The 125,442-nt window shown below is 49.0% G+C and overlaps 5 protein-coding genes across 8 annotated transcripts; 3 read left to right on the plus strand and 2 right to left on the minus strand.

Moving 5' to 3' along the window:
* Positions 1-283: 283 nt before the first annotated feature.
* On the minus strand, positions 284-58,394 carry PML (PML nuclear body scaffold). 3 transcript variants are annotated; one of them, XM_037502132.2, is made up of 9 exons: positions 58,266-58,394; positions 55,847-56,313; positions 24,388-24,971; positions 22,488-22,558; positions 14,759-14,896; positions 14,132-14,381; positions 13,300-13,352; positions 5,697-5,847; positions 284-4,764 (listed from the first exon to the last, which is right to left on the minus strand). In XM_037502132.2, exons 1-9 carry the CDS (start codon positions 58,392-58,394, stop codon positions 3,983-3,985), a joined length of 2,625 nt encoding a protein of 874 aa, XP_037358029.1. In that variant the 3' UTR covers positions 284-3,982. The 3 variants fall into 3 exon arrangements, with proteins under 3 accessions (XP_037358029.1, XP_037358032.1, XP_037358031.1); XM_037502135.1 differs by having other exon boundaries at positions 4,717-4,759; XM_037502134.2 differs by lacking the exons at positions 284-4,764; positions 5,697-5,847 and adding an exon at positions 5,854-12,698.
* Positions 52,063-52,246, plus strand: LOC119238432 (ATP synthase subunit epsilon, mitochondrial-like). The gene has a single exon (XM_037502136.2). The coding sequence runs from the start codon at positions 52,063-52,065 to the stop codon at positions 52,216-52,218; it is 156 nt and encodes a 51-aa protein (XP_037358033.1). The 3' UTR covers positions 52,219-52,246.
* A 3,394-nt stretch (positions 58,395-61,788) lies between the features above and the next one.
* STOML1 (stomatin like 1) lies at positions 61,789-70,428 on the plus strand. Its single transcript, XM_037502137.2, is given in 8 exon segments — positions 61,789-61,934; positions 61,937-61,960; positions 63,435-63,541; positions 64,537-64,686; positions 64,990-65,193; positions 67,966-68,161; positions 68,608-68,820; positions 69,312-70,428. Coding segments are annotated over 8 exon segments (1,194 nt in total). The 5' UTR covers positions 61,789-61,828; the 3' UTR covers positions 69,506-70,428.
* A 31,541-nt stretch (positions 70,429-101,969) lies between these two features.
* LPCAT4 (lysophosphatidylcholine acyltransferase 4) lies at positions 101,970-109,157 on the plus strand. The gene is given in 15 exon segments (XM_037502138.2): positions 101,970-102,009; positions 102,012-102,082; positions 103,308-103,450; positions 103,750-103,970; positions 104,342-104,454; positions 104,568-104,628; positions 104,911-104,969; positions 105,173-105,207; positions 105,726-105,780; positions 105,877-105,959; positions 106,197-106,322; positions 106,651-106,783; positions 107,963-108,061; positions 108,347-108,503; positions 108,780-109,157. Coding segments are annotated over 15 exon segments (1,551 nt in total). The 3' UTR covers positions 108,935-109,157.
* A 778-nt stretch (positions 109,158-109,935) lies between these two features.
* Positions 109,936-121,281, minus strand: NUTM1 (NUT midline carcinoma family member 1). 2 transcript variants are annotated; one of them, XM_037502139.2, is made up of 8 exons: positions 120,996-121,281; positions 119,851-119,944; positions 117,074-117,782; positions 115,016-115,144; positions 113,661-113,800; positions 112,899-113,185; positions 112,530-112,646; positions 109,936-112,201 (listed from the first exon to the last, which is right to left on the minus strand). In XM_037502139.2, the coding sequence occupies exons 1-8, from the start codon at positions 121,080-121,082 to the stop codon at positions 110,192-110,194; spliced, it is 3,573 nt and encodes a 1,190-aa protein (XP_037358036.1). In that variant the 5' UTR covers positions 121,083-121,281; the 3' UTR covers positions 109,936-110,191. The 2 variants fall into 2 exon arrangements, with proteins under 2 accessions (XP_037358036.1, XP_037358037.1); XM_037502140.1 differs by lacking the exon at positions 120,996-121,281 and having other exon boundaries at positions 119,851-119,988.
* Between the last annotated feature and the right edge of the window lie 4,161 nt (positions 121,282-125,442).

A 125,442-nucleotide genomic window follows, 5' to 3' on the forward strand; every position in this document is an offset into this window, starting at 1 on the left:
CTGAACTTGCAGACTTTTTAAAAAAAGATTTATAATTTTTTATGCATACAAGAACTGGGGTGTAGGCCAGAGGTGTGGGGTGTGAGAGAATCCACCAGAGACAGAGTGGGGAGCAGAACAGGCAGACTGACTGAAGTACACTGCTGAGGGGAGCAGCGGGCGAGCCAGGAGAGGTCTGCCGAGCCATGTGGGTAGCTCCCTGGCCGGGGATAGAACTCTGCCACAGCGGTGACAGCACAAAGAACCCCAAGGCCACCAGAGAGGCCCCTAAAAACTTTAAAGATTCCCACTTTAGTGTCATTCTGAGCAACTACAGTCTAGAAATCAGTTTTGATATGCTGGCTATATTTTTTCAAATAGTTAAAATGAATGCAAAACTGTTAACAGTTCTTAAATGCTTCTCCCTGCACCATCTACCTAAATTTCTCTGCTCCCCGCCCCTCCCCACCACTGAAAGAATTCTGGTCACTTTCGAAGACTATGGATTTCCTGTGGGGCCTCCCCACAAACCACCCTCTCTGCCCAAGTGCACAACCTCACTCTGGGCCCAGCGGACCTGCAGCGCCCTCTGCTGGCCGAGCATGGGGCAGCTTTGATGGCGCTGTCCTTCAGGCTGGGCCCACAGGGCCAACCTCTCTGATTTGACTCTGGGGGTCACCAGCTGTGGCGTTTCCTTGATAGCGTGGAGAGAAGAAAGAGTTGCCTTATTATAAGGGGGCACCGGGGGGTGAGGTGAAGACAAGGCTCCGATCAGAAGAGGAGCTAGGAGAAAGGCCCAGGCTGGGTCTGCTGGGAGGTGCTGGTGAAAGGTAAAAGCTGAGATGTGGAGGTTTGGAAGGCAGGACTAGGAGTAGGAATAAGGATGCAGTAGGGGCTGGGAGGGCTGGAGGAGGAGAGGGTGCAAGACAGGAGAACAGGCAGGTACCGCCCTAGCAGCTAGGTGTTGTGCAGAGAGAATGGGGGTGAGTGAGCCCTGGGGTCCCCGCAGGCGCTGGAGCAGGGCAGGCTGAGCAGGGCCGGGCAGGAAAGATGTTCTCCGCACTAGTCTATGTGACTGTCATCGCCCCTCTGGGTGGGGGCCAGAAACGCCTTTGCCCAGCTACTCCTGCCTGGTGGAGACCCCTACTCTCCTGCCTGGTTCCCTGGGACCTCAGCACCCCCACAGTTGTCTGCTCTATCCCAATTTTATTATCCTTTACTCCCCTGAAGGCAGGTGTGTGTATTTTTTGGTTAAGATGGAATGTCTCCTATTTTTCTTCTGTGACTGTCACTCACGCTATCATCTTGCTTGTCTGTGACATAAGATCTTACAAATTTGTGGTTCGGGTATTAAAAGGCTATTGTACAAACATCTTCTGATTGGCTCACATAAGATCCCACAAGGTGAAAATGATCCATTTTGCCCCATTTTATAGTCAGGGCCTGCACACCGGCAAGCCTAACACATGAGGCCTGAGCATCAGCAAGTGCCAGGCTCCGGGGCTCCTGAGGATTGAAACCGTGTCCTGTCTTCCAGGCCAGCAAGTTCCCCGTTGGCTGACGTAAGCAAACCTGAGAATTCAGCACAGAGGACATTTGGACTTTCTCCTTTTTTGTCAAAGGGTCAAGCTGAGAGGCTAAAACTCCAAGCCCGGAATTTGGGCATGTAAGCCGGGCAGGCAGGGTGCAGGGTGGTGGCACTGACTAAATCACATTCACCAGGCAGCTCATCCTGGCACTGCCCGTGCCAGGGGATCCCATCTGCGACGTCGAGACAGCAGCGCGCTGCTGGCCCCTGCTTATGTCCCAGGCCGCCCCACCTCCGTTGGTAGGGGGCATTTGCCACCTGGACTCCAGCTTGTGTCCCAGGGTGAGGAGAACATAGACTAGAGCTCCAGACTACCCAGCAGGGGCCGAGGTGATGTTCCTCCGTCCTCTAGTCTGCGCTGCCTGACCCTCTCCAGGAGGATATTCTTAAAGCCGGTGCTCCCCATTTTGGAGATTACCCTGAGGCAGGCCCACCTTGGTCTCCCCACTTAGAATAGGGGCTCACATCCTCGAGACCCTCAGCACTGACAAGGTGGATACCTTGCTCAGCTCTGTTAGGTCCCCAAAGTTCCCTACAAAGAAAGCTGTGCCCACAAGTGCCCGCTGTCTTGGGGGTCACCAACAGTGGCATTTCCTTGCTAGCAAGGAGAGAAGCGTGCCCGGGAGCATGCTCTCTTTACCAGGCCAGACGGTGGCCACCCTCCAGGTGGGCTGAGCAGTATATGATCTGCACATCAGACTTTTAAGACTCATGTCTTTATTAAAGGCAGCAGAGGACACTTTGTATTAAAACCTTCCATCCACCATATCTGAAGACAGCAAGTGCTGGAGCTGGGAATCAGTGGGTGCTGCTCAGACCTGGAGAGACAGGATGAAGGGGCACAAGGAAGCACAAGCACAGCTGTATAGGTGCCAACACAGTCATCACGGCCAGCCCCCCTTCCCTGCACCCCTCAACCTGCTCCCACAGATGGTTCCAGAGCCAGGCCCTGCTTTAGACCAAAAACCCTATATGAAGTACACTGGAATTTACTGTCTGAGCTAGCACTCCCAACACAGTAGAAAGTTCCTATCCTCTCATAGGGATCTTCAGAAATCCCGCTGATGGGGTGACTGCACCAGGTGAAAGCCAATGCTATGGAGGCGTGGGAGCCATCCCAGCAGCAGGAAGCCCACGAAGAGGGAGGTTGGGAAGGAAAAGGCTAACCGTTCTGCTTCTCAGACAAGAGGGCCCTGACCTGCCTGTGTTTTGCTGCCGATCTCTGGTGTGACGAGGTTGGGGACCAATGACTTAGGACTGAGAGCTAGAGTTCAAGAATGACGAATGTCTTGTCCATGGTCTCTGACACTAGCTGTCCACTTCTAAGACTCTGAATGGCAGAGCAAAACCAGAGCTCTGAGGCCACCTGGACCAATGGGCCCATTTTATAGGCAGGGATGCACGGCCTTGAGAAGGGGCCTTTTCCTAGGCCACACTCATGCAGCAGGGCCGGGCTCCATGCTGCTTCATGGAGGGGCAGGCTGTCAGAGTCACGGTCCTAAAACTTAGTGGCATCTGAATCACCTGGAGGACCTGCTATAACAGCTCGCTGGCTCCAAGCCAGGTCCAGGGTAGAGGCATTCGGGGGTGCCAATGCCACACTACACACTGAACAGCACTGGACTAGAGGACACTCCTGGGGAGGGGCTGAGTGGCCAGTGCAGAGAGCAGAGGGCCTTGCCAGACAGGTGGTGGCCTGAGGACCAGAACAAAGCCTCGGGTAAGAAGAAGGCATTTCTGTGGCCAGGAGGAAGGAAGCAAGTGAGGAAGGGTCAGACTTTGGAAGCGGGGACAGGCATGGAGCCGCAGCCTCCGTCCCTGCAGATGCGATATCCTTTGGGGATGAAAATGTTCCCAAGGGAAAGGAAGAAAGCTGCCCTCTGGGCAGGCAGAGGTGGGGAGAACCCAAACTCATGAAGGGCAGTTTGGTTTGAAAGGCACTTCGGGTACCCGTGGGGCAGCTGGTGTTGAGGGCAGTGTCCACGGGCGCTGACGGCTGGTCTCCTGCAGGCAGTGGCCAGGGGTCAGGGAGGAGATGCAAGGACACCAAGGGTGGGGCAAGTCAGGTGGCTGGGCAAGATGGGGGCCACTCAGGGAGTCTAGAGGCCATGCCTTCTTCACCCAGGACCACTCTGGGGCTGGCTCCTGGAGGGGAGGGCTGGGGTATGGTGAGCTAACCCCCTGATTCTCCTGGGCCATGTGGGGATCAGGTGATCCCTGGAGGGTGACTGATCGGCCTTTTCTATGGGGAGGGGGGAGCTTCAGAGAAGGGTAATTTGGTCCCAGAGAATGAAAACTGATACTGGACCAAATGACAACCAAGGACCAGGTCCTGGGAATGCTGTGGTTGGTGGGGCCTGGCTCAGGGACCCCAGCCTTCTCTGGCCCCAGAAATCCCATCCAGCATTCCTGCCCTCAGCTCTGCTGGGAGGCCCTTTCTGTCAAGCTGTGGTTAGCGACAGGGCCAGGGATGCCTCCTGCCTGGGCCGAGGCCGGCCTTTCCAACAAGCCTTCAAAGTAGGTGCTCAGGGCCCTCAGGTTGAAAGCAGGCTGGGCGGGGGGCGTGGAGGTGACCTGGCTCAGGTAGCGGCTGTATTTCTTCAGGCCACCCTGAGGGTCCCTGCGGTGTGCCATCAGCAGCTCCAGAAAGCTCACATTGTGGAGGGCCAGGAGGCGGGCCTCAGCCCTGGGCAGGATGGCATCCCGCACCAGGGGCTGCAGGGACGCGAAGCACTGCAAGCTGCTGAAGGAGTAGACGTGCTGGGCCAGCTGGGGGCCCGGGGAGACCTCCAGCAGGCGACACAGGTCCCGCATGGTCAGCACGGCGGCCAGGGCGCTGCGCTCGCTCATGTTTCTCGCTAGGTAGGTTCTGGCCAGGCACTTGAGTTTGAAGCTGCTGGCCCCAGGCACGCGCTCCCGGATGAGAGGCAGGGCAGCCAGGAAGCCCGAGATGGCCTCCTGGAACTCCCACAGCCGGTTCATGTCCTCCAGGGCCCGGAAGAAGTTGGGGAGGCCGGGCCCCCACAACTTATAGCAGGCCAAGATGGGGCGGCGCATGGAGCCCAGGAAGCTGAGGAAGTGCTGCAGCCCCACCTCCAGAGAGACAGCCTTGGAGTAGATGCTGAAGGCCTCGCGCTTGATGAGCACTCGGAACTTGCTCTCTCGGTTCACGGCCGCCAACTGGCTAATCTTCTGGGCTGAGCAGGAGAGAAGCACAGGGTGAGGAGGCCCCAGCAGCCGAAGCCACTGGGAGGTGGGGGGAATAGGAGGACCTCTAGGGCTGCCCCCTCACCCTATACAGACCCACCTTGGGGTCCACTGGCAGGAACTAAACATCAGCCATCAAAGGAGGCTCTGACCCTTCCTTGCTCCCCTGCTGGGAAGCTAGCTAGCTCCCCTACCCGGCCACCTGCCTGAGTTCACCAAACCCTTTGGATCCAGGTCCCTCCTGTCTGTCTTCTATCTGCCTCACCCACTTGCCCTGAAGACCCCTCATTGTTTCCATCTCACTCTCCACTCCCTGCCCGACCTCCACTGCCATCAGCCACTTAGCCCCTTGGCTAGGTCACCAGCCCAGACAGCCCTGCCCAGTCAGCTCAGAGTGTGGCCCCGAGCCTCCCTGGGAGGTCTACCAATGCCTTCCAGGCTCGGGGGTGTCCACCACGTCCATGCCAAGGGGCAGGGCCCAGACCTGGGTCTTCTAGTTCAGGGCCAGCCCTGTGGGGAGTTGAAGGCCTTCTGGAAGAAGAGGTGGGATTTTGCTGGCCCCTGGTTCTGCCTACGTCCCCTTCAGCCCCCTGTGGGGTGGGCCCTGGACTCAGAAATGTGCACTCACTGCCTAAGGTCCAGTTGGGATTGCTGGGCTCCTGGCAGTGACTCCCAGATTATTTCTGTTCAGAAGTATGTTCCCAAGATTCTCTCTCTAAGGTGAACTTAGGGAGGCACTGGGCTCATGCCTCAGTTGCTGGCCAGGGCGGGCCACACCTGGATGTCCCCGGGAAAAGGTGGTACTCCCTGGCCAGATCACTTAGGGAGCTTGAAGGCCTCACAGATGGCCCTGCCTGCACTGATCTTGGGGACTCAAGAGAGTAAGCCCAAAACGGGTGGGGTTGGTCACCACAGAACCCACTTTCATTGTCAATCTTGAGGTCAAAGAAAACCAGGGGCCTGTCTTCTGCCTGGGGGTCAGCCAAGCTCTCATCCAGGACCCTGAGGGAACTGGGGCCCTCCAGCTGGAGGTCACTGGACTCGCTGCTGCTGTCATACAGTTCTTGGGTGGGCTGCAACACAGAAAAACAGACAGGTCAGCAGTCAGAGTGCCAGAGGGAGCACACTGGCCATGTGCGCAGATGCCGGAGAGCAGGTATTGTGGGCATGTGTGCCCGAATGTGGGAGCAGGGATGCAAGCAAGTCACAGCTGGGGCCCCTGCATGCACTTGAGAGTGAGCACATCACTGGGAAAGAGAACGTGTGTGCAAGAGATGTGTGAGCTGGGACAGATGTGAGCATGCATGTGCACGCATGAGGGTCGCGTGTGAACCAATGCACACGCAGGAACAGGTGCGAGGATGAGAGCATGTGGGCAAATGTGAATGAAAATGCAAGTGTGAAAATGAAAACCAATGTCAACTCTGTGTGTGTGTGTATGTGTGTGTGTGTGTGTGAGAATCTGCGAAGCCGTGTTGACACCAGTGTATGTGCAAATGCAAGAACCCATGAGCAAGTGTGGGCATGGGCGAGCGGTACTGACAGAGGCTCAGGCAAGAATCAGGTCATGGTGGGCAGGGCTGGAGGTGTCTGCTACTCAGGTAGCAGGTAGCTCAGGTAGCTCTTCTTTGAAAAGACTCAGAAGAAATATGAATCTGGGACAGGAGGGGGAGCCACATCCAGCAGCCCAGATGGTTCTCTAGAAGGGACCGGGAGCAGGGCTTTTCTAGTTGCTAAAGCCAAGTGAGGTCCCTATTGTCCTGCCCACCTCAAGAAAGCCACATCTAGGTGGACACAGCCTGGTAGGGGGAGCAGTGGGGAAAAACACTCAGAAATTTGCTGTTCCAAGTTCAGAGGCTGCTCCAGTCTGTACACAGAGACTCCCCCCAGGGTCAAGGCCAGAACACAAAGGCCTCGAGCTAGAGGTGGGGAAGGGATTCATAGCTGAGAGTTGCCTGAGGAGCTTGGGCTTCAGAGGGAGGTCAGTCTCTGATGATATGGTGTTAATTGCTCATATGCACAGCAGCCAAACCTATACATTCAGTGTTTGGTGGCCTACTCAGAACCTCCTGGAATGCCACCTGCAGACATTAGCTAGAGACCAGAGCAAAGCAACTGCATTCTTTTCTCTTCATGGACTGTCTCCTCTGGCTGGGTGATAGGTGGCCCCACCTGGGGCAACCGGAGGCCTCCAGAAAGCCTGGCCTCTGGCTAATCTCTCTGGTCTGGGGATAACTTCTAGCCCCTCCTATTCTCCAGGCAAAACATTTGTTTATCCAAAATTTCAGCCCAAAGTGAAGTCATTACTAACCACAATTAAAATGTACTGGACTTTCCTAGGTCTGGCTGATTTTTACTCTGTATTTCATAGCCCTACCGCAGGCTCCTCGTCACCTTTCTTCAGTGGCTAATACACTGGGAATCCAGTTGGAGCTGGTTTTGCTTACAGACGCTGTGAGTTCTAGGACTTTAGACATAAGGACCTTATAAGAGACTGTCAAAAGCCTTGCTACCCATCTCATTGGTTCCAACAGGCATCAAGGGCTGACCCTGCACCTCTGGCACTGAGTGTCTGTCTCACTGCCACAGCTTCCTGGCCTCTCTGCAAGGAGCCTTCTGTGGCATCTTCCTGGCAGTGGCTGTCTGGTGGACTGCAGGCCTAACTGCCTCCCTGTGGGAGAACCCAGTTGTTCCCCACCTCCAGTCTCCCAGTGCCCATTCTGTTCACAAGGCAGTGGTGTCCTCCACCAGCAAGGAAGCTGGTGGAAAGAGCTGGACTCCCCTTGTTATGTCCTCCCGGGGCCTCAGCTCTCTCTTGCCAACCACTCAAGCGCCCTCTCCTTGGCTGGGCCCTCCCTGCTACCCGCTGACATGGCACCTGGGTCTTTTCTGTTCTTCCCTCCCTTTGCTCCAAAGATAACTGCAAAAGCCTATGCTGTGGCCCTGTGCTTCCACCTGTTTCCTTCCTTCTAGCAATTTCTGCAGCCTTCAAGTCATAGTCGTCTCTTTGGATCAGACCTTCCGAGAGTTGAGCTCCCTGGAGAGCAGGACAGCTGCATCTTTGGGCAAGCTCCCCATCTTTCTACTGGAGTCATTTATCCTGGCCATCACCCATTGTCCTGGAGTCATTTTCTCTTTTACAGTCACAGACACGTCCCTTGAAGATCCTACTGGCCCCCTCAGTAAAAGGACACTCTCTGCAGAACTAGCCACTGGAGGGAAGGCTGGATCTTCCAGTCCCGACTCCTCTTCTTCCAAGATCCTTCTTGCCCTGGGGACCTTCCATGCTGTGCAGCTCTCCACAGGGCTCTCTCACTGGAGCTTCCCACTGCACCCCCACTAGAAACCAGCTGGAAACCCAACTCGCCCTCCCTGCCTTGAAGGCCAACTGGAAGTGCTAGCACTGTAGACAGGCAGCACTTAAAGACCCCCTCAGGTTCCACCCCCACATCCTGCTCCTCAAGAGTGTGTGTGTGTGTGTGTGTGTGTGTGTGTGTGTGTATGTCTAAGCGGGGAGCACAGGGAGGGACAGTGGCAGAGATCAGAACCCAAGGACTAGAAAAGGCTGAGTTTGCTTCCAGGAAAAGGAATTGGGTGGTGAGAGGGAGTGCGAAGTAAAGCAAGCAGGGGCCAGGGGCCATGTGTGGGCTGTGGGGATTGGAAAGGGAAAAGCAGGGAAATGCTTTAGGGGCCTAGTGCGAGAGAATGAGAGCTGCAGGAATGTAAGAAGAGCTGCTGAGAGTTAGGAGTCAAATCACCTCGAATAGTCTTTGAAAGATGCAATCTTTATTACAGTGGGCTAAGGGGCTGTTTCTCAGGGATCCAGGATTTCTTTGGGGTACACATTCACTCTGGCTCACGAGCTCTAACTTCAGTTGTCTCCGTTACAGGTCAACCACATCCCACCTCAAAACAGCAGGTCTACTGGCAGTACCGAGGGTGCTCACGGGAAGCCGCTGGTGGACATTTTTATCACCCTCCCAAAATCTAGGCGATTCACCTGGGAAGATCCAGCGCTCCCTTCCCCACCGTGTCCTCTCCCAGCATGCACGCGTCGCCCGGCTCACGGCAGACACGCAGGAGCAGCATCTCTGCTACAGGTGCTCACTAAATCCTTCACACCACTGGTTCTCTACCTTGGTTATGCATTGGTAGCTTTCAATAGAATTTAAAAATGACCCTGATGCCCAGGTTACAGTCAAGACTGATTGAATCAGAATCTCAGGATGGGATGCAAGAATCTGTCACTGTTAACCTTCCCCCTCCACCCCCAAGTGATTCCAGTGTGCAGCCAGGGTTAACAACTGTCCTAATTGCAGATTCATCCCATGTTTCATTATCAATCAAACAGGAGCCAGACTCTGACATCAGTACCAAGCACCCACTCACCCGAAGCTGTCCCTCGAAATCTGCCATGAATGCTTAGCCCAAGCCCCCAGCTCCCAGGGAGCTTCCTCAGCACCTCAGCTCAAACACCAACAGAGATCACTTTGGCAAGACATGCCATTGCTATTTGGGGCAGACACAAAACACCAGCCCTCGCATCGTCTAGAAGGCATCTCATGCGCACAGATGAACTACACTGTTCCACTAGCTCACCTGAGGACCCCTGAGCTCTCTGTGGCCACTGCCTCAGGCCCTGCCCCAGCTGTGGCTACTCACAGGCCCCCGTTCTGTTGCCACTTCCCGCAGGGGTTGCCCCCAACTTCCATTTGGCAGGGGCACTGGAGCTGTCTCCTGACTCGAGACTGAGTGAGAACATTTGTCTTCTTCTGCTTGGGAGAGGCCCTGCTGACTCACCCCCATTTTTAAGAGAGTCCTCAGCTCAGGTCTCTGCCAAGGAATGCAGCCCCCCTGTGTCTTCCAGCAGGGTCCCCCACAGAGCACTCCTGCTTGGTGGCTCCATGGAGTCAGCCAGTCAGGCCAGCCCCAGCCCTGCCACCGCCAGGAGGAGGGTGGATTAGGCAGCTGACACTGGAGAGGCCGAGCAGGGGCCTACACTCCCTGGCATGCACGGTGAGTGTGCATCTCAGCAGGCCAGAATTCTGTAATTTTTACACATTGGAAGTCAGATAAAGGTCGTGGAGACGGCTGTGGGGACGTGGGCACCTGCTGTGGCGCTCCAGGGGTGCCTGGGGTCTGGAAGCAGGCACGAAAGGTGGGTCAGAAATACACAAGGAGGACCTTATTTGTTTTCTCTCGCATTCCTGTCCCCCACCCTCAAACGTCTGAGACGCCTGCAAACTGGTTCATTTAAAACACACGCTGTCTGCAGACGCCCGCACAGAAGCCGTGGCTGGCGGCCCTCTCCGCGCTTCAGCCCCGATCTACCGGGCGAGCAGCTGCTCCTAATTACTTCATTCTTGATAACCCGGACGTGCTTTCCCACCATCACTGGTGACTCCATGCTCGCAGCTGAGCTGTAGGCAGACACCTTGGTCCCCAACTCCCGAATATGAGAGTTCCGGCCCTCCGCCCCCCAACCCCGCTTTAGCTCTCAGGAAGTCTGCAGGGACTACGGCCCCCACTTGGCTCTCAGGAGTCTGCAGGGACTACAGGCCCCCACCTTGGCTCTCAAGAGTCTGCCAGGACTACAGGCAGGCTAATCCTCTACAGGCAGCGCTAATCCTTTCCTCTCTTCCCCTCCCACGGTTCCTCTCACCTAGAGTTGGCTGTTCTCTTAATTTTTGCGAGATTCTGAGATGGAAAAGGTGCCCAGATTTCAGAGAAATTTAGAACAAGACACAACAATTGACTGTCAGCGCGGCCGTGTCCGGGCAGCACTGGGGTCTCGGATGGCAACTGGCAGACGGTGGATTGTGAGACACGATGCAGGGTCTCCCTCCGAGCGGCGCCCACGGAGCGGGGCCCAGGCGATGCTGGCCTATCTGGTGGGAGCAAGCGCTGACCTCATGGGACGCAGCCCGTCCCTGAGGCCACAGTGTGACCGAGATCGGGGTGGGAGGACGTGGGAAGAGAAAAAGGCCCAGAACCAGAACCAGGCCCAGAAGTGCGGTAGCACTGAAAAGAACTGAGACTTGAGAGGAGGGGGAAGAGCAGAAGGGAAGCTGGCCCTCGAGGGAGCAGGGAGGTGGCTTGACCAAGAGCAAGGCCTGAAGGTGACTGCCCCGCCTTGGCAGCAGGGACATGGGCTCGTGGGCCTGGGGGCTGGGCCCGGAAGTGGGGTGAGGAAGGCTGCAGTGCCCAGGCAGGGCGGAGACCAGGGAGTGCAGGAGCACCGTCACTGAAGAGGACCGTGGGCTGCAGGATTCCAGGCTGGGGAAGACTTTCTTCAGGGAACTGAATTGCCTCAGAAGGAAGTGGAGGTTTTTGAAGGCGCAGATGACGGTGGGGGGACAGAGTGAGGCTCCCAAGGAGGCAGGGGTGCTGAGACCAGGCTAGAAGAGGGGGTGCTGTGCCCTCCACCCTAACAGAAGGGACAGGGGAAAGGATGTCCCCTGTGCAGGTAGGTCTGTTGTCAGATGTCCTGACAGCTCCCCTGCTGTCTGAGGGCTACGCAGCCTTCCTGGAGTGGAAGGCGCAGCTGCCTCCCAGAAGGGAGGTGAGGAGGAGGCACCAGAACTAGGGGAGTGGAGAGCTAGCCAGCACAGATGGTGGGGCTGGAACAGTCCAGAAGACACAGAAGCCCTGGGCCTTCCCACTGTCTCTGATGCTCACAGGGTGTGGTGGAAAGAGAACACGGCAGTCCCCCAGGAGAACTGAGTTTCTGAGCAGGGAGAGGACAAAAGCCACCTGCAGCGAAAAGCTCAGCGCAGCGGGGAACTTGAGGGTCGTGGAAGAAGGTTTGCAAGGGTGGTCATTCAACAGATATTTATTGAGCAGCCATGTCTGCAAAGTTCTGGGGTAGACACAGTCCCTGCCAACATGGGTTTAGATCCTGGCAGAGGCCTCATGGAAAGGCTGGTGGGGGTGGGGCGGTGGGAGGAGCCGAGGGTGAGGGAAGAGGCCCAGGGACATGAAAGGGCCTGAATCTCAATCAAGACCTCTCCGCTAAAGAGGCCCTAAGTCTGCCTCCCTACCTGGAGGTCCAGGAAGCCATTCACCCTCCGCTCATTCCTCGACCGAGGTGTACTGAACACCTACTGTGTGCTGGGCCTTCAGGTCTGTGGACAGGGCTGGGCAGCAGAATGGAGGAAGCTCAGGGGCCAGGGCTGTGTGTCTGGCCACAAGGTTACAAGGAAGGGGCCAGCAGTTGAGGAGAGAGGCACTAGGGGCTGTCAGAGGTCCAAGAGGGTTCTGGGCTGGTGGGGGGCCTTTCTGGAGAGTGGGAAGGTGGGGCAGCATTTGGAGGGCCCTCCGATGGGACCTGAATTTGAGGATGCTCTATGGGGGCTCTGTTAGAATCCCCAGGGGAGAGTCCTGTGCCAAGCATCCGGAGTGCTCTGCCTCCTCTCGTCCCCCCACTGATAGAGGCATTAAGCTGGGATGTCACAGAGGCCAGAGGAAGGGAAAAAAACTTGTTGAGCCACTGCCTTACGTGGGAGGAGCCCCGGCGGCAACGGGGTTGGCTCCTGGTCCTGCTGCGGCGGTGGCGAACAGTGCATTCCCAGGGACTGGCAGGGCTGGGATGCCGGGGGGTGATGACCTGGGAGGTGGCCTCAACCGCAGGGCTGGGGCATGCCCACAAGCGGCACGCTGTGAGGGGCAAGCGGAAGACTCGGCGAGAGTGAGCTGTTCTCTGTGGTGTGCACAACAGGGAGTTGATCTCATGCTGCATGAGTTGCTTGATGACTGGCGCAGATTGGTGGGGTGGCCCAGCCTGGAGGCACAGCCACTGCGGTTTTCTCTGGGGCAGATGAGGGTCTCCGCAGGGGAGGGCTGCTTCTGATGCTCTCAGCAGGGGGTGGGCAGGCGAGGAGCATGGCCCGGTGCTCGGCTCGGTGGTCTCCATGGGCTTCACAGGCTTTCCAACACAGAACCTCAGACTGAGGGCTGGAAGGGACCTCAGGAGCCACCCAGTCCAACCTTCCACTCTATTCAGATCCCCTCTTTCCCTGGCCAGGTGACAGCCCAGCCTCCATTAACAAACCTCCAGGGACAGAAGGGCCACAACCCCTCAGCCACCTGTTCTGCTGTTGGACAGCTTTAAAGAAGCGCTTTCTCACACGAAGTCAAACTTGCTATAGGGGCCCTGCGGAGGGCGCCATGCCCTCACCTCGCTGCCCTGGCTCTCCCTGGCTGTGATTAACACCCGCCTTGTTGAGGATTAGAGCATAGAAAGAGCACAAGGTAGTGACAGAGGTGTTGGTTAGTCCAGAGAAGAGACGGGGGTCTGGAAGGAAGCACTCTCAGCATTTCAGAACTGACTGCTCAAGGCTCCTGCCTGGTATGGAAGGAGGGCTGGGGTGATCCACAGCTGGCACTGGCACTGTCCTCAGGACAGATCAGGACTCATTGACTCCCCAGGAGCTAGGCAAATCTGAGAGTCCCCTACTGTGGCTGTGCCCCCTGGGACCTGACCTGGGGGACGCAGGAGTCCTGGGTCGAACTTCCGGGCCACTCACCGAGTTTTCAGCATCTGAGTCTTCTGAGCTGCTGATCACCACGATGCGCTCCTCTGAAATGGGGCAGGGAGATAGTGTAAGGCCCTGACAGGTGTGCCTGCTGCGTGGGGCCCCAGGCTCTGCAGGAAAATCTTTGCAGGCCAGTGGACTGGATGATGTGAGCCCACCAAGGGGGACCTGCGGTGCGTGCCAGCATGTGTCTGTGTGGAGAGGTTATTCAAGTGGCTTTAAAGAAACTGCACTCCTATGTTTACTGCAGCACTATTTACAACAGCCAAGGAATTAAAACAAACCAAATGCCACAACACAGATGAATGGATCAAAAAGTTGTGGAATATTACTGAGCGATAAAAAAGACAAACTCATGCTATTTGCTGCAACATGGATGAAGCTGAAAGGGATTATGCTAAGCAAATAAGGCAGAAGGAAAAAGGTGAATATCAGATGGTTTCACTTATAGGAGGAATATGAGAAACTGAAAAAAAAAAGTCAAGAAAAAAGACAAAACTTGCAAGCTGACCATAGATCTGAGGCCCACAGCAGGGGAGAGGGAGGGGTCAAAACACGGGAGGGAAGAGCACAAGGGACTGTGGTGGTGGAAGAACTACAGGGACTATACCTGAGGGGAAAAATCAAATACTGTACAAAAATGAACACTGATGGAGGAAAATTTAAAAATTAAAAAAAGTGGCTTTCCATGCCTGGTCTGTGAATACTTAATTGAGCTGTTGGCCCAGAATTCAGAATTTTATTCCCAATAGAGGAGCTCTGACAAGTGCCCCTGGAGGACAGTGTACAGGTCTCGGCCCCTACTGCCCACCCACCTCCCTACCTGTCTCCCCAGCTTCGCTGGTCACGTGGTTGCTGTTGGGCAGGAGGACCTCACTTCCCACGACAGGGTTATTGGGTCGGGGAGGCCCTTCCAGGTGGGGTGGTGAGATTGCCTTGGAGGTGCTTGGCCTGGGCTGCTCGGGGGAACTCCAGGCCATCCTTGCCTCTCTCTCTTCCTCAGACTCCATCTTGACGAACTTGCTGGGGCACTCAGTCTGGCAGGACTTCCTCTTCTGTGGTGTAGAGACCTCCTGTGCAGTGGAGAGTCACGGGTCTAGGTCAGAAGCCTCCAAGGGCACCGGGGTGGTGGGCAGAGACCGGGCTTAGGTGGTGGGGCCTTCAGCCTCCCCTTGGCTCCTATGGGTTCTCTGCTCTCTGTCATGTCAAACAGGCCTTTCTCTACTCAGAGAGCCCACCCAGGTCACATGCACACTGAGCCTACCTGCTGATCTCTGCTGGCTGGCCTCACTGCCGTGGAGGGGAGCTTCCTGACAGGGCAGCCACCAGACAGGAAGAACGATGAGCAAGTAATGATTGAGGCCTGGATTCTTACCCCAGCTCTACCTCTTACTGCCTGGTGGAACCTGGGCACTCAAAAAAGGGAGGCAGGGGCTAGGGAGAACCTTACCTCTCTAGAGGAGGGATCTTTGATGGAGTAGGCATACAGCGGGACAGGGTATGCCCCGGGCACTGACTGTACCACAGCCACAGGTTGGGCCTCAGCCAGTTCTGAGGGCTGCACCTGTACCCCCTGCACCTTCTCGGGCTGCAAAGTCAAGAAACAAGAGTCAGAAATGACTGGTCAGCATGCCCAGGGTTGGCATCAGCCCAACCGCAGGACCTCACCCAGCCACAGGTGCAGGCTGCCCACTCCAAGCCCAGAGCCCACTGGCAACCAGGAGTCCTGCCCACACCCTCCATGACTTCACCTCCTTTGACACTGAGGTCCTGGCACCCAGCAGCCACCTTGATTCCTGCGCGTCCTAACAGGACCTCAGGGATGACCTCAGGGATCACACTGCCCAGCACTTCCTTCGGGCTTGTTAGGCAACTAGCCCCCACCTACACACTTCCAGGAATGAAGTGCTCATCGCTGACTTGGGGCATCCCAAAGTCGTCCCATGGAGGAAATCTTCCCACTGAGCTGCAGCCGGTCTCCCTGTGACCTTCCCTCTGAACCCTGCCTGGGTCAGAACTGTGATTACACACCCTGAACAAATCACTTCAAACTGCTCAGTTCTCAGCCGCCCTCTGTGAAATGGAATAATATCAACCTCACAGGGTAATGGGGGAGAACTGTGTTCCTTCGAGTAATTGCCTGGGGGGACAGCTAGCACTGTACACACCACTGATGATGATGATGACGACATTTTCTTTCCTTTTTAAAAAAAGATTTATTTTTACTTATTTATGCATACAAGAGCTGGAGTGCAGGACAGAGGTGCAGGGGTGGGAGAATTCACCAAAGACAGAGTGGGGAGAAGAATAGGCAGACTGACTGAAATCCACTGCTGAGGGGAGCAGCGGGCGAGACAGGGGGGGTCCACTGCACCATGTGGGTAGCTCCCTGGCCGGGGATCGAACTCATGCCCAGTGGCTGGCAATAGCTTGATAGCGCTAAGACTTTAACCCCTGCGCCACCAGGGAGGCCCTGATGATGATTCTCTTTTTCACTAGTCTGCGCCAGGTAAGCTGAGTGCTTCAGGCACCTATCCCAAAAGGAAGCAGAGGCAGTTCGTCAGAAAGTAGAATTTTCATGTGCTCCAACAATTCTACTCCATATGTACCCCAAAGAACTAAAAACAAATGTTAGACAAAAACTTGAACATGAACAAATGTTCACAGCAGCTCTATTCAAAATGGCCAAGAGGTGGAAACAACCCAAATAGCTATCATCTGATGAAAGGACACACAGAATGTGGTGTGGCCATAGGCTGGAATATTATTCAGCCATAAAAAAGGAGTGAAGTTCTGACACATGCAACATGGACGAACCTTGAACACATTATACTAAGTAAAAATAAGTCGCCAAAGATTATATATTGTATGATTTCATTTATATGAAAAACCCATTTTCACTTACATGAAAAATGGGGAGACAGAAAGCAAATTAGGGCATGGGAGTGGTGGAAATGAGGGGTGACTGCTCCATGGGTATAGGGTTTCCTTTTGGAGTACTGAAAATATTCTAGAAGTAGATAGGTGGGATGTATTAAATGCCACAAAATTATAGATAGCTTGTGAATGTATTAAATGCCATAAAATTGTATACTTTAAAATGATTAAAATGATAAATTTTCTTACGTGAATTTTACCATCATAAAAAGAAGTTAGAGTGAGAAAAAGAAAAAGTACGGTCCATACTATGATTACAGATGACCCTTGAACAACACAGGTTGGAACACAAGGGCCGACTGATACACAGATTTTTTTCAATAAATACAGTTGGCCCTCCCTAGCCTCAGGTTTTGCATTTACAGATTTAACCAAGCGTGGATGGTGAAGAGCTGACTATAAGGAAGTTGGGTATGTGAAGCAGGTCTTGAAACCAGCCCCTGAGCTGATGGTGCCCTTGGTGGATACCAAGGAATGATTGTAGTTTTGAGGGAGCCAAAAGTTATAGCTGGATTTTTGACTGTGTAGAGTTTGGTACCCCAACCCCATGAATGAATGGGGCTCATTGTCCAAGGGCCAACGCTATTGTCAGTTTTCATGCAAGGAGACTGAGGCACAGCAAGATGACATGATTTTCTAAAACCACATACTTAAAAAGGGTCTGTGCTAGGTTTCAAATCCACTCCTTTTTTTAGTACCTCTCTCCTTTACATCCTGCCTCACCATCTTTATTGTGTGAAACTGAAGTGTGTGTTCGGCCATTTGCTAAAAATAAGTAATGTGGGAAGCGTCCTTCCAAAAGGGGAGGCCCAGCCTTCAGGGGCTCGGCTCTGCTGTGTCCTCCACTCCTGACCCATTGGTGTCTCAAAATCCCTGTGCATGCAGTGCATGGTCCATTAGGAGCCTATGGGCTGTCCATGCAGGGAAGAAAGAGAACCCAACACAGTCAGGTCTTTGCCAAGCAGAGTTTCAGGGGGAAAGTCAGGTGCCAGACTGCGAGTGAGACCAGGGGTATGCACTCCTCCTGGGAGAAGCGCTGTCCCTAAGTGACAGGGGGCGTGGTCAGGTCCACCCTCACTGGGGGTACAGTAGGGATCACCTGGCCAAGGCCATGCTGGGGTGGGCAGAGAAAGCTCAGCACAGATGGTCCATGTGGGACACTGGGAATCGAAGTGGGCAGAGGGCTCTTGGCATAGAATTTTGAAGTGGAATGTTGGGTTCCCACATCATTTGCTGTAATGCTCTGACTTCCTTCTCCCCCACCCTGGTCCGGGGCTTCTTTTTCTCAAAATCTTTACAAAAAGAGGGGAAAGCAGCCTCTCTGCCTGTCTAGGGGAGGAGAATGAGCAGATAATTCCCTAAGTTCCTACAAAAGTACACACTCTCCATGGTGCTCTCTGTGCTGGTGTCTTCAAACTATAGTTTGTGACCCACTAGCGATCAGGAAAACCATCTAGTGGGCCGTGAGCAGCATTTTTTATATTCTACAGAATAGTATGTAGAATAAACAATATGAGAGTACACCTCATGTAATAAGTGAAATTTGTTTTACGAAAACAAATTTAAAGCTTAAATTTGTCTTAAAGCTACAGGTGTTCATTTGTGTGTATGTGTACACGCTGTAGGTTAGATATGAAAGATATATTTTGTAATGGGTGGTGGTCAAAAATGCTTCAACTGTACACCACTGGTGGGAATGTAGAATGGTGTAGGTGCTATGGAAAATTGCACTATAGTTCCTCCAAAAATTAAAATAGACACACAGAGAGATGACCACCTGAGGACGCAGGGAGGAGACGGCCATCTACAAACCAAGGAAGGAGGCCTCAGAGAGGCCAGTCTTGCTGCCACCTTGATGTTACACTTGCAATCTCCAGGACTGAGAAAGTAAATGTCTGTTTTGTTTTGTTTACTTAAAAACAGAATTACTTCAAAATGGCTATCCTACCAAAAGCAATTTACATATTCAATGCCATTTCAATAAAAATTTCAACGACATTCTTCAAAGAAATAGAACAAATGTTGATGAAATTCATATGGAGCCACCAAAAACCCCAAATAGCCAAAGCTCTCCTGAAAAAAAAGAAAAAGAAGGGAACGGAGGCATCACATGCCCAGATTTCAAACTATACTACAAAGCCATAATAATCAAAACTGCATAGTAATGGAACAAGAACAGACACACAGACCAATGGAACCAAATAGAAAATCCAGAAATAAATCCACAGATTTATGGTCAACTAATCTTTGACAAAGGAGCAAAGAATATGCACTGGAGCAAAGAAAGTTTGTTCAATAAATGGTGCTGGGAAAACAGGGTCACTACATGCAAAAGAATGAAACTTGACTACTACCTCACATCATGCACAAAAACCAACTCAAAATGGATTAAAGAACTAGACATAAGACCTGAAACCATAAAATATATAGAGGGAAATATAGGCGAAACACTACATGACATGCACCTTAAAGACATCCTTACAGACACATCACCCAAAGCAGTGATAGTGAAGGCAAAGATAAACAGCTGGGACTACATCAAATTAAAGAGCTTCTGCACAGCAAAAGAGACGATAACCAAAACAAAGAGAAACCCCACCAACTGGGAGAACATTTTTGCACACAACACTAATGATAAAGGACTGATCATAAAAATCTACAAAGAGCTGATGAGACTCAACAAAAACAAAGAAAATAATCCAGTCAAAGAATGGGCAGAAGAGTTAAAAAGAAACTTCTACAAAGAGGAAATGCAAATGGCCAAGAGGCATATGAAAAAATGTTCAACATCATTTGTAATCAGGGAAATGCAAATCAAAACTACCATGAGATACCATCTCACACCAGTGAGAATGGCACATATTAAAAAAACTAGCAACAACAAATGTTGGCGAGGATGTGGAGAAAAAGGAACTCTCCTGCACGGTTGGTGGGAGTGCAAACTGGTCCAACCACTATGGAGAGCTGTGTGGAGATTTCTTGACCTACGAAACATACAGCTTCCATATGATCCAGCAATTCCACTCCTAGGTATTTACCCAAAGGACACAGAAACATCAATTCCAAAGAGCACCTGCATCCCTATGTTTATAGCAGCACTATTTACAATAGCTAAGCTTTGGAAACAGCCCAAATGCCCAAAAATAGATGACTGGATCAAGAAGATGTGGCCCATATACACAATGGAATATTACTCAGCATTCAAAAAAGATAAACTCATGCAATTTGCAGCAAGATGGATGGAGCTGGAAGGGATCATGCTCAGCGAAATAAGCCAGAAAGAAAAAGAAAAATATTGGATGGTCTCACTCATAGCAGGAATTTAGAAAATCCAAATAAGGGACCAGGAAAAAGACTAATTATAATAAAGTAGAAATCAAAATCAACAAGCAACTATAAACCAGAGACATACTATGGGGTTGGAGGGGAGGAGAGAAGGGATTAGGGTCAAAATAAGGGGGGTGCAATTGTATGGGGAATATAACCAAAATGAAAATGCATACATTGTGCAAAAATGAAAAATGATGCAAGAATTATATAAAATAGAATATATTAAACATAAAAAAATTAAAATGAACAATTATGTAAAAAAAATTTAAAAAGTTAGAAAAAAGAACTCATGATAAAGCTTTCTGTACAAAAACAAAAACAAAAACAAAAAAAAACAGAATTACTATCTGCTGGCTCTGCAAACTGCTGGCATGTAAGACCCGCTTTCCATTTCGGCCACGAACATCCCAAAGGCAGGGCTGGGCTCCTCTCTGCCCATCCCATCCTTCCTGACACCCCACGAAAACAAAGGAGGGGACACACATGAGTGTTCAATAAAGAAAAAAATCATGCTGATTGACTTATAGTTGTTTTGTAGCTTTAAATTTTTCATTTTTTCATTAAAGGACTGTAACATCATTACAAAAGAGTCTGTGGGAAACAGGGGAGGATGCCGAACCGTGGCCATACTCAAGCTTCCTAGTTTCTCCTGTTGTGTTTTCGCCTCCTCTCCTCGTAGGCACACAGTTGCCATGAGAGTAAACCAACAGGGCCTCCCTGGTGGCACAGCGGGTTGATCGCAGCACTGAGAAGCTGTCCTCAGCCTCTGCAGCAAGAGTTCGATTGCCGGCCAGGGAGCAACCCACATGGTGCGGCAGACCTCTCCTGTCTCGCCCACTGCTCCCCTCAGCAGTGTATTTCAGTCAGTCTGCCTGTTCTGTTCTCCCCTCTGTCTCCGGTGAATCCTCTCACCCTCCCGCACCTCTGGCCTGTACCCCAGTTCTTGAATAAATAAATCTTAAAAAAAAAAAAAAAAGTAAACCAATAATTTCAAGAGGGATAACTGTGGGCACTAGGAGTCCAGAAGCAGGAACACGGATTGCCTTTCTCCTGGCACAGCCTTGGGACAGCGGGACCAGCCTGCCCCACTGTCACTCCACACCTGTCCTATGCTCCCATCCCCGGCTCGACTCATCCATTTCCCTCACCCCAGCCAATTCCCAAAGTGAGAGCAAAAGGCTTTGTAAAAAGAGCATCCTTCTCATACTCTAAGTTCAAAGTGCTTAGCAGCAGATAGTGAGTGGTCATAGCAAGACAAAGACCTGGCAAAATGCCCAGATCTTAAACAAGGCAGTACGGGCACTCGCTGTGCATTAACCAGCAACTGGCACCCAAAAGACAGATGTGATCTGTGGGGGCACTTTCCACATTATTGATATGACTTCTTTGGAGATGTCATTCACGCTAATGCTGTAATACCAAAAAACCTAAATATGCATCGACAAGGAACTGGCTAAATAAAGCGTGCCCCATCCATGCAAAAAGGCATCAGGATGTTCCCTGTCTACTGAATGAGTAAGAAGTAAGAATTCCAGAATAATTTCTCCAGTGAGAAAGCCCAGGGCACAATACTACGACTATATGATATGGTGCTACCTCTGTGCAAAAAATAATTAAATAATTAATAAATAAAAAGAAAAGCAATTATCTATAATCATATTTGCTTGTAATTGTGTAAAGAAATTCTAGAAAGGGATGTAAGAAATTAATAAAGATAGGAATGTGGGCATAATTGGACAGATGAGGAGCAAGGTAGGAGCGAGACATTCTGTTTTCATTTCTGACTATGCGATTCTAGTACTGATCTATAAAGTAAATGTCCTTTTTCACTTTGCAGGTGTGTGTATAGGGGGTACAGTACCTGAGGAGGTTAGGATTTGGCTTCTTGCCCTGCCCCTACCTTACTACGTGACCCTCTCTTTGAACTGAAGCTTCATTCTCTGTAGAAAAGGAGGTTACACTCCACGCTCTCTCCTGCTTCTGCCCCTCTCCTCATCACTTCATCTGCAGCAATCTCTCCCCTATGGGTCACGCCTTGTGACCCTAGGAAGGCTTACCCTCCCTGACTGCCCCCATCAGCAGCTTTGCTTTCCAGAGGACTGGCTCGTCCTGGGTGCAGAGCCTCGGCGGGTAGGCACAGATAAACCTGATGACCAGAATGGGGAGGAGACCAAGGCCTACTTGAGGGAAGAACTGAGAACTGAGAACTATCCTGGCAGAGAAAGAGTCGGGCATGCCAGCACCCACAGGGCACATCAGAGGGGTGCCACTGCACCTCCCCCAGGGGAGCATTCTAAGAGCAGTCCAGAGATGGGAGTGTGTGCCTCAAGAATGAGCGAACTTCCTGTCCCTAGAGGTGTCCGCATGACAGCCAAACAGCCACAGGCCAGAGGTGCTGCAGGAAATGCCAACCTCAGAAGGGACATAGGTGTCTTCCAGCCCTGAGAAACGATGGCTCTGGCATGCCGGCCCTGAAATAGGCTGGGAACCCCGGCTGCTAGGATTGAGGTCTGACTCCTGGGCCCATTCTCCCTTCTCTCCAAGAATCATGTGTAGGGAAGGTCTACACGTTGACCCCAAGGAAAGGCTCACATATCTGGGGGGAAGTGCAGAGCAGGGAGAGGTCAACTGCCACATCCATGAGGTTTGCTGCCAGTGATCACCTCCGCTGCCTCACATCCACCCTAGGCCTAAGCCCTCTCGGACCCATTAAGAGCTGCCCTGGCATTTAGGAGCCCAGAGCCAGCCCATTACCTTCCTCTACTCCCTCCCACAGAAAGTTTCAGTCCGACCACCTCCAGTTTCCTTCCTGACACTGGAACTCCCAACCTCTGCCCACCCCAGCCGCCCCCACCCCCATGACAACCTGCTGGACCACACTGCCTCCCCTTTAGACCTCAAACCCATCTCACCAGGTCAATGTCATTAAAGTTCTTGGCGGCGCTGGCCATCTCTGGGCTGGTTTGCTTCGGTAGAGCTGCATCTGAAGAACACAGACAAGGTCATAGGCAGGTCAGGGACATCTAGCGAGTGGTATTCTGGCCTGGGTCAGTTGACAGAGGGAACAGCCCTATTGTTTTTCTGGGATGTCATGGACAGCTGAGGCAAAAGGATGAGGGCATGAGTCTTGAGAAGTTCAAAAGACAGCTGGGGAGAGAGATTCTAGATCTGCTCTGCTCTCTTCAGCAAAACCACAGCTTTTGTTAGCAGGAACAACAAAATTATAGAGTAAGATACAGGTTAAGTGGAACTACCGAGCAGTGATTCATTTTCGTATTGCTTAGTATTCAGCATTATTCTGGCACACATTCACCGCCAAGGCCCTGCGTCGTCAGGATGTTCTATTCTCTTTTCTAATCTAGTGTATTCCAGAGGCATAGTTTCACTGACACCAGAGAGAGCATGATAAGCTGGACACGGGCCAGTCTTCCGGTCCAGGCTGACCAGTCTTCCGGCCATGACCCTGACATTTTCCTTATCTCATCACTGCAGGCTCCCGGGTTCTCCAACACCTGGAGACCTGTTCTCCAGGTCTTCTCCCGGCACTGAGGCAGCTCCGTGGAGAGGCTGGCGTTAGAAGGAATCTCACTGACTACAATGGACATGAACCCCACCAGGAGGAAGAGGTGGGTGGCATCGGAGGGCAAAAAGAGCATCCTGCTGGGCGCACACCAGCAGGCAGTGTGAGCAACACTAAGTCATGTCAACTCACTGGCCACGAGTGCAGTGGGAGTTCCACCATACTCTTCTTACCTGCAGTCCGGTTTTTATTAAATCTAATCTAAATCTCTCACACTTGAGATAAAATAACTCCTTTCTCTGCTGCTGTCTGGTTATAACACCCAAGGCAAGCTGTCTAAACTCTGTGGGATCATTCCTACATGTGGGGTGACACTCACTGCCTTGGCGCAGAAGGTCGAAGTCCAGGCCCACTCCAGGATTATACTTTTATGAACCTATAACCATCATCGCCAAGGGCAGGAATGAGCAGGCCTTTCACCACTGGCACCTTCAGATGTTGTGGCCTCCCTTCCCTTTCTCACTAAGTGCATCCAGAGTCAGACCCCAGAGCTGCCCAGAGCTAAGATTCCAGCCTAAAGATTTCCTCAAGAAGCAGTTAAAGCCTCCACACCCTGGAGCCCCCGACTCCCCCCCCCCCCCCCCCCCCGATTTCTCTTGGTGTCTCCAGAGCTGCTGCAACTTCCGGATGAGGACTTCAGGACCAAGCAAGCACCACCTCACTCTCCAGCTGTGCTGCCACCACCTTGCCTCCCGGGCAGACCCGACAACGCCTGCAGTCAGAAGCACGTCTGCGCTCTCACTTCCCAGGCCCAAGACCAGACAAGACCCACAAAGTTTGGCAGCTGGTCCCGGTGGCAGGCCACCCTGAGGGCATCGGAACATGTCGCTGAGTCAGATGCGGTTGGAGGAAAGTACCTAACACTACAGGCGGTTTCTCAGCCCTCTCCACGCAACCCACTGACTTTTCCACGCTCAGCACAGGCGCTTAAGAGAATTTCCAGCTGTGGCTGGAACCCTGTGGGGCTACAATGATATGGTCTGGTTCAGCTTCATAATTTCTTAACCTCCTCAAGGATCACAGCTTATTCATAGGGTCTGGGAAATTAGTGAAGTGGGCGGTCTCATCTCATGCCCTGTAACCTGAGGTATGATCAAACCTGGGACTTAACAAAATGCCCCCAGTTTCTCCTTCTGTCAAATGGACATCATCTTCTCTGCCCTGTGGGGACCCAGCAGCCAGGCACATGCCCATTAACGCTAGCCAGGCCGGGAGAGTGGCTGAGGCCTTACCTGTTCGTTGGATGATGCAAGAAACAAGATCTTGCAGGTACACCTTCAACTCCTCGAAGCTGTCGGTGTGCACCGCAGCTTGCAGGTCTGGGGGTTGCTCCTGCCGCAGGGAGGTGAGGGCCTCACGCAGGAAGCCATGCATGTCCAGCACCTCCTGGTCCGAGGCGAAGCACCTCATCTTCTGCACGAGCACACTGCCCGTGCGGATGCGCTGCAGCACTGCACCCAGGTGGCGCAGGTGGCCAGCCAGCTGTTCATAGCTGTGTTGGTAGCGTTCATTGACCGCCTTCAGCAGCTCTTGCTCCTGCGCCCGCACGTGCTCTACTACCTGGTCCATGCGTGAGCGGATCAGCTTCTCAGCGTCCTTGCGCATGTGTCCCAGCTGACTGACAGCCGATTGCATCTTCGCCTGCGCCACCCCGAAGGCTGCATCCTGCTCCTGCAGTGCCTGCGTCATGGCATCCAGCTCCTCCTGCCTCTGCTGGATCTCCAGGCTGATGTCGCACCTCAGCTTGTTGTGGTCCTCATCGTCCAGGACCGCGCATGAGCAGCAGAGCGGCTTGGAGCAGCCTCGGCAGTAGATGCTGTGGACACACAAGGCCAATCTAATTTAGGGCTTTCTTGCTTTTTTCCCCTTGAAATTTTCGTCCTTTGATTCCACTGCATAAGTGACAAAGCTTGGAATCATGGATGTTTCTAGCCTCATGCTTTCCCCAGTTCAGTGTTTGTGGTTATGGTGATAGTATCCAAACGACCAGTGAAACATGACAGTATTAAAAAGTTACTATCGGGCCTCTCTGGTGGCGCAGCAGTTGTGCGCTGGGCTGCGAAGCTGCCCGCGGCCTCTGCAGCGCTGGTTCGATCCCGGCCGCCAGCAAGGGTTCCACATGGCACACAGACCCCTCCTGCCGCCTGCTGCTCCCCTGTATTTCGTCAGTCTGCCTGTTCTGTTCCCCGCTCTGGCTCTGGTGAATTCTCTCACCCTCCCGCGCTTCTGACTGTACCCAGTGCTTGTTTAAATAAATAAATAAATCTTAAATAAATAAATAAAAAGTTACTATCCCCAGTCCTCCGTAAAACAATGCAAAGATAGACAAAAAGAAAGCTAAGCATCTCTTCTAGCCACTTCTGAGTTTCCATTCACTACCAAAGAGGTAATGAGGTCAGCATCCTGGGTACCGCCTCACAATCTGTCTCCAACCTAATCACCTTCTGCAAGTATCTGTACTATGAGGCTGCCTGCAGGATTTTTTTTTTTAAAGATTTGTTTACGCATGCAAGAGCTGGGGTACAGGCCAGAGGTGCAGGGGGGTGAGAGAATCCACCAGAGACAGAGTGGGGAACAGAACAGGCAGACCAACTGAAACATACTGCTGAGGGGAGCAGCAGGCAAGACAGGAGAGGCAAGCCCCGCCATGTGTGTTTCTCCCTGACTGGCCGGGAATTGAACCCGCGCTGCAGAACTGCAGGCTGCCTCACAGTACGGCACTCAACCCCCTGTGCCACCAGGGAGGCCCTACCTGCAGGATTCTGTGGACTGGAAACATTTCATCCCGCTTAACCCTCTTGAGAGTCTGCTAGGGGAGAATTATTATTATATTTGTTTCACAGATGAAGAAACTGAAACATCCAGGAGTAAGATAATTAATTGAAATGACTACAATAATTTCGAGGGGAACTGATGCTTGTTCTTAAAAAAAAAAAATGAGGTCATGCTATACCATAACTTTGTAATTCTTCTAATTTAACTTTCCTCCCCTAGGTTTGTAATTTAGATCGAATGTATTCTCTGTAATAATGCTATTATATTCCACATGGAGCATAATTGATTCAGTCAGACTCTTGTTAATGGACATTCCAGTAATATCTTATTTGTACATTCTTCTCCCCTTGCTTATCCCTCTACCCCAATATGGACAATACTTTATGCAGCTTAATGTGTGGATGCTTTTGTTTCTATGAAATCGATTACAAATAATTGGGATTGCTAGATCAGTGTGTTTATAGTTTATTATTTTTATTTAATATATTTTAGCTAGCAAGTACTTCTGCAACATTTACTGTAACAGGCACTATTATAAACATTTGACTAATATTTAACTCATTTAATCCTCCTAACAATTCTATGGTCTAGGAAATATATTCCCATTTTAAGGATGGGGAAACTGAACAAGAAGTAAAATAACTTATCTGAGCTCACGCAATTAGTAAGTGGTCAAGTCCAGATAGAAATGATAATAGGCGAAATAATGGCCCCATCCATGTACTAATTCCTAGTACCTGTGAATGTTACCTTATATGGCAAAAAGGACTTTGCAGGTGTGAATGAATTAAGGCTTTTGTGATAGGGGGATGGGATTTTTCTGGAATATCTGAGTGGACCTAATACGATCACAAGTGTCCTTATAAAGGGAAGAGGGGAAGGCAGGAGAGTGCAAGAAAGAAGATGTGCTGATGAAAGCAGGGGTCAGGGTGATGCTATCCTCCAGCCTTGAAGGTGGTAGGTGGTCATGAACCAGGGAATGTGGGCAGCCTCGAGAAGCTTGAAAGGCAACAAATATCACTTCTAAAAGGAACACAGACCCCCTGACATCTTTATTTTATTTCAGTGAGACCCATTTTAGATTTCTTACCTTGAGAGCTATACAATAATATGCCTTATTTTAAGCCACTAAATGTGTGGTAGTTTGTTGCATCAGCACTAGGAAACGAACATAAAAACCCAGGCAGTCTGACTCCGAGTCCATGCTTTTACCCACTGCAGTGTTTCCAAATATTACAGGAAAAATAGTGTTAGTTTGCTGCACCGCCCCCTGCCGTGACCTTTAGGGCTAATGGCTGTTGCCATCATCCCTGAGGTCAGGCATGGGCAAGAAACCATGCGTGCAGGGGGAGAACAGCAAACTCCCTAAGATACAGATAAGCCGGATGCCTGTTAAGAGATACCAGAAGCCGCCACAAAGATTGTTAAAAGGAATGCTGCCCACACGGAATCTTATCTCGCTTTCTCAAGGCCCACAAACTTTATTCTACTACAACTGTCTTTCTAAAACCTTTTCTTTTTCCCAGTCTAAAAAGGTCATTGGTTGCTAATTAAAAAACATACGTAATTTAATAACTAGGCTAATTCAAATGAAACATTACTAAACTCTGTGTAATAATGGAATTGTTAGTTGAATGATTTCTCTGTTGTGTGCTTGGCTTCGTTAGCTTTAATCTTAATGAAAAGATATTATTTTGTAAAGAGTAAATTCACCCATGCTAATTAATAATGATTTAGTGGTAGTGGGTAGTTATTAAAACAAAAAAGTAATTATATAGAACAAAAGAAAAATTAATAGCCTGACTACTTAGGAATATAACTAGGTCCAGATGTAACTTCGGACATAGATCACTGCCCTGTCAATGATAAGCTAAACCTATGAGCAAGCTGATTTCGTTCACTGATGTTCGCCATTCCTATGCTTTTAGAGAACATATATATACTGGCCACCGACTCAAAGAAAATTACACTCAGATTTTCACTCTCTTGAAGTGTGTCTGTGTGTCATTTATTCGCCTAATCCTTGACCACTCTGCGCGATCTCTCAACCCTGAGACGGCCTCATCATCCACTGCTGTGCTGGTCCGCGGCATTAGTTCCTTCCTCAGAAATCCCGCTGTAATTTACTCCCACCAGCAGCCATAATAGGAAGTCAGCCCTCCTGAGGCCAGGAGAAAGGAACTTAGCTGGGGCCACTTTACCCTCAATTACTGAGATCAGCCAGTCCCAGAACTGCCAACAGAGAGTCTGCTGACCGACCAGACTCCAAAATCATAGCGCTGGTCCTCAGCTTCATGAACTCGGCACTGCCAGGTTCCTCAAGGTGGTAAGACCTCAGGGATGGATCCTCCTGATCAGGTAGATTTATTCCTGGAGACCCCAGGGTATGGGAAAGCAGGGTGGTGCAGCTAATGGATCGTGTGATTCAGCAACTCCAGCCTCAGGAAATCTGATCTAAGTACCAGAGACCCATCACCCCAAGGCAGGGCCTGTGACAGAGGTAAGCTGCAGCTGAAGTAGGCACAAGCTGGGCAGATGTGGAGCCAGCCTCAGCTCTGTGCCTTTGGTAGGTGATTTAACTTCTTTGCATCTCTATCTCCAGATGAACAAAATAACAACCATAGAATACCACAGTCCATAATAGCAAAAAAAAAAAAAATAGTAACAACATAAGTGTCCATCACTAGGCAGTAAGCTACATAAGTTATGCTGTACTTATGCAAAGGAATACTATGCAGCTATAAAAAAACAGAAGTTCTTTATACAGAAAAAATCTCCATGGCAAAATGAGGATAATTATAGGAGTATTAAAAAATTAAAGAAGTTAATGTAGATAAAGTTAGAATAATTAGCATATAATATGTTCAATATTTGTATTAGTATGATGAGTAAGGAAAAAAAAATCAAGACGTAGAGTATACGAATAGGATGCTACCTTTTATGTCACAACAGAGAAAAAGGGAGCAAAGGGTGGAGGGGGGCCAATGATCTATAGGAGAGGATTATGGATGCCTTGGTGGTAGGTGTGATGTAATATACCTCTGAAGAGGTGTGACTCTATGCTGCTAAATCACACATGGATTGTATATCCATGTTAACTCAATAATATTTTTTTAAATGTAGAAAATAGGAATGTATTCACTTTTTATTGTATTTGTATGTAGAAATCTTAGGACACACAAATTAATAAAAGTAGTTATGGGAAGAGGCAGGACAGCAATGAAGTGAGACATTTCATTGACTGCCTTTTGGATGAATTTGGTGTTTGAACCTTGTGACTGTATTATCATTTCTTAAATTAAAGAACAAACTACTCATAAGTATAGCTTGTAGACAATTGCAGTTGACCCTTGAACGACCATGGCAGTCAGAGGCCTCAAACCCTTGCAATCAAAAAGCCATGTAAAATTTTTAACTCCCCCCAAATTTAATAGCCTACTGTTGACTGAAAGTCTTACTGATGTTATATGTATCAGATCTGTATTCTTACAATAAGGTAAGCTACAGAAAATGTTATTAAGAAAATCATAAGGAAGAAAGAGAAAATACACATACAGTACTATACTATGTCTATTGATACCAGAAGATTCCATTATCTGTTACTAAGAAATTCATATGTAAGTGGACCCATACAGTTGAACATACATGTGTTCAAGGGTCCACTGTAAATAGGGTAGAAATAAAGGGAGAATTTAGAGCCCATTATCATTTCCCCTGCTTTGGACCCATGGGAGAGAGGGCCTGAAGTTGGCCCCTTTCCTTAGGAAAAGTGCTTTCAGTCTAGGAAGGGCACATGAAGGGCAGCCTGGCAGGAAGGAGAATAAGACTTTCTGGGTTGGCCGCTCTCTCTAGTGGGCCATATTTCTAAGCTCTCTCTGCTGCAAATGGGGTCTCCCATTTGGTCTCTAGGAAACCAGCCCCCTCTGGGAATGGACAATAGCAACAGGTGAGTCGGTTAGCCTGAATCAGATCCCCTGATGTGAAAGTCTTCTGATGAAACTGGTGCAGACCCTGAATGGGAGTGACCCATTCTCCGGAGGAGGAATGTCCTCCTGGGCCTAGGGTTCCTGCACTGTCATTCAAGGAACACTCACTGAGTACCTACTGTGTTTGGCACTCTTGGGGAGATAAGTTGAGGTGGGTACCTGCCCAAAGGACTTCCCTGACAAGAATCCATATTTAGCATATACAGAAAGAGGTGTAGTTCTGGAAAGGCAAATGACAGTTTCTGGCTTCTAGAATAATCAAAAGAATAAATAAGAAGTTGCTTGAGTGGGGGAAGCCAGCTCCAGCAAACTGTCCAGGGGTTCCTGTAAGGACGAGACAGCGTGGACGAATCTGAAGGGATGAGGGGAAAGGGAATGAGGAGACAAAGAAACTTGGTGAGGTGCAAGTATCTCCTGCCGAGGGTCTCAGCAGTACTTTATTTATACATTTTAAGCAAGCCGTGGGAGTACATAAGCCTGTGCTTTCAAATGAAAATCTAACCATTGTGGCATTTTTTCAAAGTCAGCCTGGGGTCTCATGACCTCTTGCAAGGGTGATAATAATTATTGAAACCAGCCTGGGGTACTTCGACTCCTTGCCATGGTGATAACAGTTATTCTTGCATTGTTCTATATATACATTTACCACACAAAATGTCCCCATAACGATCATTTATTTTCCACCACCCAGTAATTATTCTGTTAATATTAAAACCAGCAAACAACAAAACTTATATGACTAAAAGCTGACTTCCTTATAAATTCTAAGTTACTAATTGATCAAACTTTATAAAATTTCCTAATCTTATTAAAAACATAATTACCACTAAAATCAAAAACTTCTTACTCCTATAATTAATCTATCACATAATTCTAATTTAATAGAAAATAGTTAATCATTAAAAAATCAGAAACCCAAAGAATCCCAGCGCCGCATAAGCTGCACTGACATTTCTCTGACCCCAAACTACAAAGAACAAGGGAAACTCTATTAATTACTAAAACAATATTTTTACTTGTCACTCTTCTAATTATTTTGTCAACTAATTACTATCTCCAACTTCAAAGCCAAAAAGTTATCCTTCTTCATATGGCCTTTGCCTTAAAAGGCCACAAATCTATATCAGAGACTTGGCCAGGAATGTTTACAGCCTTCAGTTCCCAGAAGTTTTCAGGTGACATATCACTTATTTTTGTAAGACCAAATTCTGAATTACTGCCTCCAGGCAGAGGATTACTAATTGCTCAAAAATGTACTGTTTGTATCACGCAGTGCGATTGTCATCAAATTAGTTATTTAGTAATTGGTCATACAGCATTTGCAGTTTTATTTATAAATGTATATCTTAACAATTGCCACATGCAGAAAACTTAGCCATAACCAAATGAGAAGAATCTAGCAGGAGTCAGCTATCGAGAGTCCTGATCTTTCAGGAATCTGCCCCACACCTGGACCTTTGTCAGATGGCGTGAGTAGCATGGCCCTTGCCACTTTAGCAAAGTGGCTGGATTACGCCAGCATTAAGAGAAGGAAATATGGGGGGTGGGGGCGGGGAAAGGAGGGATTGGGGTCAAAATAAGGGGGTTGTAATTGTATGGGGAATATAAAACTAAAATTTAAATTAAAAAAAAGAGAGAGAAGAAAATAGCTTTATTCTAGCCAAGCAAAGCAACTGAAAAAAAATATGGGGGAGGGGGATAATTCCATTTTCCCCTTCAGAACTATTTAAAAAATGCCGAGAAAATACTTAGACACAATTCTCACAAGAAATATGTGGAATTTACATGGAGAGAGGGATAAAAACCCACTGAGAGGTAGAGAAAGTCTAAAAACCAGAAAAGTGGATCAAGGTAGGTCCCGATTGGGGACACTAAGTATTGTAATGTTCATTCTCCTCAAGTGAATAGAAAGGTGTAAAGCCATTTTAATGAAATTATAAATGAGATTTTCAAAGTTAACCAACTCACTCTAAAATTCACCTGAAGGAATAAATAGGTAAGAAATTAAAAAAAAATTAAAGGGGACTTTTCTCTGCCCTATAAAGCATTATAGAACTACCATTATTGGGCCTCCCCGGTGGCGCAGCGGTTGAGCGCTGGGTTGCGAAGCTGCGCGCGGCCTCTGCGGCGCCGGTTCGATCCCCGGCTGCTCCCCGGCCACCTGAGGAGGGTCCCACATGGCGCGCAGACCTCTCCTGCCGCCCGCTGCTCCCCTCAGCAGTGTACTTCGGTCCTTCTGCCTGCTCTGCTCCCCGCTCTGGCTCTGGTGAATTCTCTCGCCCTCCCGCGCTTCTGACTGTACCCAGTGCATGTATAAACAAAACAAACAAAGAAACCAGCAAACAAATAAATAAAGCATGCCTCTATAAAAAAAAAAAAAAAAGAACTACCATTATTAAGTGTGGAACCAGTCTAAGAGTGAAGACTAATAGAACATGCCAGACATTTTTAAATAGGCCCTAGCATCTGTAAGAACACAATATTTAGATAGTAAAGAAAGCATTCCAAAGTAATGGAAATTAAGAGTATTTTCTTTCTTTCTTTTTTTGCTTCCATCCATCCCCCAATCTTTATATACCCCCTCCCTCTATATAACGTACTTACTAGGTTTTGGTTTACCTCTCCACTGTGTATTGAAACAAATGAGAATAGGAACTGTATAGGAATTGTATTCCAGACCCACTTCTTACGCATATGTAGCATGTGCTGTCAACACTGCTCTGCTTCTTTTTGTCACTCAACATTAGTTTCTAGAGATTCTTCCATGTCAGTATATGGACATCTTCCTGGCTCTTTTGTTATAACTGCACAGTATGCCATCCTGAAGTCTGTTCAACCAATCAGTCCCTGTTGACAGATATTTGGGTTGTTTCTAGTCCTTTTTTTTTTAAGATTTATTTATGCATACAAGAACTGGGGTACAGGCCAGAGGTGTGGGGGGTGAGAGGATTCACCAGAGACAGAGTGGGGAGCAGAACAGGTGGATCCGCTGAATTACACTGCTGAGGGGAGCAGCAGGTGAGATGGTAGAGGTCAGCTGCACCATGTGGGTCACCTCCCAGGCCAGGGATAGAACTCATGCTGCAGATAGCTTCATAGTGCTGAGACTTAACCCCTTGCGCCACCAGGGAGGCTTCTAGTATTTTGCTATTACAAAGAACATAACCATAAGGACTGGTGTATCTGTTCCACAATCCCCTGGCGCCAAGCCCCGTGGCATTCTGAGCTCCACCTTCTAACTCCTCCTGTACACTTAATCACCGCTGCTTCCTGCTGATTCTTCCATTGTAGTCTTCTCTGTTTCAATCTTTTTTTTTTTAACTTCAAAACAAAATTTATTTTGGGGCTGCCCTGGTGGCCTAGGAGTTAAGTCTCAGCCCTATCACTGCAATGGCCTCAGTTTGATCCCAGGCTAGGGAGCTACCCACATGGCACAGCAGACCTCTCCTGTCATCCCCTCTGCTCCCCTCAGCAGTGTATTTCAATAGATCTGCCTGATCTGCTCCCCACTCTGTCTCTGGTGAATCTGCTCCCTTCCCCTCCTCCCCGCACATCCCCCCTCGCACCTCTGGCCTACACCCCAGTTTTTCTACATAAAAATGAATAAATAAAAGTCATTTTCCACCCATAGTGATTTAAAAAACAAAAAGTAATGTTGAACATATCTTCCATTATGTCTACTGGCCAGCTGGATATCCTTTTGGAAGATCTGTCCCTGTAGACCTGTTGCTTGTTTATTAGTTGGATTGTTTGGGGCTTTTGCTGTTGTTGCTAAATTGAATCACTTTTTTTTAATATAGCTTGATATTAACACCTTGTCAGTTGTATAACATGTGAATATTTTCTCCCATTGAGTAGGATGTCTTTCTATCTACTTCTTTTTTTCTGTGTAAAAACTTTTTAGTTTGAGATAATCCCTATTGTTTATTTTTACTTTTATTTCCTTTGTGGAGTCAAGTCTCCACATATTTACACTGATGTAATGAAGAGCATGGCTGATATTTTCTTTTATGCATTTTACTGTTCACGTCTTACATATAAGAAAGGCATTTTAACTAGTGGAATCAGGAAGACAGGCAGGGGTGAGGGGAGGGGAGGGACATCAAGTTAGGACTTTGATTCAGAAAGCACAACTTGTGTTGGATTATTTACTCTCATTGTAACAGGGTGGAGACCAGGAAATGGAGAAGTTCTGGGTTCCCTGCACCACCAAAAGGAGGGTGGAGCTGAGCAGGGAGGAAAAGAAGCTGGAGAAGAGACAGAGAAGGAAGCAGGATGGAGCCAGAAGGAGACCTGGAGGAGGCGCATGGAGCCGAGAGACACATGAAGAAACTGCATGTGCCTTTTGGTCGTGGACAGATGTGGGTGACACAGATGTGGGTGAGAGACCCTTGGGGAGGTGACAATGGTGGTTTTTGTCTTGATTTTGCTCTTGCTCTTCTCCTCCCAGACTTGTCTGGTTGTTTCTGACCCTTTTCTGTGGGTCCCCACTGGAAGGTGCTTTAGACTTGTGGCAGGCTTTGGGGCCTTGCTCTGGGCCAATCCCATTTGGGGACTTTTACCCATGAGGGGGCGGGTAACTTGGGTGCTTGATTTAGAAACTATATTCTTGTCTTTTCTGTATTGTTCACTAATTGTATTAAAGTTCCTTTCCAAAATCAAAATCAACAAAAAATCAAAATCAAAATCAACAAAAAACTATGAACCAGAGACACACTATGGGGGTGGGGCGTGGGGAGGGGAGGGATTGGGGTCAAAATAAGGGGGTTGCAATTGTATGGGGAATGTAAAAATAAAATTTATTTAAAAAAAAAACTCATTGAACACCAAAAAAAAAAAAAGTTCCTTTCCATTAAAGCCTGATATGTTTTATGTTGATGCGGGAGATGGCAGTGTAAGATGAGCAAGACTGTAGCCGTTTTGAGAAATAACTGCTATCTCAAAAGGGCACAGCTAGTTTCGTTTCGGGGCAAAAACCACAAACCAAGGGTAAACGAAACCTAGATGGCACCATGAGAGCTATCCAATCAGGGTGGACTCTGCCCCAGATGTGAAAAGTCCCCTCATCCTGTCAGCAAAGTACAAAAACAGTTGGTTGCTCTGGGAGGGGGCCCTCTCTCAACCTGGTGAGACTGCTGTGTCAGTACTCCAGGCAGAGTTGGGCCCTAGCTTAAGCTAGCAATAAAGCCTTTTGCTTTTGCATCTCTGGCTCCGTGTGTTCTTTGGGAACCCTGGACGGAGTTGAGGCGCCAGCTCCTAACAGTAGAACCTATTTAGAGCAGGCAGGTTTGAGGGCTCTGGGGTGCCCCTCTCCCTGCCCTGTAACATCATGATGGTTAAATACCTTATAACCACTATAGGAAATGGGGGAGGGGGGAGGGTCACACAGTCAACAGGTGTGGCTGCCTAAAAATCAAAAACCATGTATCTTTTTTTTTTAAAGATTTATTTATGCATACAAGAACTGGGGTACAGACCAGAGGTCTGGAGGGGTGAAAGGATTCACCAGAGACAGAATGAGGAACAGAACAGGCAGATGGACAGAACGATCCACGTATATTGTGGATTTTCTTGTAAGCAGACAATGCTAACTTACAGTATAGTAAATGTATTTTCTTATCCTCATGATTTTCTTAACACAGTATATAATATATATAACAAAAAATATGTATTAATCGATTGGTTATGTTATCTGGTAAGGCTCTGCAGGGTAAATGATTTTTCAGGCTTTTCTGCCCTCCAACCATTAGGATTGCATGCCTGATGGAGGGCACCTGCATTTTGTTACATTGTTATATTTATTTATAGTGTTTAATTCTGTGGGCCAGTATTTATATATTTGCCAAGAGAAGCAGGGAAAAAAAGAAAGCCAGAGAGCCCAGTAAAGAGCAAAGACTTGCAGGGGGCTGAGAGGCCTACCAGCCTCCTGGCCCCTCGGCCCCCCTGCCTGCGTGTACCTGGTTGCCACACTAGATGTAAACATTCAGTAAACACCTGAAAAAAGCCACCCAGGGCTCCAGGACTCTCCTTTACCTGTCTGCTCTGCTCCGATCATAGAAAACCTGCTCTGTGCCTTCCTGGCACTACAGGCTCCTAGTCAACTGCTGGCTGTTAGTAGTTGAGTTCGCATTGGTTGAGGGTCAAATGTAGTATGAAGCGCAAACAAATTTTTAAGCATCAGATAGGCTATGTGTTAATGGAGATTCAATTTCCAGAACAAAGTTAGGTCACTTGGGAAAATTAATTGAGTTTTTTCATAATGCACTACAATGAAACAGTATCACTGATTGAGTTCGTGAACATGAACACAACTTGGATTTGCAAGCCAGCAAGACAAAGTTTATCACATAGCTAAGGACAGTGGTTATCAAGATATTTTATTTAAATCTGATCAATATCAAGTAAATGAAATGCTAATAGAGATGGAAATAGCTAAGACAATCAGTCAAAGCCCGTGAATGAGAAAAATGACAACTGATGATTGAGATGACGATGACTTATATTCCTAGTATAAATGGGAGTTTTTCACTTATGTTAAATTAACATATGGTATATAAATAGGCTGCTCTCTATTTAGTCATACCAAACTCAAATTACCTCAACCATTCTAATAAGCTTTGGCAGAGCAAATCCAGATTGTGAAATACAAGGCAGGAATTTGTTAAAAATTCAATGACTAGGGCCTCTCCGGTGGCGCAGCGGTTGAGCGCTGGGTTGTGAAGCTGCAGTGCCGGTTCGATTCCCGGCTGCTCCCCGGCCACCGGAGGAGGGTCCCACATGGCGCGCAGACCTCTCCTGCCACCTGCTGCTCCCCTCAGCAGTGTACTTCGGTCCTTCTGCCTGCTCTGCTCCCTGCTCTGGTGAATTCTCTCACCCTCCCGCGCTTCTGACTGTACCCAGTGCTTGTATAAATAAATAAATAAATTTTAAAAATATTAAAAAAAAAAAGAATTCATAAAAAAGAAATTCGATGACTAAAGTTAATCATTAAATGTTAATAGATTCTGGTGGCATAGAAAACACGCTGTGGCTCCTTATGTAATATAAATAATTCTAATATTCTCAAGCACTTTTATAAAAAATGTGTGTTAAATGATTTTTATGTACCTCTAATTATATACTGTGGTTCTGATTTAATTACTGTTAGCACACCGTAAAATTTTCTGGGATCCCCCCACCCAAAGCAGGCAAGAGAGCAAAGCCATCTGTATGGACTTAAGTCAGAACAGGCTCCATCCTGTAGCCTACGCAGGAGTCTGCTGCCTGAAGGTAAACTAGCTTTCAACTCACATTAATGACTAAGAAGCTGAATAAAAAAATTTAACAATGGGTACCCAGCTTTTACCTCTCTGCAGGGCATTCCTTAAAAAGGAAGAGATTAAATCCTGCATCGCCTTCCTCTAGCATTGGCATATCTTAAATTGGGACAACTTAGAACTAGAAGAACCCTCGTTCAAGATAATTACACTCTTAATGTCAATGATTCACTGTTCCTACCTATATAAACTAAATTTAAACTCCTATTTGTTGGAACAGTTCTGGCAGAGTACTATCTCTTGGACTGCTTCCCAGGTTCAAATCTTTACTTTGATTATCTGATAAACTTTGTCTAACTATCACTGAGACTTTATCTTTAATTAACCCTACTCATGTAATAGTCATCGAATAAATACCCTCAAATTATGATAATATGCTTAGATCATCAACCTGGTAAGTCTAAAAATGATTTTAAAAATTGTCATACTAATGGTAATAAAGAAGAGGAAAATGAGGAGGAAAGAGGAAAAAAAGAGGAGGGGCAGTAATATAAAAAATTCATTGAAATAAACAGCATTTTCAGATTTTTAGATTGAAGATGAGTATGTCTTTGATAAAAAATGCTCGACACCAAGGTAGCTTGGTTTAATTAACAAACTTCAAAATTATTCATCAATTGGGCCTCCCGGTGGCGCAGCGATTGAGCGCTGGGTTGCGAAGCTGCCCGCGGCCTGTGGGGCGCCGGTTCGATCCCCGGCTGCTCCCCGGCCACCGGAGGAGGGTCCCACATGGCGCGCAGACCTCTCCTGCCGCCCGCTGCTCCCCTCAGCAGTGTGTACTTCGGTCCTTCTGCCTGCTCTGCTCCCTGCTCTGGCTCTGGTGAATTCTCTCACCCTCCCGCGCTTCTGACTGTACCAGTGCATGTATAAACAAACAAACAAATAAATAAATAAATAAAACATGCCTCTATAAAAAAAAAATTAAAAAAAAATATTCATCAAGACAGAAACAAATAAATTTGATTTCAGAACACTCCTTGTGAACCTTTGAAGTTGGAAGACAATGCAGCAGTGTTTACAAAGCTCTGAGGGAACAGCAAGACCCAGGTATACTATATCCAGCTAAGATGTCTCTCAAGTGTAAGAGCAATCAATGACATTCTCAACATCAAGAGACCAGGAATTCAGAACACAGAAGCCCTTCTTGGAGTGGGGGGAGTTCTTGCATACAAGAACTGGGGCACAGGCCAGAGGTGTAGGGGGTGAGAGGATTCCCCAGAGAAAGAGCAGGGAACAGAACAGGCAGATCCACTGAAATACACTGCTGAGGGGAGCAGCATGTAGACAACATCCATCTAATTAAGAGCTGAATCAAAATAAAGATTTCGTGAAAAGTTATGTTAAAGTAAAAGGACCAGCGCTGTGCTTTAGAGGATGGAATTGAAATAAGATAGATGGGAGTGGACCATCTAATCTTTCATAGCTCAGACTCAGTAACTACTGTCTAAGATGGAGGTGTTTCATTAAAACAAACTGTAACGACTGCAACTGCTAGAGGAACAACACTAAGCAAACTCTGAGACTGTGAATCATGTCTTCAATGAATTCCATCCCCTGAAATCTGCACAGACTCCACCCCCATCTCCATACCTATACAATTGCTGGCACTAAGGACCACAACTCCCAGCATGCCATGAGCATGACCTCCTGAGCAGGGGACCATTGGGAACTAGGGGCAGAGTTTAAAAGAAAAAAAAAAGGTGATTCATGGTTTATAATAAATCTTTAAAAAAATAAAAATAAAAATCTATCATACTAAGAATATGTTTTCTTTGCCTTTGTGTACATAGATGGTCAAATCCCTTTTTTTTTTAAAGTTTTATTTATGCATACAAGAACTGGGGTACAGGCCAGAGGTGTAGGGAGTGAGAGGATTCACCAGAGAAAGAGCAGGGAACAGAACAGGCAGATCCACTGAAATACACTGCTGAGGGGAGCAGCAGGCGAGCCAGGAGAGGTCTGCTGAGCCATGTGGGTAGCTCCCTGGCCAGGGATGGAACTTTTGCTGCAGAGGCTGCGGATAGGGAGCCTATCCTTGCGCCACTAGGGAGGCCCTCAAAACCCTTTTAAAGTGTGCATCCCTTAACAGTTTGGGGTCCCTGAGTACACCTTGGATGTGGCTAACACACCTTTTAAATCTTAGTAATTTGTTTGCTTAATCTTAGGGATATCTTTTAGGGACATATTTTTGGATGAAGAAATATTTCTTTGAAGTTTAGCAAGTCCAATTTTACTTGTTTCTTCTGTTAAAAATTAAGAAAAATTTAACATAGCTTCTACAGCTTGCTTTCTTTTAGTAACCCAATTCTAAGGGAAAATACACTCTGATTGACAAACAGATGACTTACGGAATACTTTTTTTTTGCAACTCAGCCTAGGTGTTAGTTGAGAACTGAAGGTAGAGTCCAGCAAAGGTGCTGTTGAGGGGCTAGGTCTTGACAGGCAGACAGAGACCTGGGAGACATAACAGCAGGAATAAGGACTGGGGCCCTAGGACACATGGGACCACCAGGAAACCTAACAGGAGAGAAAAGTCAATAACAAGAAAAAAGCCCATGACACTCTCACCAGTTAATCTATGTTAGGGCACTGCCTAAGCTTAACCCATCAAGAAACTGCACCATCACCAAGGCTCATCCTCTAGACCCAAAACATGAGCATAACTATAAAAACCCCAAAGTTGGGGGCCTCCCTGTTAGCACAAGGGGTTAAGTGTCAGCACTATGAAGCTATCCACAGCCACTGCAGCATGAGTTCAATCCCCAGCCAGGGAGCTACCCACAGGCACAGCAGACCTCTCCTGTCTCGCCTCTGCTCCCCTCAGCAGTGTATTTCAGTAGATCTGCCTGTTCTGGTCCCCACTCTGTCTCTGGTGAATCCTCTCACCCTCCGCACCTCTGGCATGCACCCCAGTCCTCCTACATAAAAATAAATAAAATCTTAGAAAAAAAATAAAAACCCAAAATTCGCTTTCACCAACAGCAACCCATTCGGAATCCCTCCCACACAGAAGCTGTATGTACTATGATCTCTCCCTGAATAATTCTTTTCAGGCTTGCTTGCTGCTGGCAGGTAAGTTAGCCTGTTTCTTTAACCTTTGCAACTCTGCATTGGAGAGCTGGCCTGTGTCTTCGAATAAACTTCCTTTGGCTTACTTTCATACTGCTCTTTGTGTGTGGTGTTTCAATTCTTTGTTACACTGGCTGCAGCTCCTGGTTCATCCTCATATCACATCATGTCTCATATTTGGGGCACATCTACAACCACCTTCCGATCAATGCAACACTGGGATAGAGACCTGTGACACCGTGACTTATAAAAAATAGATATTTGATCATTCAGATTGAGACAGCCTAGGTAAAAGAAATTGCAAGCCCAGTAGGATGAGTTGTCCCAAGTCCTCTTTGAGCAAGCAGACAGCTCCAAACATTTATGCTCACCTCTGTGATGATAAGATGCCATGCTAGACACAAAGTGTTAGATCCTGACTACTGATCATCTTACAATTTCCTGGAGGGAGAAAACCGAAGGCCCCCAGCACAACTGGAATGTAACCTGTCTGTACTTGCCTGAGCAAGGCAACCCAGAACAAGCTACGGTGCTGTTCTCCTTCACCCTGTGGAAGATTTAATCTTGTGGACCTAACCTATAAATATCGCCTCCTAACTCCCTTCAGGAGCCAGACTAAATTCTCCTTTCTGGCACTGGTTCCCTCATACATGAGTCTCTAATAAACCCTTGCCTGGTTCCACTAGAGCAGGCGTTTCTGGTGAATTCTTTCCCTAGAGGGCAAAAGACCCACTCTTTTAGGTCAGGACCTGTAACAAGATGACCAAAATATATTTCTCATGTATCTTTGGTCTTCATCCATAGTTCCTAGCTCATAGCTCTCAAAAGCCTCGAAATTTCCCAAGTGTTTAGAGTGATAAAGTTGTCTCTTATTATGTTAATGAGGTGACTTTTGGGGAGGCTGAAGGATGGGGGCTGGTTGCTAGGAGAACCAACCATGTGATTCAAGAGTTGGAACTTCCAGTCCTAAACCCTAACCTCTGGGGAGAGATAAGAGGCTGGAGATTGAGCCCAGTGATTTGATGAATCATGCCTAAGTAAAGAAGCCCTCATAGAAACCCAGAAGTGGGGCTTTGGAGACTGGGCAAGTGTCGTTGTGGAGATTTGAAGAGAACTGCATGCCTAGAGCAGGCAAGGAAGCTCTGTGTCCTTTCTCCGTACCTTGCTCAATGCACTGGTTCCATTTGGCTTTCCTCAATCATAGCCTTTGTAATAAATTGGTGATCTAGTGAGTAAATGGGTTTCCTGAGTTCTGTGAGTCATTCTAGCAAGTAAACTGAACCCCAGGAGGGGGTTCTGGGGAACTCCGATCTATACCTAGCTCATCAGTAGTACAGTAACAGCCTGGGCTTGTGGCTGGCACCTGAAGCACAGGATGGTCTAGGGAGACAGACACTTGACCTATGGAATCGGATGCTCTCTGCATAGATAATATTAGATTGGACCCTGCTGGTGTCTGAGAATTACTCATTATTTGGGAAATTCTCCACACAATCAATCCCTTTGGAAATTGGTCTCAGGACCCTCCTCAGGTGCAGTCAGCAGTCAGGAACCCTGCATGCCATTCAGGCCCTGCTTCAGACAAGCTCTCCTACTTGGGTTAGCTCCCATTAATGTTCTGGTCTCTTAACTCATACAATTAGAACACCTCCTCCTCCTCAATAATCTTACAAGGAGGGGTGCAAGAATTAAATAACCCCACAGGAAAAAACATCTCAGACAGAAAGTGCTCTACTGTTAGTAAGACATTGAATAATCCAATCAGAACAGCCCATTCTCTGATCTTATCGGAAAACGGAACTTCCTGTCAGAAGGGGGCTTCCCAGGAACCAACTCATCAGAAAGTTTCATTCATTTGAGGTTGGCTTTAAAGCTGTCCCTGCAATTTGGTCTCTGGTCTACGGCTCCACACATCTTGCATCTTTGCTTTCACTTGTAGTGGTTGCTGTACATTTACATAAGACATGTTGAGATCACCATATTGTGATTTATAGGAAAAATATAAATTAGGTCATTCAGATGACCAAAATATATTTCTCACATACATGTGGTCTTCATCCGTAGCTCCTGCCTCACAGCTCCTCTTCAAATTTAAGTGTTGAGAGTTTTAAAGGTGTTTCTTGTTAAAAAATCAAAATCAACAAACAACTATGAACCAGAGACACACAATGGGGGGGGGCGGGGAAAGGAGGGGTGGGGTCCAAATAAGGGGGTTGCAATTGTATGGGGAATATAAAAATAAAATGAAAAAAAATAAAAATGAAAAATGATGTAAAAAAAATTAAAAAGAGGTAAGTCCAAGAAAAATAAAAATAAAATAGTTTTTAAAAAAGGTGTCTATTGTTATGTAAATGAAGGTGACTTTGGGAAAAAATACCCGAGATGGAGGTTGACTGCCAGGGAAATCAACTAGCCTACAGGGTGGTTTTCTGGGAGAAGAAAGGGGCACAGGTGGAGTCTAATTATCAGGCCAGTGATTTAATCACGCGTGCATCATAAAAGTCCAGGAGGCTGGGGTTTGGGAGAGCTTTTGGGGTGATAAGCCTGTGAAGGGTTGGGTGCACCTGGAGAGAGCATGGAAGCACCTCACCTTTTCTCCACACAGCCCCATAGTCTCTTCCATCTGGCTGTTGCTTCGTATCCTTTGATGTCACTTTGCAATAAATTGGTGATCTAGTGAGCAAAAGGGTTTCCTGAGCCTGTGTGCTGTTCTAATAAATTAGCTGAACATGAGGTGGGTTTCCTGGGAACCTCTGACTTACAGCCAGTCAGTTGGAGAAACATTATCTGGAACTTGGGGATGGCACCGGAAGTCTAAGGGTGAGGGGCTGTAAGGACCTCGGAGGGAAAGCTAGTTGGTCAGAAGCATGCGCTTGCCTGGGGTGTGAGACCAAGGTGTTACGTGTTCCCCAAAACTCAGGGACTGAGAACAGAGGGTGTGTTCATCATGGTACAAAAAGAGTGTGAATGTGGTGTTGGGTTCCTGGACCTAATTTCCGGGACTGGGGGGCCGGCCTGGAATCCTTCAGAAGTTATTAGTAAATCACATCTTGCTGGGGATTGATGGCCTTAGCAGGACTGACTGCGCCCTGAGGGGAGCACCACGAGGGAAGAAGGAAGGTTACTGCCTGGACTTAGGGCACAAATCACCCATTTCAAGCTTTTTATGAACTCACTCTGGGACTTGGTTTCAGAAACAAGATAGATTTAAAGATAGATTTGCTAGAATAATGTGTGGCTCAAAGGAATGCCACCTGCCCCTGGTGCCCTTCAATGTTCTGGAGAAAGAAGCAAGGAATTTAAAGTAACCCTAGACAAGATCTGGGTTAGGGTTAGTGTCTCTGTCTCGGCTTTCCTGAAGCCTCATCTCTGCCCTCTCTAGCTGCAAGAGTAGACTGGCAGCTCAGGGATGTGCATTTTAGCAGAACTTTTAATTATAAGATTTGAGGGCCTCCCCGGTGGCAACAATGCTTGGGAGGGGGGGTTCAGTCCATGAGGGCAAGGGACTCCCTTGAAATCTGCACTCTTGGCATCTGGCTTTCCAGCCCCCTGTCCCGGCCGAGGTCAGCCCATCTTCTGAACACCCTCTCCCCTAGCCCTGCCTTGGCTGTGCAGGGTGCTCTCTCCCACCTATCGCCAATCATCCTAGATCTGGTCTGGGGGGACTCTTTTCCAGTTAATATTCTCATCACAGCCCTTAAACGCGATCAACAGAACTTTTGTTTTCTCTACTGTACTATAATTCAAGCTCCTGATGGCTACAAGCCTGAACGGGCCTGGGTTAATGCTCCCACCCCATGCACACAAGTTTCGGGATCTGACAGCCAGTCCACAGCTCTAGACCCACATCACTAATCTGCACACATGATGGGAAGGCTGGCAACCACCTTGACCTCCATGACAGGCAGGCCTGGCAGGGCGAGACCCTGGCCTTTTCCTTCCCTCGCTCCCCCATCTCTGCATCCTTGCAGGCTGCACCCCCACTGGCACCATGGCTTCAGTCTCTTCCTGGGGCTTCCCTTCCCTGGCCCAGATTCTTTGCTTTAGTCTCTAGTGGGTGCAGTCACCCTACAGTGGGTGTGTACCCTACAGTGTGGTGGCAAATCCCCTCAGATTCTGTGTGGAATAGGGTGGAATACAATTAAGCAAGCAGCCAAAGAAGCAACTACTTCGCTCCCTGCTCCCAATCACACCCACCTCACATAAAGGAGAGGATCCGCTCATGCCACTGACGCCTGAACACCCATGGGTGGGTTCCAACACGGCCCCACCACAGGGCCCCAATCACACTGTGTTCCACAGGAGAGTCGCAGGAAAACAATAGTGAACAGCGTGGAAAAGGAGCCATCTGAGAACATCCTTTCCTGGAAATTGTCTGCTCCCAGCTCACCCTTCGAGCCTCTGCCCTTCAGCTCCTAAACACAACAGACTCACCAGTGCCTCTGCCTTTGCACACGCGGCCACTCCCTCTAATGTCCCTTCTCCTCCCTTCCTTGGCAGGGTAAGTGTGACAACTCGTGGAAGCCACCTTCCCATCAACTCTGTCTGGGCCGATGTCCTTTTCTGACATCACTTGCTTTGGTGCCTGCTTTTCTTCTTCTTGCCCTTAAACAATGACTAATCACAGCAGATGCCAGCCCTGAGCCTGACAGGGAGCACTGGCCAGGGCAAATGTGCGGAATAGGACACTGTAACAAGGCGAACTGCATCACTGTTCTAAAGCCAAGTGTGACTGGAATGACAGGGTGCGCAGGCTCCGCCAGTCTCCTCCACCAGGTGGCCTGCTCACAGAGGGCCTGGGCTGCAGCTGCTCAAACTTAGGCCCTAGCAGCCAGTGCAGCACCAGCCTCACAGCAGGAAGCAGGCTGAAGAAGGGATTCCACCGGCCATCAAATGCCAAGAGGTGACACACCCAGGTTGTGTTTTCTGGTGCTGCTCCCCAGGGTAAGTTTCAGTCAGTTCAAGGTCAAAGGAAGAAGTGGCTTTTTAAAAATGTGACCTGAAAAAAGGTGTGGATTTTTCATGGCACTGAAGTTTTGTGCAAAAATAACAAGAATATCCAGTAACTACTGGTTTATAAGGAGCAATGTGTGTGTGTGATTTTTAAACAATGGGGGGCAGTTTTTTAAAGCAATTTGCCACCCTCCAGGGGCAGAAGTCCTGCCCTCTTGCTTGCTTTATCTCGTGCTCATGGACCTGGGGAGAAATCCAGCCCTGCCCCCCACACTAAAGGTGGGACTACTCAGAAGCTGTGGCAAGGTCAAGTTATAAACTGTGATTTACACAATTGCTGCCCACCCATGTTAGCTACTGACACTGAACTGTCTAGATGTCCACATTTGCATATTGGCAACACAAAACCACAGCACCTGGCAAAAAGTCAGCAGCTAAAATGGAGACCAAACTGATTCTTTGCCCACATTTTAAAAAAAAGGAAAATTTAAACTTCTAGAAATTCTACATTTGCTTCTCAGAGAGTTTTAAGAGCATGCTTCAGTGAGAAAACAAGAAGTGGCTATGAAGAAAAAGCATCCTGGGAACATTAATACCTTTTTTGGCAATTAAGAAAACACAATTGGGGCCTCCCTGGTGGCACAAGGGATTAAGCCGCAGCACTACGAAGCTACCCGCAGCCACTGCAGCATGAGTTCAATTCCTATCCAGGGAGGTGACCCACATGGCGCAGCAGACCTCTCCTGTCTCACCCACTGCTCCCCTCAGCAGTGTATTTCAGCACATCCAACTGTTTGCTCCCCACTTTGTCTCTGGTGAATCCTCTCATCCCCTGTACCTCTGGGTCTGCGCCCCAGCACTTGTATGCATAAATAAATAAATCTTTTTTTTTTTTAAAAGGAAAGAAAACATAATTGGTAGGAAAAATAAATCTAAAACTTAACATAGATAATAAGTATAGAGAGTAGTCTCCTTTAGAAAAAAAAAAAGAATTGGTAAATTAGAAAATCAACTCAAGAAAGTGTGGAAGAAAAATGGCAAAGTAACAGAATTAATGACAAAAATATAAAAGATGGGATTTGGAGTTCCAAGTTCTGCATAACAATAGTTATAACCAGAAAAAAAATAAGAAAATAAAGGGAAATTAATACCTAAAAATGTAGGAGACAATTTCTCTGAGTTGAAGACTTATCAGGTCAACAATGGATATGAAGGATTATTGGAAAAAGAAAAAAGAATTATACCTAGCTATAGTTTGATCTATCGCTTCCAATAAAGAAAAAATCCCTGGAGGTGCATGGGTTAAGTCTCAGCACTATTAAGCTATCATCAGCCACTGTGGCATAAATAAGTCTTGCATTCAATCCCTGGATAGGGAGGTGACCCACATGGCAAAGCAGACCTCTCCTGTCTCACTCACTGCTCCCCTCAGCAGTGTATTTCAGTAGATCCACCTGTTCTGCTCCCCACTCTGTCTCTGGTGAATCCTCTCATCCCACCCTTCACACCTCTGTCCTACACCCCAGTTCTTGTATGCATAAATAAATAATTTAAAAATCTTTAAAAAAAAAAAAAAAGAAAAGGAAAAAGCCTATCAAAATTCTTAGCAAACAAAAACAGATTACCCACAGAGGAATTTCTGTAGTACAGGAGGTCCCCAAATTTATGAAGCACTCTTTCTGTATTCCCAAATTGTACACATAGCTCAACTTTGTGGCAGCAAAAAGACATGCAAGACATGCAAGATAAGACACTTCAGGTGTTAGAGAATAAATTCCTTCTGAAAAACAAAAATTACTTGAAGTAGTAGTAAAAAATTATTGTAACAAAATCAATTAAAATCTGTGTTGGGGCCTCCTTGGTGGCGCAAGGGGGTTAAGCTATCCACAGCCTCTGCAGCATGAGTTCGATGCCCCTGTCAGCCAGGGAGCTCCCCACATGGTGCAGCCGACCTCTCCTGACTTGCCCGCTGCTCCCCTCAGCAGTGCATTTCAGTCTGCCTGTTCTGTTCCCCATCTGTCTTGGGTGAGTCCTCTTGCCCTCTGCATCTCTAGCCTATACCCCTATTCTTGTATGCATAAGTGAATAAATCTTTTAAAAATAAATAAAATAAAATCTAAAATGATATCTACAAGTAGGTTATAATATGATTATAAACACTTTATAGCTGTTAAAATCAACTTAGATTAGATTAGAAAAGGCATAAAAAGTTGATAATAATCAGGCACTAAAATTTCAAGTTATTCCAACTAAACTAGAAAGTGAAAGTATAACTGGATCCCCACGGTGCCCAGAGGTAAGGCAGCTCTGTTGGGGCTGAAGAATGCTGGCCTCAGCTGGCCGCCTGTAGTATCCCACCCCGCGCTGCCCAGCCCCAGTGAAGTCAGCTCTAGTCATGGTTTCCCTGAGCCCACAGGCCTAGAAGCCTGCCCTGACCTGAGCGTAGGCCGGGGTGGGTTTTTCCCCCCTTTATCTGACTCTAGGATTCTAAATGGACTGACCATGTTCAAGCTCACTTCATCAGTTAATTATTTGGACTGAAAAATGGAATTGAGCTAATTGGTACTAAAAAGTCCAATCAGATGCTAAAAATTGAAAACGGTCCAACTGGGCTTGTAGGGTATGGGACCTGGAAGGGATATAAGGCAGAACAAGAGCCAGCTTGATTCATTCTGCTCCTGACCTTTGAAAAGGAAGCATTTATTGGATCACCTTCAAAGAAGAATTCTGCTCCCAGCCTCTGAAGAGAGAAGCATCAAGCAGTCGACTTCCGTGGGATTCAGCAGACCTCTGCAGATCTCTGTAGACTTCTAGATGACCTCCAGACCTCCACAGACCTGTGCAGAGACTTGGACACTACACCTGCCTCTAGCCCCACCTCTGGCATTGACTGCAAGGAGCACCTAGGGCTTGGCCCAGTGTCTCAAGGAGCGTCAGCACCACCTCCTGGTGCTGTTGAGTCCATTACTGTCTGGTCTGGCATCCATCTCTGCCTTCAGATTGCTGCTGTGGGCTGCTTCAGTGTCACCTTATCTCCCGTAAGCAGCCTTTGTTTGAGACTTCTGGACGCTGCGGACACTATCTGGGGTGAGACAGTCAGCCACTATGGCCTTAAAAACTCTTTGCTTTTCTCTAATGTCCTGTTTATTAAATAAACCCTGTTGTTGTTGGACCCTGAGCCTGAGTGGTCTTGCAGCAGTGTGCACAGGTGTGAACCCATTGATAGTGACCTGTCCCTGCACCTGTCTCTTGGGCACTGTGTTTTGATCCCTGACTCTTCTGTAGGACTGTTTGAGCTCTCTTGTGCAGTTTCAGAAGGGAAAGAGAGAAGAGAGGGAAAAGAATAGGAAAGGTTTTATCTTATCTGTGTTGGGAAGCAGAAAAGTCACCCCTCCCCAAATATATCACTTTGGCATAAGGATTGTTTTGAGTTAACGGCAATTAGAACTCAGCAGACTCAAAAGGCTTTTCTTTACCTCGCCCTTAACTAATTTAGGGAACCATTCCAGAGAACCATCACCAGTGTTAACTATAAAGAATATGAGCTAATGGGATCCAGTGTGGTTGACAGGAAGAAACTAGCAAGGCCTGATTGCTCCAAAGCTTCTCTGTCCCTTTGTTTCAGCTGGGGTGGCAAACAGTTTACCAGTCATTGACTTGTCTTATTTTCCTGTAAATTGTCTTCTTCCCCTTTGAAGTCTCAGACCCTATCACCTTTTCCCGAGTTTAGGATGGCTTATAAATCCTGATTGCCAGACTGTTAGGGAGCCCCTTATCTTTATGGGGTGCCCTTAAGTGATAAATTTGTTTTTTCTTCTCTCAATCTGTCTGGTGTCATTTTAATTATTAGACCAGCCAAAGAACCTAGAAGGCTAGGAGGAAAATCCTCCTTTTCTACATCTGGAGGAATAGTTAGAATCAACTCTTGATGATACCTACACTCTTGATACCTACACACACATGTCCTGATATGTTAGTTAAACATTTAAACATAACATTTAAACATATTTGTATAAGTGTATACATAGAAGGTACTTGAATAACAACAATTTTGTTCACCATCATTTCATTTTAACATTGACGAGGAAAAATAAATCAATTCCTAGCCAAGACCAGCATCTGTGTGCAATTTCCAGCCATGTTCGCCTCATGTCTACATGGGTTTTCTCCTGTGACTCTGGTTTCCTCCCACATGCCGGAGACGTGCCCTTGAGGCTCACTGGAGCATCTAGATCATCCCAGTTGGAGCAAGTGTGGGAGAGTGTGTGATATGCCTTGTGATGGAAGGACATCCTGTCCATCCCTGGATCCCAACTTGTGTCCTGAGCTGCCCGGAGAGGCTCCAGTCACCTGACAACCTGCACTGGAATAAGCAGGCTGGGAAATAAGTGAATGAAGATAGTGACTGTTTAATATTAGAAGTGTTTGGGATCTTTATTTAGAAGCTTAGGGGCCTCCCTGGTGACACAGGGGTTGGAGACAGCACTGTGAAGCTCTCACCAGCCACTACAACCTGAGTTCGATCCCCCGCCGGCCAGGGAGCTACCCACATGGCGCAGCAGACCTCTCCTGTCTCACCCACTGCTCCCCTCAGCAGTGTATTTCAATAGATTCGCCTGTTCTGCTCCCCACTCTGTCTCTGGTGAGTCCTCTCACCGCCTCTGCACCTCTGACCTGCACCCCAGTTCTTGTCTGTATAAATAAATAAACCTTAAAAAAAAAAAAACCTAAAAAGCTTTAAAAAAAAAAAAGGCTTAGTAATGTTTTTATGACCAGAAATATGCCAAACTCCTGTTTGGATCAATTCACCTAGGATAAAAATGGTTTTGTTATACATGGATTTAACTTAAAGTTGTAGTATCCAAGAACCTGTTGACAATGTTAAGTGATGATGTACTATGTGTGTGCACTCTATAAAGAAAACACATTTTTTAAAAAAAAGTCCTAAGAATATGCTAGTCAAGGGGTTGTGCTAGACCACAAAGAACATCTCAATGTAGTCTCAGGTAGAATCCTAACATATTAGCTGACTGTATTGTAGAAATTAACATCAAATATGGAAACCCGTTATCACAAGTCATGACATTAAAAAAAAAATAACAAAAACATGTTGACCCCAAACAAAAAAGCAACTAGTCCACCAACAACATGAATTTATTCTGAAACAACAACTAGAAAGCAATCTGGGATGTGCAGTCTCCTGGTGAGACACATGTGCACTCTCCCATTCCAGGGCTGGCACCCACTAGAGAGCTTTTGGAGGCTGCTGGGTGGAGATGCCTTTTACCTTCCACTAGTGTGCGGAAGCAACAGTGCTTCCCTCAGAGACACAAGGCAGATTGGGTCCTCCTGTCCGCTGACTGCACGAGCATGATGGGCACTCTCTTCTAGACTCCCAAGCTCATATAAGTAGAGTTTCTCTGTATTAATTTTTACATCTGAAGCTCTTCCATCAAAGGGAAAATTTTTAAGAAGAGGAAATGGTAAGTTATAACTATTTGAAAAAGTATTGAGAACACTACTTATCAAAGTCATGGGATGCTGCCAAAGTCACACGTAGAGAGGATTCATATTAAATAAGCATCCTAAAAAGGTGAATTGAATGTTCTGTTCAAGGAGTTAGATGATGATAGGGGGCCTCCCTGGTGGTCTAGTGATTAAGTCTCATTGCTATCACCACTAAGGCCTGGGTTCCATCCCTGGCCAGGGAGCTAACCCACAAATGGCGCAGCAGACCTCTCCTGTCTCACCCGCTGCTCCCCTCAGCAGTGTATTTCCGTAAACCTGCCTGTTCTGCTCCCCATTAGTCTCTGCTGAATCCTCTCACTCCCCATACCTCTGGCCTACACCCCAGCTCTTCTATGTAAAAATTTTAAAAAATAAATTTTTTAAAAAAGAAGTTAGATGGGCCTCCCTGGTGGTACAAGAGGTTAAGTCTCAGCACTATGAAGCAATTCAAGCCACTGCAGCACCAGTTCCATCCTAGGCCGAAGAGGTGACCCACCTAGAGTAGCAGACCTCTCCTGTCTCGCCCGCTGCTCCCCTCAGCAGTGTACTTCGGTTAATCTACCTGTTCTGCTCCCCACTCTGTCTCTGGTGAATCCTCTCATCCCCATTCCTGCACCTCTGGCCTGTACCCCAGCTTTGGTATACATAAATAAATAAATCTTAAAAAAAATAAGTTAGATAATGAATAATGACAGAGTAGGAGAATGATAACATAAAAACAAAATGATTAATTAGAAAAAAGGAAAACATTAATATCAGTAATCAATATAAGGAAAGGTCAAAGGTAATACTTTCAAACAATTCACAAAAATAACCACAAATATACAACAATTAGAGATGAGAATGGGAATATAATAACAGGTATAGAGGAAAACTTTTAATTATAAAGTATAACTGGAAGATCTCCCTGGTGGTGCAAGGAGTTAAGCACAGCACTGCGAAGCTGTCCGCAGCTTCTGCAGCACGAGTTGAGTTCGATCACCAGCCGGCCAGGGAGCTACCCACATGGTGCAGCAGACCTCTTCTGCTTCTCCCGCTGCTCTCCTCAGCAGTGTATTTCAGTAGATCTGCCAGTTCTGTTCCCTGTTCTCTCTCTGGTAAATCCTCTCACACACACCCCCACACCTTTGGCCTGTACCCCAGCTCTTGTATGCATAAATAAATAAATCTTAAAAAAATAAAGTATAACTGGAAAATTTCCCAGAATATCTGGTTAAGATTAACTGATACCCTGACTGATACCCTGGAGAAATAATCTCCTCTTCAGGACTCGCCCTGATGCGCCGACTCCCGCGACAGCATGGTGGCCTACTGGCAACAGGCTGGGCTCAGCTACATCCGACACTCCCAGATCTGTGCAAAAGCAGTGAGAGATGCTCTGAAGTCAGAGTTCAAAGCCAGCGCTGAGAAGACTTCTGGCAGCAATGTAAAAATTGTGAAAGTGAAAAAGGAGTAATGTACCCTGACTAAAGCTTGTGATGCTCCATTTTTGAGGTGAAGATGTGTGGGTGCACGTTATGGCGGACTGGAAACGATCTCAAGTCAAAAAAAAAAAAAAAAAAACCTGTCTTGCTGGTAGATTGACAATGTCAATAAATTGAATTCTGCTTCCCTCTTTAAAAAAAAAAAAATCTCCTCTTCAAAAAAATCACCAGTCTAATAGTTTTGTTATTTGGTTTGGTTTGGTTTGGTTTTTTTTAAAGATTTATTTATTTATGCATACACAAACTAGAATATAGGCCAGAGGTGTGGGGGGGGGTGAGAGGATTCACCATAGACAGAGCGGGGAGCAGAACAGGAGGACTGACTTAAATACACTGCTGAGGGAAGCAGCAGGAGAGACATAGAATGTCTGCTGCGCCATGTGGGTAGCTCCTGGAGCACCGGAATCGAACTCAAATTCGTGCTGCAGAGGCTGTGCATAGCTTCATAGTGCTGTGCTTAACCCCTGTGCCACTAGGGAGGCCCCAATCTGATAGTTTTTAAAGAAACTTCTACAAGGGGCCTCTCTGGTGGAACAGGGGTTAAAGTCTTAGCACTACCAAGCTATTGTCAGCCACTGTGTCATGAGTTCGATCCCCAGCCAGGGAGCTAACCCACATGGCGCCGCATACCTCTCCTGTATCACCCACCTGAGTTCTTAATCTGAGCCCAGCATTATGCTAAGCAATTTTTACATATTATCATGTTCAAAATAGGAAAACTTAAAATGTGTTGAGATTACTATAACTGGATAAGAAAACTTGGTAAAGAAATCACATATTCACAAAAACGTATCACATTTATAAATATATATACTCGCTTAATAACTATTATAGGGAATCTAGCTATGAATTAATATTATATCATATCTTCACCAAAAGAGGGTTTTCCTTCTGGGAATTAAAAAATGGCTTGCCAAAAGGAAACCTTAAGAGTCCAAAAGAACACACATTCTAATTAAAAATAAAATAACAGCAACAAACCTCACAGTAAATCAGAATTGGGAGGCAACTTTCTTAATGTGATTTAAAAGTTACCTCAGCAATTCAATAATAAACATCACAGTAACCAATGAAACATAAGAAACTTTTTTATGAAAAAGAACAAGATAGGGTTGCCTTCTCTAACCACTACTAACACAGTTCTGTCCAAATAAAACTGCAGATGAAATACGTATAAATGCTGGAAAGAAGACGTTTTTATTTTTTGCAGATGACACGACAGCTTATCTAGAAAAACCAAAAGAATTAACTGAAAAGCTTATAAGAATAATAGATATCAATAAGATGGCTAGATATAAAGTTTGCAGAAATTAAGGGCATTAGTGAATGCTAATGATAACCAGTTAGTAGTTGTAATAGAAAAATATTCCATGTACTTATAGTATTAGTCCATGAACTTATAAAATTATTATAAGTCATAAGTTAACTATGATTTAAAAGTTCAAGACATACGTGAATAAAGCTATAAAACCTAAATGACATGACCAGAGGATAGTTCTCTCCAGATTTAACTCAATTTCAATGAAACTGTATGTTCTGAAACTATAAGTTTTTTGTTTGTTTGTTTGTTTGTTTGTTTGTTTTGTTTTGTTTTTAGAGGCACGTATTTTATTTATTTATTTATTTGTTTATTTGTTTATACATGCACTGGGTACAGTCAGAAGCGCGGGAGGGTGAGAGAATTCACCAGCGCCAGAGCAGGGAGCAGAGCAGGCAGAAGGACCGAAGTACACTGCTGAGGGTAGCAGCGGGCGGCAGGAGAGGTCTGCGCGCCATGTGGGACCCTCCTCCGGAGGCAGGGGAGCAGCTGGGGATCGAACCGGCGCCGCAGAGGCTGCGGGGAGCTTCACAACCCAGCGCTCAACCGCTGCGCCACCGGGGAGGCCCTGAAACTATAAGTTTTAAGAGCAAAAATTGTTTTGAAGAAGAATGGAAATTTGCCCTATGATATATAAATTCCTCACAGTAGTAAAGATTAGCAGAGGAATAGTCAGATCACCAGGGCAACAGACATTCACAAATACACCCAAGACTACATGGGTATTTAGTGCTTGAGAAAAAGGGCATTTCAGATCAAGGCAAGAGGGACTATTCAATAAAAGTTAAGACAACTGGCTTTCCATTTGGAGGAAAAAAAGCAATGACAGGATTCCAACCTTATACCATGCACAAAAATAAATTCCATATGAATTAAAGATTTAATTACAAAAACAAAGCAAAGAAATTGTGAAAACAGACCATAAGAAATGTTTAACATTGGCAAAGGAAAACTCTTTCCTGGGATGATCAAAGCCAGACACCATAAAAAAAGAAACTGAGATATTTCACTACCTTAAACTAAAACTAAAAACAAAATGCCCCATATTAAATCCAATGAAAACATTTACACTAGAACAGACTTAAACAAATGAGGGAGTGAAAACAGGCAAAGGACTTAAATATGCAATTAATAAATAGAGAAATGCAATGCTCAATAAACACTTCAAAGTCATTGAACTTCAACCTAAACAGTAAGCAAAGAAATCCAAATTCAACGATAATATTCATAGTCAAGGAATCTGAGGGAAGCACATTCAGTGAGTGCAAGGGGGATATCCAAACAGGAGACTGTCACTCTTACCTCAGCAGGAACAAAGCTGTGTGTCCCCAAGCATTAAAGAATACCTTCACTTGGCAGGCAGATCCTCCAGAACCAGCTGAGACTACCAATGGAGGTTGGGAAGGAGAGAGTGGCTAGCAGGGAAGGGAGGAGAGAGGTGGGGTGGGGTCATGGGGGAGGGGGAGAGGGTGTCAAAAATTCACATAGGTGTGCTACCTGCTTGACTAAAAGGGCGGTCTTCTAAGATCATCTATTCCTATTTATCTATTTAGTCACCAAAAAAATCTGGCAACATGTAAAACTGGTTACAAGGGTTCTCTGGATGTGGGGAGGGAGAAATGGTGGATCTGGGTGAATGGGGCAGGGTGGTAAGGATGGGGACCCAGGGAAAAGAGACTTTACTTTCCCCTTGTATAAATTTTGTGTGTAATTTTTTAACCATACAAATGTATCATCTACCAAAAATCTGAATTGAAACCTTGTACTCTCTAATAATTACAACTGGATCTGATTTTCTTTTCCCATACACACTCCCAGACAGCACAGTATTATCTGGGATTTTGACTTTTTTCAAAAGGCAGAAACTTCCTACACCTCTTCTAGAATTTAAACTTCCGTGGCATTGCTAAAGGAAAATTCCCTTGCGACTTTCTAAAGGGCAGTTTGGGAACATGGATCAACATGTGAAATTTTCATAACCCTTCAACCCAACAAAGACATTTCTAAAAGTTTATCCTAAAGAAACTGCTGGATAAGGGCGCAAAGATGATCCTTGTGGCAGAATGCATCACGGGGGAGAACTGGAAGCTGGCCTTGCACTTGCGTGGGATTGCATAAGCTATGGGCATGGCTACAGAAGCCTCTTGTCTATGGACCACATTTCCAGGTGCAAGACTCCCCTGGTCCCCCTTCTCAGAACTGTGCCTCTGCTGCTTCCCCAACCCTCCACCTGGCTCTTGGATGTAACACCCCGTGTTACCCAGGATGGGTCACCCGCTCACCTAGTCAGAATAGGGGGGCGGTGGTTGGTGTTGAAGCAGAAGATATTGCTGGTCTTGCGCAAGTCATCCAGGAACTCACGCACCGACTGGCTGCGGAGTTCTGCCAGGGGCCGGATCTCATGCTTTGCGTACCACTGGTGGTACGCAGAACACTTGGTACATATAAACTGCTCGCACTCAAAGCACCAGAAGTCAGCCGCCTCTTTGCAGCGGGTGCAAAAGGCCTCCTGGCCCACGACCTGGCGGTACATGGACAGGTACCGCTGCAGACTCTCGAAGAAGACGTTATCCAAGGCCCTTGTGTTGGCACCTGGCGGTCTCGGGGCTTGGCAGATGGGGCACTGCACACTCTGCTCCTCCAGGCACCCTGAGCACAGCGTGTGCAGACAAGGCAGCAGCTTGGGGCACTTGGCTTCTGTCTGGCAGCCCTGGCAGTTCAGGAACTGGAACTCATCCTCAGTGGCTGGCTGGGGAAACCAGAGAGGGAGTTGAGGTCCGAAGGCCCAGGTGCCCCCCGCCAGACCAGACACTGACCACCATGTCTGCAGGTGGCCATGGGCTTCATACTCCGTTCCAGTCAATCACAGTAATTGCAAACCCCAGGTTTATCAGTATCCTAACCCCTCATTTACTCAGACCTTTCTGCTCTCTCCACAATTTAATAAATATCTCCTTCTCCTCAGACACAGTACCAGACCCTGAATACAGGAGACTTCCCTGGCTTCAAAGAATTCCATTTAGAAAAGATATATATTAAGTACCAAGCTCCTATAAAATATTTAATATAGTTTGGTGCTTTCTCAAAAGGTGAAACTACCATATCATCCAGCAATTCCACTCCTAGATATATAGCCCCAAAGCAAGGACCCACAAGGATATTTGTACACCCATGTTGACAGCAGCATTTTTCTCAACTGCCAAAGATGGACACAAGCCAACTGTCTTTAACAGATGAATGGATAAACAATATGGGGCATAAACATAGGATGGAATAGCCTTTAAAAAGAAGGAAACTCTGACACAGCCTACAACATGGCTGAACCTTGAAGACATCAGGCTACGTGAGAGAAGCCAGGCATAAAAGAACAAATACTGTATATTCCCACTTTTTAAAATTTATTTATTTTTACTTATTTTATATATTTTTACATCATTTTTCATTTATAGTCCCCCTGAAATTCCCACCCCCCCATGCACCCCTCAACTCTCACCATGGCCCCTTGTGCTCTCTCCACCCGTGTTTTCATCCTACTCACTCTCCCCCCTGTAGTGTGTCTCTGATTTATAGTTGCCTGTTGATTTTGATTTTTACTCTACCATAATTAGTTTTTTTCCTGATCCCTTATTTGGATCCTTATCCCCACTTCCGGAGAACATCTAGGCAAATTCACAGAAATAGAAAGTAAAAGTTACCAGGGGCTGGGAGCAGGGAATGTTTTATTGCTTAAAGGGTACAGAGTTTCTGTTTGCCATGCTGAAAAAGGTCTGACTATGGATGTGTTGTGGTTTCACAACATTGTGAATTTACACAACACCACTCAGAAATGGTGAACTTGGTAGATTTTATGCTATGTATATTTTACAGCAGAAAAGTAATTAATGCAATACCTGATGCCTGAGACGCGTTCATAAATGTTAACTAGTACTGTTCAGAATATTATTCCTAGTGATAATAATGCAAATAATAAAAGTTACTGCCGCCCGGTGCTATTTCTTTTTTCACGAAGGGGAGAGTAAAAGGGGCTGGAAGAACACAGGGCCCTGATCTGAGTCGTTCCCTTGAGGGCGGGTGCTGGGGTGCCTGTCCAGGAGACTAAGGCAAGCTCCCACCCTGAGAGCCCCTGAGGTCGGGGGCTTCGGGTAGTGTTGCAAGAGAAATGGCTGGGAGGCTTCCTCCAGGAGAAAGCACAGAAGTTGTGACGCTGTAGCCAAGACACCCCTCGCCCCGCCAGCTCCCCACTTCTGGCCTGGGAACTTGGGTTCTGTTTTTCAGGTCCCCCACTTCTGGCCTGGGAACTTGGGTTCTGTTTTTCAGGTACCTGAGACAAGCCCCTAGCTTCAGGGTGCACAAGCGGGGTCCTCCCTCCGTTCTCCCTAATCGGGGATCCTTCCCCAGGGACCATGAGGCCAGTCCACCGGGGTGGGCGGGGAGAATCCGGTCTTGGGTGCCACCGCCCCTCCGCGGATTTTGTGCACCCCCTGTACGGAGAAGTGCCGTCTAGACAGGCTCCCCCAGCGCCCCTGGTTTACTCCCCCCTACTCCTACCCCAATCAGGAGTGCCAGGACCCCCAAGTCCACTCTTTCCCCTTCATGTCACTCTTTGGGGTCCCTGGGCAGACGCCCCAGCCCCTTCCTCCTCTCCCCCACCACAGCAAAAACAACAAAAAAGCTCCAGCCCGTCACCCCAGCCCCGAGTACCTCCGGGGGGCCGTGGCCGGGGCCGGCGCGCTGGTCTTCGGAGAGGGGCTCCGGGGCGGGCGCGGGGGGCGCGCGGGGCGCGGGGGGGCCGCGCTGGGGCGCGGGCGAGCGGGCGGGCGCGGGCTCCATGTGCCTGGACCCGGCGGTTTCGATTCTCAGCTCTGCGTCCAGAGGCGCGAGCAGAAGCCGCAGCTCAGCGAGTGTCGCACGGCCCCGCGCTGCCCATGGAGGCCGCCCGCAGGGGCGGCGCCTGCGCGGGCCCCGCCCGGAGGAAGCGAGGCGGGCTGGGGGAGCCGGGGCGTGTCGGGGGGCCGAGCCGGGGGCCTGTCGGGGGGCCAGCTAGGGAGGGGCGGGGCGGCTCTGGGGCGGGGAGGCCCTCGGTGGGTCTTGGAGACGCTCTCCCAGAAAGGGGAGCGGGGACATGGGGTGAGGTGCGCTGCTGGCCTTGGGGCACAGCCTGCGTGCACCGGGGAGGCCTGCCCTGGCCCTGAGTTAGCTCAGTCAGGTTTGCCCCCAGGGGCTGGAGGGCGCGGTGGGGGGAGGCGAGCCTGGAGGTTGACGTTCATGGGTGTAGGGGAACTGAGATTTTCATGCTGTGTTGGGCTGACCGGGAAGGACAGGCCCCAGTGTTATAGGGCAGGGAGAGGGGCAGCCCAAACCCCCGCAAACCTGCCTATTCTACATGGGTTCTGCCATCCGCCGCATCAACACAAAACATAGGAGACTTTAATGGGAAGGAACTTTAATAAAACTAGGAAACAATACAGGTAAGGCAAAGAGTCTAGTTTCTAAATGAAGCACCCAAAGTTACCCGTCCCCTCGTGGGTAAAAGTCCATCCAAATGGGATTGGCCCAGAGCAAGGCCCCAAAGCCTGCCACAAGTCTGAAGCATCTTCCAGTGGGGACCCACAGAAAAGGGTCACAAACAACCGGGCAAGCCCAGAAGGAAAAGAGCAAAATCAACATCAAGATAAAAGCTGCCATGGTCACCTCCCCACGGGTCTCACCCACATCTGTGTCACCCAGTCCACGACCAAAAGACAAGCGCAGTTTCTTCACGTGTCTCTAGGCTCCATGCGCCTCCTCCAGGTCTCCTGGCTCCATCCTGCTTCCTTCCTCAGTCTCTTCTGCAGCTTCTCCTCTTCCTGCTCAGCTCCACCCTCCCTTGGGAGGGGCAGGGAACCTCCCCCTTTCCTGGGGACCACCCTGTTACACCAGGGGGACATGAAGGAAGGGGTGAGGGGGTGGGGACTCACGGGGTTCAGGGTTTGTCTCTAAGACTGAGGAGGGCACGTGTAAAGGCGTGAGGGTTTGAACGGGAATCTGTGGAGGAACTAGTTTCGTTTTTTTTCAGGTTTAAGAGAGGACGCATGAGCAATGTTTGCCAAGGCCTGAGTTGGGGAGAAATCCTAACTGAGATGCCAAGGAGGCTAGGAGGAGTGAAGCTAGGGATGGAAGCATCACAAGGCCAGAACTGGAGGTGGGCGTAGAAATGATTGAACATGGTTGTTAAACCAGCTACAGCAATGAAAACCCCTCAGGCAGGGACCAGAGATGGGGATGTGGAGACTGGGGCCCTTGGAGAATCACTGGCTCTTACAAACTAACCCAATCACACCCTAAAGGTGACTGATTCACAACAGATAACAATTCCACAAGGGCCTCCCTGGTGGCACAGGGGTTAAGATGCTACCTATGAAGCAATCCACAGCCACTGCAGCACGAGTTCAATCCCCAACCGGCCACGGAGAAACCCACATGGCGCAGCAGACCTCTCCTGTCTCCCTGTTGCTCCCCTCAGCAGTGTATTTCAGTCAGTCTGCCTGTTCTGCTCCCCACTGTCTCTGGTGAATCCTCTCATCCCCTGCATCTCTTGCCTGTACCCCAATTCTTGTATAAAAATAAATAAATCTTTAAAAAATAATACAAAAGAATGAACCCCTCCCCCAAAGAAGAACAATTTCTGCACTGGCAAAAGACAGCTCTCCTGCCCACCTGTACTATGCTTTTTCTTTTTCCTTTTCCTAACAAACCTGTCCTTTTAAACTGTAAACTTCGTTTGCCTGTGTCTGTGCAAACACTGTCATCTCCTGGGTAAACTCACCTTGTGCCCCTGAAAGAGGAATTCTGGTGAAACTTTTCTCTGAGGTAACCCAAGGACCCCAGTCACCAAAACAACATCAAGATGGAGCAGTTCTGTGCACAAGACAGGGGATCCCTTAAGGAACAGTGTGATTTCTTGTGCTTGTTGGGACAGACATTCTGACAACATAGGGATGGGTGGCCTCATCAAGGACTGGGGCTGTGGAATGCAGACACTCGCTGGATACAGTGGAGACAAGAGGAAGAGGCTCATGCCTTGTGTGACAGCTGGAAAGTCTGTGGATGTGAGGCTGTGGGAGCCTGCCCTACCCTCCAGCCTGCTCAGTGCTCACAGGGTTTTAGAATAAATCCATTAAATCTGGAATAGCGAAAGACCACCACCCGTGAGCAGGCACCTGCAGAAGGGACCTAGAATTGGGATATGGCTGAGGATTGAGGCACAGGGCTGGCTTCTTTGCTCCTTTGGAAGACAGCCTGCTCTCTGTTGGAAGTTAATACTTCTCAGAATAAATTCACCATTTATATTCAGATTTTCTCAAGCCATGAAAAGGCAGGTTACCTCTGGCACCTGGACCAAGGAGTGTGCTGTTTTCCGATCTGCAGGACCAAGCATCTCCTCTGTGGTGCTCTGGAGGGCCTGCCCCAGGACAGGACCATCCTTAACTCTGCTGTGCTCCTGAGGCCTGTACATGTCATTTCTCTCTTTTTACGCCATTGTTCAGGCCCTCAGGCGCCACACATAAATACTGACACCCACTCTGCGCCAGGCCCAGTGGGGACACAAAAAGTAATAATTTGCTGACCATGCCCTGGAGAAACCCTAATTCTAGATAAGGACCTCCCCACCAGCCATCCCAATATTGGGATTTTTTTTTAAGATTTATTTATTGGCTGAAATACACTGCAGAGGGGAGCAGCCGGAGAGACAGGAGCGGTCTGCCGCGCCACGTGGGTATCTATCTCCCCAGCTGGGGCTCAAACCCGCACTGCAGAGGCTGCGGACAGCTTCACAGTGCGGTGCTCAACGACCTGCGCCACCAGGGAGACCCCCAATATGGGATTTTGGGAGGGAGTGCTGAGCGGACTGGCAGCATCTTCTTGGTGCTGGAGAAAACTTGCTCCTGAAGAACCCTTCACAGAGCCCAACGTCCCCTCTGCTCCTACGCTCAGGCCCAGCGGCGAGCGGGAAGCACAAGCCAGGACTCTAGCGCGCCCCCTAAGCCGAGCGCGCAGCCCACCCCCATCCCCGGCGCGGGCTACGCGGTCCTCCGGGCGCAGGGGGCGCTGTGGCGGCGGGGCGGGGCCGGCGGCGGGGGCGGGGCCCTCCTGACGCAGGACCGACGCCCGCGGCGCCGGGGACACCGGAAGCGGCCGCGGCGGGGGCGGGGCAGCCGGGGTCGCTGGCCGGGCGGCGCTGGGCTCGGGGCGCTGGGCTCGGGGCGTCCTCCCCGCGCAGGACCATGCTCGGCAGGTCGGGGTACCGCGCGCTGCCCTTGGGGGATTTCGATCGCTTCCAGCAGTCGAGCTTCGGCTTCCTGGGCTCGCACAAGGGCTGCCTGTCCCCGGAGCGGGCGGCGTGGGGACCGGGGCCGGTGAGTGGCCCCCTGCGCGGCGGGCCCCGGGGGGAAGCTGGCCCCGCAGGCCCGAACCCGCCGCCTCCGAGGAGTCGGTCGGCCCAGCCGTGGCGGTGCCCGTGCCCAGGGGACGCGATCCGAAGAGTGGCCTGGGCCGCTGCTGGGTGCAGGGGCTGCGGAGCTGGTGCCCCGGAGTTTTCTTGCAGGAAGCCTCGCCCCCCCCCCACATTCCTTCTCGGTTCTTAGCAGCCCGTTAGGCCTGGGCCTTGGTTTTACGCCCCCGTTTTGCGTAAAAAGAAGCCGTGGTCTTGGGTTAATATGTCACCTGTACGCTTAGGACTCCAGGGGGCACCTCGGGACGCCCTGAACTTGACCATCTCCCTGTTTCCTGAAGATGCACAGGCACAAAAAGGCCATGCTGCCTGTTGTTTCTGCTCAGGCCTTGTCTTGCTGCAAAGCCTTGTGTAGTTCCCTCCGGCCCATAGCAAGATACACAGGATTCAGCCTTCCTCAGCCTGACAACCAAATCCTGGAGAAATTGCTTCTTCCCTGAACCCTCTCCTAAAGAAAGCTGCCCCTATCCAAGGGTCTCTTTCCTTCAGAGGCATGGGGCAGAGACTGCATGAAGGGAGACTTAGTTAATTCTGGGGTTTGGAGAGCCCAGAGGGCTTATGGGGTTCCTGGGAGTAAGGAGCAGAGGGTCCTGTCTTGCTTCCTGTGCAGGGTGGGGAGGAGGGATCCGAGTAGAGGGTGTCCTCATCACAGATTCTGGAGCTCCACTTCCATCCTTGGCTCCTGGTTCTCCAGAGACCTTGACTTCTGGCTCAGATAAACCGCCCCTTGCTCATTCTCCCCCTCCCCACGTGATGCTGGCTTAAGTACAACTTGCTTTTGATGGTTCTTAGGGCATTAAAATGGGGTGAAAATTGTGAGCTCGGAAAAGACATCTTAATCCTCATCTATAGCTCCTGTTGACAAGCCATTAACACTTTGTCTCTGAGCTAAAGCATTATCTCCAAAAGACTGCTTGAAAGCACATGGCTGATGGTAGAGTAGGCATGTGTTATGCCAGTGGCATTCAGTTCAATCCAGCTGGTGTTGACAGATGCCCAGGTGCTCCTGGCTCTGTGCCAGGTATGAGTAGGCACTATAAACCAGACAAAGGGTTTGACTCCTGCATGCCTCAGTGAGCAGAGCATCGCATGGATCAGCTTCTCAGACCCAGTGGCTGTTGCTTGAAAAAGAGCCTGGTGAGGGTGGGACTTCACACAGATTAGTTTTGGTGTTTGGGAAGAGGGAACAGTGCTTCAAATAGCACCTGCCCAAAGATAGGGGAATATTAGGCAGGGAGGTAAACTGAGAACCCCAAGAAGGAGAGAACCACTGAAGGGGCAAGTGGGCAAAAAGTATACTTGACCAAGTTCACCTGCATGTGGCTGTCCTGCCAGATTTGGTTGGCATTCCTTGACTGCTTCTGCTCCCTTTTCCCCAGATGCACCTCAAAGCTGGCCTTCCTGCCTCTGCCATGGCCTCATCAGTTTTCTGGGATTCTTGCTGCTGATGATCACCTTCCCCATTTCTGGCTGGTTTGCTCTGAAGGTAAGGCTGGCTGGGTCAGTCCCGAGGGTGGTTGGGTCACACTAAGAGCTTTAGTATTGATGTATGAATTCTCTGTCCTCTGCTCCCTTCCCCTCAATATTATATTTTCACACCTCTTTGAAATGGACCAGGCAAGGATTATTCAATTCCATCTTTCAGATAAGGAAACTGAGGCTCAGATTTGTCCAGTGAGCGGTAGAAACAAGCCTTCCCAAGTTCCCAAGTCCTAGGGTCTAGACCCAGGATTTAAGGTATACACAGACCTCTTTGCCAAATCATTTTCAACAAGCGGTGGTGTGGATAGGAGACAGGTGAGCTGTCCTTGAGTAGCCCACCTAAAAATGCAATGACTTTGGACACTAGGCAGGCCTTCCTTCTGTGCGGCCCTAGGCAACCGTCAATTTCGGTGCCATTCCTGGCGGTCCCAAGCCTTTGGGTTTGGTGTGGTCTGGAAAGAAGTCCATAGAACATGTTCAGTCCTACTCTTAGAACTGCCTTTGAAACAAAAACTGTGTGACCTGGGGCAGTTCCTTTGCCTCTCTGGGCCTTCATTTCAGCTTCAACTTATTTACTTCTTTGAGGACTTCGGAGATCTGAAGTTGGCAAAGCCCTTCCTCAGGGTTGCTGTGAGCTCCCTGCGTGCCGCTCCCTCCTCCCTCTTGCCCTAACTAACCCAAGAGCAGACAGCTTCCTGGTTTGAGTCATGTCTAGCTTGAGATCACACAGACAAAAAGTGTCTGAGAGGATCAGGTTCGTACAGCGTGAGAGTTGAGACGTGGCCTTTGGAGGCGATCAGGACTGCATTTAATCTCACCTGTTTCACTTTGGTCCTGTGTGATTTTTTGATGAAGCCACTGAGCCTCCCTGAGCCTGGGTTTACTCAGCTAAAAGCAGAGCCAAGGGTGAGAGGGAGGGAGGTGTGACAGGGACCTGGGCAGATGACATCACCAGCCCAGACTTAACATTTCAACCCTTTCTCTCACCATCGTGAACAGATTGTTCCCACTTATGAACGGATGATCGTGTTTCGACTGGGCCGGATCCGTACCCCACAGGGGCCTGGCATGGTTCTGCTCCTGCCCTTCATTGACTCCTTCCAGAGGGTGGATCTGAGGACACGAGCCTTCAACGTCCCTCCCTGCAAGGTGAGGGGCTTCTCAGCTCCCCTGGAGAGAGGGCGTGGGGGCTTGTGCAGAGTATATTGTGGGTACCATGGCCTGCGAGTAGCCATCTGGGGGCAGGGAATGAGAGAGGGGTGATGGAGAGGAGGCCAGAAAGTCGAGGATGGAGGCTGGGAGAACGTCTTTGCTTTATATACCTGATCCTGTTCACTTTGGAACCCCATTTTGCCCATGAGGCGTTAGCTTCCAGGTTGGGGGGTCAGTAGGCCTGCCCTCCCCTTAGCCCCAGTCCCTTGAGTATCTCCTTTCATTCTTTTCCCCCAACAGTTGGCTTCTAAGGATGGGGCTGTGCTGTCCGTGGGGGCTGATGTCCAGTTCCGCATTTGGGACCCAGTACTGTCTGTGATGACCGTGAAGGACCTGAACACAGCGACTCGCATGACGGCCCAGAACGCCATGACCAAGGCCCTGCTCAAGAGGCCTCTGCGGGAGATCCAGATGGAGAAGCTCAAGATCAGTGACCAGCTCCTGGTAGGTCGCTCCTCACGGAGTAGAGTTTGGTGACTGGCACCTGAGCCTGGCTCTCCCTGCCAGGGCACTTTTAGCAAAGCATCACATCACTCTGGGCCTCACCCAAGACTGTCACCGTTTTTGAAGAGCCAGTGGGTCTGGGTGGGGTTCGACTTGAGGAATGGAAGAAGGGTGTGGGCCATAGTGATTCAGGCAAGCCTCTCTGAGAAGTAAAAGGGCTGGCTTGAACATGAGGAGTGACCTGGCAGAAAGTTGGGCTCCCTACCTGGGACTGCTGAGCAATACTGGGTCTCTTGCTCTTGCACTCTCAGGGCAGCAGGTAGGTAGAAGGAGTGGGGTCCCTCTGACCCGGTTACCTGGGGCATCTCATACCTCATGGGGCAGCCGTGTGCATTTTGTGATTTGGGGTGGTTTATTCTGAGCAGAACAGAGGGACAGGAGGACATTTGAACCTTTTCCTGCCTCTTCCCATATGGGAGCAGGTGTCTGCACTGGAACTTAGCTCAGATCCCTCTGTGACGAGGTGGGAAGTGGAGACAGCCTCACTCACCTGTTCTCCCTCCCCTGTCCTCATAGGGGAACATGGCAGAAGCTTCCCGCAAGCCCTTGCCCCCTTGGGCTCTGCTTTCCCCCCGGGGAACTGGAGTCGGGGGACAGACGGGGCAGTGGGGAAAGGCTCGTCGTGGTAGTCCAGTCCCTTCAGGAGGTGCATTCACCAACTGCGTGAAGCTGCCAGGAGAACACTGTTGGTGCCCCTAAGTGTGCGTGTAGCATTTTCTAGTTTTCAGTCATTATGCCGGTGCCGGTGGAGCTCAGCCTCACACTTGCCGCAGCTACTGTGCTGCTGTTGTATTTTGGAGGAAGGAAAGCCTGACTCAGAAATGATGTGTCTTGCCCCAAGAGCCACAGGCAAGGCCACAGCTAGGCCGGAGCCGCCCCCAGCCCGCAGTCGAGGGCCCATTCTCACATGACTCAGTAACGAGCTGGGAACGCTTTGTCTTCATGAGTGCACGTTCTGTTTTAATTTCTCGTCAGGAGAAGAAAACCGATGGCAGCCTTGCGCATTGCTGCGTGCAACAGCCTGAGAGAGGCAGTTTGGGGGACGTCAGGCCCCCAGCAGATGCTCCTGTCGGTCAGGCCCCCTGCCCAGGGGAGCAGGGTCTGTGGCATGTCACAGCGAAACCCCGGGAAGTCCAGCCCACTTCCCTTAAGCCCTGGGTCAGGCACACATTGTCCATCCTCACATTTCATTGCACTTCACGCCTGGAGGCGCAGCACACTCCCACGCCCGGACTCCCCTGAGCCGCTGAGCCGCCCAGGCCAGCAGCTTCAGCCTTCCCTGCCGCATCGAGCCCCCACCCCACCCCACCCCATCTCTGCAGCGGGAGCAGGGCTTGCTTTTTCACCCTCAGGAGAGAAAACTAGGACAAAAACTCTTCCAGCCTCCTTCAAACTCATTCACATCTGCGCTGTTTTCCCCGCCTCACCGGAAGCACCCGCTCTCTCTGGGTGCACTCGGCGTGCTCTGGGCTCAGGACCCAGCTGAGCCCTCCATCCATTCATTCTCCTTTCTGCCCAGGCCTCCTCTCCCCCAGCCCTCACACACGCTCCCCTTCCTTCTTTCCTCCTGTCCTTTTGCAGGCCACCCCAGTTTCCTGAGGCTTCACTGTGACCTCCCTCTTAATAGTGCAGCGGCACTTCCCGGCCTTGCCTTCCTCTGCGTGGCAGCAACCCGGGACTCTGCAGACCCAGCCGCCCGCTCTCTGATCCTCTGCTTCCCTCGGCTTCTGTTGTTCCTCACGCCTGCTTGTCCTCCTCCCATCCCGGTCACTCCTAGTTACTCCTTGTCCTCGTGCCCTTTGGTTTGCAGGTGCCCATTAATAGGCGCTCCTCATCCACGACCTCCCTGGAGAGCTATTCCATCCGGGGCTTTTAGCTTCCCTGGATGTTGATTTCTCATTACACTGTGCCCCAGCCCCTTTCCTGTACCCTGACCCCTTCATCCAGTTGCCTACTGGGAAGCGGACTGGCTCCTAGACACCGCAAGCTTAAGGCTTTAATGAAAGTGATCGTCCCTCCCCACCTGTCTCCCCAAATCTGTCTCTCCGTGTCCACAGGTGAACGCCGGCCCTCACGATCACCTGGGAGCCCACACCAAGACACCACACTCCTCTGACACCTCACACACAGGCAGCTGACACAGTGGTCGTGCCCTTCCCTCCGTGTGTCGGCTTCACAGCTGCCCCTCTACCTCACACCAGGTCTCGTCATTCCTGCCTTTGATTTGAAACAAAGTCCACGACCCCCCTCAGCCCTCTCCAATCCAGCGTCCACATAGCGGCCAAGAGGCTGTCTCTAACAAGCAAGTCAGCCCTGTCCCCTGCCTGCTACATTCCCTGGGGCTCCCCATTCCCCCAATCCACACTTGAGGATCCTGCTAACTAGAACTGCCATTATCACAGTTCCCCGAATGGGCCAGGTTTTTGTGTCTGAGCTTTAGCACTCTCTTTTCCCACTACCTGGAAGGGCCCTGGATAACTGCTCCTCCTCCTGGCATCACTCGCCCTCTGTGTCTCAGGCCCTGCCTGGACCTGCAGATGGGGCAGGCCTTCGGCTTGCACCTGCCCATAGCTGGGTTGTGATTGCCCTCCACCTGTGTCCTAGCCTGGTGCCCTGCACCACCATGTCCACACGGCCATGCTAGCCTGCCCAAGGTAGTGTTTCAGAAAGGTTTGTTGAATGAATTCCTTTTCTCCATACCCTGTCTTCCAGTTGGAAATCAATGATGTGACTAGGGCCTGGGGCCTGGAGGTGGACCGTGTGGAGCTGGCAGTGGAGGCTGTGCTGCAGCCCCCCCAGGATAGCCCAGCTGCACCCAGCCTGGACAGCACTCTCCAGCAGCTGGCCCTTCACTTCCTGGGAGGAGGCATGTCCTCGGTAGCAGGAGGCCCCCCGCCTCCGGGGTCAGGTGAGGACTTCAGGGGAAGAAGGTGGGGAACTCACTGGCGCACTCAGCTTGGTGTCTAGCACAGGCCGAGCTTTGCTATTTGCATCCTTAACCCAGCACCTTTGTGCAGTGCATACCCTGTACAGCTGACCAGGCCACCTGACTCTAAAACTGGCCAGAACTAAGCCAGTAAGAAGAGTCCAGGTATCTGTGAGCGAGTGGGGCCTTTGGGAGCTGCAATGGCAGGAAGCAGTAGTAAAGGGAAGAGCTTTACATTCAAGGCTGCAGTAGCTTAGAAAAGATGTCTGGGGGGTGGTTAAGGCTGAAAATTCTTCGTAGAGGGGAAAGTTGAACAGAGGCCTGAGCAAATCTCAGAGGGAACTGCCCCAGGAGACCACGGTGATCCTGACATGGGCTGCACATTCACCTCTTCTGCCTTCCTCCCCAACCCTGTTGGCCACTCCCAGCTGACACCTTGGAGATGGTGAACGAAGATGAGCTGCCCAGCCCTCACGTGGGTACTGCGCCCAGCCTGAAGCAGCCTTTGGCTGAGGGGCTGCTGAGTGCCCTGCAGCCCTTCCTGTCTGAGGCCCTGGTCAGCCAAGTCGGCGCCTGTTACCAGTTCAATGTCATCCTGTCCAGTGGCGCCCAGAGCATCTACTTCCTGGACCTCACTACAGGTGCAGCCGCTCGCCCTGCCCTCCCTGCCCACCCATTTTCCTTGAACCCCCACCCCGCTCATGGTTCTTTTTTAGACCATCCACTGTATCTACCAATAGTCAGGGGTGAACCGCTAGTGGTCAGGGGCCTGGACACCATTTAAAGACAGAATTATCCAGGCCTCGGTCTCCCTGCAGTCAGCGGGGCAGCACAGATAGCCCGGCCCCCACACCAAGGGCCCCATGCATGTTGCTGCCTGCAGCCGCTGCTCAGCACTTTGTGCCTTTTCTTGCCTGCTTCTCACCACAAGCCAATGATCGAGGGATTATCAGCAACCCCTGTTTCTCCGGCCAGGAAACTGAGTCTCTGTGTGGTCCTAATAGTCCCTGGAATTTGAATCCAGAGTATTAGGATTAACTCCGCCACTCCTCCCAAGACACACGCTAATGAGCCCCCCTTTCCTCTGCCCCATAGCTGCCCCCCACTAATGTTGTTTCCTTTCCCCTCACAGGACAAGGGAGGGTGGGCCGCGGGGTACCTGACAACATCCCTGACGTGGTGGTGGAGATGACCGAGGTGGACCTGCAGGCACTGTTGTGCAGGCAGCTGCGGCCCCTGGGGGCCTACATGAGCGGGCGGCTGAAGGTGAAGGGCGACCTGGCCGTGGCCATGAAGCTGGAGGCAGTCCTCAGAGCCCTGAAGTAGACGCTTGGCTGATAGTCCAAAGCCCAGCCCTGCGCCAGGCATGGAGCCACAGGGGCATCTTGGAAAGGAGGTGCTCTACCTCGGATTATTGAGGCCTGAGAAGTGTCAGGCCCGGCCAGGAGCCAGTGAATGGAGACTGGGAGACGCCTGAGGCCGGGAGAGGCTGTGTCACATTGCCCTGCCCTTCTCACCAGCAATGGTGGTCTGGGCTAGTCTGCCCATGTCAGTCCTCTGCCCAGTGCCCAGCCCTGAGCTGGGTACACAGTGCAGTGACAGGACAGCCAGCCCTGCCCTGCTCTTCTGGCACTGGACTGGAGAAACAGGGCCCACACACAGCCTGACAGCAGCTGGTTTGACCCCAGTGCAAGAGAGCGGAGCGTGTAGGCCAAGCTCCAGAGGGGATGATCAGAGAGGCTGGGGGTGGGAGAGGGGAGGCAGCCACCAAGAAGAGGCCTGCTGTGGGAGGAATCTGGGGACCAGCCCAGCCTGCCTTCCTGATTGCAGTGCAGGCCCAGGCTAGTGGGGGCGGGGTGGGAGGAGGGGGCCTGCCCCTGGCCTGGCTTCTGAAGACGTTTTGACTCATCTACCAGCGCCCAGCTCTGTCTTGCATGTCTGACAGGCTGGGACTCAGGGCAGCATGAAGGAGAGCCCTGCTGTTGTGCTTCTTACAGAGATTTGAAAGCTTCAAATAAATGTAATATTTACAATGTGTTGGAGAGAAATGAGGGTGTGGTCCAGGAAGAGGTTCCTGGAGGCTGATGCGAGCCCTCGTGATCCTCATGAATCACCCCAGATCCTCTTCCTGCTGAGGGTCTCCAAGCACCTGGAGAGGAGCAGGACTCTGCTCCTCTTTACAGTTGGAGAGGTTTGCCACAAAAGGTGGGTGTGGTGTGTAAGAGCTGGTCCCCAAACATTAATGAGGCAGGATGGGGACTTATTTTGAGCATGGAATCGGGGCTGCTGTTAGCTTCTCCTTTTACACCCCGGGCGCCGGTTCTCCACATGTAGAAGGGAAGGAAATGGGCGTGGAGGCCTGCAATGCCCTGGGAGCCTGACTGGGCTTCTGCACCAGTGCTCCAGGCCAAACCCCAGAGACCCCAGAAAAGGGACCTTTGACTGCGTCATCCTAAAAAATGAATCTCATGACCTGGAGAGTCCTGTGGGGATAAAACCAAAATCCCCGCCTCCCACATAAGGAACGGCCCTGGGCACCAGGCTCCTTTTGTCCTTGCCTGTGCCTGCCTAGTCCCTGGTAGACCTCCCTGTACACAACACACAGTTTTGGGCTTCAACTCCAGGTCCCTTCCCCTGGCAGCTCCCTGCCTGCTGCCCCCGCCTTTGTGCCTCTCTCCACTCTTCTGGAGGTGCCTCTCCCGGGCTGTCTGCTCAAAAGCCTTATATCCAGGCCCTGCAGCCACCGGTGAGCCTAGTGGGGGCTGGCTCTTTCCCCCCACCTGAGCTTTCAGAGCTGAGGGGCTATCACTGTGCCCAATTTTCCTACCTGTGTTCCCCATCTTTGATAAGTGGCTGAACTCCCTGCTGGACTGTGAGCTTCAAGGGGGGCAATTCCCCTCCATACAATTCCCCTCCATACAATTCCCTCCAGGTCTGTATGCCATGCACCATGGGTTCATGGAGAAGCCCCGCATCTTCCTGAGGAAAGCAGCACCTCCCTCCAGAGCTGCCCCTGGCAGGAGGATGACCTCACAGCTGAGGGTAAACTCCTCAGGCTTTCCCTGTGGGGGTGGGGAGACACGACATTTCAGGGAAACAAACTTCTGGATGTCTGTGTGGGTAGAAAGCAAAACCTGCCAAGAACCAATAAAACCCCCTCCTGTTGGGGAGATCCCCTTGTTGCCCAGGCCAGGACTCCAGGAAAGGGAGGTTCAGGGGACTCTGGTTGGCTTTGGAGGAGTGAGCACAACCTGCAGTCCACAGCGGGAGGACCTGAGGACCCAACAGGGTCAGGGTGTGAGGAGGGAGGGAGAGGGTGCAATCAGAGAAGGCTTCCCTGAGGAGGTGATAACCTGAGACACTTGAGTAATGACAGAAGGGGAAGATACAGGGCCAGAGATGAGATACCGCACCCCTGTGAGGATCCAGGTGTCTGATTTGGGGAACTGGAACCTAAAGTATGAAGGGGCTGGGTGCAGGGGTTTGGGGAGGGGATAGAGAGAGTGGTTACGGTTTGCCGAGCCTGTCCACGTGCTAGACTGAACACCCTATTTTTTATTATTTTTTTCCTCAAGATAACCTGGCGACTAAGAATTAAAATAGTATGTTTTGATACACTAATATCATTTCATTTTGATGTTACATTTGTTTCAAACGGCCAGGCTCATACAAGTTTTTATGAATCCACCCGTGAAAAATCTGCACAATCATCACAGATAAAGTCTCTGCAGAATCTTGACTTCTTCTTTTTGCCAGCTCCAGCGTTGGCCTCTGCAGTCACCAGACTTCTCATTCTGTTCTCACATTCCTTGAGCTGTTTCCCTAAGGTCTTCTTCTCACACAGGCTATGTCTTGCAAGTCTATGTTGGGGCTCATTTTTCATTTGTATCATCCCAGGAATCGTAGATCATGCCAAAGACGTTGTCTGGTCACCTCCTAAATGGGTTCTGAATCCAGATCCCTTTCCTGTGGTTCCCCACCAGAAGGCGCTTTATTTAGACTTGTGGCAGCCTTTCAGGCCTCCGTGACCCCGCTCGGGGCCAGCCCTATTTGGCTGGGCATTTACACACGAAGGCATGGGTAACCTGGGGTACTTGATCTGGAAACTTTATCCTTCCCCATTTCTGTATTAAAGTTCCTTTCCATTAAAGGTTTTATGCACTAGAGACGTTCCGTCTTGCAACGAGTGGCAGAACCTATTTAGAGCAGGCAGATTTGGGGGTTCCAGGGTACCCCTCAACCCTGCCCTCTAACAAAATTACCCAGTCTACTTAAAGACAATAAGAATGTTGATATCTTTATCGGGATCACATTAAATATGTGAAATACTCTAAAATTGCAGGCCTGATGGTATTGAGTCTTGCTGTCCAGGCACGTGGCATGTTTTTATGTCCTTCGGAAGTTGTACAATGTTCCGCACATTGGATTTAAACATTTCTTACTATGTTTGTTCTTCAGTGCTTTGTCTTTCCTGATGCTACTATAACTGGGGTCTTCCTTCCATCCTTATCTGATCAGAAATCACTTAGGACTTTGTAGGAATTTTTCACCTTTCTAATGAGGTGACCCCCAAATATGTCACTTTGGCACGTGGATTGTCTTGAACCAAAAGCAATGAGAACCCAAAAGACTCCAGACGTGCTTTGTACTCCTGTCCCACTTAACCACCTGAAGGAATTTAGTTGATGGCCTGTCCCAGCAAGGAAGCTAGCACCAGAATTAACTGCAGCACAGGCTGAGCCAGGCATGACGGACAGGGAGGGGCTCAGCAAAATCTGCTGGTTAAAATTCCCCTCGGTCCAGTTCAACAGATGTTTGCCAAACACGTGAACTTTTCCTCTTTCTGTGAATAGCTGTCCTTCCCTTTCAAGTCCTGTACTCTACCCCCTCCTCCTTGGTGCCAGGATAACGTAGCAAATCCCCATTTTATTTTCAGGATCTTTCATGTAGATTCTCCTGATACACACACTTAAGCTGCCTCCCCCCCTCTTACGAATCTCTGATGTTAATTTGATTATTCAACCAGCCATGAAGGAAGGGGGACTCTCCCCTCCCCAACACTAGCTTGCTAGCTCTGCTGGGCTGGCCCCACTCCAGGGAGCCAAATCTGACCCAAAAGGGCGAAAGGGTGTGGAAAGTATTTCTTTTTCTCTTCCTCTTTGTTATTTCTATTAAATACCTTTCTGTTTCCCTGTTGCTCATTTATTCTCTTACAACCTGTCCCTTCCCTGCCACCCCTTCCTCTTAACCTCAGAGCCGGCGTGGTGTTTATTAATGTCAACTAGTTTTGGTGAATATTTTATCGCTATGTAAATGTCCAGCATTTGTATTGCTCTGACTCACTTTATTGCACCTAATTCTCTCAAACTTCCTCCATTTTGTTGAAGATGGTTGCATTTCGTCTTTCCTGATAAATGAACAGTATTTCTTCCTTCAGTATTTCTTGGACATTAGGGCCACTTCCATGCCCTGGCCACTAGAAATAATGCTGCCCTGTGCACTGTGAGACACTTGGAGTTTTGCTTTGGTGACTAGATGCCCAAGAATGGGACTGCTGAGGTCTATGGTATTTCCATTTTTAGTTTGTTCAGGTAAATCCTGATTGTTCTCCAAAATGGCTGCAATGGTTTACATTCCCACCAAGAGTGTAATAGGGTTCCTTTTTCTCTGAGTCATCTCCAGCACTTGTGATTGGAGGTCTTTTGCATATGGGCTATTCTTATGATGTGGTTTTAACCTGCATTTCTCTAATTGGAAATGATGAGCATTTTTTCTTATGTCTGTTGGTCTTCTGGATACCCTCATTGGTGAGTTGTCCGTAAGTGCTGCCCGCTTATTAATTATGTTAATTATTAAGTTTGATTTTTTATTATTGAATTGTGAGGTTTTTAGGTGTATCTTAGATATTAGCCCCTTATCAGTTGCATATTGTGTGAATATTTTCTCCCCTTCAAAAAGGTGTCTTTTTATCTTCTTGTGTCTTCTTTTGCAGTATAAAAGCTTTTTAGCCTGAGGTGGTCCCAATTATTTATTTTTATTTCCCTTGTCATCGAGGTTGAGTCACCACATACATCTTTATTGTTGATATCATGAAACATATCACCAGTTTCCTACTGTATTTTCTTGCCTCAGGTCTTATATCTTAAATCTTTACTCCATTTGGAGTTTATTTTTGTGTGTTATTTATATAGTGAGTGATCGAACTTTGTTATTTTATGAGTGGCTTTCCAGTTTTCCCAGCATCATTCATTAGAGGTTAGGTGCTGGAATGTCCTTGGGTTTATTTCTCTTCTTTCAATTCCATTCACTTGATCCATGTATCTGTTCTGGTGTCCATACCATATTGTTTTTAGTACTGCTGCTTTATAGTATAGTTTGAAATCAAGTACATGATGCCTTAATTTCTCTCCTTTTTTCTCAGGATTGTTTTTGTAATTTGAGACCTTTTGCAGTTCTATGTAGATTTCTATTTGTTTTGTTCAGTTTCTTTGAAAATTTTGCTGGTAACTTGATGGGAATTGCATTCTATTTATGTATCATTTTAGGCAGGATAGTCATTATGATTGTTGCTTCTTCTCATTGCTGAGCAGGGGGTGTCCTTCCATCTCATGTCACCATCTAACTCTTACAAGAACATCTTATAGTACTCGTTGTATAGGTCCTTTACTGCCTTAGTGAGGTCAGTTCCGAGGTATTTAATTCTTTTTGAAGCAACTATAAATGGAGGTATTTTCTTAATTGCTTTTGTGTATTTTTATAATCTTCGTTTTCAGTATGCAGTCATCTGCAAGTGTTGATAACTACCTCCTCCTTTCAAAGCTTTGAAATGCTTTCTCTTGTCTCATTGCATTGGAGGTAGGAATTTTTAAGCCAGCAGTGAGAGGTTAGTGTCCTGAGAGGAGAGCTCCAGCAGGACGGGAGGGAAAACAGAGCAGAAAAGAGAGAGTGACCAAGAATGAGGGAGAGGGCCTCCCCGGTGGCGCAGCGGTTGAGCGCTGGGTTGCGAGGCTGCCCGCAGCCTCTGCAGCACCGGTTCAATCCCCGGCTGCTCCCCGGCCACTGGAGGAGGGTCCCACATGGCGCGCAGACCTCTCCTGCCGCCCGCTGCTCCCCTCAGCAGTGTACTTCGGTCCTTCTGCCTGCTCTGCTCCCCGCTCTGGCTCTGGTGAATTCTCTCACCCTCCCGCGCTTCTGACTGTACCCAGCGCTTGTATAATTAAATAAATGAATGAATGAATAAATAAATAAATCTTAAAAGAGAGATAGAGGGAGACAGGGTGAGATAGAGGGAGAAACAGAGACAGTTAGCGATAGAGGGGTAGGGAGCGGGAAAAAGAGACTGGAAGGTAAAAGAGAAAACTACAGGGAGAGAGGCACAGAAACAGGGCCTAGGAGCCAAACTACTGTGGCTGCCACAGTGGTGAAAATAGAGCCTTGCAGGCTGCCTGAGGGAGGGCCCAGTCATCCCGAGAATGCAAAGGTGCCTGGAGAGGGTGCCCAGGGGTCCCTGTGGGGCACCTTGGCTTTCCACTCCAGTCACCTGTTTCCCTGAAGGGAGTCCAGGAAGTCACTTATGAGCTGGTGGCACCATCTTGTGGCGATGTGTGGCATCTCTGTTTTTGTCCTGCATTGTAGTTGCCAGGACCCGAGGGCCCTAGGGGACAGTGGAGAGCAACTGAAGGGTGTAACCAGAGAGGCCTGGGACTTGTCTGGGACTTGTAGACCTTGCCTGGACATTCCCATGTAGACACACACACACACCCTCTGTGTCCCCAAACACACCCCCCCCCGCTCCCCCCACACACATATACACACCCTCTGTGTCCCCAGGCCCAGGGTGGCTTTGGTGATCAAAGGTGGGGGGGGAGGCAATGGAGGAGAGTAGGGAGGCAGGGGGAGGAACTGACCAGAAGCAATTGGGGAAGGTTGACTTGTGTGACCAGGAAACTGCAGGGGATGTAACATGGGATTAATTATATCAAAGGCCAATTTAAGACCTTCTTAGGATGAGATGCTAACTTATGGAGATTCTTCTCCAAATCAATTATTAAAATGCACAGAACTGCTACATTAAATATGACATCAGTGTAAAATAATGTGAAATGATTTTCATAAGTTTGCTTTGGAAATTGTGTGGCTAAGAGTCATTCATTTACAAGATAATTTCCCTTGAGTTTTCAGCACTCCGTGGGCACTCATTTGCATTCTTGAAGTGCTTGCAGAGTTTAAAAAATCTAATCTACAAATTATTTCCAAATGTAATGAAATTCTTATGAACAGCACATTTAAAAATCAAAGAAGTTGACACAGAATTAATGACATAAATTAACAATTGATGACATTTTGTAGACATTTGATTAAACATTTATTAATGTGGGTTATTCTTTAGTTGCTGTATTTTACGGCTGAGGCTTTTCTCAGGTTGTAAACATTTGTGTAGGTCCCTGAGACGCTTGATGACTCTGGTCCCTGAGTCCCTTGGGGCTCCTTACCTGAAAAACAAATGGCCGGGATAATACTTTACCCCCTTGGAGCTCTATAAAGTATTAAAATGGGGTAAAAGGGGTCTCCCTGGTGGCGCAAGGGGTTAAGAACCACACTATGAAGCTGTCTGCAGCCTCTGGAGCACGAGTTCGATCCCTGACCAGCCAGGGAGCAACCCACATGGCTCAGCAGACCTCTCCTGTCTCGCCCGCTGCTCCCCTCAGCAGTGTGTTTCAGTCAGTCTGCCTGTTCTGTTCCCCCATTCTGTCTCTGGTGAATCCTCTCACCCCCTGCATCTCTGGCCTGTACCCCAGTTCGTGTATGCATAAATAAATAAATCTTTTAAATAAATAAAATGGGGTAAAATATGAAAGCATTTAGCAGTGTCCGGTCAACCCCAAGCAAGCACCTTGTCATAGATGCTATTAAATATATTTGCACACACACACACTCAGATATTTACTCATTCATTTTTAAAAAAATATCATTGGGGGGCCTCCCCGGTGGCGCAGCAGTTGAGCGCTGGGTTGCGAAGCTGCCCGAAGCCTCCGCGGCGCCGGATTGATTCCCGGCTGCTCCCCGGCCAACGGAGGAGGGTCCCGCATGGCGCACAGACCTCTCCTGCCGCCCGCTGCTCCCCTCAGCAGTGTACTTCGGTCCTTCTGCCTGCTCTGCTCCCCGCTCTGGCTCTGGTGAATTCTCTCACCCTCCGGCACTTCTGACTGTACCCAGTGCTTGTATAAATAAATAAATAAATCTTTTAAAAAAAATATCATTGGGCACTCACTCTGCGCTAGACAAGACAGTTTCTAGGTGCTGGAAAAGAGTGGTGAATCCATCAAACAAGACATTCTAGTTGGAAGAGCTGGACATAAACAGTAACCATTAAAAGTAAGAAAGTGATATGTGTATTAGAAGGCTATTTGTGCCTTGGGACAGGGCATGGCATGTTCTAGAACATCAGCGAGGCTAGTGTGACTGGAGCAGAGAGCAGGGGACAGTGGGGGGAGGTGAGACCTCATGGGGCATTGTAAGGATGCTTTGTGCAGTGAGGAGACCTGGATAGTTCTAGCAGAGGTGTGTGGCAGGCTGAATATACACATGCACGATGGCCAGACACATTATTAAAATAGAGCTCTGACCCAAACCTGCAGCAATCTGCCCAGGAAACTGACTCCTTATCCATGGTCACCAGCCCAGACTAAGCCAGACCTGCAGGAAGTCAGATTGCCATGGCCAGTGACCATGCAGGAAGTTAACCATAACCTCTGCACACCCACTGACCCCCAAAGGTCAGGACTCAGTAATTAGCTTTCCTGTTTTTGTCCCTGCTTCCAACTTAGGACCATCCAGAGAAAACTAAATAAGTAACCCCACCCCCATCAGCCAACCGCCTAGGGCATAGGACGTGCTTCTAGGCAGCCCACCCCCTGCTTCCTCAGGCGTACAGTCCCTCCTCTTCTCTCCCCTCACCTAACAGGCTGCTTCTCTTGACCTAGCAGGCTCTGAATATACAGCCTTTGCTATTTTCGTTCAGTTGGTCTTCATTTACTTCCACAAATGGCAGAGACTGCCTTATATTTTAAAATGTGCCATCTTGAGAATGGACTGTGTGTAAACGCAGGAAGAGCCATCAGGACAACAGCCAGAGGATAGTGCTCAGACCAGACTGATTTGCAGGATAGGAGGCTGGAAGGGGTTGGATTCTCACCCTGGTAATAAGGGATCGGAAACTCTCTTTGGTCTAAGACCTGCCAGAGAGAGGAGAAAGTCAGGTGAGTCCCAGGTGCACCGGGCTGAGAACGAGAAACAGTAACGGCAGTCTACCACCAGGGGGCGAGCAAGCGCTGGCAGAGGACCCCTCTGTGGTGGAGAGCGCAGGTTGCCCTGAAAGCCGAGGGTCGAGCTCAGCCATGAGGAAAAAACCTCGAGGAACCTAGGCTGTCTATAGGAAATCCAATTTAAATATAAAGACCTAGGGGCCTCCCTGGTGACGCAAGGGGTTAAGTCGCAACCTATGAAGCTATCCGCAGCCACTGCAGCACGAGTTAGATCCCTGGCCGGCCAGGGAGCTACCCACATGGCGCAGCCGACCTCTCCTGTCTCGCCCGCTGCTCCCCTCAGCAGTGTGTTTCAGTCAGTCTGCCTGTTCCGCTCCCCGCTCTGTCTCTGGTGAATCCTCTCGCCCCCCCACACCTCTGGCCTGTACCTCAATTCTTGTATGTATAAATAAAAAAATCTTAAAATAAATAAATAAATATAAAGACCTAGATAGGTCAAAAGTAAAAGGTTGAAAAAAGGCATCTCATCAAACATCAATCCAAAGAAAACTTGTGTCTATATGGTTATGAGACAAAGAACAGAGCATATTGCCAGGAATAGAGGGTGACAATGCAGATGATAAAGAGGTCAAGTTCAGGGCCTCCCTGGTGGCGCAGCGGTTGAGCGCTGGGTTGCGAAGCTGCGCGAGGCCTCTGCGGCGCCGGTTCGATCCCTGGCTGCTCCCCGGCCACCGGAGGAGGGTCCCACATGGCGCGCAGACCTCTCCTGCCGCCCGCTGCTCCCCTCAGCAGTGTACTTCGGTCCTTCTGCCTGCTCTGCTCCCCGCTCTGGCTCTGGTGAATTCTCTCACCCTCCCACGCTTCTGACTGTACCCAGTGCTTGTATAAACAAAAACAAAACAAAACAAACCAGCAAACAAATAAATAAAGCATGCCTCTATAAAAAAAAAAAAAAGAGGTCAAGTTCATCCAAATGAAAAACGATCTCAAGGTGTATGTACCGAAGCAAGACCCTCAGGATAGGTACAGTAACAACTGACAGAAGGAGAGGAGAACTAGACCTCTCTCAATACTTAACAGTGAGTAAACAGAAAAGCAGCATAGATCTGGATAACAAAAATAACACTGTTAAGCAGCTTAACTGGACAGGCATTCCATCACCACCAGCAGAATATACATTGTTTGGGCATCCCTGGTGATGCAAGGGGTTAAGCACTGCACTATGAAGCAATCTACAGCTTCTGCAGCACGAGTTGGATCCCAGGCTGGCCAGGGAGCTACCCACATGGTGCAGCAGACCTCTCCTGTCTCGCTCGCTGCTCTCCTCATGAGTGTATTTCAGTCAGTCTGCCTGTTCTGTTCCCCACTCTGTCTCTGGTATATCCTCTCACCCCCTGCATCTCTAGCCTGTACCCCAGCTCTTGTATGCATAACTAAATAAATCTTAAAGAAAAATAAGAGAATATACATTGTGTTAGGCAGACCGTATTTAAACCATAAAACAAATCTCAATAAATTAAAAATAATTAAAATCATACAAGTATGTTCTATCATGATAAATTAGACTATAAATCAATAACTGGTAGATAGCTGGAAAATCCTCAATTATTTGGAAATTAAAGACACTTTTAAATTATTCACAGCTCAAAAAATCTTGAGAGTAATTAGAATTGTTTTAATTCAAGGAAACTAAAAACACAATATGTCAAAACTTGTAGAACAAAATTTAAATCAGTACTTAGAGGAAAATGATAGCAATACATGTTTATATTTAAAAATATAGGAGAAAATCTTTGTGACCTTGTTTCAGTAGAAATTTCTTAGGACTAACAGTATGATCCATAAAAGGAAAAAACAGATATGACTCTCACCAAAATCAAAAGCTTCTGCTCTTCCAAAGGTATCAGTAAGAAAATGTGAAAACAAATCACAGATTGGGAGAAAATATTTGCAAAACACATAGCTGATAAAGGACGTGGAGCCAGACTAGATAAAGAACTCTTCCAACTCAATAAGACAGACAGTCAATTAAAAATGGGCAAAGGATTTGAACAGAAACTTCATCAAAGATGAAATAGGATGGAAAATATGTACACGAACAGATGCTAAGATTATTAGTCATTAAGGAAATGAAATTAAAACCACAATGAAATAAAACACATACCTACTAGAATGTCATAAAAAAAGACAATAGAAAAGACTGGAAATAATCACTTTGTAGAACAATAACCACTTTGGAAAAGTTTGACAGTTTCTTGTCCCATTCATTGAGCACTTTCCATATAACTCGATAACCACAATCCTAGGTATTTACCTAAGAAAAAAATTAAAACGTTCATTCAAAGACCTTTGTATGAATGTTTATAGTTTTTTACATATGGCCCCAAACTAGAAACGATCCAAGTATTGTTAGGGGGAAAGGATGTCCTGAGCTAATCCCATACAGGCTTTGTGGACTCCACCCCGACTCCAGACTAAAGCCATCAGGACATTGGGAAAGACAAATCCCGTCACCACCAAAGGGAGGGTGGCTGGGACCTGAGGGTGGAGTTAAGCAGCCAGGTTGGGTATAAAAACCAAACACGTGGGCTTTGGGCTGGCTCGCTATCACTCGCCTCCTGGCTACACAGCTCCTGGCTTGCAGCCAGCTCTCAGAGCACCATTTTGGGATTCCTGATGGGCGGATCGGGTAGGGCTCATTTAAAACTTTGTCTCCCACTTTTCTCCCAGAGCTGTACATTTCCTCATTTCCCCTTCCCTTGTAAATAAACCTTTTATTAACCTTTCGCGTGTGCCTGCAGTAGAACATTGATAAGTCCTTTTATGCGCGCGGGTGAGGACCCACAGTCAGGCACCCCGTTTTGTATCGGGGTTGCTCTACAACAGTATTAATCTTCAGGTAAATGGAAAAACAAAATGTGGTCCACACAATGGACTATCACTCAGCAATAAAAATAACAAACTATTGACACACAACAACCTGGATGGATTTCCAAAAGCATTATGTTAAGTGAAAGAAGACAGATCTAGGGCCTCCCCTGGTGGCGCGGCGGTTGGGTCCTGGGCTGCAAAGCTGCCCACAGCCTCTGCAGCGCCGGTTCAATCCCCTCCTAGCCGCTGGTGAGGGTCCCACATGGCACGTAGACCTCTTCTGCCGCGCCCACTGCGCCCTTCAGCAGTGTACTTCGTCAGTCTGCCTGTTCTGCTCCCCACTCTGGCTCTGGTGAATCCTCTCACTCTCCCGTGCTTCTGACTGTACCCAGTGCTTGTATAAATAAATAAATAAACAAACAAACAAATAAATAAATAAATCTTCAAAAAAAAAAAAGAAAGAAGACAGATCTAAAGCACCACATACTATCATTCAATTTATAATATCATCTCGTTGACTTTGTTCAGGTACACATTCTTAGATAGGACAGACAGTATAATCCACGAACAAAAACAAATGACTTAATTGGCTTTTGGCAAGATTAAAAACTACTCTTCCAGGTATTGGTACTACTAGTAACAGTAGTACCTTTCTGGAAAAGACAAAACTATAGGGATAGAGAGAGAATTAATGGTTGCCCTGGGCTGGGACTGGGCATGAGAGAACTTTTAAAGGTGATGAAAATATTTTACATCTTGATTGTGAGGGATTTTTCTGTGATTGTATATACTTGTCAAAACGCATCAAACTGTACACCTAAAATGGGTGCATTTTCACTATGTGCAAATTAGTCCTTAAGGTTCCTGAATTATATTTAAAAAGAGAGAGAGGCCATAGCTGTGAATCCTAAATGAGATGGCCCTTGATGTCACAAATCCTGGAAATGGAGTCCTGTACCCTTGGGTGACATCCAGGTATAGTGACGGTCTGTTTCTGAGCTGAGAAGCTCCCAGACAACTGCGCCCCAGACAGGAGCCAAGACTCACCCCTCTTGTCTGGCATGGGTGCTCTGCCAACCTGATCAAGTCCCTTGGTCCCAAGATTTGGTTGTCTAGGTCACTGCAGGCACTGTCCCCAAGTTTTGGAGGGCAGGCATATTGATGCAGCCAAGAGGGAATTGTATCAGGCCTTGAGTATTTAATCAGATGTCACCAACCCTGCAAGGGAAAGACAGAGAATCTAATCTATTTAAAAACAAACACTTGGGCCTCCCTGGTGGCACAGCAGGTTGGGCCTCTGTGGGGTGGGGCCAGGGAGATGCCCACATGGCGCGGCAGACCTCGCCCATCTACCCTGCTGCTCCCCTCAGCGTGTATTTCAGTCTGTCTTCCTGTTCTGTTCCCCTCTCTGTCCTGGTGAATCCTCTCACCCTCCCGTGCCTCTGACCTATACCCCAGTTCTTGTATAAAAATATATAAATCTTTTTTAAAAAATGTGATTAAAAAAATAAAAACAAACAGTTAAGAACTTCTGTACAGGGCCTCCCTGGTGGTGCAAGGGGTTAAGTGTCAGTACTGTGAAGCTATCTGCAGCTACTGCAGCATGAGTTCAATCCCCGGCCAGGGAGCAACCCACATGGCACAGCAGACCTCTCCTGCCATGCCCGCTGCTCCCCTCAGCAGTGTATTTCAGTCAGTCTGCCTGTTCTGTTCCCCACCGTGTCTCTGGAGAATCCTCTTACCACTCCCTACTCCACCCCACTACCCCCTACACCCCAGCTCTTGTATGCATAAATAAATAAATCTTAAAAAAAAAAAAAAACTTCTCTACAAGGGAAAGAAGTGATAAATTATCAACCCCTAGTGGAACACAACTTTCCAGCAGGCAGGAGCAATTTAAGCGGCAGTCTTTTTGAATTTTTGCAAATTTTGCACGCCATTCATCGCAGTATTTCTGCTTTCTGAGAGGAACACTTAGGGCCCTACAAAGTGAATGTTGTGTCCAAATTGCCTGAGCCAGATGTAGGATTCCAGTTTTGCCCCAGCACAGACCTGAGGTACAGGAAAGTGGGACAAACAGTGAGTATTGGATAATTGTAGCCAACACAAACTGCACTAGACCACGCAGTAACAGAATTCCATTTGCTGGCCTTCTATCCAGGACTTTTACATCCATGGCCGAGAGTAATCCTGGCCTGCAGCTATCATCATGAAGGTGGATGGGTGGGATGGCTCCTTTTGTCAGATTCAGGTGTCAGGATTCTGTGAGCTTCATAAAATCAATTCAGAAACACAAAATCAAACCATCCTTCCCCTCCCTGGCTCTGGAAGCGTTGGCAAGTATCAATGTAGTCCTAGAAAATCACTGAATTTAAGTATGGAGTTTTATGTACCTTTCTTCTAAATTTCAAAAGTCATCTTCATGGCTGGGTTAATATTCCCTTTCTAATCTCATTTGTATTTTGTATTATTTTTCTTGAGTAGATTAGCTGATAGTTTGTCTTCATTTGCCCCTTTGTCCCCCTGTCCATAAAGAATAATCTGAGAATGAATAATGCCACTTCTAAGAGGAATTATGAGTCTCCTGGCCTATAACCCAGAGTAATGCAATGAAGAAAAACAGAACAAGGTACAGAGATGGAAGGCAACAGGGGCAGGGCTGGAAGGGGTGAGGGGTGGCAGCAAGGCTTCTCTGGGGGGCATGGCATTTGAACAGAGACCTGGAGGGAGGGAGGGCAAAACAAGGTGCCTGAGTCAGCAGCAAGCTTGTCGAGTGTGTTGGGTCAGAAACCTAACAGCAGACCAAGATGAGGGTTCATATTGAGATGATTTATCAAGAAAATTTTCCCAGGGCCCCACTGGTGGCACAAGGGATTAAGTCTCAGCACTATGAAACTATCCGCAGCCACTGCAGCAGGAGTTCAATCCCTCCCCCCAACCCCCACCAGGGAGCTAATCCACAGTGGCCAGACCTCTCCTGTGTTGCCTGCTGCTCCCCTCAGCAGTGTATTCAGTCAGTCTGCCTGTTCTGCTCCCCGCTCTGTCTCTGGTGCATACTCTCTACTCCCCACTCCTGCCTACATGCCAGCATAAAATAAATCTTTCAAAAAAAGTAAAGAAAGTTTTCCCAAGAGAAACTACTAAGGGAGTAGGGGAATCAGAACAGAGAGCGAGAAGGCCAAGAAAGTACAATCTCATACAAAGTCCAGGCCTGGGCCTGACTCTTCAGGGCACTCTGGAATCCAAATTAACCCTCAGAGTTTAGAGTTCATCCCAACTGGAGTCAAAAGAGCCGGGCGTTCCTGATTCTGCAGTGGCTAATCACAGGGAGGACTGGCTGGGAAGAATGTGAACTCCAGGGCACTTGCTTTTGTCTTTGTCTCAGCCAAGCAGCTCCAAAACTGATTTCATTTCCTTTGACAACATACCCAGCAGTCATGCTAAGTGAAATAAGCCGGAGGCACTAAGGCAAATACTGTATGATCTCACTTCTATGTGGAATCTAAAAAAGCTGAACTCATACAACCAGATAATAGAACAGCCTCTGCCAGGGATTGAGGGCTGGAGGAGGTGGGGAGAGGCTGGGCAGATTGCACATTCTCACTTATAAGATGACTTATAAGTCAACACTAATATAAAGTGTCCTTGAGTCGATCTGGGAAAATAGATCTTATGCATATTCTTACCACAGATAAAGGTAACTGAGAGGTAAAAGATTGTTTATTAACTTGATTGTGGTCATTTCACAATGTATATGAGTATTAAATCATCACTTTGCACAACCCAAATAAATATACACCATTTTTATCTGTCAATTAGACTTCAGTAAGACAACTCTCTTAAAAGAGTTGCAGGTGCTGGCCATTGGAAAGCACATAGAAATGGTACAAAGTGTTCAAGAGCATCTGCAGGGCAGGGGGAGGGGGTTTGGGCATGACAGGGTCCACTGCAGTGTGTTCATGAACTAAAAGTCTAGGAACAGGAGAAAAGGGTGGGAACAGAATTGTGGTACTGGTTTCCAGAATGCCAGAACACCATTTTACTTTGTTTTCATTATCTGAACATTTATTGAGCAATTACTATATCCTCTTGGCTATATCCTCTTGATTAGACTCACAGTCTAACCACAAGTATAAACATTAAATTAATTTCAAGTTCCATAACCCGGTTTGGGAGTCAGAGGAGGGTCAGAGGAAGCCACCCTTGGGGAAGTCAGAGCTAATCTGGGACTGAAGGGGAAATAGGAAGCATTCAGACAAAGGCTGGGAAAGGAGGGAAGGAGGAGGCTAGAGACTGGTATTTCAGGAATTCAACCACATGTTCAAAGCCCAGGAGGCATGAAGGTTGTAGTGAGTTCAAGATGCTGAAAGAAATCTGGCATGGTTGAGATAGAAGAGTGAAGTTGCAGATGATGAGAATGAGCAGACCCAGGAGCAACTAGGAGGCCAAGTTGAGGATGATATACAGCTATCTTAGCTCAATGATGGGACTTTTTTTTTTGAAAGATTTACTTATTTATGCATACAAGAACTGGGGTACAGGCCAGAGGTGTGGGAGGTGAGAGGATTCACCAGAGACAGAGTGGGGAACAGAAGAGGCAGACTGACTGAAATACACTGCTGAGGGGAGCAGCCCGCAAGTCAGGAGAGGTCTGCTGCACCATGTGGGTATCTCCCTGGCCAAGGATCGAACTCGTGATGCAGTGGCTGCCGATAGCTTCATAGGTTGCATCTCAACCCCTTGTGCCACCAGGGAGGGCCCCAATGATGGGACTTTTAAATAGAATCTGGTGGCTAATTGGATGTGGGTATGGAGCTTGGTGATGCTGGATTTACAAAACATATTTCTTTTAAATAAAAGTAAAGAATGTAAAAGGAAAAACAAATTTTCGGCAAAGTTGCACTTCATTCTGTTCTTCAATGTCATACTTTTTTTTTTTTTTTAAGATTTATTTATTTATTTATACAAGCACTGGGTACAGTCAGAAGTGCGGGAGGGTGAGAGAATTCACCAGAGCCAGAGCGGGGAGCAGAGCAGGCAGAAGGACCGAAGTACACTGCTGAGGGGAGCAGCGGGCGGCAGGAGAGGTCTGCGCGCCATGTGGGACCCTCCTACGGTGGCCGGGGAGCAGCCGGGATCGAACAGGCACTGCAGAAGCTGCGGGCAGCTTCGCAACCCAGTGCTCAACCACTGCAATGTCATACTTTTTATTAGTATAAGATAGTTAAAGTAAGATCTTCTTGTATACATACATATATATATGTACATATATAATACATTTTATATACATATGTACAAAATTGTAACAACGGGGGGCCTCCCTAGTGACTTAGGAGTTAAGTCTCAGAGCTACCACAGCTACCCACCAGGAAGGCCCACCACAGCAGCCTGAGTTTGATCCCTGGCCAGGAAGCTACCCCACATACGGCGCAGCAGACCTCTCCTGTCTCGCCCGCGGCTCCCCTCAGCAGTGCATTTCAGTCAGTCTGCCTGTTCTGTTCCCCACTCTGCCTCTGGTGAATCCTCTCACCCCCCACACCTCTGGCCTGTACCCCAGTTTCCTCTATGCAAAAATAATAAATAAATAAAAGAACAAAATTGTAACAATGGTTTCCTCTAGAAAATAAGACTGCAGAGGGCCTCCCCAGTGGCGCAGCGGTTGAGCGCTGGGTTGCGAAGCTGCCCGCAGCCTCTGCGGCTCCAGTTCGATCCCCGGCTGCTCCCCGGCCACCAGAGGAGGGTCCCACATGGCGCGCAGACCTCTCCTGCCGCCCGCTGCTCCCCTCAGCAGTGTCCTTCGGTCCTTCTGCCTGCTCTGCTCCCCGCTCTGGCTCTGGTGAATTCTCTCACCCTCCCGCGCTTCTGACTGTACCCAGTGCTTGTATAAACAAAACAAACAAACAAACAAACAAATAAATAAATAAAAAACATGCCTCTATAAAAAAAAAAAATTTATAAAAAAAAAAAAAAAAAATAAGACTGCAGAATCTTTTGCTTCCTATTTTACATATTCCTTTATTGTTTGAACATATATTTTTTATATAATTATTAAAATGTTTCCTAAAATAATACCCAAAAAAAGAGAAAAGGAGGGCCTCCCCTGGTGGCCCAGGCAGTTGAGCACGGTGCTATCAAGCTGTCCGCAGCCTCTGCAGGGCGGGTTCAATCCCGGCAGGCCAGCGAGGGTCCCACATGGCGCAGCAGACCTCTCCTGTCTCGCCCGGTGCTCCCTCAGCAGTGTATTTCAGTCAGTCTGCCTGTTCTGCTCCTCACTCTGTCTCTGGTGGGTCCTCTCACCCTCTCGCACTTCTGGTCTGTACCCCGGTTCTTGCATAAATAAATAAATCTTTTTAAAAAAGAGAGAGAAAAGGAAAATAAGGGAAGACTCTTTTTACAGATGTAAGCCACTAGAAAACATAGAAGAAATGATTGAATTAAGAAATCAACTCTTTGTGCCTGCAATATGATAATTGGTTTAGACGGGAATCATCAATGAATGTCAAAATTATTTTTTTTAAAGATTTATTTATTTTTATACAAGAATCGGGGTACAGACCAGAGCGTAGGAGGGTGAGAAGATTCACCGGAGACAGAGCGGGCAACAGAACAGGCAGATTGACGAAATACACTGCTGAGGGGAGCAGTGGGCGTGGCAGGAGAGGTCTGCCATGCCATGTGGGACCCTCGCCAGCCGGCCTGGGATCGAACCCGCACCTGTGCCACCAGGGAGGCTCTGAATGTCAAAATTATTGGAAGAGATTGGTACAAAACGCAATTTCTATGGTACATTGATTATAAACAATGGTCCACATTTGCCCTCCTTTTGAAAAAGGAATAGTCCCAATTCTTGTCCTATAGTTATGCTTCTTGTAATGTGCCCTTGTAGCTGCCCCATCAGGAATGGAATTGTTATAGGACAGGGAGAGGGGCAGCCCAAACCCCACAAACCTGCCTATTCTAAATGGGTTCTGCCATCCGCCGCATCAACACAAAATATATGACACTTTAATGGGAAGGAACTTTAATAAAAACTAGGAAACAATACAGGTAAGGCAAAGAGTCTAGTTTCTAAATGAAGCACCCGAAGTTACCCATCCCCTCATGGGTAAAAGTCCATCCATATGGGATCGGCCCAGAACAAGGCCCCAAAGCCTGCTAAAAGTCTAAAGCATCTTCCAGTGGGGACCCACAGAAAAGGGTCACAAACAACCGGACAAGTCCGGAAGGAAAAGAGCAAAATCAACATCAAGATAAAAGCTGCCATGGTCACCTCCCCACGGGTCTCACCCACATCTGTGTCACCCAGTCCACGACCAAAAGACAAGCGCAGTTTCTTCACGTGTCTCTAGGCTCCATGCGCCTCTTCCAGGTCTCCTGGCTCCATCCTGCTTCCTTCCTCAGTCTCTTCTGCAGCTTCTTCTCTCCCTGCTCAGCTCGGGTGGGGCAGGGAACCTCCCCCTTTCCTGGGGACCACCCTGTTGCAGAATCTGCTTTGCCTACTATGAATCTCATTTGACTTTGTGATTTGTTTTGACCAAGGGAATGTGGAAGAAGTAATCGTGCATCAGTTCCTACCCGGGCTTCACTCACAATTCCTCTCTTGAAATCCTACCATTGTCACGAGTATAAGCCTGGGCTCTCTTGCCAAGGAGGTCTGAGATGTCACAGGCAAAACGGTGAGTCCACACACAGCAGTAGAGCCACCTACCCAATCCACAGCTAACCACAGATGCAGGAGGACATCCAGCTGAAACTAGAACTGTCCTCAGAACTGAACTTAAATTGCCAACCATCAGAATCATGAGCTAAATGAGTCATTGTTTTAAGCCATTTGATTTTGAGATGGCTTGTTATGCAGTAATGGTACCTGATACCACGCCAAATAAAACCACACAGATTAGTTATTAATTGCCAAGGTGAAACTATGTAGCATTCACTGGTATGATCTGACATTCACCACCTTAACACTCGCTAAGAGTGGAAATCACCTGACATTCTTGGTTCCTAAAATGATGCGATATTAAATACAAAACATTGGGGCCTCCCTGGTGGCATAAAGATTTAAGCGTCAGCATTATGAAGCAATCCTCAGCTACTGCAGCACGAGGTCGATCCCTGGCCAGGGAGGTGACCCACATGGCGCAGCAGACCTCTCCTGTCTTGTCCTCTGCTCCCCTCAGCAGTATATTTCAGTCAGTCTGCCTGCTCTGTTCCCCACTCCGTCTCTGGTGAACCCTTTTACCCCCCAGCACCTCTGGCCTGTACCCCACTTCTTGTATGCATAAATAAATAAACCCTTAAAAAATTCAAACCATTAACTATGATATGTCCTTGCCAAAATTGTTTAAACTGAATCTAATTAAGCCTCTAAGTCTTGGATCATGAATACAGGAAACATGAGGGAGAGAAAAATAAGTGATATAGCAGCACAAAGAAATAAACAAATCAAGGATCTGGGAATTCACAAGATGCTTGGCCTGGACCTTCTAGAAAAGAAAAATGTCGTAAAAAATAAAGTCTAAAGAGATATAACTATAATGTAAATTCATTAACCATAGCCCCTGGCTTGAGAATAAAACAGTTATAAAGACTTTCATAAAGGAACTGGGAAACCTGGAAAGTTAGATGACAGTATAGAATTATTAGAAGTTTCCTCAAGTGAAATAATGTTCATGAAAGAGAATGTCTCACTCTTAGGCAGTGTCTACTGAAGTATTTAAAGATGAAGCAAAATGATGGGGACAACTTTCTTCCGAATGGTTTGGCAAACGTGTGGGTCGGGGGCAGGGAAAATAAAGCAAATAGAGGAAAATGTTGATGATTTGAATCTAGGTGGAGGGGACATGTAGACACGTGTGTATTTTGCCCTTCTTTCAAATTTTTTATATGTTTGAAAATTGTTCAAAAAAATGTAGGTGGAAAATCTTGCCTGGGTTGGAGTCTGCTTCATGCTTCCCCACCTACATTTTATTGTAATAATCTCACATTGGGAAGGAATATTTAAAGTGGGATCCTCTTGGTGGGGGGCGGGGAGGAGAGGGATTGGGGTCAAAATAAGGGGGTTGCAATTGTATGGGGAATATAAAAATAAAATTCATTTAAAAAAAAAAAGTGGGATCCTCTTGAAGAATCTATTCAGGTGGTTAACATCCTAGCTTTTCCTTCAAATTATATTCACACACTAGGCAGCGACTCTCCTGCCCACCTGTGACTATGCAGGTGTTTCTCTTCTCCGACCTCCTCCCTTCGCAAAGCAGCAGAGGCAGCTCTCCTCCCAAGGCTGCCGCCGATGACTTTGCAAGAGTCTCTTAACAAACCTGCCCATTTTGGGGGGCACCTTTTTCTGCCGCTTGTGTCTTAGCAAGTGCCCTTTACTTCCCTTCCCTTTTTATAATAAACCTGCCCTTTGAAAATAAATACATGTGTATATATTCTCACACTGAACGCTCTTTACCATCTCTCTCACCTGAGCTAACTCAAGCCACTGTATTGTCCTCCTCAGACTAGGGCCTCAGGGCTGGTTTCTCCACCTCCATTCTTGCCCGCTAGAGTCAGCCTTCCCCGTGACACACTCATCCCCTGGGGTGGATACTAACACTGCCTCGTAGGAGTGAGTTCTGCTTCACTCCCTGGGGGAAAAACACCTGACTGGGCTCAGTTGTCTTTGTCAAGTCACCCTGCCGTAGCAAAAATACCCTCAACTGGGGGCCTTAAACAAGAAACACTTACTTCTCACAGTTCTGGAGGCTAGGAAGTCCAAGAGCAACGCATTGACTGGTGAGTGTGGCTTCCTGGGTCACAGACAGCCCGCTCCTCACGGTAGCCTCCAAGTTGGAAAGATGGCACGGAAGCTCTCCAGAGTCTCTTGTTTTTTGTTTTAAAGATTTATTTATGCATACAAGAGCTGGGGTACAGGCCAGAGGTGTGGGGAGTAAGAGGATTCACCAGAGACAGAGTGGGAAACAGAACAGGCAGATTGACTGAAATACACTGCTGAGGGGAGCAGCGGGCGAGACAGGAGAGGTCTGCTGTGCCATGTGGGTAGCTCCCTGGCCAGCAATCGAATTCGTGCTGCAGAGGCTGCAGGTTGCTTCATAGTGCGGTGCTTAACCCCTTGCACCACCAGGGAGGCCCCAGAGTCTCTTTCATAAGGGTATGAATCCCGTGCATGTGGTCTCTGTCCCCATGATGTACTTACTCCCCAACACCCACCCCCCCAAATTCATCACTTGGAGGATTAGGACATCAACACATGGTTTTGGGGACTTGGAGAGACAAAAACATTCAGTCCCTAGCACCAGTCATGAGAATCATGAATCATGAGAAATAGCAAATTGGGGACTCCCAGGAGGTGCAGCGGGTTGAGCACAGCGCTGTGAATCTGTCCACAGCTTCTGCAGCGCTGGTTCAATTCCCGGCCCGCCAGGGAGATTCCCACATGGCGCGGCAGACCTCTCCTGTCATGCCCGCTGCTCCCCTCAGCAGTGCTTTCGGTCTGCCTGTTCTGCTCTGCTCCCCACTCTGTCTCTGGTGAATCCTCTCACCCTCCCACGCCTCTGGCCTGTACCCCAGCTACTGTATAAATTAAAAATAAACTTTTAGGGCCTCCCCTGGTGGCACAGCGGTTGAGTGCTGGGCTGCGAAGCTGTCTGCAGCCTCTGCAGCGCCGGTTCCATCCCCGCAGTCCTCGGCGAGGGTCCCACATGGCGCGACAGACCTCTCCTGCCGCCTGCTGCTCCCCTTGGCAGTGTATTTCATCATCTGCCTGTTCTGCTCCCCACTCTGGCTCTGGTGAATTCTCTCACCCTCCTGCGCTTCTGACTGTGTCCAGTGCTTGTATAAATAAATAAATAAAATCTTAAAAAAAAGAATAGAAAATTAAAAAAAAAAAAATAAAATAAACTTTTAAAAAAAAAAAGAAATAGCAAATCATTTTTTGTCTGAAGCAGCTAAGCTTTGGGATGACATGTAACACAGCAATAGGTGTGTTAGATAGGTGTGTTAGATCAATAGGTGTGTTAGATCAAAACAGCAGTCATTTTCACAGGACTCCTTTAAAGTATTTGTCACTAGTATCCTCATTCTGTATATGGGAAAACTTGTGCTTAGAGTTTAAATAATCTGTCCAAGATTACCCAATTCAAAGGTGGCAAAACCCGGAATTAAAATCCTTATTGGTCTGATTCTAGAGCCTAACTCCTAAGTATTACATTACCCAGCCTCTCACAGAGGCCAATCTGGGCCCTAAGATATCAAATAAACGATGAAATCTAGTTATAGTGTCAAAAAGATCTAGAGAAAATGCATTCAGGACATGAACAAATCCTTTCCCTGTAACGTTTCTGTCACCTGGAGGCAACATCTCTAAACAAAGGGATTCCATTCAGAAAATGCTTTGTCATAAACAGCATTATTAAGGTTCACCCCGCAGGCGCTGCTCAAGCACAGGGCAACACAGAGACTTTTACAAAAAATGACCACCCTCCCACAGAGAGTAAAGAGAGGAAAGATATTAATAAGGACTACACATAGAAACTAACATCTGGTCTCAATTGGTAATCATGTACAAGAGGAAGAAGTCTTTGAAGGAAGATGAAAAACCAACCGACTAGAAAGATATTCAACATCACAAGTCATTAAAGAAATGCAAATTAAGACCACAGTAAGACACAACCACATTCTTTTTTTTTTTTCAAGATTTATTTATCCATACAAGAACTGGGGTACAGGCTAGAGATGAGGGAGGGTGAGAGAATTCACCAGAGACAGAGCGGGGAGCAGAACAGGCGGACTGAGGAAAACACTGCTGAGGGGAGCAGCGGGCGAAACAGGAGAGATCTGTCTTGCCATGTGGGTTTCTCCCTAGCCAGCCGGGAATCAAACTGGTGCTGCTGAGGCTGCAGACAGCTTCTCAGAGCTGCGCTCAACCCGCTGCACCACTGGGGAGGCCCCACCTTCTTTTTTAAAAGAAGATTTATTTTATTTATTTATGCATACAAGAACTGGGGTCTAGGTCAGAGGTGTGGAGGGTGGGGGGATTCCCCAGAGACAGAGGGGCAACAGAACAGGCAGACTGACTGAAATACACTGCTAAGGGGAGCAGCGGGCGAGTCAGGAGAGGTCTGCTGTGCCATGTGGGTAGCTCCCTGGCTGGCCAGGGATCGAACTCGTGCTGCAGTGGCTGAGGATAGCTTCACAGGTTGTTACTTAACTCCTTGCACCACCAGGAAGGCCTGTCACCGGATCTCTTGTACATTGTTTGTGCAAATATAAAGTGGATGGTCATCATTTGGCAGTTTCTTTTTTTAAAAAAGATTTATTTTTATTTATTTGTGCATATAAGAACTAGGATATAGGCCACAGGTGCAGGGGGTGAGAGGATTCACCAGAGACAGAGTGGGGAGCAGAACAGGCAGATCTACTGAAATACACTGCTGAGGGGAGCAGCAGGCGAGACAGGAGAGGTCTGCTGCACCATTGGCAGTTTCTTATAAAAATAAACATGCAACTACCATTCTGTTGAGCAATCACATTCCTAGATATTTATCCCAGAGAAGTGAAAATCTACACGAACCTGTATGTGAATGTCCATAGCTGCTTTATACACTATGGCCAAACCCTGGGAACAACCAAAATGCTCCTTAATCAGTGGATGGTTTATTAAACTGAGTACATCCATTCCATGGAATAGTAATCAGCAATAAACAGGGATGACATACTGAAACACACAACTTGGATGGATCTCAACAACACTATGCTGGGCTTCCCTGGTGGCGCAGGGGTTAAGTCTCAGAGCTATCACCCCTATGGCCTAAGTTCAATCCCTGGCCAGGGAGCTAACCCACATGGCACAACAGACCTCTCCCATCTCACCTGCTGCTCCCCTCAGCAATGTATTTCAGTAAATGCACCTGTTCTGCTCCCCACTCTATTTCTGGTGAATTCTCTCACCTTCCCCACACCCTAGGCCTACACCCCAGTTCTTCTATGCAAATATATGTGTTTTTTTAAAGAGCATTATGCTGAGTAAGAAATGGCAGTCTCAAAGGTTAAAACAAATAAATAAACAAAGGTGGAACCAGGGATAAAGAAGTGGAACTATATCAAACTAAAAAGCTTCTGCACAGGAAAGAAACCATCGTCAACACAAAATGCCATTCTACTAGATCGGAGAAGATATTTGCAAATCATACATCCAACAAGGAATTAATATTGAATAGTATACATAAAGCACTAAACAACGAGAAAACTAGTAAATCAATTTAAAAATGAGCAGGATATCTAAATGAACAAGTCTCCAAAAATGACTTAGATGATGGAAGATTTACATAGGGAAAGGTTAGGAGGAAGTGAAAAGGACAAAGATGGAAACTAAACTTTTGGTGCTCATCAGATTGTAAACACCTTCCAAGTATTTAATGAAATGGTGGCGTTTCTAGTGAGCCTGCAGGGTCTCAACTGACTTTTGTTCAAAATAATCCACAGAACTTAGCAGGGTGTCTGATACATAGGTGTTACTCAATCAGAACTTTTTTACCATTAAATTGAAAACAGATATGATGGTGTTGACAGGGGCTAGGGAGGGGGGGAGACTGGGTGAGACACTAGAATGGTATAGTAGGAAATCTGCACACACACTTTGTTTAGGCCTGTCTGCTCTGAGTTAATTTTCCAGCCCAAAGACATCTCTGGAGGTGTGCGGGGAGCCAGTGTGTTTGAAGACCAGCCTCACCACAGTGGGACTAGTGTGAGACCAGGCGCTCAGGAAGGGGATAAGGAGCTGCAGGGGGTGGACATGACAATCTCCTGGCAGCGGTGAAGGCCTGCTCAGCGTTGAACTATCTTTGTTCAACAACTCACTATAAAAAGCCAGCTGGAAACGAAATGTGAAGGCAGTTTCTTTAGTGTGTTAACCCCCCTCTTTCAGATTGTCCTCTGTCTGATTAAAGCCCACCTGAAATATTCAATTGCTGTTTCTACTTTACCGGCATTCAGTGGTGACACAGGGCTGAGCTCCCTTCTTCTAGTTACGGTGTGTCAAGAGAACTCCCTCCTGATTTAAGGTACCTCTGAAACAAGTAGAAATACAACCGATCCCAAAAGTATGCAGCCCTCTCCTGTTTCGCCTGCTGCTCCCCTCAGCAGTGTATTTCAGTAGATCTGCCTGTTTGCTCTCCACTCTGTCTCTGGTAAATCCTCTCACACTCTGCACTCTGGCCTACACCCCAGTTCTTGTATGCATAATTAAATAAATCTTTTTTTAAAAAGTATATGGGAAACACCCTCTGTTAGATTTTGAGTTCTCTAACATATGCCATTCTCCAAAATTGTTAACTCCATCTGAGCCCAGATCCACATTTGTGAAGACCTACTAGACAAGGGCACCTGGACCCGGCTGATCCAATTGAAACGTTTAAATCGACAAGGGCACCTGTCGCTTAAGTCGTGTCAACCCCAAATCCTCCTATCTTCCAAGCTAGCCTGGTGGTTCTCAAACTATTAACAGCACTTGAGAGCTCATGGAGTCAGCAGGGTATCAAGGGCGGGTGACTGAGGGGGGTCCATCTCAGATACAGGTAATCAAACTTGCCTTGTCTGTAGAGAACTGTGAAACAATAATAAAATTAGCTAACAGCATTTGAGCTACTGCCCCAGAATTCTGACTGATGTCAGTGTTAATCCAACCCTTCCAAAAAAAAAAAAAAAAAATTCCTGAGTCCAAGTTTTAAACAATTGCTTTGATCACTTTGGAGTTTTAATAATATTTACTTTGGCTTCATTTGGGTATTTTTTATTATTGACCTCCCCCCCCCCATTTTTTTTTTAGTAGAGTCTTTTTTATTCAGGGGAAAACAAAACCAAAACCAAAAAACGTTTCCTAATCACACACAGGAAGAGAGTAGGAAGGGTGTGACTTCTGTTCAGCCAGCTGAAGCCCCCAGTCATGGTGGCTTGGGTAGCAATAGGGGTGTGAGGTAATGGCCCCAAAATAAAGATGGTATCTGTGTAGGGGGAGGGAGGATAAAAGGTGCAAAAACAGGGGCCTCCCTGGTGGCGCAAGTTGTTAAGACATAGCACTATGAAGCTGTTTGCAGCCATTGCAGCATGAGTTCGATCCCCGGCCAGGGAGGTGACCCACATGGCGCAGCAGACCTCTCCTGACTCTCCTGCTCCTCCCCTCAGCACTGTATTTCAATTTGCCTGTTCTATTCCCCCTGTTCTGTTTACTCTGTCTCTGTGACTCCTCTCACCTCCCCGCACACCTCTGGCCTATACCCCAGTTCTTGTATGCATAAAGAAATAAATCTTAAAAGAAAAAAAAAAAAGGTGCAAAAGTAATGGGGAGCGGTGGAGGCAAGGTACAGATGAGGCCAGTACTGGGCATGCCCAGGCAGGAGGCAGTCGCGTAACATTTCCTGTAGGTTATACCACTGTGGACACCTTCTTTGCCCATCAACAGATGGGCAACTAACATCCTGGCAGTCCTGGGGCGAGTGATGCTGCTGTGCAGGGCTCTGCAGTTGCTCTTGGTAGAAGCTCCACAGTAAAGTCCCCATCCTGCAGCCTTGAGTGCTGCACCACCCAACATCTCCGGCCCCCCAGTGTCAGCTCATTCACCAACAAATTTGACTAGGAGAGGTTGGGGCACATGCTGCCATCTGGACCATGCTCTGCCCATGTACCTACTATTTACCCTTTAACAAAAATCAGTTCTAGGGCCTCCCTGGTCGCGCAAGGGGTTCAGATGCACCACTATGAAGCTATCCGCAGCAAGTTCGATCCCGGGGCCACCATGGCTAGAGCGATAGACTTCCTCAGCTCAGCCTGCCATAACACTGGTTAGCTAAAGAAACAGAAATTGCTTTTCTCAGTTCCAGAGGTTGGAAGTCTGAGATCAGGGTTCCAGAACGGTCTTGTGGGAGTGAGCGCTTTCTTCCTGCTTGCAGATTTGTCTCCCCTAATCCTCACTCAGCTCAACAGAGGGAGACAGGCTCTTTGTCTACTCTTCTTCTTCTTTTTTTTTTAATGTAAAAATATACAGGAAAATTTATTTAGAAGCACTCCAGACGCAAACGGTAGTAAGAGTGAATTTACAGGCATATGTTGGTAGAAAAAAAACTGAATATCTTACATTCCTGAGAGTGGCCTGTGAAAACTTTATCCATTGATGTATAGATAATATTAAAGTAGAAATTTTCAAATTATACTATAAACATTGAATTTTAAGCATTTTAGCCTACTCTTCTTAAAGGGACACTAATCCCTTAATGAGCGCCCACTCTCTGACTTCATCTAAACCTAACAACCTCCCACAGTCCCACCTCCCAATACCACACGTTGTGGGGTTAAGGACTTCATCTGAATTTGGGGAACACAGTCCCTCCATAGCAATATCGTGAATACATAGCAGAATCTGGGTTAGTCCCAGGTGTTTTGTTCTATATTACCAGTTGGGAGTTCTTATCCTGTTTCAATTTAATACTGAAAAATTGAGAACTGCAAAGTATAGCTATTTTTGTAAATGAAACTTTTAGTTTATACATGAAACATTAAAATTTTTTTAAATTCTATGTTCATTGTTATTTTAAACTAATACATAAAAGAACAAGGAAATATTAATCTTTATTGATTTTCACACACTTATTATTTAACATAATTTTGTCACATAGAGGAAGAGGATGATAAAATTTGATCTGTACATGATTTTGTTAATACCAAAGGCCAGTATCCACAGACACAGCACAAAACAGTTGCCAGGAGTAGCGGGGGAGGGGGGGGTTTGTAAAAGGAGTGGCTACTTAATGGAATTAAAAAAAGAAACAGGTCCAGAATGGAGTCACTTGTGCCAAGCCCAGTTCTCCAAACCAAGAAATATCTTGCTGAATTGCAGTTTCACTTCCTCCCAGAAATGTAATCCTGAGCCATTCAGGTCAACAATAGCAGGTAATCTGCCTTCATCTAAGGGAAGGTAGCCATGCCTGAAATAATCTTTTCTTCTGCTAAAAAAAAAAAAAACCTTGTCCCACCCTATTTCTGCCTAGAAAAACTTCTCATTTTATGTAACCTCTTGCAGCATCTTTCTAGTTGTTAGATGGGATTCATGAATCATTTAAGACCCCAAGTAGATCTCTAAATTTATGTGGGAAAATTTGGGGGGTTGAACAATGGCTACAGCATTTCCTTTTGGGATGATGAATATGTTCTGGAAATAGGTAGCAGTGATGCTGGGACAATATTGCTAGTAGACTATACATTAAACACTTGGAAGTGGTTAAAATGATGAATTCTATGTGTCTGTCACCACAACTTTTTAAAAATCTGCTCCTAAAGTCAAATATGCTATATACATACTACTGCAAGGAGTAATTCCAAGGAGTCAAGAAATCTGTATAAACACTAAATATCATCTGCAAGCTGAATAAAGAACTCACATTCTCTCTCTTTATGTGTATACACATATATGTGTATATACACATACACTGAATATTTGTAATAGTAAACATGTTACAATATAGCAGATATATATAAAGAACTTCCTCTGAACACTCTATATCTTTGTTTAACTTTGGCTTACTCTTCCCTAGAGATAAGGACAACTGCAAATTATTTAGAATGCTGTAAGACTTTGCACCTTCTCCCTTTGTCTCCACCACCCCCTCTCACCAAATTTCAGCCATTCTCTTCCCAGCACCCTGACAACATGGGTGTGTTCATACAAACTTTGCCCTGTCTCTGATTCTTGTTTCTGATTTATTCTTTCCCAACTTCTTTACAAACTATTTACTCATCAAGACAAAATGCAAAGGCTCCTCTTTAGGAAAGTCTCTCTTGAAATGTCACTATCTAACTCAGTTGTTTGTTATGTTCTAAGAGCATTTGTTCATATCTACATTTTAGTATTGCTGATGTAATTGTGAGCATAAAGGACAACCTGAACAAGAGAAGAATTTAACTTCTACTCAGGAAGAATAAGTATTTCTCCACAATGAGGAAAACAGTGAAGTAACAACCTGGCAAGGAATAGCAAGAAGCAAGAACACAGCAAGAGACACAGAAGATGAATAATACAAATGATGGAAGAACAGAAAGCCACACCAGGCACACTCCCTAAGCATTTTCATCAGTTCCAGAGCGAATTAGAAATTAGTATCAAAATTTTCTCTGAAGGAGCCGCCTAGGGTTTAAGTCTCAGGGCTATCACTGCTGTGGCCTGAGTTGGATCCCTGGCCAGGGAGCTACCCACATGGTGCAGCAGATTTCTCCTGTCTTGCCCACTGCTTCCCTCAGCAGTGTATTTTAGCAGATCTGCCTGTTCTGCTTCCCACTCTGTCTCTGGTGAATCCTCTCACCCCCTGCATCTCTGGCCTAGACCCCTATTCTTATATGCATAAATAAACAAAACAAAATCTTTAAAAAATTTTTTTCTCTGTACTTACTTCATTGATAGTATGTGGTTATGTGTAATTTAATCACATAGCAATTTGCATCTAATTACTATTACTCTGTGGATCTGAGCTTCATACCTCCTCCTGGTATGATTATAGATAAATTGTGTTAAAATATTAAAGGCATAATAAAATATTAAAGGCATAAAATCAAGTTATGTGTAATGGGTAAAACAAATTATATTTAGTGGATTTTCTTAATTGAAAAAATTAAATTATAAAAATATTGAGACCACCTTGGAAAACAGAAAATGAACAGAAAGCTGTCCTCCCTTAAATAGTAGGTATAAAATAAACGTGTATCTAATTATCACTCTATATACCTTAAACGTAGGTTCTATGTGCATAATAGCATCATAAAGCTGAAAAACTTTCAAAAAATTTTATTGTAGGTACAAGTTCTGTGAAATCTCTAACAGTCTTAAAGAAAAAAATCCACAGTTTAGTCGAATATCTCTTCATTCTGCTGAGAATGCTGAATGCTGGCTTCTTAAGAATGAAGTTTATATATATTACACATATATAGGTTATACACACACACACACATATGAATACACACATATAGTTATGGGAACTGGGGGAAAGGAAAGGAGGTCGGGACAGAAGTAGAGTGACTTCTGGCTTTTGCCTGAACCATCTTTCAATAAAAGATTAATGGGGGCCTCCCTGGTGGCGCAAGGGGTTAAGCACTGCACTATGAAGCAATCTGCAGCCTCTTCAGCACAAGTTCGATCCCTGGCCATCCAGGGAGCTACCAACATGGCGCAGTAGACCTCTCCTGCCGTGCCCGCTGCTCCCCTCAGCAGTGTATTTCAGTCAGTCTGCCTGTTCTGCTCCCTGCTCTGTCTCTGGTGAATCCTCTCACCACCCCACATCTCTGGCCTGTACCCCAGCTCTTGTATGCATAAATAAATCTTTAAAAAATTAATGTTACCCAAAGCTCCAGCAGCTCATTGATTTGTCATTGTCCCCCTTACCTTAACAAAATGGTAATTGACAGGGGTGCAGAAGAGACAACTAAAAGTATTGATATATGAACTGAAGGTACCCACGGTTATCTTTTTTTAAAAAAAAGATGTATTTATGCATACAAGAACTGGGGTACAGGCCAGAGGTGCAGGAGGTGAGAGGGGTCCCCAGAGACAGAGTGGGGAGCAGAATAGGGGGATCTACTGAAATCCATTGCTGAGGGGAGCAGAGGGGAGTCAGGAGAGGTCTGCTGCGCCATGTGGGTATCTCCCTGGCCGGGGATCGACCTCATGCTGCAGTGGCCCTGGATAGCTCCATAGGTTGCATCTTAAGCCCTTGCGCACCAGGGAGGCCTCAGGGGACTATTTTTCCGAATGTTACTAACCGTGGATCTCAAAGTTCACCCAGTTCCCTGATCTCACCGTGGTCTGACAACGGGGGGGGGGGGGTGACCCACTTCTGCGTTTTCTAGACAGTTCGGAGGGAAGAGGTGACCTTGTCCTCCAACCCTCCGGAGACAGGAGAGGCAGGGCAGGGAGCACTGGGGGCTGCCTCTGCGGGCACCCCGGCTTTCCGGGCCCCCGGCTCTCCCGGGCAGGCGCCGCGGGGCTGTGGGGGCGCGTGGCCGCGTCCAGAGGCCGCCGGCGCCCCAGGACCCAGGGGTGCTCCCCCGGGCCCGACCCCGCGAGGGGGGCGCCCGGCGGCCGGCAGGGGGCGCGGCGCCCCAGTCCTCGCGCGGGGGCTTCGCGGGAGTGTGGCGGGTGGTCGGTCGGCAGAGAGGGGGGGCCGGGCCCGCGCGTCCTCGGGGAGACCCGGACCCGCCCCCCAGCCGCCGGCCTCGGCGCCCCCCGCGCCCTTCCCCCGGGCTGCGCCCCGGGGCCGCGAGGCCGGGCGGGGCGGATGGCGCTGGAGCCTCGGGCGGGCCGCCGCGAACCCAGCGCCCCGGGGGGGGGGTCCCCGAGAGGCGCCCGGGGAGGGGTCCCCGAGAGGCGCCCGGGGCGGCCCCGCACCCCGCCGCGGAACAATGGCCGGGCTGGGGGCGCCGTCGCGGGGGGGCGCCCGGCCGCAAGCCCCGCCCCCGGCTCCCTGACGACGCGGGCCGGGCGGCGCAGCCCGCGGGGTCCCCGCCCCTCGGCGCCCCGCACCGGGCGGGGCCGGGAGACGCCGCCGCGTCTGCAGCCGCAGCCTGCTCTGCGGAGCGGGCCCGGGCCGGAGCGGGGTGCCCTTCCGCCCGCCGCTATGAGCCGGGGAGGCCCGGGGGGCTGGGCCCCCCTCGACCCCACCCCGGGCCCCCGGCACCCCCGAACCCCTTCGTGCACGAGTTGCATCTCTCCCGCCTCCAGAGGGTGAAGGTCAGTGTGGGCGGGGGGCGTCGGGAAGACGCGGGGGGCTCGGGGAGGCCTTGGGGAGCCCGGGCAGAGCCGGGGATGGGGATCCCGAAAGAGGCGGGGGGCCGGTTGGCGGGGAAGGGTCTGGGGGTGCGCACGTGGGGGCGAGGGGGAGGCGACGCGTGCTGGGGAGGTCGCGGGTCCGGGCCGGGAGGTGCGCGAGAACTGGCTGGGGAGGATGGGGGCACGGGGAGCGGGCGGGGGAGCGGAATGCGGGGTGCAGCCTGCGGGGGCCGGCGCGCTGGGATGGAGCCGAGGGCTCGGGAAGCGGGGCGGGGGCCGGGGCGGGCTGCTGCGCGCTCGGGCCCCCGATGGGGAGGAAGCGGCTGCTGGGCCCGCGTCCCCGTGCCCTTCCCACACCCCCTGTTTCCATGCTCCCCGCCCCCTCCCCCGCCACTGCAGCACCTCCTGGTGGGGGGCAGGGAGCTGTGGAGGGGGTGCCCACAGGAAGCCCGGGGCTGCACCAGCCCGGGGAAACGCAGAGGGGGTGGGAGGGGGTGGCCGAGGTTTCCGCTGCTCTCACCCCGGAGAGGCCGGCTCCAGGGGCGCCGCCTGTTTACCTGCGCGCTCCCCAGAGCGGCCGCCGGCGCCCGGCTCCTGCTCCTGGCAACCCCTGCCCTGCCTGTGGAGCCCGCGCGTCCCCCGGGGCCGGGGAGGTGCCGCTGGGCAGAGCTAGAGACCGGCCCGGGCTGGAAAGTGGACCTCTCCGGGGTGTCCCGGGCTTCTGCCCCCGGGGCCGGCGCGCAGGGAGCTCTGCACCTGACTCCCCCGGGCAGCAGCTATTTGTGGACTAGGGTGTGGGGGAGGAGACGCCACCTCCAGCCTACCTGACATTCCGCACTGTGCTGGGCACTTCATGCCTTATCGTTAAATCCTCCGCACAGCTTTCCAAGGACTGGAGGCATTTGATGACATTCTTTTGCCTGGCGGGTGGGGGCAGCTGAAAGAGGAGGAGACTCCTGATCCTATTAGTTTTTTCTGCTCTTATTTCATTGGGATCTTCGTTCCTCCACCACCACCCACCTTGCACCCCCGCTGCATCCTGTGTGCCCACACAGCCTGGCTTCTGACCTGTGGGGAGAGCAGAGGAGGGTGGCTTTCTGCTCCTGAGTCCTCCTTTGTGGGCGAGAGGAAGCCATGGAAGGAGCATCCCCCAGGCCTGAGGTGGCTTCCCTCTCGCCCTCTGCAGTTCTGTCTCCTGGGGGCGCTCTTGGCCCCCATCCGAGTGCTGCTGGCCTTTATAGTCCTTTTCCTTCTCTGGCCTTTTGCCTGGCTGCAAGTCGCTGGTCTTACCGAGGAGCAGCTTCAGGAGCCAGTTACTGGGTGGAGGAAGTAAGTGGGGGAGTCAGCCCTCAGACCCTGTGTTGCACGTCTCCTCCCTGCTATTCCATCTCCTCCGTCTTTGGGGGGGAAGGGGTGTTTTTCTGAAGCACTCCCACCCAGGCTGGGTAGGTGAGATGAATCAGCCGGGCTCAGCCTGGTACCCAAGTGACGTCCCCTGTCATGTTCCAAAGTGGCCGGAGATCAACCCGTAGCGGAGCCCCGGCGGCCAAAGAGGGCACCCTGCCTAGGCTTGGGGGTGAGTGAGCCTCAGAATCGCTGCCTACATTGAGCCCAGCCTTGCTCTCCAGGACCGTGTGCCATAATGGGGTGCTGGGCCTCAGCCGCCTGCTCTTCTTCCTGCTCGGCTTCCTCCGCATTCGGGTCCGGGGCCAGCGGGCTTCTCGCCTTCAAGCCCCTGTCCTGGTTGCTGCCCCCCACTCAACTTTCTTTGACCCCATCGTTCTGCTGCCCTGTGACCTCCCCAAAGTTGTATCCCGAGCTGAGAACCTTTCCGTGCCTGTCATTGGAGGTGAGAATTTTAACAGGGTACATAAAAGGGGCGGGATGGCCACTCCAAGCCAAGAAAAAGCACCACTCTGGACAGAACCCGCCTGGAAGGGAGAGAGGGCAGTTTAGGGAGAAGTAAGAAAAGCGATATTGACTGATGTTGGGAAATAAAGTGCAGATCAACACCTTTGGTGAACCTGCCTCTTCGACAGGGCTAGGACTTAGAGCAGGTGGTGGGGGAAGGTCTGGTCAATTTCCTAACAAGGACAACTTGCCCAAAAAGGAGAGTCCCCAGGCAGCCATGACGGAGGGCATCTCCTCCTGACCCGGAGGCTGCAGAGGTTAATGCCCCCAAGTAGAACCAAGTGCCCCCTTTATCCTCTCCTGCCCCAGCCCTTCTTCGCTTCAACCAAGCCATCCTAGTATCCCGGCAAGACCCAGCTTCTCGGCGCAGAGTGGTGGAGGAGGTCAAAAGGCGGGCCACCTCGGGCGGCAAGTGGCCTCAGGTAGGTATGGGGCTTAAGGCTCGTTCCCTGCCTCAGGTGTGCTTCTGTGGCGACAGGCTGCGTTTTCTCCCTTCAGCCCCCCCTTATTCTGGCCCTTGGTCCTCCCACTGCAGGTCCTGTTTTTTCCTGAGGGCACCTGTTCCAACAAGAAGGCTTTGCTTAAATTCAAGCCAGGTGAGTAAAACTGTGGCGAGTGACAGGACTATAGGAAAAAGGAGCCCTAGATTTGGAGACGGGCTCTGGAGTAACCCAAGAAGAGGAGGCGTTAGCGGGAAGGGAGCTGGGAAACCTACCGGCTGACACAGAAAAGTTTCTGGAAGTCAGAAAAGCGTGAATGAGATGGAGCGAGGCCTTATTGGAGAACTGTCTTAGATCCCTGCTCTGCGGCCCTCCAGCTACACCTCCACACACTAACTTCTGCCTGGGGTGGGGTGGGGGGCCCGAAATGGGGTTTAGGAGCCTTCATCGCAGGAGTGCCTGTGCAGCCTGTCCTCATCCGCTACCCCAACAGTCTGGTGAGTCTTAGTTGGGGGGCGGCGGGGGGCAGAGTCTGACAGTCAGGAATCTACCCTAAATGGCAATCAGTGAAGTTAGTGCCCTAATGGGATGTGCATGTGGGGGTGGGGTGGGGCCCAAGGCTGGGTCTGAGCCCCAAAGCAAAGCATTCCAGAGGAAAAAAGGTAATTCTGTTCTTCCCCCACCTGTGCTTCTCCCCTAGGATACCACCAGCTGGGCGTGGAGAGGCCCTGGAGTGTGAGTTCTGGTGTTCCTGGGGTGAGGGTGGGGAGCAGGGTCCATCAGAGAATTGCTGACCCATCTTCCAGTCTCCAGACGAGGTGAACGGTCCGTCTTCATTCTCAGACCGAGAGAACTCTACAGAAAAGGGGTGTTCTTTTCACTCTGTTCTGTTCTGGTCTACCAGTCTAATCTGGAGGTGCTTTCAGTTAGCCCCCTAATCATTCCTGCTGGGATGAAAACTCTTAACTTACTTTCCTGTATTTGTAACTGATTTCTCTGGGTGTGTCGCTTCTAGAGACATCCTACACAGGGGTTTTTTTTTTAGGGCTCCTCCTCACTCCAGCACCTCTTCTGGCACATCCCTGCAGCTACTCTTTCCCTACCACCTATCTAGCGGTTGGCAGTTGTCTCCCAACTGTATTTACCCAGCTGCCAGTAGTGGCGGGAGTGGCTGGGACGGTTTGCATATCTATGGGCAGAGCTTTCCCACTTCCCCTCCGGGTGGGTGAGCATCTGAGGTTTCTCTCCCTTAGACTCAAAGTCCTCTGGCTCACAGCCTCTCAGCCCTGCAGCATCGTGGACGTGGAGGTACGATAGTTCGACTGTTCCTGACTCTTGTGGAGAAAAGGGTGGGAGTGGCCACCCCTACCTTTGAAGTGCCGATGAGAACTGTGTCTGTTTCAGTTCCTCCCTGTGTACCACCCCAGCCCTGAGGAAAGCAAGGACCCCACCCTCTATGCCAACAATGTCCAGAGAGTTATGGCACAGTGAGTGTCTGCCAAGTATTTCCTGGAGCAGGCATGCGGGGCAAAGGAACAAGGGCCGGTGGGGAGGAGGGCTCAGGTTTTGAGACAGAGGTGGGGAGTGGGGAGGGGGAAAGGCTGTTGGACAGCCAAGACTGGGGGGCAGCCAAGGGGCCTGATCTCCTCTCCTTAGCCAGCAGGCCAGAGTCACTCCTGAACCTAGAAGGCTCTTCTGCCTCCTTCCCCCTCTTCATCCTGTAGGGCCCTGGGCATTCCGGCCACTGAATGTGAGTTCGTGGGAAGCTTGCCTGTGATTGTGGTGGGCCGGCTGAAGGTGGCCTTTGAGCCGCAGCTCTGGGAACTGGGGAAGGTGCTTCGGAAGGCCGGGTAAGTGACCTTGAAAGTGAGGGAATGGGCAGAGTCAGGTACAGCGGAAGCAAGGGAACAGGGGGAAATGGGAAGGAGAAAGAAAAGTCTTGAAAAGTGGGAAAAGGGGAACTTGCTCGAAGACGATGGAGTAAGAGGAAGAAGGACAGAAGGGAAAGACAAGTAATAACCCGGCACAAAAAGCAGAAAGGGCTCTCCAGGGACTGAGAGTCAGAGCACATCTTAGAAAAACACCCGCTGGACCGGGGCTGGGGCCAACGTCCTGCTGGCTATAGTATGCCCAGAAAGAAACTGAGTCAGCTCTCTGCCTTCAATAATCCTGTTGTAGGTTGTCCCCTGGCTGTGTGGACTCCGGGGCAGAGCCGGGCCGGAGTCGGATGATCAGCCGGGAAGAGTTTGCCAAGCAGCTCCAGCTCTCTGACCCCCAGACAGTGGCTGGTGCCTTTAGCTACTTCCAGCAGGTATGGGAGCCGGGATGCGGAGGGCAGCACCCAGGGCATGCCCTCCGGATTGTCATGCTCGGGATTTGAGAATCGTATCCAGGTAGCCAATCAAATGCATTGGATGATTAATTTGGAGTCCGCACTGGATGTTTCCATAGCTACGGTTAGATGGCTATCTTCTGAGGTTCACTAAGGGTTAAGGGGTGTCTTTTTTACATAACACTTCTAGCACGTGGAAGAATAGGGTTTTAATTGCTGTGGGGACAAATAAGAGAAATAATCTATCTGCTTTGGAGACTGGCAAAGATGGGGGAGGCTCATAAGGCCTTGTGGGTACCGAGTGAGGGGTCTTCAGAGAAGACTCTCGAAGGTCAGGTAGTAGAGCACATACACAGGAGATGACATGGGCAGGTTAGACAGTTAAGAGTTTGAGACCCAAAGGCATTTGCAGTACTTGGGCAAATTTCTTTAAATATCTCATAGCTTCTCTGGGGGATTTTTGAACTTTCTCAAGAAACTTGGCAAACCATATATATTTCCTGGAACTTAACCAGGCTTTTGTGTTGAATTACAGTAATCCCAAAAGATTCTTAAAGTTCATGAACCAGCCACCAATAGTAGTCCCAAGGCTTTTTGATTTGAAATGCAGGCGGTGACTCTCAACATCCTCTGAAGGGGCAGAGAGTGACTGTGTGGGGTCACTCCTTGGATTGAGGCAGATAGCCCGAAAGGAGCCTCCCCACTTAGCCTGCAGCAGAACAAAACCAAAACTGCCCCATAGAGTTGGCACTGCAGACATCCTCCTTGGTTATGCCAGTGACCCCTCTCTTACCGTCTGTTGGACCAGTTTTTGCACAGAGGCTGTTGGTCGAGAACCAGTCTTTCCAGCTTGGGGGCCGGGAAGGTCCTCCGTGACATACCAGATAGTTGATGTCAAGTTCAGCGTCCCTGAGGGATTCCTTAACATCCCCAAGCGATCCCTTTTTAGGAGAGCTTTGTCACAGGTGACTTGGGGGTAAACCCATGATCCGAGAGAATGCTCAGGGATCCTGGAAAGTTTGGGGCTCACCGTTCGGAGGGAAACAGACACAGGGTCCTGCTGCCTGAGAAGCAGCTGGGAAGACGGCAGCACCAAAAGGCAGAGCAGGAAGGAGGGGCTGGTCCCCACATTACTTTGGTTTCTGTTTCACCCTCCAGGATGCCAAGGGTTTGGTGGATTTCCGAGATGTGGCCCTCGCATTAGCAGCTCTGGATAGGAGCAGGAGCCTGGAGGAGCTGACTCGCCTGGCCTTTGAGGTACCAGGGGTTGGAGAGTGAGCAGGTGCCTGTGCTTGCTGTTCCCAGAGGCCTGTGTGGTGTTCTGTGCCCAATAGCTTCTCAAGAATAGCTGCTCGGCATCCACCCCAGTATCACATTGTCTAGAACTACAGAGTGGCTCCGGTGTCTGCATGGAGACATAGCTGAGGGTAGCAGCTATGAAGCGGGGGGGAGGGGTCAGTGAGGGGCCTGTCTGGAAGAGCCGCTGGACAGTGTGGGACAGTGGCATGAGGAGCGCTTGACTTGCACCCCTTTCTCTCCAAGCTCTTTGCTGAGGAGCGAGCAGAGGGGCCCGGCCGCCTGCTGTACAGGGACGGCTTCAGCACTATCCTGCACCTGCTGCTGGGCTCGCCCCGCCCGGCCGCCGCCTCTCTGCATGCTGAGCTCTGCCAGGCAGGACCCCAGCAAGGCCTGTCCTTCTGTGAGTCACTGCCTCCTCGGCCCTTGGGCGGGCACTTTTGGGTACAGTCAGCGCCAGGACCTGAAAAGAGCACAGCAGGCGGGGGAGTAGGAGCCGGTGTGCTGGGGGTCAGAATGTCAGAGGACAGGCTGGAGAGCAGGAGGACGGGGACTTGGGGTTGAGAAGCGAAGCAGAGCACAGAGCGACAGGACACTCCAGTTCTGGGGAAAGAGCAGGGGTGCGCCGTCCTCTCACACGCGGGGCTCTCCCCCGCCCCATCCCTCTCTGCCCGTGCAGGTCAGTTCCAGGACTTCTCCCTCCACGACCCACTTCACGGGAAGCTCTTCAGCACCTACCTGCGCCCCTCTCAGATACCAAACGCCTCGTCCCCAGGCAGCCCCCCTGTTCTGGCCAACGGGACTGTGCAAGCGCCCAAGCAGAAGGGCGACTGAGCACCTCAGCCTCCCCCACTCGCGTCCGGCCTGCAGACTCAGGGCGGCGCCGGGGCCTCCCCTGGGCCCGAAGCCCATCTCCACTCCTGCTTGGTTTTTTGTTATAGTTGTTTGTTTTTTAAGTTGGTTTTCATTTTATGTTTGTTTGGTTTTTTTTGTAAGAAACTATTTTATATATAAATATAAATATATATCTATATCTATTTAAAAAAAAAAGTGCAGTATCATCACTTGGTATCATCAGCAGGGAAGGAAAGGAATTCGTGATTGCAGGGTGTCCGCTAGGAGACCCCAGCGACACCCAGGGTCAGCCCTCCTGGCCGGAGCTGGGCGCAGCAAGCCGCCTCACTTCTGGCGGGACAGGGCTCTTGCCTGCACAGAAATCAGGCGGCTCACATCCTCGCCTGCTCCATAGCCCATATACACACCTTTTAATAGGCTTCCTTGTGAGCCTCTTTTCAGCCTATTCCCTCTTGTTCTGTCCTCGTTAAGAGATTGAAAAATAGCTTAACTGCTATTCCATATTTAATAATCCTACTGGGATTGACCCACCCCCCGCCCCCAGTCGAGTGAGCAGAAGGCTGTGTCAGTCGAAACCACACAGGAGCGTTTTTCTGCAGTGGGATGAGTTAAGGACATTTAAGTTCCTTCTCTCTAGCCTCTTTTCAGGGAAGAAGAAAATAAGGACCCCTAAAGAAAGTGCTTTGTCTAGACAGAATTATGAAAAATTAATTAGCTATAGGAAATTAGGCATCTATCCCAGAGATCCGACTGGTAAATGAAAGGCCCTCGCTACCTATAGACCGAAAGATAATGATAGGTCGTGGAGAGAAGCCCTCCCAGCCCCAGGCCCAGGCTTTGGGTGAGGGGACGTCTCGGTGTTGGGGTTTATCAGGGAGCCGAGATGAGATGAGGCTGGAATGGCATCTGAGTCCATCAGATACGAAGCTATCCCCCGCCCTTGACAACCGCTTTCCCCATCTGGCCGCGCACATGTGTACAAAAAGGCACAGTGAAAGCATTTCCAACAACAAATCTTTATTTTCCCTCCCCACTCCTTCCAAAGGTGCTTGCCCCTCACCTCCCACACCAAGGGGATCACCTCCAGTCTGGCCAGTGTGACCTCCTGCCCCACCCTCGCAACTTGCAAAACCACCGAAAAAACAGCTGAGAACAAATCTTGGTGTAGTCGGGGTGAAACCTGCCCTGGGGCCTTCTGGTGGATGGGCAGCTGGGGCAAGACTGTCCCAGCGCTCCCTACTGGCTGCGGCGTCGTTTCTTCCTCTTGCCTGTGACAAAACTGTCACGCCGCCTTTTACGAGGCTGTGAGGGTCGACCCACTCCCAGAGTCAGGGGCTTCTCCCCGGAGACCCCAAATTCAACTCCTGGGTAGGGCCTCTTTTCAGCAGCAGATGCACCTTCAGCTAGGCCTCGCTTCCTAGACTTGGCAACGGGATATGGAGGTTGGCCAAGGCCTCTTGCCTCAGCAGAGAGGGAACGGGATGCTTTCTGGACACCCTGACCTGTTGAAGGCAGGCCTGAGGTGGGGCGAGGGCTGAGGGGAAAGCCCCTTGGAGACAGGCTAAGTTTAGAGGCCAAAAGGTAAGCAAAGTTGGAGAGTTCCTCATCCTCCTCTTCCTCCTTGCCCTTCGCTTTGGCCCCATCTGCTGAACTGCATGTTTCATTAACAGGAGAGGTCTCTCTCGGGACTAAGGCACCCCTGGCTCCCCATCTAGGGGAAGTGCTCCCAAGGCTATGGTGAGATGTCGGCTTGGGGGTCCCGTGTGCACAAGACTTTTGATTTCCTGATACGAGAGCAGGGTCTTTAGGCTTAGATGAACCTGTATCCTTGCCCTGTCTTTGGGGGTCATAAGAATTAAAACTAGATGGGCAGCTATCTTCACCTTCCCCTAGCTGGAGGTTCCGGGCATCTCTAACATCTGGTGTGTTGATGTGGTCTGTGCTTTCCAGTTGAGCGGGAACAGAATTATCTCCAATGCCCCCCTCTTGGCTGGCCTCAGGAAAAGCAGAGACATCCTGGGTCCCCAGGATGAAGATATTTCCCTGACATGCAGGCAGGAGGGTTTCTTTGGAAGCCCCCAGTGTGGAGGCATCAATTCTGCTCTCCCGCAATGGGGAGCAAACTTCAGCCCACAGATCACTGGGGTCTTCTGTGGTTTCGGGGCTCCGTTTGCTATCTTTAGGCCTCACAGCTGGGCTGTTGGCCCTCAGGGGTCCTGGCAAGCTGCAGTAGTTTCTCTTTTCTAGGGCTACTATGGCATCTGGGCCTTCACAGGGAACTGCACTAGTGACCCCATCTCCAGGCGTGGTGGTCTCTCCGGGACCCAGAGAAATGTTGCTTCTGGAACCCAATGCCTGGCAGCCTCCCTGGTGCTCAGCTACACACACCCTGTCATGGAAATTGTCTATGACCTCCTCGATCTGCAAGGGCAACTCCAAGCCTATGGCATCCATCTCACCTCTCAGCCAAAATCCTGGACTGAGAGAGGTTCCATCCCTGTCCTCAGCCTCAGCTGCTCCAGCAGAAGGGTTCTGATCATAAGTCTGAACTATGGGAGGACCTCTATCATCTCCCCACATGACCCCTGAAGAGCCTTCCTGAGGTGCCCCTGATGGCTCCTCCCCCTGTGGAAGCCCTTCAAGACCTCCCACCTGTTCCCTCTGCAACACCAGCACCTGTTTCTCTAGCCCCTGTCCTTGGAGAGGAGCCAGATCTGTGAGTCCAACATCCAGATGGGGAATTATCTCAAGTGGTGGGGGACCTTCCTGCCAGCAAAGGGACACAGACTTAGAGGTCCTCTCAGCCACCAGGGGGCGCTCATGGGACCCCGCACGGCCCAGTTGCTCATCCTGCTGTGGAGATGTCCGGTTGGTGACCTTCCCAGAGCCTCTCCTCACCATTCCTAAGGGCCCCCGAGTCCCCTGTGGAACTGCGAGTTCTAGCTGCAGGTCCCAGCTGCTGGGGGATGGCAGAGCATTCCCATCACTGCGCATCCCCCTCAGACCATCTAGGGCCCGCTCCTGCTCACCATGCACTTCTCTTGCCCGATTTCCTGGAGAAGCAGACTTTCCAAGGCGAACAGTGCCCCCGGCCCCCCGAGACCCAGGTGAGGGCCGAAGCCGCCCACCCCCATCTTCATCCTCATCAGAAACAGAAGGACTGGAGTCTGACTGGACTCCGCTGCAACTTGGAGGTGCCTCTGCATCCCCCTCCTCTTCCAAGGCCAGCAGCCGCTTCTGGACCAGCTAGAAGGAGAACAGAGGCCATCTATATACATGGTTGTGAGACGAGGTGGCTGAGTGGGTGGTGAGGAGGTGGTGCCTGAGCAGGGCAGAGGATGCAAGCAAGGGGCTTAAGTGATGGCATCAAAGACGGATCGGGCTTCTTCTGTTTCCTGGGCCTCATTCCCATACTTTGAGCCCTTACACTACCTTTTTCTGCATTTCCACAGTCGCTCGCCTACTTGTGCACCTAGAGCCCAATCCTGAAGTCGTTCATCATACCATCCAAGACAATATAGGGTTAGATAAAATCACACACTCTTATTCTGATTTCCCTCCCTCCCAGACTCACCTGGGCAAGACTGAGTCCTTCTTCTTGCTCCAGCTCCTCAATTAAGGCTAAGGGGTCCCTCTGTTGTTCTGGGGACAGCAGATCTGCCAGAAATCGAGGGTGAATGACAGCCTCCACCTGGGGAACAGAAGGAAAAGTGGTGTGAGTACTGGACAGGAGGTAACCTATGAGCAAGAGGCTCTACAGAAGAAGCCATGAACAGCCCTCACCCCCCACACACACTGTCCCCACTGCCAACTCTCCTCCTGACCATGTCCACCACCAGCTATATATCTACCTGTATAGCATTTCTCAGGACAGAAGAGCACCTAGTTCTTAAGTACCTCTGGAAGAGGTAGGAATTCCTAGCATCTACTAAAACCAGCCCACCTTGGAAACAAAGACCTCCTGAGAACACAGCTCATCGATGTAGCTCAGGAGATCTGGATCTGGATATATCCCTTCCTCCTCCTGCTGCCGTTCTTCCTCTTCCTGTCTTCCATCTGCCTCCCCAGGGGCCGAGTCAGTCCCTGCCAGCCCTTCCATGATGTCAGCATACTCTTTCACAGCTTCTGGTGGAATCTCCTTGGGCGCCTGGGCTGCTGGAGGCCTCTGGGTCTTGCGCTGACGCCTGCGTGGGGCCCGTGCCTTAGAGGCTGCCTTCTTGGGAATGTACACTAAGGGGCAAGAGGGAAAGGAGACACACAAGTGGCACACACCACGGGCTACATCTGAACTCTTCGTAAGGGGAGCAGTCTGGGTACTCTGAAATGGTTCTAGTCTGAACCAGGTCAGCCTGAAACTGCCAGGTGTGGGAAAAGATTGAGAAGCTGGAGGGTCTGAAAGAGGGAATCACTGCATGAGGGATCTTGAACCCCCTGAATATCTAAGAAGTCCCCTGATTCAGTGTCCATTTCTTAGGTTGTATGATGTGCCTTATTTACAGTCTTGGCGACAGAGTAGTTGGTTCATTTGACCAAGGTCAAAACCTACTTTGGGACAAGGAGAACTTGAGAACCCAGCCTCTTGTGTGTCCTGTCTGGAACTTCGAGAGCTTCTTCCCGGAAGAAGGTAGTGAGGGCAATGCCTTCCTAACCTGTGACTGGCCTCTGAGCCATTGGCCTAGGACTCCTGTTGGAACTGTAGGCTTACCTGGCTGCTGGCCAGGCTCAGCTGGTGAGGGCCCTGGAGGATCACGTTTCAGAGGGGCCGCAGGAGGCAGGCCCTGGGGCCTGTTCATCAACTGTGTGTTCTGAATCTGCATCTCCTCCTCCGCCTCAAACTCCATGAACCTGCAGAAGGTGAGGAAGGGCAGTGCTGAGGCCAGATCCATCTGGGACTCGGGCACCAGCGGGTGCCAAGCATAGCTAAGAATGGATGTGCCCTCACGTAGGCAAAACTGCATCTAAGTCAGTCACTGAAGAGGGAGCTGCTTACCGACAGTCAAACAACAGTTCTGGGGGCTTCTCACAAGGTCACCACTAGTCCCTTCATCCACGGCAGTCATTCAGAAAGCTTGTTGAGAAACGAACCATCTGCTACTTGTACGTTTCCACCCCTATTTCATCCAGGTATATGGCAGCAATTAATACAGACTTGTTCAATTCAATCAGTCATTTCTACCACATCCGCACAGGAAACCTCAAGCAGGTCTCTCCTCAAGGAAGGCCTCTACCCGGAGGACACCACAGAGAATGGCTGAGATCTTGAAACAGGGCAAGGGTGGCAGTTGCCACCAGGGGGCAGTGCTGCGACCCACCAGTCCTGAGGCCCTGGAAGGGTAAATCTAGGTTTGTGAGTCCAGGAGGTTTGGGGAGAGAAAATGGAAGCCAAGCTTGAATGAAAAAAATTTCCTCAGAGTTGTTATTTTCCCAGGAAGCAGAAGACGGCTGATCTGTTTTTGACGCCATTCCAAGAATTTTATCAAAATTTTTATGAATCAGCCTGGAGACAGACCACTCTGGGCATCTAGGACCCTGGCTTCCCCTGAGCAACCTCTTCTGGAGCCAGCCCCTGCCAGGGTGAGCAGGCTAAACAATTTCTGTGGGGGGAGGGGGGAGGGGCGCCTCCCTGGTGGTGCAGGGGTTAAAGACACCGTACGCAATCACCAGCCACTCTGGCATGAGTTCAATCCCCAGCCAGGGAGCTAACCCATGTGGCTCAGCAGACTTCTCCTGTCTCCCCCGCTGCTCCCCTCAGCAGTGTATTTCAGTCAGTCTGCCTGTTCTGTTCCCCACTCTGTCTCTGGTGAATCCTCTCAGCCCCCGCACCTCTGGCCTACACCTAGTTCTTGTATGCACAAATAAGTAAAAATAAATCTTAAAAAAAAAAAAAAAAAAAAAACCTATCTGTGCAACTATTTCCTGAGGAGGTCCCAAGGTCTGCACCAATAGCACTTCCACCCGGTGGAGGAAGTAGCAAGGCTCCCACACATAAGCCTTTCCTATCTGTCCCAGCCCTCTCAGTAATTCCGTGCCCTGGAATGAACAAGGGCTCGCCAGACTCACTTTTCTGCCATCTCATAAAAGATCATCCGGTCGAAGTTGCTGGTTCGCTCCCATTCCTGCACAGCCCTTGGCAGTCCCTCCTCCAGAGTCATGGTGGGCTTCAGCCGGGCCAGGGAACGAAGCACTGGACTAAAATTCACACTGGGTCAGTCACAGTCTACAAGTGTACCCCCCACTCACCTATCCTGACATCCACCTCCACCCACACCCCCTGACCCTCTTGGATCTAACATGCCCCTCAGTCCCTGTCACATTTCACTACTGATTGAACTTCCACACCCTCAACCTCCCATCCATTCATGTACGGTACTCTCTTTCCCACCAGCATACACAGTTCTCACACAAAATCAAACAATTCTCCCGACCTTTTGAAACCAACCACCCTCAATTCTCACAGTGCTGTCTTCAACTAAACATTGGAAAAAGAACACTCATGTTAGTAAATTAATGGGATTTAATGTAAAGAAAGCTTAACCCCACCCACCCAAGGTTTCTTGCATTTTAAAAAAAGGCACTTGCTAACTTAATGGAATGCCTAATTAAAGTTTGTGTGGTGTTATTTGTTGGCTTTAAATTTTTTTTTCTTTGCCTCTGAGATACCTCTCATGACAAATGTCAACTCTAGACCCAAGTTTTTTGTGATCCTGAGGAATTCAACAACCCAGCTGAAAGGGAACACTTCACTTTTGCCTACCTGACTTCCCAAGAGTCCTTCAAATTTTATTGTACCTAGAATCACCTGGTGAAGCTTGCTATAACTATAGATTCCCAAGACCCCAGGACCTGGCATTTTACCAGCTTCCCAGGTGAGTTGCAGAGCATCTGGTCTGCACTTTGGGGGGAGACCCTGCCCACAGCCCAAGTGGGGAAAGCAGTAGGACCTTGCAGCCTCAAAAGTTGGCATTTCATCCTGCCAGACTCCGCAAGAGAACTCAGGGCTGCAAGGGAGCAGGGAGTTATGATGGTGAGCTGCACCCCGGGCTTTGGGGGAGGTTTTTGATTTATTCACGCCAAAGTCACAGGTATCAGCCACTGGAGGAACACCATTTTTTTGAAGTCCAGTGAAAGACTGCATGTGAATCATAGTGCTTTACACAAAATGTGAGAGGTACAGTCCAGTTGAGAGAGGCTTTGGGTCTGTGTGGGGAGAAAAAATTAGCCCAGAAGGTTATTGACTCTGCTTTACAAACACAACACACAGCCTGTGACCCCAGGCTCCTCAGCTAAACATCCATTTATATTCTTAGGCATAACATCATTTTGGCCTTTTCTGAGTTCCTTTCCTCTTCTAGATTATCTTTTTATAATTATAATAATGATGATGATGATGATCACCATCATAGAAACTACCACTTAATAAGCCATTTTCTGTGCCAGGCAGTTTACTAAACACTTCACATACATTAACTCATTTCATCTTCTCAGCATCCTCAGAAGTACGTATAATTATCCCCTTTACGGTTGAGAAAATCAAGGCAAAGATATGAAATGTCAAGCCCAGGATCACAAACCTAGTGAAGGGTGTAGAGCCGTGGACCTCGACCCCTAAGCACCTCCCTATTTCAACCTGAATAAGGCCCCACCGTCTTCCTCTCCCACAGGAATGGGTCAAGGCCCAGGACACCTCATGCTGGCCGGTGTGGACAGCTCCACTCCCCAACAGAAGGTAGTAAAAAAAAATGGGGAGACACTGGCACTTGGTGGCAGAGACTTAAGTCCAATCATTGCTCTTGCTTTGTGACAGAAAACCTCTCTGAGCTTCAACCTTCTGTCTGTAAATGTTGCTTACCCAAAAAAACGCTTGCCTGAACTCAGGGTTGTGAGGATTTATTGAGAAGACATCTGAAAGCTTGCTGTAAACTGGGAGGTCAGGTGAAGGCTTATCATCATCCTCATCATTATTTACCTTCCTCATCCTGCTTTTAGTTCTTATAATATCACCATTACTTTCAGGGCCTGCTCTCAAGTATTCCTAAATAGTCTAACTGCTTTTAAAAGTTCTCCTCAAAGTCCTCCTTATTTAAAAGCCCCAGATAACTGATCAGTCTCCACACTTACATAAGAAAGCAGGAAAGGGCTTCTGCATCAGGACTTTGAGACAAGTGCCTCCGGGCCAAAGCTTTGTAGCGCTGCCAACGACGGAAGTTCTCATAAACACCCTTGGAGGTATAGGAGAGGTCACCCAGGGAGGGCTTGGGTTGGGTGGCCTCAGGACCTCCTTCCCCGGTTGTTCCAGGTGGCCCTGGCCAAGCTTTTTCCGGGGACACAGTGGGAGCCAGTTGGGCAGCTGGAGGTGGAGCCTGAGGAGGAAAGCCTAGGAGGCCCTCCTGGCTCACCCCAACAGCCTTAGTGGATAGAAGAGTCTTCACATTAGAGGCTGTCACAAGTCGAGGGGTAGGACCCTGAGGGACCCCGCAGGGAGCGCCTGAGGCAATCCAGTTGAGGGTGGTCTGAGTAAGGATAAAGTTCTGAGCTTGAGAGGATTCAGTTGGCCCCCCTTCCGTCTTGACTTTGATAATGACCTTGCCAGCATCAGCCCCACTGGGGCCTGTACCCCCATCCCCTGTCACCAACAATGGGTTGGGGAAAGCAGAGAGCACCAGAGGGTTGCCAGGAGAGAATGTTGAAGGCATGGGGGGCTGCGGAGGCGGCTCCCAGGGTGATGGGTCTGGCAGGCCTGGAGCAGGTGGGGGTAAGGGAAGCGCCGTGAAAGAAGGTAGGGCAGTGCCAGGTTTCATGGTCATATCCGGTCCAGGCAACGGAGATGCTGTTGAGACAAAGAAAAAGCAGGAATGGAGTAGGAGAAAGGAGATCAGATATTAGTCATTAGTCCCTAGAGAGTGTGAACACTGATTCTCAACAGGTAAGAGAGGGGATACAGAGCAGGCACGAGCGTGGTCTGCAAATATAACCCCGAGTGATTTTGATGGCCTTACTCCTAGTTAAGAATTACTTCCCTGTGGGGGGCCTCCCTGGTGGCACAAGGGGTTAAGACGCAACCTATGAAGCTGTCCGCAGCCTCTGCGGCATGAGTTCAATCCCTGGCCTGCAGGGAGCTACCCACATGGCGCACAGACCTCTCCTGTCTCACCCGCTGCTCCCCTCCTCAGTGTACTTCGGTCAATCTGCCTGTTCTGTTCCCCGCGCTCTGTGTCTGGTGAATTCTTTCACCCCTCCACACCTTTGGCCTGTACCCCGGTTCTTATATGCATAAATAAATAAATCTTAAAAAAAAAAAAGAATTACTGCCCTGGGACTCTTGATTCATACCCCATAACGAATCCCATCCAGCACGCAGGTACATCTCTTCTTCCTACCTATCCCAGCACATCCACACCACCCTCTCTCTAGCTGCCCTGTTACTGCCCCTGGAGGGCAGGTAGGTGTGCATTAGATGTTTGGTTCCCAGGAGTTGTGTGCTAGAACAATTCAGAAGCGACTAGACAAGTGTCAGGGTGTGGGCAAGGAGAGGGCGGTGTGGGGAGGGGGTGGATTCCAGATCTATAAGCAGTTGCTAGACAAGTTAAACTCAGGTACTGCAGACTGTCTGTAATTCTTTTTTTTTTTTTAAGATTTATTTATTATTTATACATGCACTGGGTACAGTCAGAAGCGCGGGAGGGTGAGAGAATTCACCAGAGCCAGAGCGGGGAGCAGAGCAGGCAGAAGGACCGAAGTACACTGCTGAGGGGAGCAGCGGGCGGCAGGAGGGGTCTGCATGCCATGCGGGACCCTCCTCTGGTGGCTGGGGAGCAGCCGGGGATCCAACCAGCGCTGCAGATTCTGCGGGCAGCTTCGCAACCCAGCGCTCAACAGCTGCACCCCAGGGAGGCCCCCCCTTTTTTTTTCCTTAAAGATTCATTTATTTATTTATACAAGCACTGGATACAGTCAAAGCACGGGAGGGTGAGAGGATTCACCAGAGCCAGAGCGGGGAGCAGAACAGGCAGGCTGACGAAATACACTGCTGAGGGCAGCAGCGGGCGTGGCAGGAGAGGTCTGCGCGCCATGTGGGACCCTCGCCAGGCGGCTGGGGATTGAACCGGCGCTGCAGAGGCTGCGGGCAGCTTCGTAACCCAGTGCTCAACCGCTGCGCCACCGGGGAGGCCCCCAGTTCTGTTCTTGAAGAGAAAATTCTAGAGTGGGCCTCCCTGCCGGCGCAAGGGGTTAAGATGCAACCTGTGAAGCTATTCGCAGCCACTGCAGCACAAGTTCGGTCCCCGGCCAGCCAGGGAGCAGCCCACGTGGCGCAGCAGACCTCTCCTGTCTCACCTGCTGCTCCCCTCAGCAGTGTATTTCAGTTAATCCGCCTGTTCCGTTCCCGACTCTCTCTGGTGAATCCTCTAACCTCCACACCTCTGGCCTGTACCCCAGTTCTTGTATGCATAAATAAATAAATCTTTTTTTTTTTAAAAAAGAAAATTCTAGAGCAGACTCCATCTGCCTGAAGAATACACAAGAACTCGGGCCTTCCTCTTGAACCCTCTTTGTGCCACTTGTACCACACCCCAACATTTTACTGTCCCCTCCAACAGAAATACACATTGAAGGGGTCCCTACCCCAGAGATGCAAGTTGCCATCCCTTCTCTGTATCCAGAATTTTCCTCCAAGGTGCCCTGACCTGCCTCCTCTTCCTTGACCAATCTCCAGGCTTACTGGCACAATCCCTAGCCTCTGACAAGTGTGATGCCTACGGTGGTGTCTAGTGTTCTCACATCTCTCTTGCTCTGCCAGAAGAGCTTGTTCCCAGGTAAAGTATCAAAGTTGAATCTTCAAGGATGAGAGTAGGTGACAGGGACACCCCACCTCCCCACCCACCCACTTATAGACTTACCTCCCTCTGAAGCCATCCTGTTAGGTTTGGGCACTAATCGTGGCTGTCTGGAAGCCTCCAGAATGAAAGTCAGATCCAGGAACCAGAGAGTAACCTGGCTCCAAGAGATACACAAGGATCCAAGGAAGGGAAGGTAAAGATCAGATCAAAACAGAACTAGAATCTAGGACTCAAGGCATTCTGCCGTGGGGGAGGGGAAAGTTAGGTGGGAGTGGAGAAAAGTGTTACAAAGGGTTCTATAAGCGGGGAATAACCAGGAATTCTCTCCAAACTGCAGTATGGCAACACAATTGTTGATTGCTGCATACCTCTTTAGGGCAACCTGTAAATTCCTTCTCAGATTCCCAACATTATAATTTCACATCTTGGTTCCCTATAAAATTCTTCACCGTTTCAATACCTTTCACTCCCTCCCAGTCTGCAACTGACTTTCTATTAATAGCAGGTTGTGGTAAATCCTTGACTTAACTCAATGTTGGCTGCAAGATATAGCTCTGAACCAAATTCAGAGCACAGTCTGTGTATTTAAGGATCAAGGGAACCAAATGTTTGAAATTAGGATTGTTTCAGAGGGTATTTGATCGCTATGTGCATATCACTTCCTTGGAAAGCTGTCTGCAATCCCTCAAGAGCCCATTCCCAGTAGCCCTGCAGTTCATAGAAGATTCAGTCTAAAATTGCATGACCAAAAGTCCTACTGTTTGTTACATTACTTTGTTTTAAATTTTGGTTAAATCATTTTAAATTTTTTAATGAATAATATATTAGCAGGGTTCAAAAGTCAAACTGTGCAAAATGGAATAAGCAGCAATTCTTCCTCCTACTCCTTTCCTCTGGAGCCTAGTTCTGTAGCCCAGAGGAAGCACATATTATGCTTCTTATGAATCTCTGCAGAGATATTTTATTCAATTATAAATAAGTACAAACGATATTAAAAAAAAACTTTCAGGTTTTTCTGGTTATAAAGTGAATATATGTTCTAACGCTTTTGCATTATAAGTAGTGCTGCGACCACCATCTTTGTAAAGGTATCTGGGCTCCAATTCTCATTTCTTTAAACCAGCCTTAGAAGGAGAATTTCTACGTTCTTTTAAAATTCGAAATCCCTTTAGGAGGTTTATCTTATGCTATTATTAGCTACTCACCATGTAAGAAAGAGCGCTGAATTTGTAGTAAAGAGACCTGAGTTTGAATCTTGGTTCGACCACTAAGTCACACTTCACCAGTTTCATGAAATAACCTCACGCCCTCTGCTCTGTACAGAGCAGCGAATACCCGTCATGCACTCTTTACCGCCAATACTTTAAAATAGGGCGTGGGGAACCGCATGTTTTAAAGAGGGGGGTAAAGAAAATCTTACTTCTTTCCCACGATATATGGGGCCGAATCTTGCAGCCCTCGTTTGCCCAGCGGCTAGAAAACGACGACTTTGGAAATGGGTGTTCACCTTGCGATAAAGAAAGGATTCTATACACCAATGTTCAGCCTCGCCTCTCCCTACCCCCCCTTAAGCCTAGCAGTGTCTGGCACACAGTGGGCGCACCCCACGAGTCTGAGGACGCCTGCAAAGTTGCAACTGGCCTGCAAAGTTGCAACTGGGCGCCTGTGCCTGCAATGTTGCAAGCAGGTTGCAACCAGGCCCGGTCCTGCTCTACTGCCCCCTCTACCGGCCAGTTGAAAAAGTGTCTACAGTGGACTACATTTCCCGGCGTGCCTTGAGGCAGAAGCGGGCCGGCTATACCGGAAGGAAACTGACAAGCACGCGGGGCTGGCGGGCCGGGCTGCGGAGGGAGCTGAGCGCGGGGTTGTGGCTTCTGGCTTCTGGCTTCAGTCTGGTCATGTTTCTCCAGTATTACCTCAACGAGCAGGGAGAGCGGGTCTATACGCTGAAGGTGAGAAGAGGAAACAGGTTGTAAGCGGGCTTGGGGGGGCGGTTGAGACACCCCCTGGTTGACGGCTGGGTGGGGGGACCAGACCCCTGGAGTGGTGGGAGCCGGCTGCCCCCACCCCGTGCCAGCCTCAGTCTCCCTGGTGTCGCTAGTGACTGGGCGGTCCCTCCATTCTTTTTTTTTTTTTTTTTTAAGATTTATTTATTAATGCATACAAGACTGGGGTACAGGCCAGAGATGTGGTGGGGGGGTGGTGGTGAGAGGATCCAACAGAGACAGAGTGGGGAGCAGAACCGGCAGACTGACTGAAACACACTGCTGAGGGGAGCAGCGGGCGAGACAGGAGAGGTCTGCCTCGCCGTGTGGGTTGCTCCCTGGTGGACTGAGGATCGAACTCGTGCTGTAGAGGCTTCGGATTGCTTCATAGTGCGGTGCTTAACCCCTTGCGCCATCAGGGAGGCCCAGTCTCTCCACTCTTGCTGAGATGATGTCCTCTCTGTCTCTCTTCCTTGAGCAGAAACTTGACCCCATGGGACAACAGACCTGCTCAGCCCATCCTGCTCGGTTCTCCCCAGATGATAAATATTCTCGACACCGAATCACCATCAAGAAACGCTTCAAGGTCCTCATGACCCAGCAACCGCTCCCTGTCCTCTGAGGGTCCCTTAAATGACATATCACTTATGCCGCCTGTTACCCCTCAGAGACCTTCTATAACCAGAAAGAGCCTGAAGCTTTTCACCCTTACTTTCTGAAATCCTGTTTCATCGTCGCCTTTGATCATACTTTTGAGGCAATGATGGTAGCATCCCCTGTGAAGGGAACAAGTTCGAATCTCTGTTTCATATTTTGGATCACTGCCAGGTTATTAAAATGATTTGAAAGAGCTCTTTTTTTTTTTTTTTTTAAATTTTTATTTATTTATTTATACAAGCACTGGGTACAGTCAGAAGCGCGGGAGGGTGAGAGAATTCGCCAGAGCGGGGAGCAGAGCAGGCAGAAGGACCGAGGTACACTGCTGAGGGGAGCAGCAGGCGCCATGTGGGACCCTCCTCCGGAGGCCGGGAGCAGCTGGGGATCGAACCGGCGCTGCAGAGGCTATGGGCAGCTTTGCAACCCAGCGCTCAACCGCTTAGCCACCGGGGAGGCCCAGAAAGAGCTCTTTTTTAACGATTTATTTATGTATACAAGAGCTGGGGTACAGGCCAGAGATGCAGGGGGTGAGAGGATCCACCAGCAACAGACTGGGGAACAGAACAGGCAGACTGACTGAAATACACTGCTGAGGGGAGCAGCGGGCGCTCCAGGAGAGGTCTTCTGCGCCATGTGGGTTGCTCCCTGGCTGGGGATCGAATTGGTGCTGTAGAGGCTGAGGATTGCTTCATAGTTCGGTGCTTAACCCCTTGTGCCACCAGAGAGGCCCGAAAGAGCTCTATTTTGTGTTTAAATACAAAAACAGTGAAGAATATGAGCAAGAAGAATACCCCAGGGTATAAGACCACTAGGAAGAAAAACAAGCCATCACTCTGGCACTAGTGCTGTGCTGGTAGGAGGAGGAGGGTGTTGCAAAAAGTGGAGAAAGGCTCTCCCACATCAGTCAGCACTCCCTGAAAATACCCCTGTTGTAACCTAAGTAATCCTGGCCTCTTGAAATGATATTTTGACTCAAAATGGAAGAATTGCTTGAAAAGTACTAACAGCCATATGCAGGGGGAAGGCAGTGAGTTGAAATCAGAAGACTAGGATTCATCCCTTTTGTATTAGTCAAGGAAGGCCACCTAACCTGGTTAGTCCTATTTTTCTCAGCATTTCTAAGTTCTGTTGCAACTGTAAAATCGATAGGGTTTTGTGGTGGATCTTAATATATCTACAAGGTTAGTCCAACCATTGTGAATAGGAATGCCTTTATGAATGTTTATTGCCCCTCTGGAAATATTCCCAGGCTTTTAGTTCTTTCCATCAAGGAGTTATCTTCTTATATACACCTAACTTTATATTCTCTCTGGCAGCTAACTAACTGCTATGTGGAACTCCGCTTGGATCTTATAGAAAATGAGATATGAGAAATTCAAGCAGTGATTTTGTCTTTCCAAGCTATGGTTGGGGGTTAATTAAAAAAAAATTGTTGGAGATTTCTTAGTACTTGAGATTAGAGGGAGGAAGCAAAACATTATGTAAAGATATTCTAGAAATGCTAGCTTCTTTTTCTCCTTGTCAAGTTAATTAACTCATTTTCCCATCTTCTCATTGATAGTGCATTTGAATACTGATTGTTTAAGGCCACTGATTTAAAAATTGAGTTGTGGTGATTATATTCCAATTATGTAACCTTTTTTTTCTACTGCATCAAGATTCTAGACTCTACAAGTACATTTAATTTAAATCACTTGCAGATTTGATTTGTCAAGATTGGTCCTTGGAAAGAGGTAAATATGTCTTGTATTCTGATGTCTGACCATCCCAGCAGAAAAGTTCAGGATAGTTGTTGACTACTGAGAAAAATTAAGCCTCTTGAGTTGGGTTATAGTTAATACAAGACAGATGATTTAATTACTGAAGTTTGTCAGAATGGTGATATGGGGTACCTTTTTCCTGTCAACTAGTTTTTTATTTCTTAGCTTATAGCGTTTTTAACATTGGATCTGAGGGATTTTAAAGAGTTATCCTATCTAAATTGAGGGGATTATGATGGAAGAGATGTTAAGAATTGTGCAAATCACTAGAAAAAGGATCTGCTAGGGAGTTTTCTTAAGCAACAAAGTCAGTAAATGATACTGCTATTGATTTTATTTTTCTTTAAAGATTTATTTTATTTATTTATGCATACAAGAGCTGGGCCAGAGGTGCAGGGAGGTGAGAGGATTCACCAGAGATAGAGTGGGGAACAGAACAGGCAGAGAGACTGAAACACACTGCTGAGGGGAGCAGTGGGGCGAGACAGGAGAGGTTTGCGGTGCCATGTGGGATTCCTGCCGGCCAGCCAGGATCGAACCCGCGCTGCAGAGGCTGCGGACAGCTTCACAGTGCGGCGCTCAACCGCCTGCGCCACCGGGGAGGCCCAAGGACGGCATTTTTTAAGGACAGGAAAAACGGGAAGTAAAAGTAATACAAAGTGTTTGTTAAATCTGAGCATACCAGTGGGTTATATCTAAATATATGGTATTGGGAGCTTTATAGTTTTCTTTAATTATGCCTATTTTCAGAGAGCTCATGTTAAAGAGATTTTGAGGTTCAGAGGGGAAAGGGGCTCGCCTGCTCCCTGAGACGCCTCCGGAATGAGTTTGTACAACAGGACAGCACCAAGGAGAAAACGAATTTATTTCCCCCTGCAGTACCCGGCTCAGGCCTCCCCCACGCGACTACAATTCCCGTCATGCCCAGGGCCTCCGGCCCCGCCCCTCGCCCGCCGGTCCCTTATGCGACCCGACCAGGCGCATGCGCGGAGCCTCCGCCCGCCCCCGCCGCAGAGGAGAGGCGGGGCTCCGGGCGCTCGCGGGACGGTGCCGCCCTCGGCCTCTCCCCAGGCTGCTCGTCGGACCGTTAACCTCGAATGAGGAACGAGCGGGGAGGGCCAAGCGGGGCTGCGGCGGCGCGGGCGGAGCCCGCCGGGCCCGGGGCCGGGGGAGGCGAGGTCACGTAACGGCCGCTCGGCGTGGAGCTTGGGGAGGGGGCGCCCGCCGGCGCCCCGAGCTCTTCCGCGCGC

The sequence above is a fragment of the Talpa occidentalis genome, unplaced genomic scaffold (assembly GCF_014898055.3).
Source record: "Talpa occidentalis isolate TD23 unplaced genomic scaffold, MPIMG_talOcc4v2.1 talOcc4.11, whole genome shotgun sequence".
Classification (NCBI taxonomy): domain Eukaryota; kingdom Metazoa; phylum Chordata; class Mammalia; order Eulipotyphla; family Talpidae; genus Talpa; species Talpa occidentalis.

What these genes read in the sequence shown, in the direction of transcription:
- LOC119238432 (XM_037502136.2), top strand. Translation starts at nt 52,063, where the DNA reads ATGGTGGCCTACTGGCAACAGGCTGGGCTCAGCTACATCCGACACTCC.
- PML (XM_037502132.2), bottom strand. Translation starts at nt 58,394, where the DNA reads ATGGAGCCCGCGCCCGCCCGCTCGCCCGCGCCCCAGCGCGGCCCCCCC. An exon ending in CCGGCCACGGCCCCCCGGAG is followed by an intron (nt 56,314 to 58,265) that starts GTACTCGGGGCT and finishes TGGTTTCCCCAG; the next exon opens with CCAGCCACTGAGGATGAGTT. An exon ending in ACTCAGATGCTGAAAACTCG is followed by an intron (nt 5,848 to 13,299) that starts GTGAGTGGCCCG and finishes TCTGTGTTGCAG; the next exon opens with CCCACCCAAGAACTGTATGA.
- NUTM1 (XM_037502139.2), bottom strand. Translation starts at nt 121,082, where the DNA reads ATGAAACTGGTGAAGTGTGACTTAGTGGTCGAACCAAGATTCAAACTC. An exon ending in CAGGATGGCTTCAGAGGGAG is followed by an intron (nt 117,783 to 119,850) that starts GTAAGTCTATAA and finishes TTGTCTCAACAG; the next exon opens with CATCTCCGTTGCCTGGACCG. An exon ending in AAGGACTCAGTCTTGCCCAG is followed by an intron (nt 112,202 to 112,529) that starts GTGAGTCTGGGA and finishes TTCTCCTTCTAG; the next exon opens with CTGGTCCAGAAGCGGCTGCT.